Raw genomic sequence first — 144179 nt, 5'->3', positions numbered from 1 at the left:
TCTGGTTGTTTAAAAGTGTGTAGCACCTCCCCCAGCTCTCTGTCTTGCTCCTGCTCTGGCCACGTTAAGATGTGCCTGCTGGCCGGGCGCGGTGGCTCACGCTTGTAATCCCAGCACTTTGGAAGGCCGAGGCGGGCGGATCACGAGGTCAGGAGATCGAGACCACGGTGAAACCCTGTATCTACTAAAAATGCAAAAAATTAGCCGGGCATGGTGGCGGGCGCCTGTAGTCCCAGCTACTCGGAGAGGCTGAGGCAGGAGAATGGCGTGAACCCGGGAGGCGGAGCTTGCAGTGAGCTGAGATAGCGCCACTGCACTCCAGCCTGGGCGACAGAGCGAGACTTCGTCTCAAAAAAAAAAAAACAAAAAAAGATGTGCCTGCTTCCTCTTCACTTCTGCCATGATTATAAGTTTCCCGAGGCCTCCCCAGAGGCTGAGCAGATGCTGCCATGCTTCTAGGTAAAAATTACCCAGTCTCAGGTATTTCGTCACAGCAGTGTGAGAACGGCCTAATACAGCAGGTGAATTATTCTCCTCATAACTTGGAGTTCACTGTGGACTTCAAGTGTCTGTCCTTTGAAATATGAAGTAGCTGCTTAACCACTGCCCAAAGCCCTTCAATTTCTCTTGACTTTTGACCTTTCTTCCAAGACACTGGCAGTCAAATCAACGCATCAAAGGAAACATGTGCTTTGGGCTACTGTGGTAGTGACCAGAATAATATTATCTTGGGGCCAAAAAGAATCAAGTTAGTAGCCAGACATCCCACAGACAAGAGACCACCAAACACTGTCAAGGTTAACAAAGCAATGGTAGCTCTTAGGATCTAGAACGCTATATAATCAGTAGGATAGTTTTTCATATGCAAATTATACTTTCAAAGTGATTGAAAATCATTTTCCCCTAAGTGTTGAAACTTCTTCCCTGGGATATTACTTAGCTTTTCTAATACAAAGTTCTTAGATTAATTTCTGGTGTATCATGTCTACATAAGAAGAAATGGAATGCCATGGTTTTTGATAATTGCTTTATAGCAAGATCCTTTCAGCCTATCAGACCCTTTAACCCTTTTCTCACTATACACTCTTGTAGCTGTAAGTGTCCTCTTACTGCTTGATCCATCTGTTACCTTTCTGGAATCTCCCCTGAGCTAAGCTCGTTACCAAACTGTGATCTCCCGTAAGCAATAAATCCAGCCCCACCCTGCCACATATGGACACTAGTCTGCTTCCAAGACCACCTCCCTTCATGGTTGTAAAGCAGAAATATAACACTGATAGAAACAAATGGAGGAAGTAGAATTTTTTGAAAGCCAAGGAAGCAGCCACATCCTGTAATAAAATTTAAAAAATAATCCCCATTGTCTACATTAAACCAATACCACAAAATAAAAGGGTGTGTGTTGGGGGTGGGGGATTTGTTTATTTCAATAGCAACTTGCTGACATATTCCCCCTCGTCTTGTCACAGGTTGTCTGTCCCATTTCTGCATCAAAAGCCTGAAGGTTTTGTTTGCTGGGTCTTTCAAGGTAATATTAGAGCCTGTGTTCTCCACAAAAACTAGCTCAACTCAGCTTGCATTCTCTGAAAAAGTTAGCTTGACTCAGGTGAATTATTTCTTGCATTTGTACATGACAACCTGATTCTTAAAACAAGACTTACTTATCAAAAGACTTTGAAGGATTTCCCTTCTCAGCATCAAGGTAGAACAAGAAGTTGGACATATGTACTGTGCATGATTTTCTTAGCTTTTTTTTCCAGTCAAGATTAAGAGTTGCACCTACCAGAAAAGAATGATCTTATAGTTTGAATTGCCAGCTTTAGAGAAATGATACACTAGATCCCATCAAATATCAAGACCTATTTACTCTTTTCTCTATTTCCTTAACCAAAAGGGGCTCTTCCTAACAAAAATAACACCTACTTCAACACTAATATAGAATTAATTATAATCTTCAATCTATTTTGTGACCATTCCTAATCTTCCCCTGGGACTTCTACATGATTCTTTTAAAACAATTTTACATACCAACTGGAGACTTTTAAGGTGGATTTAACTTTTTAATTTACTGTATATATGCAATAACCTCTTGAAAATCTGGAGTGCACTTACTGGAATTATACTTTCTTCTTTATCTCTCCTTTTTCTTTTTTTGTCTGAGATGCAAGATTTGGCAATGTACAGAAGAAAATACAGAATACAGTGTACTGATGCAGCATAGCTTTTGGAGCCAAGTAGACATGGCTTTGAGACCTTGATCTAGTTATTCAACTTTTCTGTTGGTCTAGTTATTCAAACTTTCAGAGTTTGATTCCTGGAAATGGTAACACTCTCTATCTTATGGAATGCTATGAAGATCAAAAGAGAGCTCAAAACTCTTGAGCCCGGTGGGTGAAAGATTGAAGATACAAGTAAAATTTATACGTTCCCAGTTTCTATGGGGCCAGGGAATTGGATGCTAGTTTACAGAAATGACTGTTTCCCAAATTTCCCCAATAATAATTTCTTACGGTATTTGTTAAAAATACAATTTCCCTGGTCTCATCACAGACTTGATGATTCAGAAATTCCAAGACTTGGAAGCTAAGGAACTATATTTTTAACAAACACTCCTTATGATTCATACCATGAGAAAAGTTGCAAAAACACTGATATAGACTATCAGTATCTGTTATGTTCTATAATTATAAGCAAAATTCAAAATAAAATAATATTTTAATAAATGAATTTTTAATGTGTACAACTTCTTATGCTCCTAGTTAAATTATCTAGTTAAATATTTTAATTAAAATTTACGCTAAATATTTAAACTTTAAGTCCACCTGTCTTTTTCTCTGTAGATTCTACAAAGCAGTCAAATTTCATTCTCATTAGTGAATAAAAAAAAATTGCTTTTAGTTTTAACTAATTTAGTATTAGAAGAATAAGAGCCAAGAATATTATAAAGCATTTTAGTAATATATAGTGCTATATGAATGTTTATTATAACTGTAATAATTTAAATAATAATAGTTTATACCTACAAGACTTGACTTGTGTGTTAACCAGTTAGTTTCATTTTAATATGCTATTAGCAAATCTCTAAGCTTCATAGAGAAAAAGCTTGAAATATTATGCATAAAAACAACATAAAAATCTCTTCTTATTTGAACCCAAATTGCTTTTTACTCTTTCTTTTTTTTTCAGATGGACCTCTAGCTAATTGTAACTTTTAGGTTCAGAAACCTTTGTATTTTTAAGTGTTTGGCATCCAGATATAAATTTTCTATTTCCTTCAAAGATGACATTGTGGATGATGATTCTCTTTGAGCGCTGTATATGACAGGGACCCAGAGAAGTGAGAAAATGAAGAGGAAAAGGTGTGAGAAGAGTTGGATAGACTAGTGTATCACCAGCAGTTGTTTAAAAATGAATGATTATTCAACAGAGAGCATTTACTGAGCTCTTACTAGGAGCCAGATACTGTCCTAATGGCCTAAACATAGCTACTAACTGTTCTGTTGATTCATTGTTTTCAGTTTTGCCTCTGAGCCCTGTGATCAGCTAGAGCAATGGCAATTGTTGGTGACTTATAGATAATTTTCTGTTAAAAAGAGTGAGGCTGTTCTTGATTGCCATAGAGCATAACTACCACACAGTGGTTGATGCTCTGTTTCAGAACTTCCTATAAGTTTGTGCATACATTTATGTCTGTCTTGTGTCAATGCTGCCCAAAAAAGCTAATTATTTATTTTGCTCTCATCCACTGTAGTTTGAGATGAACATGCTTTAGGGCTATGAAATCAGACATTAGACGGTATCTAGAATCTAGATTATACCACCATATATTTGTTTTTAAGTTGCGTTCACATTATTCCTTAGTTGTTTCTTACTAAATTATCTTTTTTGTTTTAGCTAGTACACTTCTACATTTTTTTCCAGGATAAAACTATGTATGGGGAGGGTACTCAAATGTTGGTTCAATTAAATAAATATTTTACCTAATTAACTACACTGTAGATTCTCATTGGTGACTATTTCTCTTTTTTTGACATTCGGTAAGTAACATTGATGATACTTTCCATAACTTAAATATTTGATATGTAGTGTTTTGGGAAGGTCTGAAACTACCAGTCATATGAAAAGTCGGAACATGGTCACTAATAATTCTCAACTATATTCTCAATGGTCGGATTTGGGAATTTTTTTCCATTCCAGAGACATTAGAAAATATAAAAATTATACATAAGAGTTTTAAATAAAGGATTTTGTTACTTTTCCTTTTTTTTTTTTCTGTTTTGAGATGAGCACTTGCTATTCTGCCCAGGCTGGAGTACGACGGCTATTCACAGGCATGCACTACAGACTTGAACTCCTGGGGGCAACCCATCCTCCTACCTCGGCCTCTGCAGTAGCTGGGACTGCAGGAACACATCACCAGGCTCAGGTCTTTTTACTTTTATTGTGTATGTAGTCTATAAAACTGTTATGTATTTGTTTATATTTTCCTTAAAGGTTTTTCTTATTCTTAATGTTTTGATGTTAGTCTTCCAAATTTTCTTTCATGCATAGATGCACTTTTTCATAAAAATGTGAGTGCACACTTACATTCAATTGTAATTAATTTGTATGCATAATATCTCTTCATAAAGTTGCTCATTTTTTTATTGAATGGACAGCTGATGAGGGTGAGGGTGGACAGAGTCTCACTATGTTGCCCAGGCTGTTGTTTGGCTTTTGCGTTTGTTGTTCTTTCTGGATGATGGTACAGGTCTTTGAAATATTTGTATATTTCTTCAATATTTTATATACTAAGGAAAAAGAAACATATGCAGACAGCTAATTAAAATGTCCTTTTCTCACTTAAGTAGGTTGAAAAGTATGCCAGTAGGTAATATAATTTTTCATGACTTTGACCTTGGTGGTAACTTCTTCAAAAGTCAGAGCAAAGGCTATACTATTATTACTTTGCTTTGTAAGCCTTTACCATTCATGGTTTCCTCAACGCTCTAAGAAGTCCTTATAAGTATTGGCGAAAAAAATCTTTGTAAGAATTTCCTTTCATATAAGAATAGAGTCTTCCCTATTATTCACAGGTCCTCAAGAAAGGGAGATAAGTACCTGTGCACCCCAAAGACCAAGGCTTAGTTGACATAAACATATCTCTGGATATACTGGCCATGGCTCTCCACTACTAATTTCTCAAGCTGTATAGTTATGAGGCAGTATAAGGTAGTGGGATAGACCTTTGATTATGAAATTGGACACAGAGTTGGAGTCCCACTTATGCAACAATCTAACTGCAATTATTCACTTATTTGTCTTTTTCCACTACATGGACAAAGATCATGTTTTATTTGCCTTCCTATCCCTATCACCTGGCACATAGCACTCAGTTAATACTTATTTAATAAAGCTTGAATGCATCCCTAACCTTGGACAGCTCACTAACAGTCTCTCTGAACTTCATATTTGTCATATGTAAAATAGACTGGTTACTCTCTAACGTCATTTCCAGCTCTGACACTGTGCAATTATATGATCTGTGTATTCTGGAGCCAACTTCCCAAAACAATCTCTCTTGTTTGGGCCATTGAGAAATGGCATTGAATTCTTTGCTTTATTATAAACGGCTTCTTAATCTCTGAATCATTCCTATTTAAAAGAGATTCAAGGAGCCTGCAGTATTGCTGTATATTTGGTGGAGAACAACTTGAAGAATTGCTTATTCGATATTTTATAGTTTCATGCAGAGTTCCTACTCCATGAGAGCTTTGGAGATATTTTACATTACTTTTTAAAGTCATCTTCTAGCTCAAGAAATTTGGTACCTATCTGGTTTGATTGACTTGGCTATGTTTCAACAAATTTGTTGGGTGACTAACAAGAGTTCAGAATGATTCAGATGATGGAATGGTGGACTACCTAGTATTTAAGTCATTGGAGAGGCCAAGACATCTGTCCATCTATAACATTTTACAGCTATCCTTTACCGCTTTATAATAGAGAGAATTTGCTTGAAGAATGATAGAAACATAAGGGCTAGAATCATACCATCAACACTGTAGAAGGTTCAAGTGGGAATGATCTGAGGTTTATTGTGAGGAGCCTCAGTGGCTGCCTAAAAGAGAAATAGGAACACGGTGGGTGAAAGAAGACTAATTAGATAGGACTCCGAGTTCTCCTCATTCCAGCTTCAACCATTTTGACCATGAGCAAACCCGTTTCTGTCCATTTCACCTGCTCATCTTCAGAATAAGTTTATTAAAAAATGTTCTGCTTCAAAATAAAATTTGGGCCTATCAATCTCTTCCAACTTCTCATTTACAGATAGAGGCTCAGAAGGTTGTGATTTGCTCTTGAGAGAGGTCATTGAAAGATCTCCTAGACTGGGTTCTAATTTTCAAAGAGATTTTGAGGAAAAGAAATGTCAGAAGTAGCTGGGCGCGTGGGTCGCATCTGTAATCTCAACATTTTGGGCTGGGCGTAGTGGCTCATGCCTGTAATCCCAGCACTTTGGGGAGCTGAGGCTGGTAGATCACTTGAGGTCAGGAGTTCGAGACCAGCCTGACCAACATGGTGAAACCCCGTCTCTACTAAAAATACAAAAAAAATTAGCTGAGGGTGGTGGCACCTGCCTATAATCTCAGCTACTCAGGAGGCTGAGGCAGGAGAATCGCTTGAACTCAGGAGGTGGAGGTTGCAGTGAGCCAAGATCGTGCCACTGCACTCCAGCCTGGGTGACAGAGTAAGACTCCATCTCAAAAAAAAAAAAAAATCATTTTGGAAGGCCAAGGCAGGAAGTTCACTTGAAGCCAGGAGTGTTCCGGACCAGCCTAGGCAAAACAAACGAGATGCTGTCTGTACAAAAAAGAAAGAATGACCAGCCTGGCCAACATGGCCAAACCCCATCTCTACAAAAAAAATACAAAAATTAGCTGGGCGTGGTGGCACATGCCTGTAATCTCAGCTACTCAGGAGGCTGAAGCAAAAGGATTGCTTGAACCTGGGAGGCAGAGGTTGCAGTGAGCCAAGATGGCGCCACTGCACTCCAGCCTGGGCAATAAAGTGAGATTCCATCTCAAAAAATAATAAATTAATAAATAGGAAAGAGAGCAAGAGAGAAAGGAAGAATAGAAGGGAGAGAGGGACAGAGGGAGGGAGGAAGGAAGGGAGGAAGGGAAAAAGGGAGGAAGGGAGGGGACCCCTAAGTAGGGCCAAAGGTATATGTGAAAAAACCTACAGTAATAGAATATTTAAAGTTTTAAAATATCCAAAGCACTCATAAATACATACGATTTGATCTTCACAACAGACATGTAAAGCGAGTAATGTAGGTATCATTAACCTCAATTTACAGATGAGGAAACTGACACCAGGCAAGGTCAGGTGACATGCACAATGCCACAAGTGTTAGAGCCTGAACTAGAACTCTAACATTTCTGACCTTCAACCCAGTGCTCTTTGTATTACGCCACACCGCAGACTAAAGAAACATGACAAATAGGTCTGTCAACATATCTTAGAGACATGAGTTGGTAGTAGGTAGAAGATTCACACACATTCTGGCGCCCAGGGATACGATTTGGCAATGTGTAAGTTATCCTATGCTGTCATTGCTCACAGTCTGAATCATGTACATTATTCCCACTGGGGGAATATTTGAGCATCAGCTCCTAAGTGCTATTTTAGCAACAGCACTTTGCTAATTATGAAGACAAAATTACTTTATTAGATCATAAGGAAAACTGTCTTTTGGTTTTATCAGGCATTTGTTTCTGCTGGTTAAAAATATTTTGGTTTTCCTTATAAGAATTTACTTAGCCAAAATGTTTAATGTGGAAGAAAACGTAAGATAAATTTTCTTCTGTATTAAAGTCTGATTTTTTTTTCATTTTCTTTTCTTCTCCCATCCTCTACTCTTGGCTAGTTCCCTACTAATTATTCATTATTGATCATGTAAAATCTCTTTTCCAGGGCAAAAATCATACTTAAAAAGAAATTAATTTATAACCTTACAAGACTCAATACATTATAACAGATTGAAACATTTTAGAGGTTAGAATGTAAAAATGAGAGAATATTTGAAAAGAAACCTAGTCTTTCTGGGGAAACAGCTATGAGGTACTTTTCAATGTAATGTATAAAACAGTTTGATGCTTGAGGTAAAAAGTCACATTTGGGGCCGGGCATGCTGGCTCATGCCTGTAATCCCAGCACTTTGGGAGGCTGAGGTGGGCGGATCACTTGAGGTCAGGAGTTCAAGACTAGTCTGACCAACATGTTGAAACCTCGTCTCTACTAAAAATACAAAAATTAGCTGGGTGTGGTGGAGGGCGCCTGTAATCCCAGCTACTTGGGAGGCTGAGGCAGGACAGCCGCTTGAACCTGGGAGGTGGAGTTTGTAGTGAGCCGAGATCATGCCATTGCACTCCAGCCTGGGAAACAAGAGTTAGACGCCATCTCAAAAAAAAAAAAAAAGTCAAAAAGTCACATTTGGCTAGTCTGCCTTTCTTGGTACTCTAAAAAATGATTCTAGAGATCTTAAAGGACCAATTAACAATTAACAATTAATTGTATCAAATACAGAGAAATCATTTAAGCTAATTTCACAGAACAAAACCCAGAATATTTAATTAGTCCATCTTGGGAGAATACAAGCATATTATCTGAGAAATTGCTATCATATTCATAAAATTAACAAGTTCCCTCTCTTTGAAGAGGCTGTCCAGATGCCTTTGGCTTTCATAGGCCAGGTGGAAAGAGGGTAATATTTGGGGTGAGGAGTATCATGGAGATATAGTCAGATCCTTTTTTTTTTTTTAACTTTTTCCAAGATAGAACAATATATGAAGATCCTAATGGATCGTTCTCTCTCTTGGAATTGGGTATAGATGAGAAAGAGAAAACAGTGAAGTGCCCTTAAACAATATATAAATTCATTTCTCTTTTACATAAAAGAAGTCCAGAAGTAAGCCATCCAGAGTTGGTATAACAGTTCTATGATCATCATGCACACAGAATCTTTCTACCCCATTGCTCTGCCACATGGCTTCTACCTAATAGCCCAGAAGCACTGCTCACGCTTCAGCCATCATGTTTTATTTCCAGCCCAAATGAAGGAGACAGAGATGATCTGTCTGCATGATCTCCCTTTAAGGAGGCTTCCTGGAAATTCAAAAGAACAATTTCAATGACATCTCATTTATTAGAATTTAGTCACATACCTACATACCTAACTGCAAGGGTTTCTTTTCTTTTCGAGTGGCTATAAACCCAGCCAAAATAAAGTTTTCATCACTAAGAAAGGATGAGGAAGTAGATACTTGAGATTTCGTCTGACACAAGTCTTCTCTTTTCACCACCGTTTTGGTTAACAGTTGCCAGATGCTTGAGCTGTATGAGTTTGCTTGAAACCCCCTTCCTCTTTTTTCCTAATCTGAACTCAAGTGTAAATAAATTGCTGCTCCTCTGGTCAAGTAGAAGAGAGATGAACTTGAGGAGTTTAATTTTTTCCCCTAAAACTTGCTGGGAAATGCATCTAAAGACATTGTTCAGACTACATGCAAGTTGCTCGTTGTGGAACTCCTGAAGAACTGAAACTCTCAGAATAAAACTCTATAGCATCACCACCATATCCCTAAAAATATATAAACCTAAATTTAAATGTTATTTAAAATGGCAGATGGGCCAAATAACCACGTTCCAAGCTGGTATGAAACTGTGTGTACTATGAGATTTTTCCGAGAAAAAAAAAATAGCCCAGGCAACTCAAATCTAAACAAGGAAACATCTCCAAATATCCTGTAATTTGCTTTCGAGCAAGGATCATGGGAATAATAGTTAAAGCCAGAAGAAATCTGAATAAACTCTGTTTTCATTTCAAAAAGATGCAAGGGAGAGTCAAGGTCTATACGTCATGGTTAAAAATGTCAAAGCAAGAACAGAGGGCTTAAGTATAACTGAACTTTAAAAATGATGATGATCATTATTTTTAAGAGACAAGATTCTTCCTTGTCACCCAGGTTGTAGTGCAATTGCACAATTATAGCTCACTGCAGCCTCAAACTTCTAGTCTCGAGCCATCCTCCCACCTCAGCCTCCCAAGTAGCTAGGACCACAGGTATGCATAACTGTTCCTGGTTTATTTATTTTTAAGAAATGTTTTTAGAGACAGGGTCTCATTATATTGCTCAGGCTGAAAAAATTATTACTTATCATAAAAATTTGTTACATGAAGTAAAGGGAAGTACTGCAGCTGTCTCAATGAACCTACAGACTGTCAATTCACAAAATGTTATGTTTGCTTGTGTGCAGTGGCTCACACCTATAATCTCAGCACTATGGGGGGCTGAGGGGGAGGATTGCTTGAGGCCAGAAGTTCGAGACCAGATTAGGAAACACAGTGAAACCCCATCTCTACAAAACAAAAATTTAAAAATTAGCTGGGCATGATGGTGTGCTCCTGTAGGCCCAGCTACTTAAGAGGCTGAGGCAGGAGAATCACCTGAGCCCAGGAGTTCCAGATTACAGTGAACCATGATTGTGTCCCTGCACTCCAGCCCAAGTGACAGAGCAAGACCCTGTCTCAAAAAAAAAAAAAAAAAAAGTTTGTTCATTTCCCTAGCATATTGTTGTCTCCAGATTAATCATCATTGTTTGGACAAATATTATTTATCTACTGTGTTCCAGGCATGGTGCTGGGGGGCAGAAGGAAACAATCTGTCCCCTCAAGGGGTTCAGTTTGGTGATTACAAATTATTTGTAATTTTCATCTTTACAAATGACAGAATCATTGTATTCTGGGATCTCAGAACCAGGAATCTGGGATTAAGCAACATGGTTTGTTCACCAAGAACAAAGTAGAAAGAGCACAGGTTTAGGATTGAGAAAACTTCCATTTAAAGCTCAGCTCTGTCACTTACTATCTGTGCCTTTGAGCAGATTACTTCACCTTTCTTAATTTCAGTTTCTTCCTCTGAGAATTGAGAATAATGCCTACCTGTCAGGGTTGTTCTGAGGATTAAATGAAATAATATAAATGCTGTGCTTGGCCCATGGGAGGTATTCAAACACTGTAATTATTATAATTATCATTAATTATTATGTTATTTCCAAGAATGGATTAGGTTCTACAGAATGCTTTGGAGAGTGCACATATAGTAAGAGCAATACATATATAGAGCTTGCTATGATCCATGTACTGTTCTCAGCACCTTCCTCAGCAGGATTGGTATTTTTAAGAATAGCAACCATCCTTCAAGATATTATTATTTTTATCCCTGTTTTACAGTTGAGGAAATTGAGGCACAGAAAGTTGAGTAACTTGCCCAAGGTCACACAACTAAGTAACAAAGTTGAGATGTGAACCCAATCGCCATTTCTCCAGAGTCTGCACTCTCATTATTCTATCACTATGAATAACTTAATTATTTAATTTGGGCTGGGTGCAGTGGCTCACACCTGTAGTCTCAACACTTTGAAAGGCTGAGGTGGGCAGATCACTTGAGGTCACGCGTTTGAGACCAGCCTGGCCAACAGAGTGAAACCCTGTCTCTACTAAAAATACAAAAATTAGCCGGTGTGGTGGTGCACACCTATAATCCCACCTACTTGGAAGGGTGAGGCAGGAGAATCTCTAGGACCTAGGAGACAGGTTGTAGTGAGCTGAGATCATGCCACTGCACTCCAACCTGGGTGACACAGTGAGAGCCTGCCATGAAAAAAAAATAATAATATTATTTAATCTGTAAATCATACATGAGACTAGAAAAAATTTCTGACTTTCGGTGATTAACTTTTGATACAATAGTACAACCCTGCTACCTGGGCAAAGTGGCCCTAGTCTTAGGCCCTGTGCTTTAGAAGGCCCTACATATCACAACACACACAAAAATTTTTATTTCATTTTATTTTATTTTTTGAGACGGAGTCTCACTCTGTCGCCCAGGCTGGAGGGCAGTGGCACTATCTCGGCTCACTGCAAGCTCCGCCTCCCGGGTTCACACCATTCTGCTGCCTCAGCCTACCGAGTAGCTGGGACTACAGGCGCCCGCCACTATGCCCGGCTAATTTTTTTGTATTTTTAGTAGAGACGGGTTTCACCGTGTTAGCCAGGATGGTCTCGATCTCCTGACCTCGTGATCCGCCTGCCTCGGCCTCCCAAAGTGCTGGGATTACAGGTGTGAGCCACCGCGCCTGGCCCCCCCAAAAATAAATTTATTTAACAACACATGGGCACTTCTGATACTCAAGATCTGGCTCTTAGCATTGACACAGTGTGTTCTTAAGCATCCACTCGTGCTTAACAGCATTTAAGGCTCAGGAAAATGCTTCTTTATATCTCTTATCCTATGTCATTAAGTGAAATGGCAATTGTGTCCAAATTCTGTGATGTCTTCTGGATTATACCACCACAAGATATGAAGATGAACATGAGCAATTTAGGAGAATGTGAATAACAGAAGCATCTAGGTAAGAGAAGAGACTAACTTTTCAGATCTTTCAGTTATCAAGAGTGCAAAAGATTTTTGCGTAATGCAGTATCATTTTCCAACACACAAAGTATGCATTTTCTTTTTCTTTTTTTTTTCTGAGACGGAGTCTCACTCTCACCCAGGCTGGAGTGCAGTGGCACGATCTTGGGTCACTGCAACCTCTGCCTCCCGGGTTCAAGTGATTCTCCTGACTCAGCCTCCCGCGTAGCTGGAAACAGGCCTGTGCCACCACACTCAGCTAACGTTTGTATTTTTATTGGAGATGGGGTTTGGCCATGTTGGCCAGGCTGGTGTCTCAGACTCCTGACCTCAAGTGATCTATCCATCTAGCCCTCCCAAAGTGCTGGGATTACAGGCATGAGCCACTGTGCCTGGCCTTCTTCATGTTTTAATTTGTGTTTCCTGACTACTGTGAACTAGTATTTTATTTGCAATAATTAAATATGGTGGCTGAGGAACATTTTCTAAGATAAAACAATTTATATTATTCAAATGTGTGTATATGAAGGTTATACATAACACGCATGAAGTGTGATACCATTTCTTCACATTGGCCACTGAATGGGCATTGAATGTGATCATTAAAAATGGTTTTATTTTTATTAAAATATTTAAATAGATGCAAATAAATTTTTAAAACATTTTTGTTTAATTATTTTGATTTAAAATTTTGACATTTTCAGAGCAGATGATAAATCTGAAAAAGAAGTTGATATTTAATGATTATAATTTGTTTTTCTCTTTAGAAATTTTAGGAAAGATTATTTTTCTTTTGTTTCTTTTGTTTCATGTCAAACGGGCAATGTGACAATGGTGTAACAAGGTTCAAGGATGGCATATCTCACACATGTGCATGAACACTCAATCATTACACTCATGAACTACAAAAGCATCAGGAGAGATTCTTTTGAATACTTTAGAAAAATTCCTTTCTAACATTAAATAATGGGAATTTTCCAGTTTTTTAATTTACTTTACATTTTTTGATGGACGATATATTTGAACACTTTGAATACAGTCACTTTGGTTTTTTTTAAATCTTTCAAGACTTTGAGAATCAGTACAAGTTAAGGTCAAGATAGAAATAGAAAATATAAAACTGAAATTCAGAGAAGAAATAACTAGGAAGAAAACTTGTCAAGACAGAAGAATAGAACATACTTCTTTTTTTTTTTTTTCTAAAAGTTTGATAGTTTGATACCTGACTTTGATATATTTAGACATATGATATATAGGCTGCTATGCATCATCTGGTCCCACTATTATAAATGTTAGGGGTGGGCCTTTCAGACAGGGTCCATGCAGTTACCACAGCAAGCTCTTTTTGGCCTAACTTGTATTTTAGCAATTATAAAATAATTAAATTAGTAGCTTCACAATTGGAGAAAGTTACAAAGTGATAGCAAAAAATTCAGCACATTTCTGAAATATGAATAACTCAAAGAGGATTATATGATAGACTTGGGTGTTTTAAAGTACTGTATGATTTTCTTGGGGGAAAAAAGTCCATGTCGAAAATCTATGCCACATTCTGAAATAAAGAATGGTTCCTAGGATAAAATGATCTTCAAGGAGGAATACTATGTTAAGAAGCGATTCTATTAATTTGGACAATCAATAAATGAGTAATGATACTCATGTAATGTGCCCTCAGCAGACAACAATGTTGAAGGTCTAAAGCAAGTAAAAGATGTGGTCCTGGCTGCAGGAATTTTACAATCTAATTGATCTAATTGAAGAGATAAGCAATGCATACTTGAAACAATTAGAGATTAGATGCTAAAAGAATGAACTGTGAAGTCCAACAAGTTTTACTGAGGATCAAAGCAGAGAAACATTGGTGTGAACTTGAGTCACCTTGCAGGGAGAGATTCTTAGAGGGCTCCCTAAGAAGGGAATGAGACCCAAAATAATAATCTCTGGAATGGATTTAGGAAGGGTCTTATTGGTCCAAGGAAACCACATGAACTATAAATCATATTTTAAAACAAACAAAATGCCATTCCTTAGTAATGCTGTAAATTTTCCTAATACTATCTAGTCTTATATTTTATTTTTTCTTTTCTTTTTTTTTTTTTTTTTTGACACAGAGTCTCGCTAAGTTGCCCAGGCTGGAGTGCAGTGGCGCAGTCTTGGCTCACTGCAAGCTCTGCCTCCCAGGTTCACACCATTCTCCTGTCTCAGCCTCCTGAGTAGCTGGGACTACAGGCACTCGCCACCATGCCCAGCTAATTTTTTGTATTTTTTTTTAGTAGAGACGGGGTTTCACTGTGTTAGCTGGGATGGTCTCCATCTCCTGACCTCATGATCTGCCCGCCTCGGCCTCCCAAAGTGCTGGCATGAGCCACTGCTCCTGGCCTCTTTCTTTCTTTTTTTCATAGAGATGGGGTCTCACTATGTTGCCCAGGCTGTTCTCAAACTTCTGGGCTCTAATAATCCTCCCACCTCAGTTTCCCAAAGTACTGGGATTACAGGCATGAGCCACTATGCCTGGCCTCTAGTCATATATATATACACATATGTATATGTGTGTGTGTGTATGTGTGTGTGTGTATATATATATATCTATATAGAGATATATATACAGTTTCTTTGTTTTAAAAACAGGGTCTCACTCCCAGGCTGGAGTGCAGTGGCACGATCATGGCTTATTGCAACTTCAAATGCCGGCACTCAAGTGTTCCTCTCCCCCTCAGCCTTCCTAGTAGCAACGACTACAGGCACACACCACCATACCCAGCAAATTATTTCAATTTAATTTTTGTAGAGATAGGGCCTTGCTATGCTGCTTGGGCTGGTCTCGAACTCCTAGGCTTATGAGATCCTTCTGCCTTGGCTTCCCAAAGTGCTGCGATTACAGGTATGAGCCCCTGAGCCTGGCCCAGATACATATTTGTAAAAGCTCCATATTTGTTACCTATTATCCCAAGACTTAGTGGCTTAAAACAATAGCATCTCAGTGGGCACTGTGACATGTGCCTGTAGTCCCCACTACTTGGGAGGCTGAGGCAAGAGTATGTCTTGAGCCCAGGAATTCCAGGCTGTAGTGTACTGACTGTGCACCTTTGAATAGCCACTGCACTCCCAGCCTGGGCAACATAGGGAGACTCTGTCTCTAAAAAAAAATAAACAAAAAACAGTATCTCACATAGTTTCCATAGGCCAGGGATTTAAGAAGAGCTTAGCTGGTTGGTTCTGGCTCAGAGTGTCTCATAAGGTTGCAATCAAGATGTTGGTCAGGTCTTCTGGAGGCTTTACTGTGGTGTGGGAAGATCTGCTTCCAAGATGGCTCATTCACAGGCTGGCAAGTTAGTGCAGGCTATTGGCGGGAGGTCTGAGTTCTTCGCCACGTGGACCTTTCCCTTGGCCTGTTTGAGTGTTCTCTTAACTTGGTGGCTGATTCCTGCCAGAGTGAATAAGCCAGGAAAGAGCAAAGTGGAAGCTGCAATATTGTTTATGACCTTAGCCTCAGAAGTCAAACATCCTCAATTCCTCAATATTCTATTGGTTGCACAGGTCATTCCTATTCATTATGGGCAGGGGCTATACAAGGACTTGAATACCAAGAGGTAAAGATCACTGAGATCCATTTTGGATGCTGACTAGTACAAGTCCCCAAATTTATTTTCTTTCTTTTCTTTCTCTTTTCTTTTCTTTTCTTTCTCTCTTTCTTTTTTGTCTTTTCATCATGGGCAGGGGCTATACAAGGACTTGAATACCAAGAGGTAAAGATCACTGAGATCCATTTTGGAGACTGACTAGTACAAGTCCCAAAATTTATTTTCTTTCTTTTCTTTCCCTTTTCTTTTCTTTATTCTTCCTTCCTTCCTTTCTTCCTTCCTTCCTTCTTTCCTTCCTTTCTCTTTCTTTCTTCTTTCTTTCTCTCTCTTTTTCTCTTTCTCTCTTTCTTTATTGATTTTTTTTTTTCAGAGTCTCACTTTGTCACCCAGGCTAGAGTGCAGTGGTGTGATCTTGGCTCTCTGCAACCTCTACCTCCCGGGTTCAAGCGATTTTCCTGTCTCAGCCCCCCCCAGTAGCTGGGATTACAGGCACCCACCACCACGCTTGGCTAATTTTTGTATTTTTTAGTAGAGACAGGGTTTTGTCATGTTGACCAGGCTGGTCTCGAACTCCTGACCTCAGGTGATCTGCCTGCCTCAGCCTCCCAAAGTGCTGGGATTACAGGCATGAGCCACCACACTTGGTCAAAATGTGCTATTTTTGTGGTTAAAAAAAGTAGCTAATATTAGCAATTTCATGTTTTCAACCTATTACTTATAAAGGTGCTACCATGAGCTAAGACACTTGGGATAAATTTTTAAGAAGTTATAAATATAAAAATACTTTTCTTTCAAAACATTAATCAGAATTTCAAATGAATGAGAATAAACTATTCTTCAAGCATTGTAGTTATGTGAATGTTACTATATCGTTGATATTCTCATAAAGTTTTTGGTGCATGAGCCAAAGGATGTGTGGCAGAAGTTTTGAGAGGGCAACATATCAGTGTGACTTGATGAAAGCAGTTTAACATCCCAGGGATCAATTTTCCTCATCTGTAAGTGAAAGAATTGGGTTAGATGGCATGTAAGTAGTCTTTATGTGCTAAAAAATTTTTAACACATCCTTTTTTTTTTTTTTTTTTGAGACGGAGTCTTGCTCTGTCTCCCAGGCTGGAGTGCTGTGGCATGACCTCGGCTCACCGCAACCTCCTCCTCCCAGGTTCAAGCGATTCTCTTGTCTCAGCCTCCTGAGTAGCTGGGATTACAGGTGTGTACCACCATGCCTGGCTAATTTTTTTATTGTTAGTAGAGATAGGGTTTCACCCTGTTGGCCAGGCTGGTCTTGAACTCCTGACCTCAAGTGATCTACCTGCCTTGGCTTCCCAAAGCACTGGGATTACAGGCACGAACCACAGCGCCCGACCTTAACATGCCTTTATATGCTGTGTATGAGCCACTACCAGTTCCTTTCTTAAACTCATCATAAGAATTGTATATTTAAGTGCTAGAAAAATGATTGTAACTAAATATGCTTATTTATTAACATACAATGTTAATAGTTAAACTCAAGGTCTCTTCAGCTTTTTAGTAGTCCAGAGAATCTTTCTTCCTGCTTTTTTCTCTCGAAAGCATAGAATGCCCTTCAGTAAATCAATTTACTTAATTTGACTTGCTGTATTTGACAACATTTTTTTGGGTTCACATATTTTTCTTGTGCCAAGTACTGCATTTTCCATTTCCCACAGAACCAGGACAAACTGTACATCCCCTGCTGTGTCCAGGGTAGATCTGGCTAAATGTCAACTATGTTAATTGGTATAGAGAAAACAGCAGCCCTATTTTTATCTGATTAAAAATCCCCACAAACATTCTCTTCTAAACTAAAGCTATGTCAGTACAAAGTGATTTAATTATAACATAAAGTTTGGCAGATGTATCCCTCCAGCCTTTATTCTACCGTAGCATGCAGAAATGTTGCTGTTTCCTGGAATCCTCAAGCATCTAAATTTTTAATCCTACTTCTGGAGGTTTAGAATTCAGTACTCGAAACTTTCTCTAGTTTGCCAACTGGAATAAAATATATTTGCTTTAAAGTGATATGTTTAAACAAAAGATTTGAATTAAACAGTCTATAGAACCTTATTTAAAAGGTAGTTGGAAATACTTTATTCCACTGTTAAAAAGTCTACGTCTTAAAAATTGCCCCAGGATGAGCAGATTATATAATATAATTGCTTTAGTTAAATGAGGTGTGGGAGGTGTGGGTGTAAAAGAGTAAAAGGTAATGAACTTTGATAAATTTATATGAGCTATAACAAGGTACCAGGGAAAACTTAATTTTATCAGAAAGTGACTATATCTCTTCAGTGCTCATTCAAAATTGTATGCTGCCCCTTTAATGTTGGAATTACCCAGGACTGTCTTTAGTTCACTCCCAGGTTAACTTCATACATTCCATGATTTCACCAACTTCTTACACACTCACAGTGTTTGGGTCTGATCTCCAGCTTACTGAAAGCCACATCATACCCTTTGACATACTGGACAGTTCCATTTGGGTATCTCAGGAACAACTCTAAAGCAGTATGTCCAGGACTTTCAGTTTTTATTCTGGCATGTAAGTAGCTTAAAAGTCACCACTCGCCAGGCGTAGTGGCTCACACCTGTAATCCCAGCACTCTGGGAGGCCGAGGTGGGTGGACCACGAGGTCAGGAGTCCAAGACCAGCCTGGCCAACATGGTCAAACCTTGTCTCTACTAAAAATACAAAAATTAGCCAGGTGTGGTGGCACACGCCTGTAATCCCAGCTACTCGGGAGGCTGAGGCAGGAGGAATCTCTTGAGCCCAGGAGGAGGAGGTTGCAGTGAGCCAAGGTCATGCCACTGCACTCCAGCCTGGGCAACACAGTGAGACTCCATCTCAAAAAAAAAAAAAAAAAAGTCACCAATCCAGTCCAACCACAAAATAAAAAACCTTACAAAATAAAAAAACAAAAAAACTTTTTTAATTTCTAAAAAAAAAAAAAAAGAAAAAAAAAAAAACGAGGTCACAGGGCAAACTGCTGCCCCAAAATTGAAGATTGGCAGGCAGATACAGGGAATCACAATTTACCAGAGTGGAAACCCACAGTCAGAAACCTCTGCAGGAGCCAGTGCCAGGGTAGGAAAACCTAACCTGTAATTAACAAATTGCTGGAGGTTCAATGTGGACAAGTCTTGGAGTTATAAACTCCAGGAGGACCTTGTCCTAGGAGGCCCCAACACTTCCGTGAGTTTTACCTCCTGAAGCTCTACCAGGTACACACAGTGAATACTGGAGAAAAATCCCTCATGCTTTTTGCAGGAGAAGAGGAAAAGGAACCATTTTTAAATATGATAGAGCACTTCTTTCTTAACAAGGCCTCCCATCATGGGGAACTATTTTATCTGAGTGGATTTTTTTTCCAACACCAGCAACCAATTTTCCAATTCTTTGGATACCAGTTGGATGCCAACAATTCCATTCAATTCTGACACTAACTACCTGGAGTTGGCATCAGGTGCCATAGGTTTAAGGGCTCAATCTCTCAAGACCTCCTCCATTTAAGATGCCTATCAGAAGTCCCTGGGCACTCATACATCTGACTGATTGGCTATAAATACGGTGTTCCTTCTGGGAGGCAGAGGTTGCAGTGAGCTGAGATCGCACCACTGCACTTCAGCCTGGGTGACAGAGCAAGACTCCATCTCAAAAATAAATAAATAAATAAATAAATAAAAATAAAATAAATAAATAAATATGGTGTTCCCATGAGCCCCTCCTCAGGTTCAGTAATTGGCTAGAATGGCTCACAGTACTCAGGAAGGCACTTTACTTACATTTACTGGTTTATTATAAAGGACACAAATGAACACCCAGATAAAGAAATGCACAGGGCAAGGTCTAGAATGGTCCTGAGCTCAGAAACTTCAGTTCCCATGGAATTAGAATGCACCACCCTTCCAATACATGGATGTATTCGCCAATTCAGAAGCTCTCTGAATTTCATTGTTCAAGAGTTTTTATAGAGCTCAATCTCCAGGTCCCTATTCCCTCCCCAGAGGTTGATGAGTGGGGCTGAAAATTCTCACCCTCTAATCACTTGTTCTTTCTGGAGACCAGTTCTATCCTGAGGCCATCTAAGGGCACCACCGTAAGTCACCTTATTGGTATAAACACAGACATGGTTGAAAGGGGCTTGTTATGAATAACAAAGGCACTCCTATCATTCCAAGGGAAATTCCAAAGGTTTTAGGAGTTCCGTGCCAGAAGACAGGGACAGACCAAATATATTTTTATATTATACACAAGATTATTATATTTTATATGATACCACAAGAGCCTAACCTACTGGGGGACTAACCTATCAGTGCCTAACCTATCTGGAGGACTGGAAGTGCACATGCTCACAAAACACTGGAATCAAATCACTGGACTATAGAATGCTTTTCATCCCCCCAAACCTTACCACTTTACCCAAACCTTATCACTAAAGGCCTATTTACCGGGATTTCTTTCACTTAGTTATTATGTCCAGATTCCAACAAAACAGTACTCTACAAAGCACACTAAAAGGCAAAAAACAACAGTTTGAAGAAACTCAAGCATCAGAACCAGTTTCAGATATGGCATAGATTATGGGATTATCAGACTGGGAATTAAAACAAACAAATATGATTAATATGTTAAGGGCTCTAATGTAAAAAGTAGACAACATTTAAGAACAGATGGAAAAATATAAGCAGAGAGATGGAAATTCTAAGAAAAAGTCAGAAAGAAAGGCTAGAGATCAAGAACACTAACAGAAATAAAGAATGCCATTGATGAGCTCCTTAGTAGACTGGACTGGGCTAAGGGAAGAATCTCTGAGCTTGAGGATGTGACAAGGAAACTTCCAAAAATGAAAGAAAAAGAGAAAAAAAAATTACTGGAAAAAAGAAACCCAGAACAGAATATCCAAGAACTGTAAGACAACTACAAAAAGTGTAATTTAAAGGTAATGGAAATATCAGAAGGAGAAGAGAGAAAGGAACTAAAGCAATATTTGAAGCAATAATGACTGAGATTTCCCCAAATTAATGTCAGACACCAAATCACAGATCCAAGAAGCTCAGAGAACACTAAGCAAAATTAATGCCCACCAAAACTATACTAAGCATATTTATTCAAACTTCAGAAGATCAAAAATAAAGAAAAAATCTTGAAAGAAGCCAGACGGTAAAAACACCTTACCTATAATTACATCTGACTTCACCTCAGAAATCATACAAACAAGAATGAAGTTGAGCAAAATATTTAAAGTGTTGAAAGAAAAAAACCCAGCAACCTAGAATTTTGTACCCTGCAAAATTATCCTTCAAAAGTGAAGAAGAGCCAGGCGTGGTGGCTCATGCCTGTAATCCCAGCACTTTGGGAGGCTGAGGCAGGCAGATCAGTTGAGGTCAGGAATTTGAGACCAGCCTGGCCAACATGGTGAAACCCCATCTCTACTAAAAACACAAAAAAATTAGCCGGGCGTGGTGGTGTGTGCCTGTAGTCCCAGCTACTCAGGAGGCTGAGGCAGGAGAATCACTTGAACCTGGGAGGTAGAGGTTGCAGTGAGCCAAGATCACACTACTGCACTTCAGCCTGGGTGACAGAACAAGACTCTATCTCAAAAAAAAAAAAAAAAAAAAAAGTGAAGAAGAAATAAAGACTTTCTCAGGCAAACAAAAATGAAAGGAATTTGCTGCCAGTAAACTTGCCCTGCAAGAAATGCTAAAAGAAATTCTTCCAAGAGAAGGAAAATGATACAGATAAGAAACTTGAAACTATATAAAGAAAGGAAGAGCTTTGGGAATCAATTTTATTTTTCTTATTCCTAATTTTTTAAATGTAACATTTTGTTCAAAACATTAATAGCAACAATGTATTTGACCATATATGTATATTATATATATGCTTATGTATACTTATGGATAAGAGAAATAAATGACAGCAATAATGTCAGTGATAGGAGGGAGGAATTAGGAATACTTTGTTATTATAAGGTACTTGTCCTACCTGTGAAGTGGTATAGTGTTATCTGAAAGTAGACTTGAATTACTTGTAAATGTATATAGCAAACTCTAGTGCAATCACTTACAAAAGTAAAAACAAAACAAGTATAATCAATCAATATGCTAAAAAAGGACAGAAAATATAATCACATAAAACACTCAATTAAAACCACAAAGGCAGAAAACATGTGGAAGACAAAAATAGGAACAAAGAATAAAGGCAATACATGGAGCACAAAAACAAATACAGTAGATATTAACCCAACTATATTAATAATTACTTTAAACATCAGTGGCTTAAGCACACCTTGTCAGACTAGGCACGGCGGCTCACACCTGTAATCTCAGCACTTTGGGAGGCTGAGGCCAGCAGATTGCTTGAGGCCAGGAGTTGGAGACCAGCCTGGCCAACATGGTGAAAACCAGTCTCTACTAAAAACACAAAAATTAGCCAGGCCATGGTGGTGCACACCTGCAATCCCAGCTATTCAGGAGGCCAAGGCAGCAGAATCGCTTGAACCTGGGAGGAGGCAGAGATTGCAGTGAGCCATGACTGCGCCACTGCACTCTGGCCTGGGCAACAGAGTGAGACTGTCTCAAAGAAACAAACAAACAAAAAATAAGCACACCTTGTCAGAGTGGATCAAAAACCAAGCTCTAACTATATGCTGTCTACAAAAAGCCTACTTTAAATATAAAGAAATATACATATTAAAAATGAAGTGATGTAGAAAAATATACTACGCTAACACTAATCAAAATATGGGAGTAGCTATTACTCATTTCAGACAGGGCAGAATTCAGAGCGAGGAAATTATCAGGGATAAAGAGGAGCGTTACATAATGATAAAGAGGTCAATACTCCAAGAAGACATAACAATTCTTAACTCATATGTGCCTAACAGTAGAGCATCAAAATACATGAGGCAAAAATTGATAGAGCTCCAAAGAGAAATACATGAATCCACTATTGTAGTTGGAGACTGTAACACTCCTCTATTAGGAATAAACAGATCCAGCAGGGAGAAAATCAGCAAGGATATAGTTGAACTCAAAACTGTCACTCAACTGGATATAATTGACATCTATAGATGACTTTATTGAACAAAAACAGATTATATATTCTTCTCAAGCTCATGTAAAGTATTCATCAAGAAAGACGACATTCTGGGCCATAAAATACACCTTAAAAAATTTAAAAGAATAAAAATTTTACAATGTCTGCTCTCAGGCCAAATGGAACTAAACTAGAAATCAGCAATAGAAAGTGGGAAGATCCCAAATAGTTGGATATTAAACAACACACTTCTAAATAACACATGGGTCAAAAAAAAAATCTCAAGAGAAATTTTAAAAATATTTTAAACTACATGAAAATGAAAATACAATTTATCAAAATTTGTGGGATACAGCAAAAGGAGTACTTCAAGGGAAATTTATAGCACTGGATGCATATGTTACAAAAGAAGAAAGATCTAAAATCAATAACCTAAGCCACCACCTTAGGGAATGACAAAAATAAGAGCAAATTAAGTCTAATGTAAGCAGAAGAAAATAATAAGAATTAGAGCAAAAAAACAGGAAATTAATAGAGATAAATTAAAAAAATGAAAAGCTGATTATCTGAAAAGATCAATAAAATCAATAAACCTCTAAGCAGGCTAAGAAAAAAACAGGAGAAGACACAAGTTACTAACACCAGAAATGAAAGAAGGGACATTAAAAGGAAGGAACATTATGAACAACTCTATGCTCACAAATGTGATAGCTTAGATGAAATGCAGTAACTTAAGAATTGTGAGGCTGGGAACAGTGGCTCACGCCTGTAATACCAGCACTTTGGAAGGCCGAGGCAGGTGGATCACAGGGTCAGGAGTTCCAGACCAGTCTGTCCAACATGGCAAAACCCCATCTCCACTAAAAATACAAAAATTAGCCAGGCCTGGTGGCGCATGCCTGTAATCCTAGCTACTTGGGAGGCTGAGGCAGCAGAATCGCTTGAACCCGGTAGGCAGAGGTTGCAGTGAGCCGAGATTGCGCCACTGCACTCCAGCCTGGGCGACACAGTGCCACTCTATCTCAAAAAATAAATAAATAAATAAATAAATAAATAAATAAATAAATAAATAAATAGAATTGTGAAAGACAGTCTACAAAAACTTATACAAGAAAAAATAGACCATCTGAATATGCATAGGTGTATTCACAAAATGATACCAGTAATTAATAACCTTCTGAAACAGAAACAACCTGGCCAAGATGGATTCACTGGTGAATTCTAACACATATTTAAGGGAAAAAATTAGACAAATTCTCTACAATCTCCTTCAGAAGATAAAAGCAGAGAATACTTCCTAACTCATTCCATGAGGCCAGCAGAATCCTAATACCAAAATCAGACGAACATCATGAGAAAATGACAGACCAGTATCTCTCATGATATAGATGCAAAAATCCTCAAAAAATTAGCAAATTGAATCAAAGTATGTATAAAAAATTATAAACCATGACCAAGTGGGACTTATTCCCAGTATTCAAGGCTGGTTCAGCATTCAAAAATCAATCAGTGTAACCTACCACATCAACAGGTTAAAGAAGAAAGCTCACGTTATCATATAAACAGATATAGAAAAAGTACTTGACAAAACCTAACACTATTCATGATAAAAACTCTCAAGAAACTAGGAATAGAGGGAACTTCCTTAGCTTGGTAAAGAACATCTACAACAACCCTATGGCTAACTTCATACATAACACTGAGAAACTCGAAGCTTTCCCACTAAGATCATGAACAAGTCAAGGATGTCCTCTCACCACTGCTTTTCAATATTGTACTAGAAGTCCTAGCTAAGGCAATAAAATAAAAAAAGAAAAGAAAAGATATACAGACAGGGAAAGAAGAAATTAAACTGGCTTTGTTTACAGATGACATGATCATCTATGCAGAAAATCCAAAAGAATCAACCAAAGGAACTCCTGGAACTAATAAGCTATTATAACAAGGTTATAGGATACAATGTTAATATACAAAAATCAACCACTTGCCTATATGTTAGCAATAAACAAGTAGAATTTGAAGTTAAAAACACATTACTGTTTACATTAGCACACCCCAAAATAAAATAGGTATAGATTTAACAAAATATGTACAAGGTCTATATGAGGAAGACTACACATAAATTAAGCAACTAAAAAAATAGAGGAGTATTCTATGTTTACGGATAGGCAGACTCAATGTTTTCAAGATACTGGTTCTTCCCAAAGCAATACCAATCAAAATCCTAGCATGTTCTTTATGGATACTGATGAACTAACTGTAAAGTTTATATGGAGGGCAAAAGACCCAGAATAGCCAACTCACCGTTGAAGGAGAAGAACAAAATAAGAAGACTGACACTACCTGATTTCAAGACTTACTATAAAGCTACAGTAATCAAGACAGCATGGTATTGGTAAAAGAATAGACAAAGAGATTAATGGAACAAAATAGCCCAGAAATAGGCCCACATAAACATAGTCAACTGATCTTTGACAAAAGAGCAAAGGCAATTCAATGGAGAAAAGATAGTCTTTTCAACAAATTTTGCTGGAACAACTTAGACATCTACATGCAAAAAAAAAAAAAAAAAAAAAAGTGAATCTAGGCAGACCTTATACCTTTCACAAAAGTTAAGTCAAAATGGATCATATTCTAGAATCAGCAACAAAGATTGAAAAAATGGATCATAGACCTTGTCTTTAATCCATTTAGGATGCTCTAACAAACTACCATAGAGCAGGTAGATTATGTATAACAGAAATGTATTTCTTGCAGTTCTGGAGAGTGGTAAATCAAAGATCAAGGCACTGGCAGATTTGATGTCTGGTGAAGGTCCACTTCTTGATTCACAGATCACTCTCTTTTCACTGTGCCTTCACATGGCAGGAGGAAGGGATTTCTCTGAGGCCTTTTATAAGGGTACTAATCCAATTAATGAGAGTTCTACCCATGGTAACCTAATGACCTCTCAAAGGCTCCACCTCCTAATACCATCATTTTGGGGGTTAGGATTTTGGGGAGTGGATACAAACATTCATACCACAGCAAACCTAAATGTAAAACACAAAACTATAAAAGTCTCACACAATAACAGGAGAAAACCTAAATGATCTTGGGTATGGCAGTGACTTTTTGGATTCAACCCTATGTATGATTCATGAAATAACTGATAGCTGGACTTCAGTAAAATTGAAAAACTTGGCCAGGCACGGTGGCTCATGCCTGTAATTTCAGTACTTTGGGAGGCCAAAGCAGGAGGACTGCTTGAGGCCAGGAGTTTGAGACCAGTCTGGGCAACATAGTGAAACCCCATCACTCTACAAAAAATAAACAAATTAGCCAGGCATGGTGGCACATGCCTGCAGTCCCAGCTACTAGGGAGGTTGAGGCAGGAGGATCACTTGAGCCCAGGAGGTCAAGGCTGCAGTGACCCCTGATTGTGCCACTGCACTCCAGCCTGGGTGACAAAGTGAGACCCTGTCTTACAAAAAACAGAAAAGAAAACAAAAAAAAAAATTGAAAAACTTCTGCTGTGTGAAAGACAATGTAAAATTGAATAAGATAAGCAATAGACTGGGAGTAAATATTTGCAAAATAAACATCTGATAAAGGACTGTTATTCAAAACATACAAAGAATACTTAAAACTCAACAATAAGAAAATGAACAGGCCAATTTAAAAATGAGCAAAATACCTGACCAGACACCTCACCAAAGAAGATACACAGATGGTAAGCAATCAGGTGAAAAGATGTTCAACATCATATGTCATTGGGAGATGCAAATTAAAACAACAATGAGATACCACTACACACCTATTAGAATGACCCAAAATTCAGAACACTGAAAATACCAAATGCTGGAGAAGATGCATAGCAACAGAAACTCACATCCATTACTGGTGGGAATGCAAAATGGTGGCGCCCCTTTGGAAAAGGGTTTGGCAGTTTCTCACAAAACAAACATATTCTCACCATACGATCTAGCAATTATGCTCTTTGATATTTACCCAAATAAACTGAAAACTTATGTTTGGCCAGGTGCAGTGGCTCACGCCTATAATCCCAGCAATCTGGGAGTCCGTGGCAGGCAGATCACCTGAGGTCAAGAGTTTGAAACCAGCCTGGCTAACCTGGTGAAACCCTGTCTCTACAAAAATACAAAAATTAGTTGGGCATGATGGCGGGTGCCTGTAATCCCAGCTACTTTGGAGGCTGAGGCAGGAGAATTGCTTGAACCTAGGAAGTTGCAGTGAGCCCAGATGGCTCCATTGCACTCCAGCCTGGGCGACTGAGCAAGACTCTGTCTCAAAAAAAAAAAAAAGAAAAGAAAAAAGAAAAAGAAAACTTATGTCCACACAGAAACATGCACATAGATGTTTATAGCAGCTTTATTAATAATTGCCAAAACTTGGAAGCAACTAAGATGTCCTTCAGTGGGTGAATGGATAAGTAAACTGTGATACATCTAGATAACAAAATATTATTTAGTGCTAAGAAGAAATCAGCTATCATGCAATTGAGGAAAAGGCATTGAGGAATCTTACCTGCATATTACTAAGTGAAAGAAGCCAATCTTAAAAGGGCATATACTGTATGATTCCAACTATATGATATTCTGGAAAAGGCAAAACTACGGAGGCAGTGAAAAATCAATGATTGCCAGAGGCTGGGGAAGGGAGAGATGAATAGGCAGAGCACAGAGAATTTTTAGGTCAGTAAAACTATTCTGTATGATTCTATAATGGTGGATACATGTTACATGTTATCATACATTTGTCAAAGCCCATAGAATGTACAACTCCAAGAGTGAACCCTAACATGAACTACGGACTTTGGGTGACAATGATGTGTCAATGTAGGTTCACTGATTGTAACAAATGTACCACTGTGGCACGTGATGTCTGCAATGGGTAAGATTGTGCATGTGTTGGGACAGGAGCTATATGGGAACTATCTGTATTTTCCACTCAATTTTTTTGTGAATTTAAACCTTATCTATAAAAAATAAGTTAATTAATTTAAAAAATCAGTATGTTCACACTGAATACAACATTCTTTCCCTGCTACCTTTCCAACTTCCCCCTGCTCGAGGATTCTCCTTTTTAGTGAATAGCATCATGATACAACCGGAAACCTAGTAATCAACCTAAACTTTGCATTCTCCTTAATACATTTCATGCAATCTCTTTGCCAACTCCTATGCATTTTTACCTCTAGAATCAATAGCCTTCTTCTTATTTCTAATGCCACTATCATAAAGTACTTTATCCACCAGCTAGTTTTATTTTGATCTTGCCCTTGGGCTAAGTGTTATAAAGGAGAACAACTATTTTTATGAGCTTTTTGTTTTCTAATCTTATGTAATCCTACTGTGAATTAGGCCTAATGAAGACCATAAAATGTAAAATTTAGCTGTCCAAAACTTTCTTGATATCTCATAACAAGGCTGTAATTGAACTAAAAACCAAAGCATGATACAGGTAGAGGAAGAAGGAAAGAGATGGAATCATGGTTTCTGGCTCAGCTAATCATTTAAAAGACTAATTGAATTTCAAGTATGAGAGGTTCCACAAAGATCAGTTAGTCCTCCATATCATTTCTGTCCTTAGAATCTTTCAATCTTCTTCTTGCCTTCAGGACAATATCCAAGCTCTTTTTAATTGTGGCATATAAGCTATCTTCCTTCCAACTTCGTCTGTCCTTATTCTCCATTCACACAGTCATTCAGTCCAAAATCCTAGGAGTCATCCTTTCATAGTCTTTACCTGAACAACTTGTCCCCAGATTCTACTCCCTACCATTCAATCCACCAGCAAATTCTGTTGATTCTCTATTCAACATATATCGAAACCTATCTAGTTCTTTTGACTTCCATGCCTACCACCCTAATTTAAGTCACGATCACTGCTCTTCTGGCCTACAGCAATTCCTCTTAGCTATTTTTCTTGCTTCTGTTCTTATTTTACATTCCATTCTCCACACAGCAACAAGAATGTACTTTGCAAATTGCTGCCAAATTTCCCTGTGTTCGTGTCCTCTTGTTGCTGTAACAGAATGACCACAAACATAGTGATTTAACACAATGGAAATTTATTCTTTTACCTGATTTTAGACTTCTAACCTCCAGAAGTTACCTTCTTTTATGTTGGTGTTAAAATAAGTCTGGTGGGACTATGCACAAGATGTGGACAAGGATGATTTCTTGTAGAGTTTCCAAAGCGAATCTATTCATTGCTTCTTTCAGGTTCTAGATGTGACTGGCGTTCCTTGGATTGAGGCGATATCACTCACTCTACTTCTGTTATTACATAGCCTTCTCCTCCCTCTGATTGCCTGTGTTCTTCTTATAAGTACTCTGTGATTACATTGGTCCCACCCAGATAATCCAGGATAATCTCTCCATCCTAAAGTTTATTAAATCTGCAATACAACATTTCTTTTTTTGTGACGGAGTTTTGCTCTCTCACCCAGGCTGGAGTGCAGTGGTGCAATCACGGCTGACTGCAACCTCTGCCTCCTGGGTTTAAGAAATTCTTGTGCCTCAGCTTCCCAAGTAGCTAGGATTACAGATGTGCGCCACTATGCCCAGCTAATTTTTGTATTTTTATGTGTTTACTTTTTTGAGACAGAGTCTTGCTTTGTCTCCCAGCTGGAGTACAGTGGTGCGATCTCAGCTCACTGCAATCTCCACCTCCCAGGTTCAAGTGATTCTCCTGCCTCAGCCTCCCAAGTAGCTGGGATTACAAGTGTGTGCCACCATGCCTGGCTAATTTTTGTATTTTTAGTAGAGACGGGGTTTCACCATGTTGGCCAGGCTGGTCTCGAACTCCTGACCTCAAGTGATCCACCTGCCTGGCCTTTCGAAGTGCTGGAATTATAGGTGTGAGCCACCGTGCCTGGCCAACATTTCTTTACCATGTAAAATATAGCCATAGGTTTTAGGCATTAGGACATGCCATCTTCGGCAGGGAAGGGACATAATTTAGCCTGCCATCTCCATACAAAGATCATGAGAAAACCTGCTGATTATAAAAATCTGGATTCATTAAAGTTACTAATAAGGAGAAGCATCACCATAACAAAATTTTAGTCTCAAAATGTCTCAAAAGGGGGAAGTTAGGAAAAGGTATTACTTACAGGATTTGAGAGGAGGCTGGTGTTAATCATAGGGGGGATTTATGGTGGACATTAGTAGCCAGTGCAGGGATTGGTTTAAATCTGTCAACTAGATGAGCTACTAGAGCATACATGTGTGCAGAGTTACAGTTAAATCAGTTCATCTGTGGTTTAACTTGTAAGTCTCTAAGCAAGTTGGTGTTAGAACAACAAGGGCTTCAATTTTGTGTTTGTGTTGCATGTCATAGAATGGTACAGTTGATTCATTTTGCAAATCATTATAGCTTTTGCTTCATTTCTCAGTCTCCTCTTTCGGCAAATCTTCAATCCAAGATGGAAGAAATATCATTATTACCCGGGACATGATCAGTCCAGATCTGCATTGCTATTTAATAAGTTGCAATGCTGTATTGAGTTTTTCATGGTAGTTATTTTGACCTCCTTATGAAACCCTCTCATCCTTTTTGTTGAATGAACATCTGTAAATCATCTAGTTTAACAATGGATGTGCAGCAGCATTTAAGACTCTGATGATCATATATCTATTAACTGCAATGCAGACAGACACTAAGACAAAGATGATTATAGAGTTCGCAAGGCATTTGAAAGCCATAGTCCAAGGTTTTCAAAACTGGACAATGAAAGCATGTGCCATAATCCATTTAGATCTTCCTTATATAATCAAGTGTCTATTCCCCTTTAATTTGGGTAGGGTTTGTTCAACCTTACTGCTGTATGAAGAATTGGTCCCATATTTGTTAATTGTCAAATGTCTTGGGAATACCATGAGTAAAGGACAAAGGTGTTCATTAACAATCAAAGACCTTAATCCAGAAGAGGGGGAATAAGATAGCCAAGAGGATAAAGATGCAAAGCCAAAAGGATAAACATATAAAGAAGAACATGGCAATTTATGCCCCTGAGAAACCTTCACTGATTCCTCCAAGCAGAATTCAGTGTTCCTTTTCTCTGTTCTTTTAATACTGTATGCAACACCTCTATCATAGTACTTAACACACTGTGTTGGCATTTTGTCTAAGTCATCTCTGTATCCTGAGAATGTAGCAGAGTACTTTGCTCATAGCACATCCTGGGTAAATATTGATTAATCTTATTTATGGAGTGACAACTGTGTGTCAAGCATCGTACCAGTTTTTTTGTATACATTATGTTAATCCTAACAGGAAATCTGCAAGATATTTACTATTATCCCTGTGTTATGTATTAGAAAGTGAGTAACTTGCCCAGAGTTTTGAACCTAAGTTCAAGATCTAATATGTCTGACTCCAAATTCAGTACGTCTCCCATTGCTTCAAATGAATTAATAAATCTCCTTCATTTTTCTGATAACTACTGGTCAAAATTCAATATCCCAATATTAACATTAGCGTTAAGCTTCTGATTTCATTTTAGTTCAATGTTGCATGTTCTAATACATTTTTACTTGATTCATCCTCTTAGGTTACAGAGAAAATGGCCCCCAGGTATGTTAACATCTCATGTGTACTAATTTTACTCTACTTCATAATTAGAGAGGTTGTTTGTGTGTGTGTGTGCTGTGTGTGTGTGTGTGTTTGAGACAGAGGCTCACTCTGTTGCCCAAGCTGGAGTGCAGTGGCCCAATCTTAGCTCACTATAACCTCAGTATAAGCTCCTGGACTCAAGCTATCCTCCTGCCTCAGCCTCACAAGTAGCTAGTATTATAGCTGCACACCACCACATTTGGCTACTTTTTAAAATTTTTGGTAGATAAGGAGTCTCACTATGTTGTCTAGGCTGGTCTCAAACTCTTGGACTCAAGTGATCCTACCACTGAGGACTCCCAAAGTGCCAGAATTACAGTTGAGAGCCACTGTACCATGCCTAATTAGATAGTTTTTTTATGATGATTCAGGGTCAAGGTTTGGTTAATTTTCCCTTTCAAGGGAAGGATTATATTTAACAACCAGTCTAGACATCATCTCTGAATAACTAAAAAAGTCCAAACATATTGTTATTTTGAAATTATAAAAGTAATATATCTGAAAGAAAGGAAAGTGTGGCAGGAATGTGTTAAAGATAGTAAGAGAGCCTCATACTTGTTAGAGAAGCTGGAGATTACCCTGATTATTGTTTTTGTAGCCATGCTAGATGTAGCAGTTTGTATTAAAGGGCCATATGGAATTTTTATGAAAATTTTAGAAGTACATGAAATAGTTCCACGAGGAACACAAGCAGTGAGAGCCCAGCTCTAAAGTTAGGTAGATCTGAGCTCCAATCCTACTTCCCCAACCTAATAGCTGAGCAAGCTTAAGCAAGTTACTTAACTTTTCCTAAGCCTTAATTTCTTTATCAGTAAAATGGAGAGAAAAGAAGTGTATTAGGTAGGGTAGCTGATTACTGTAACAAACAGCATCAAAAATCTCAGGGGCTTTATTTATTTATTTATTTATTTAGAGACAGAGTTTTGCTCTTTCGCCCAACCTGGAGTGAAGCGGCGTGATCTCCGCTCAATGCAACCTCTGCCTGTGAGGGTTCAAGCAATTCTCCTGTCTCAGCCTCCTGAGTAGCTGAGATTATAGGCGTGTGCCACCATGATCGGCTAATTTTTGTATTTTTAGTAGAGACGGGGTTTCGCCATGTTGGCCAGGCTGGTCTCTAACTCCTGACCTCAGGTCATCCACCCGCCTCAGCCTCCCAAAGTGCTGGGATTACAGGTGTGAGCCACCGTGCCCGGCAGCATAATTTATGTTTCTGGTCATGCAGTTCTCACTGGCAGCATTCCTCCAAGGATTCATCTGCGACCCCAGGCTTCTTCCATTTTGTGGTTTTGACCTCCTCTAGATTCTTTGAAGCCTTCATTCAGCCCGTAAGTAGGGAAAGAAAGAGAATGTGGAGGATTCGTAGGAGGTTTTTGAGGCCTTATGGGTCAAGCCTTAAATGGCTTTTATTATTTCTGTCCACATTCTGTGGGACAGAAGTCAGTCACAAGACCCCAACTAATTGCGAAGGAGGCTGGGAAATGTGGTCTAACTATGTGCTCAGGGGGAAGAGGACACAGTTTGCTGTCTCTGCCACTTAAGGTCATGAAGTTGCTTTAGGGTGTAACTGAGATAATGTATGTAACATGCTTAGAACAGGGTAAGTAATCAACAAAGTTACATATTATTATTATTGTCAAAAATACGTATGCTGGGAGCCTGAATAAGTTTCCTGCAGATGGAAGTGGAATACAGTCATACATCACATATCAATGGGGATAAGTGCTGAGAAACATGTCATTAGGCAATTTTGTCAGTTTGCGAACATCACAGAGTGCACTTACACAAGCCTAGATGGCATAGCCCACTACACACCAAGATTATATATTATAGCCTGTTGCTCCTAGCCTACAAACCTGTGCCACACATTACTGTACTGAATACTGTAAGCAACTGTAACAAAATGGTATTTGTGTAGCTAAACATATATCTAAACATAGAACAGACACAGTAATAATACGGTATCATAATTTATAGGACCACCACTGTATCTGTGGTGTGTTGTTGACTGAAATGTCATGTGGCACATGACTTTTTTGTTTAGAGGTTCTAGTAAGGGAACTTAGCTACGAAGAAAAGTCCTTACCTTTTTAAGTTTATGTGAAGTTATGACCTCTAACTGATTTGGCAGCATCAGGAAGTGTAAACACAGAAAGGTGAGGGAGGAAGGGTTTGCCACGTGTTCATATCAGTTTAGTTAGCTTAATATCAAAAGATTATAATTTAAAGTGTTAAAAGTAAAAATTCTGGTCAATTTTCTCTTCCATGTTCCTTTTCTCTGCCACTTTCTTAAGTCATTGATGATGACTTAAGGCTCCTCAGGTGCAGCATACTTTTACCTATTTTCTCCTTTGTTATGACTTAGATACTAAGATCTCTCAGAACAGAGGCCCTGTTTGTCTTGCACATTATTTTATCATAGCATCTAGAAAAGCCTGGCACATGGCAGGAAGACAAGAAATATCTGTTGAATAAATTTAGTCTATATTGGCAGTTGCTTCAAGTACTGGCTAAAGGGTCTGGGCAGAGTATTGGAAGGATAATTATTTTTTACATCTTGCTTCTGCCACTTAGTATCTGTGGGATTTTGGAAAGTTACTCAATTTCTAAGACTTGGCTGGGCGCGATGGCTCACACCTGTAACCCCAGCACTTTGGGAGGCTGAGGTGGGCGCATCACAAGGACAGGAGATCGAGACCATCCTGGCTAACACGGTGAAACTCCGTCTCTACTAAAAGTACAAAAAATTAGCCGGGCGTGGTGGCGGGCACCTGTAGTCCCAGCTACTCGGGAGGCTGAGGCAGGGGAATGGCGTGAACCCAGGAGGCGGAGCTTGCAGTGAGCCGAGATCATGCCACTGCACTCTAGCCTGGGCGACAGAGTGAGACCGTCTCAAAAAAATAAAATTTTCCAAGACTTGTCTGTTTTCTTGTATTGGATGGGCATGATACTTTTTGAAATTATTGTTATGAGCATTAAATTTTTAAAATGTAGTGTTTCTAGCACATAGGAGGCATTAAAAAAACTTGCTCCTTCTCCCAACACTCCCTGCCTCTCTACAACATACCTTTTAGTTGGAAGAGCCTAGGAAATACCTAGGAGATGTGTTATTCAAGTTTTTTCCTTCTGTTTTTGGTCTGCTCCTTTACAATCAAAGCAAAGAGGCCTTCAAGTTGAGAACTGACTAGTTCCCAAAGGACTGATGGGTTCACTGTAAATAGTGTTTGGCACCTAGAACCTTTATGCCTGACACACAGTTCAATACATATTTTTTGAAAGAGTAAATTAATTAACAAGGTACTGAATAAGGATGATGCTCCAAACAGATAATTATGGGATGGACATGCTTTATTTATTTATTTTCAGAGACAGTGTCTTGCTCTGTCATCCAGGCTGGAATGCGGTGGTAGGATATAATTCACTGCAGGCTTAAACTCCTGGGCTCAAGGGATCCTCCTGCTTCAGCCTCCCAAGTAGCTATGACTATAGGCTTATGCCTCTATGCCCAGTAGACATGCTATATGTATGAAAAAGTGGGCAGATTTTATCAAATGAGAGGTTTGGCGTGATGGTGTGTCCGAATGTGTGATTTCAAAGCGTTCTCATTCATTCAATCACCATCTACTGTGTATCTACCTTGCATCAACCATAATACTAGCATGGATGTATCTCTGCACCCCCAAGTTAGTGCAATTAGTCAATCACAATAATAATTAGATAACAGAAGGATATATAAGATATGAGTGATAAAAGGAAACCAGTAACTGCTTATTGGTATGTGAAACAGCATGACATCCAAGTATGTCAAGCAGTGTGATACTGTCTGGAGTGCATTTAAAGAAATCAGAAGAGATGAGGCTCAACAAGTAGTACGTAGGTAGGGGAATTTAGAGGAATGGGAAGAGACAAGGCTCAACAGGTTTAGGTGGCCATGTGAGTTGGCACATGTGGAACTTCAGGTAAGATATTTCTTAAATAGACTGAAGAAACTGACACAGAGAAAACTTAAGTATATAAGATAAAGTAGGTCAGTAATGCCTATTCTTAGTTCTAATTCCCCATCTTCTTCTAAATTGGTCCATGTATTTCATTTCACAATTACACAGAAACCTCTACAATGGTCACTGATTATTTACATACTTAGAAACTTCTAAAATGAGGCCAGATCATGAAGAACCATGTATGCCAGGTTGAGAGTTCTTAGTTGCATCCTTTAGGGTAGCGATGGCGGAGTTACTGGAAGATTTTAATGCAAAGAAAAGACAATCACATTTTAGTTTCAGAAAGATCTGAATTGGAGAGTCAGGGTATAAAAGACAGAGAATCAGCTAAGAAGTTTCTAAAACAGTCTAGTATAACAGAGATCATAAAGGCTGGAACTAAGGCAACAGAAGTGGGGTTAGAGATGGGATGTGTTTGAGAGATAAAAGTAGATTAGGCTTGATGAGGGAAATAAGACAGAAGGAGAACTCTGAATCACAGCTTTCTGAAGGGAGCTTCTGGGCATGTGGTGAGGGCATTAACAGATACAGGGAACAGTATGGATTAAAGATGTAGGATGCTGGGCAAGGGCAAGAGAAGTTCAGTTTTGGCCATGGTGAGTTGGCATCTGTGGAACTTCAGGTAGAGATATTTCCTGAATAGACCAAGGAAACTGACACAGAGAAAACTTAAGCATGTAAGACAAAATAGGTCAGTAATGTCTACCCTTAGAACAATTCCCCATCTTCTTCTAAATTTCTCCATATATTTCAGTTCACAACCACACATAAACCTCTTCAATGATTACTGATTATTTACATAATTAGAAACTTCTACTGTGTATACTTGGAAAAAAATAAAATATTTCTAACAGCAGCTTGTTTGTTAATAGGGTAAACATGTCAACAATTATTGTCATAAAAGTGGTTTGAAAGAACCTCTTTGGTAAAAGTAACAGTGTAATACTTTCCTGTTATGTACTTAGGAATGACTGACATTTTCCCTAAGGATAAAATATTTAGCTGTTGATAGCTAGACCATGTTAGTGTTGACCTCAGATTGGGGTTTACCAATGCAGAGGCTCAGGCCAACCAGTAACTTATACAGTGGAACCCATAGACCAGTAGCAATGATGGCTGATAACATGTCTTGAGAATTTGGTAATTCCACTGTCCAATGGACATGGGGCAGCAAACTGGGCACCAAACCACAGATGGATTGCAGTACACTGAAGGAAGTCATTATAGTTTTATGAAATTGGAGGCTAGCTTGACAAAGATGAAGCCTGCTGGGATTAAGAACTGTGTGTTCTTGGCAAGAGCATGTTGCTGCAGAATTTCACCAGCCATAGTGGGGAAAAAAAGGGGGTGAGGGGGTGTGGGGAAAATGGAATGGGAGACCACAAAATTCCTGATATGATACATAAAATGTTAAATATCTATCAGCTTTGCATCCTTTGAGAGTCACCAGATTGAAGCACAGTATTTTGGATTTGGCTGGCAGATGGTGTACACAGACTTTCTGAGAATGTTACCATTTCATTTGAAACTAGCAAGATTACATGTGACTATCATGGTAACTTAACACTCACAGATTCTTCAACTTATCCCTAACCCTGGGTTGAATGTAGAGGCTCTAATAACATATAAAAGGCTTTGTTAATGTATGGTCTGGGTCTCATTGAATAGTATTTCAGGATGTAATACTTCTTTTAAAATGTCCATAGGGCAGTGTCAACGTCTTTCCATGGAAATCTGGCTCACCCAATAAAAGAGGCCAAAGGGAAAAAAGACTAAACCAGGGGAGATGGCAGGCAGTGATGTCTGGACTGTTTGAATGGGACTTCTCCATTTACCGCCCCTCTCACTTCCTTCTAGGGTCTGGACCTTTAATCACCACAGCAGTCAGCCATGTAGGGTCACGCTAATCGCTGTTGACATCATCCTACTACTTCCCTTTTCAAATTCCAGTGAAGCTATGTGTTTCCTGTCCTATTCCACACCCTAGAGAATGAACACTGGCCAGCTAGTATCTAAATTTAGAATGGCAGCAACGTGTCGGGTTTTCGGAGTAGAGATAAAACAAACCCAGGTGACATTTCCAAGCCTCTCAAGGAAAGGGGGGAAAAAACCTTTCTGGGGTAAGTAAATAAAGAGAGCTTCAATAGTTCCACGGTAGAGAGAGGCCTGCTGGCAGGTTCAGAAAATAGGCCGTTTGGAACCTTCTCCTTTAAGCCAGGAGGGCGGCTTTGGGAGGCGTCTCGAAATACATTCTTGACTCTGCTGGGAAAGCTCGGGGAGCCAAAGGCCTAATACCCCCCACTTCAGGGGAAGCTGTGAAGGCAGCTGCACCTCCTTTGTCAAGCTGTTGGTTTCAACCAGACACGAGGACACACTTGAGGTGGGGGGATAAGGGGAGAAGCCTGCCGCCCCGTCCCACCCCCGCCAGCACGCCGCCCTCGCCATTCCTCCCCGCCCCGCCCCGCGTCTGTGACCCGGCGGGCCGAGCCTCAGGCGACCTGTTGGCAGGGAGAGTCACGTGACGCGCCGGCTGTGCACTCCCCTCGGGCGGGCCTCCTGTTGCGCCCGCCTGGCGGGTTCCATCACGTAACGCGCGGGCGCCGCCCAGCTCTTCCTTCGCTGAGCGAGGGAGGGCGGGCGTCGAAGAGGAAAGGGAAGGGGAAAGGGGCGGGAGAAGGGAGGAGGGGCGGTGTCCGAGTCACGTGACCCGGGGGCAGCCCGGAAAGCTCCGAGGAGGAGCCTGGCGCCGCCATTTTCGTGCAGCTGCCTGTCCCTCTTACCCTGCTCAGCTCCAGCTGACCAGGGAAGGGGTGGGCTGAACTGAGGCGGGGGCAAGGGAGTGCCCGACATCTTGTCCGACTCCGCGGGTGACACGAGCCGGTTCTCTCTGGACTGGGTGGCAGCGCGCGGCCCCGAACCGCGCCCCAGGCCGGCAGGCGGGGAAGGAGCCGGTGGGGGTAGGGGGTGCGGTGGGGGGTGGGGACCCTCCGGCTCTTGGGGGTCCCAGTCCCTACCGGCTGCTGAGCGGGTGGGGTGGTGGAGGAGCTGCAGAGATGTCCGGCCAGAGCCTGACGGACCGAATCACTGCCGCCCAGCACAGTGTCACCGGCTCTGCCGTATCCAAGACAGTATGCAAGGCCACGACCCACGAGATCATGGGGCCCAAGAAAAAGCACCTGGACTGTGAGTGAAGCCGACCGCGGCCCCCGCTTCCGGGCGCCCGCGCGACCCGCGTTCTTCTCTTTCTCGCTTTTCTTTCCTCCTCCTGCTGCCTCTTCCCTCCCTGCGTCTTCTCTGGCACGGCGGGTCCTGTGCCCGTTGAGCTGTGTTCTTTTGCTTCCATCACACCTGCCTTCACGGCCTCCGCTCCCCGTCTCAAAATCTGACAAGCCACTCCCCTCCCTATTCCTAGGGGACCCTCGCCTCCCTGCCCGGTGCGCTACCACACCCCATCATACCCAACCAACTTGCTTCCCCACCTGGCTTCTCACCCCCTACCCGTCTCCACTGCAGCCTTCTGCTCTTCCTTCCCACCCGTCCGGTGCCGCCTCGTCGCCCTCGCCTGAGCGTCTCCCAGCCCCATTGTTTCTTCATCAGCCTCCTTCGGGTTTCAGTAAACGCCTTGTTCCTTGCACCCAGATCCCTGTTATCCCTCCGGGCTGCCTCCCTTGAAGTGATCCCCCACTTCCTTTGCTCCACTAGCTGCTTCCCCCATCCCTTCCTGGCTTTCTGTTCCACCTTCCCTCCCGCGTTTGGGTTACCTCAATCATCGCCTCTCTAGTAGCTTCAGTGTAGTTTCTTCGACTCATTTTATTTTAAATACCATACCTAGTTACCCGACTTTTATTTCAGATTACCTTCTTTGTGGGAGTGAAAGTAAAAGGATTCAATTTGGTGTAGGGAAAGCTTTCTGGAAAGTTGGGATTTTTATTTGCCTCTGGTGGAATTTAATCATTGTGTTGTCCATACTTTTGACTGGGGTGAGTTTGTGACTGTGAGCTCTGCCCCCCAGCTTTTCAAATGGGGATATGGAAAAAAGGCTTTTTGCTGATACTCTTATCAGTTCCCGGAACTGTTAACTCGGGCGGCTTGAATTCAGAAGCTTGAGTGTTAAGCGTAGACTGTTGGAATTCCAAATGGATTAATAAATTTACTTACAAATAACATACATCCCTTAAAAAACATTGGCAAAATGATGTTTGATGATGCTTGAGTTTGGATACGTTTTAATTATGCCAGTTACCTTTTGGGGAACTAACTTCTCTTACACGACATAGTATTCGCCCATTCGCTAACGTAGATACAATTAGTAGAGCTAACTCCTCGTAACTTTTTTCTAACCTGGAAGTCACCTGTAATATCATCCTTTTTCTTTGCGCTCTTTTACCCCAGGGTACAAAGCTCATTGGATCACTCAAGCCAATGGAGCTTAGACCTGAAACTTTTCAGGGAAAAATAGGGAAATAGTCACGATAAGTAAGTTCCCTTTTAAATGACTGGACACATTAGACTGACTGACTTTCATCATACATGAAAGTTACTTTGCTTTACTGTTTGAAGCAAGAGTGAGCATGCCCTGAAAGATAATTCACTGTCTGGAAGCCTGTTTTGATTTCTCATTTGGACTTTGGCCGTAAAGTTTGCACTTTAAAAAAAATGTACGAAATGTAAATTCTTCCAAGTTACTGTGCTCATGAATGCTGTTAGAACAAGTTTTTGCTACACAGAAGGCTATTATTCTTTGTGATTGTTCCCCCACTGTGGAAAAAAGTTTTAAATAAAAAGCATTAGTGCTTGGTTCTTTCAGATATGCATGCAGGCTGCTTTTAAACTCTCAGTCCTTGCTTGTCTTAGAGAATGGAGAATATATTTAAATGGTGACACTCTTATGAACAGAAAACTTTTTAAAATGCATCGTAAAGCCATATGTGATTTTTTGATTATCTGATACGTGTAGTAGACGTTTCTACTATTTACGGCTCTTCAAATGACTACTTGGTTTGCCCTACCAAATCTTACAGTTTGCCCTGACACTGTGTTAATTCTTTTGTTAGTTGTTTTCGGGTTTTTTTTTTTTTTTTTTTTTTTTTTTTTGGTATGGGAGTATGAAGAAACTACTGTGACTGTGTGAACTGTTTTCCTCTTTCCTCATTCAAAATAAGAATCAATAAGGCTTTTAAAAGTTTTTTTTTTTTATAAAGGTTTGTGTCTTATTTCAAATGTAGCAGTGGTTCTTTTAAAGCATTGCCAAAAAGAGGAGAAAATAGGTAGGGTTAGAAGAGTGCTATTTGCATGTGGTTTCATAAATGTTATTAGCTATTTCTCTTGTTTTAGCCATTACTGCAGATGCTAACTGGGGTTAGGTTTGGAGGATAATCTTGCATTTGTCGTTCTTTTTCTCTACTACTTCTGTTTTTAGAAGTTCCCACCTTTTTGGAACTTGAATATACCTGGTAGTATTTGATTTAAAAATATACGTGTAGTTAATGTGCTTCTGTTTCTTTTCAATGAGGTTTTAAAATACAGGGATACTATCTTCCGTACATTGTTGATTAAAATGTCCTGTAATCAGTTCTCACTAATAAAATACCTTTATCTTAGGTAAAGTCTGACCAGTCAGTGGTTTACTAAACAAATACCTTCCTTGCACACACTAACATGCTTTGAGAAAATTAAAAAGTCTTCTACAGACAGTTCATGGTGTTGACATCATGAACTTTAGGCTTTAATACAGAAACCTGTCATTTCAAGTAATTTTTTATCTTTTAGGAATTTTTCTTTATAGTGAAAGCTTAGTTTATGTGCACCTTTTAATGCCTCTAGCAACTGATGCTTATTTATATGAATCTAATGAAAATGCTTTCGTTTTAAAATGGCAGCATTTAACAAAAAATATGCTTAGGATTTTTGTTTTTCCTATAAGCCCTTAGAGTGTGGAGGTGGTTTCTGTGCAGTTTCTCGCCAAGATCTTTCCATATTAGGAAGTGATTATTAATAATCCATGAATTATGGCTTAATTCATACTACATTATATACTTACTGAAGAAAGATCTTTTTGCTTTGCTTATACTGTAGGTGTTAGTGGATAATAGTGTTGAGTAGCATCCCTAGTGTGAAAGAGTTGTCAAACTTGAAATATGTTTGTAAAAATAAACACGATTTCCATTTAATTTTAGGCCTTTAGTAGCCATAATCAAGGTAGAGGAATAGCAGCCCTTATATTTGAAGGACTTCAGTTTTCCAGGCACTTTCTCATCATCTCATTTAATCCTGTCTCACAGCTGGAGGTGGGGGCAATTCATATACATAGAAAGTAGCTTCTAATTCCATTTAGTAGTATAGAATGCTTAAAAGAACCATAATTATTGCAGGATAGAAAAAACAAATTTTTTTTTTTTTTTTTTTTGAGACGGAGTCTTGCTCTGTCGCCAGGCTGGAGTGCAGTGGTGCGGTCTTGGCTCACTGCAACCTCTGCCTCCCAGGTTCAAGAGATTCTGCCTCAGCCTCTTGAGTAGCTGGGACTACAGGCGCACGCCACCACACCCAGCTAATTTTTGTATTTTTAGTAGAGATGGGGTTTCACCATGTTGGCCAGGATGGTCTGGATCTCTTGACCTCATGATCCGCCCACCTCAGCCTCCCAACGGGCTGGGATTACAGATGTGAGCCACCGTGCCTGGCCCACGATTTTTAATTTATAACTTCTTAATATAAAAATCATTTTTATCTGATCTTACCATCTTTAGTCTTAACCCCCCCCCCCTTCTTTTTGATACAGGGTCTTGCTCTGTCACTGGTGTGCAGTGGCAGGATCATGGCTCACTGCAGCCTTATCCTCCTCAGGCTCAAGAAATCCTCCCACCTCAGTCTCCCAAGTAGCTGGGACTATAGGCATGTGCCACCACGCCTGGTTAATTAAAGAAACTTTTTATTTTTGGAGAGATGGGGGTCTCCCTATGTGGCCCAGGCTGGTCTTGAACTCCTGGGCTCAAGTAATCCTCCTGCCTCAGCCTCCCAGAGTGCTGGGATTACAGGTGTGAGCCAGCATGCCTGGCCCTTATCCTATTTTTTGATATGAATTCTTAATTTTCTTTATTCTTATTTAATTTACTATCCTTGGACATTTATATTTTGACATATTTCACTGAAATGTAATATTTTTACTAATGGCTGTAATGTCACCTTTTTTTTAATGTCTCCTTTTTTTTTAAAATGAGGTGGGTCTTACTCTGTTGCCCAGGCTGGAGTGCAGTGGTGGAATCACATCTCACTGCAGCCTTGACTTCCCAGGTTCAGACAATCTTCCTGAGTAGCTGGGACCACAGGCATCTGCTACCACGCACAGCTAATTTTTAATTTTTGTACAGACGGGGTCTCCTTGTGTTGCTTAGCCAGGTCTCAAACTCCTGGGCTCAAGGATCCTCTCTACTAGCTGAGCCTCCTAAAGTGCCGGGATTATAGGTGTGAGTCACCATATCCTGTATGTCTCTGTTTTTTAATTCATATTTTCCCCAGTTAATTTACAGGGACATTTCATTTCAACCACTGCCTTATCTTTTCTAAAACAAAATCAAGATCAAGTTCTTACTAAGCATCCATTATCAACATATCTCTGGTAGATACAGCATGGTTATTTGTGTGTTGTGATCTGGATCTAGAAATTGGAAATAAGTTTTTAAAAAGTAAGATTTGAATATTTTGCATATGTAGAAGGTGGAATTTGTATTTGGGCTAGTGGTTTGTGTAACTACATTAAAAATGTGTATGACATACCAGACTGTACCTGAATTAATTCCCTTTTAAAGCACAAATGGTTTTTAATGTCTCAGTTAATAATATCTTATGGGTGCTTAGTTTGCGTATTGTCAGGAAGGATCTGGTAACTAGGATGTGATTTCTAAGAGGATGCATGTAAGGAAGAAATAAAGTAGAAGATCTGTCCCAGGATATCTTTTATTTAAAAGTAAGGTAACTGGGACTTTTTTTTTTTTCAAAAGGATCTTGTTTTAAAAAAACAGTTATTTTGTAATTAATGTCTGGGCTTCCTATTCTTTCCTATAAGAATTAGTCATATGATTTATATTTTCATTTTTCATTATCCTTAGTAGTCTTTTAGTAGTTTTGCAATACAGAAAATAGAAATAGAGTTATCAAAGTGGTAGTAATGAGTAAGATTTGGTTACACATGTCAAATGCCTGAGACATTTTATTTATTTTTATTTTTTCTGTCACCATGGCAGAACAGAATGCCTGAGGTATATAATAAAATTCACAAATGTATCCTTTTTCCTCCCAGATATGTCCAGTTAAGTTTCTGAACAGTATGTATTTTAAAAGAGGAACTCTAAAGAGAACTTAATATTCACCTATTTTTTGTAGCCGCTTATTCATAATTAGCAAATGAATTCTGAAATACTTTTGTAATTATTGTTCGCTGATGGATTTATTTGCTATGTTAAGAAATAGTATTAGACTTTGGGCATCTATACCTTTTATGTTTAATGAATATTTTATGTATCTGGATAATTTTTAAAGGTGTCTTTGAATTTAAAGTTACTGGCCGGGCGCGGTGGCTCACGCTTGTAATCCCAGCACTTTGGGAGGCCGAGGCGGGCGGATCACGAGGTCAGGAGATCGAGACCATGGTGAAACCCCGTCTCTACTAAAAATACAAAAACTTAGCCGGGCGTGGTGGCGGGCGCCTGTAGTCCCAGCTACTCGGAGAGGCTGAGGCAGGAGAATGGCGTGAACCCGGGAGGCGGAGCTTGCAGTGAGCTGAGATTGCGCCACTGCACTCCAGCCTGGGTGACAGAGCGAGACTCTGTCTCAAAAAAAAAAAAAAAAAAAAAAAAGGTACTATGGCAGGTGAGAAGTGAAACACTTTATAAGAAATGATTGACATTTTTCTTTCATACGCTTTGTGAGACATTTATATGAAATATTTACTTTGATGTTTAAAAAACACTGATTGTTTAAAAATAATCAATTTTAATAATCAGAATTGCTTTCATTCAAATAAATTTATTTGGCCATGATAATCATTTAGAATAGTTAATGTGAAAGTTCACGGTAGACATAGTTGTTTCTCCTTTGTTTTCTTCAGCTCTAAAATGCTTAATTTCATGATTTCTCACTTAAAATAAAGAAGTAAGAAAAATAAACTTACAGGCTCCTTGGCAAGAGGTTAGAGCCCTACCAGGAAGAAGTAGCCTTAGGCTTTCAAAGTAAAGGCTTAGTATTTGCTCTTTGTGTTCTTTTGGTAGCTAAAGTGGCATTTCCGTTACTTTGTGTTCTGTCTTAGTATGTTCCCAGTTAAACTGCTTTATACGTTTCTCTAGAGACTCAAAATTTTGGACTTGACCTTTTAGAATTTTGTATGTTCACTGTGTATATGAATCATTTTGGGCAGTTAGATAGTTCTTTAAACTCTTAGGTTCTTGATGAACCTAAGCCTTTGTATTAAAAATTATTTTTAGAGTTTTGATTTGTCAGATGATCAGAAAATTAAGGATTTCTCAAGTTATATTATTACCAAGATATATTATATCTTGGTAATAATATAGGATTTCTCAGGTTATATTATTACCAAGATATATTATATCCCCCACGAAAGTGGTACATTTGTTAAAATTGATGGACCTACATTCACACATCTTTACCACCCAAAGTCCATAGTTTACATTAGGGTTTTTTTTTTTTTTTTTTTTTTTTTGAGACAGAGTTTCGCTCTTGTTGCCCAGGCTGGAGTGCAGTGGTGCAATCTCGGCTCACTGCACCCTTCACCTCCTGGGTTCAAGGGATTCTCCTGCCTCAGCCTCCCAAATACCTGGGATTACAGGTGCCCACCACCACGCCCAGCTAACTTTTTGTATTTTTGATAGAGATGGGGCTTCACCATGTTGGCCAGGCTGGTCTCGAGCTCCTGACCTCAGGTGATCCACCCACCTCGGCCTCCCAAAGTGTTGGGATTACAGGTGTGAGCCACTTCGCCCAGCCAAGGTTTACTCTTGCTGTTTGTATGTTCTATGGGTTTGGCCAATTGTATGGCATATATCCACTGTTGTAGCGGTACAATGTTTATCTGCCCTGAAATACTCTGTGCTCTCCCTAGCCATCCCTTGTCTTCCCCAACCACTGGCAACCACTATTTTTTGTTAACTGTCTCCATAGTTTCGCCTTTTCACGAATGTCATAGTTGGAATCCTACAGTCTATAACCTTTTCAGATTTTCTTTTTTTCACGTACTAATATGCGTTTATGATTTCCTTAATGGCTTTTCATGGTTTGACAGCTTTTTTTTCTTTTGCACTTGACTATTCTATTATCTGGATATACCAGGGTTTATTTGTCCATTTACTTATTGAAGGACATCTTGGTTGCTCCCTAGTTTTGGCAATCGTGAATAAAGCTGCTATAAACATCAAACATCTGTGTGTGTGTCTTTTGTGTGGACATAAGTTTTCAGTTCGTTTGGGTAAATAGCAAGGAACACAGTTGCTGGATCATATGGTAAGAGTACCTTTAGTTTTGCAAGAAACCTCCAAACTGTCTTTCAGAGTGATGGTACCATTTTATATTCCCACCAGTAATGAATGGGAGTTTCTGTTCGCATTCTCACCAGCATTTGATATTGTCACTGTTATGGGTTTTGGCCATTCTAATAGGTGTGTAGTGGTATTGTTTTAATTTGCGTTTTCCTGATTATGTGACATCTTTTCATATGCATACTCGCCATCTTTATATCTTGTTTAGTGAGGTGTCCGTTAAGGTCATTGTCCTGTTCTTAAAGTCAGGTTCTTTGTTTTCTTATTGTTGAGTTTTGAGAGTTGTATATTTTGAATAGCAGTCCTTTATCAAATGTATCTTTTTTTTTGAGATGGAGTCTTGCTCTGTCTCCCGGGGTGGAGTGCAATGGGGCCATCTCATTTCACTGTAAGCTCTGCTCCCAGGGGCTCAAGCAATTCCTCTGCCTCAGCCTCCCAAGTAGCTGGGATTACAGGTGTCTACCATCATGCCTGACTAATTTTTGTATTTTTAGTAGAGATGGGGTTTGACCATATTAGCCAGACTGGTCTTGAACTCCTCATCTCAGGTGCTCCACCTGCTTCAGCCTCCCAAAGTGTTGGGATTACAGGCATGAGCCACCGAGCCCAGTTATCAAATGTATCTTTTGCAAATATTTTCTCCTAGTCTGTGCCTTGTCTTTTTCATTCTCTTGACAATGCCTTTCACAGAGCAGAAAATTTTAATCTTAATGAAGTCCAGTTTAGCAGTTCTTTCTTTCATGGGTCACGCCTTCATCATTGTATTTAAAAAGTCATCAACAAACTCAAGGTCATCTAGATTGTCTTCTGTGTCACCATCTGGGAGCTTTATAATTTTGCATTTTACATTTAGGTCTGTGATCCATTTTGAGTTAATTTTTATGAGTGTAATGTCTGTCTCCAGATTCATTTTTTTTGCCTGTGGATATCTAGTTGTGCAGTACTGTTTGTTGAAAAGATTATCTTTGCTGCATTGTGTTGCCTTTCTCCTTTGCTGGCAGTGGTTCTTAAGGTGTGGTCTGGGGACTTCTGGGGGTCCTCAAGACCATTTCAGCAGGTTTATGAGTTCAAAACTATTTTCATATACTAAGACATTATTTGCCTTTTCTGTTTTTATTCTTTCACCACTGTACAGTGGAGTTTTCCAGAGGCTATGTGATGTGTGATATTGCAGCAGATTGAATGTAGTAGCAGATAATGATAATTCACCTATTTCCTATTAAGCCACAAAATAGAGTTTTGCAAAAATGTGAAACAGTGCCACTCTTCTAAATTGTGGGGTTCTTTTTTGAAAATACTGTTATTTTTCAAATGAATTAATGTTGATAAATTTCTCAGTTTCAGTTTCTAGCAGTAGATATTGATAGAGAACCCCCCACATGAAAGCTCTTGGGTCCTCAGTTTTAAAAGTGTAAAGGTTCTGAGACTAAAAAAATGCACCTTTAGGGATGAGTGTGTATTAGAAGGGACAAAAGAGTACTCAAAGAGGAACTAGATTTAAGGGATCCTTTGAATTCTCAGAGTAACTTTGGATTTGATTTTGTAGGTAACAGTGCCCCAACTTTTGGAGGATTTCAAGCAAGAGATGTGATATCATAATCCCTACGTCCACTTTATGTCCATAAGTAGATTGGAGGGAGTGTTCAGTATGACTTGGAAAGGAAACTGCTGGGGCAAAAAAGTCTTAACAATAATATTGAAATTTTTTTCCCAAAGGCCATAAAAATTAGTTATTAATTGGAACTCTTGATTATTTGTCCTTTCCCTCTCTCTTTTTTTTTTTTTTTTTTATGTCAAAACTATCCTTTTTTGTGAAAGCTAGGCAGGTTAGGTATCAATTGTGCCAAAAGTTCTTGACTACCAAACCGTTAGCCTTTGCACATATGATTCCTTGGACTAAAGACAGGGTCTTGCTCTGTCACCCAAGCTGGAGTGTAGCGTCATGATCATGGCTTACTGTAACTCTGAACTCTTGGGCTCAAGGGATTCTCTTGCCTCAGCCTCCTGAGTAGGTAGGACTACAGGTGTGTGCCACCATGCCCTGCTAAAGAGAAAAAGATCTCTTGCCTAGGCTGGTCTCGAACTTCTGGCCTTGGCCTCCCAAAGTGCTGGGATTATAAGTGCTGGGATTAATATTCACATTTAAAGTAACTGCTTTCATAAAACATCACTGAATAACTCCCCCGGTCCTGTCAGTCCAGCATTATTCTCACCATTTATAAAGTTTCAAATATTGTTAAACTGTAGTGGCTATCTTGCTTTTATGTATTTTGGGTTTATGCACATTTCGTCCGTAGAATAGGAATTGTTTTCTGTATTGTTCTCTATCTCTTCTCCAAGTACCTAGTCAACAACCCCCTATGGGTGCTTAGTAAATATTGAATGATTATACCTAACCTCCCTTCATAGCTCAGACTATTCCATGAACAATTTATGGACATAAAAATCTATGCCAGTAGACATTTAAGGATTCTTTTATGGTGACTATGGAAATTGCCTGGTTACAAATTTATATATAGAGTCAGTAACATTCATAAAAACATAACAAATTACTGTTTCATGGAACTCATGAGGCATTAAGAGGTTTATTTAGTTTTGTTTAGATACAAGGTAATGTCTTCCAAAACACTGTTACTTCAAAATTTTTGTAGCTGCTCCAGTTGAACACTATATTAAAATGCACATTTTTGAGGACATTTTCTTGAAATTAGGAATGTAATTTTTAAGAATTAAACAGAGGACCAGAAATAGATCTGAAGAGTTTATCAGAGCTGCTTCCTTGCACAACTCTAGAAGGTGCCGATCACACCTTTTTGTATGAAAGGTGCCTCCTAGAGTGTAACTGTACAGTAGACTCATTTTTGATATAAGAAGGGATAAAGCACACTTAACAGATGATATCAAAATGTAAAAGAAAAGAAGTGTCTGTTTTAGAAGGAAGCTGTATGAGATATTAGGCAAAGGTTAGGGTGGTGGTAGTGATGGTGGTAAAAATAGGATCACTTAATCTAGATTACTTAATCAGTAAGTTGATTCCAGGGGCCAGTGGGAATTGCTGAAAGTTTCATCTGAATACATGGAATTTTTAGCAGTGATTAGGGGAATGGTGCTGGTATTTATAGCCATAAACTTATTACTTGAAAGCATCCTAGGGACCCAAGTCTTAATCAGGGGGCAGTTCTTCCAAGTAGTGGTTGAGGAAGTTGGGCATGCTTTCCAAAACTTCTTTCTTCACTAAAGATTGCAGATATACTCTGTAAGTGACTTCGCAGAATATACTCAATTGTCATATTTTAATATACATGTTCTGATTATAGGTTCCACGTGACTATAAGCTCTGCGATCAAGGGTCATCTTTGAGGGGGTGTGTGTGTGCATTTAAAATTTTATGTGCTGGTAATAGTTATCTTGTGGATGTTTAAGAAATAGAAATGCGTGCCATATTTTAAATACATCTTATATGCAAAAATTTTAATGTAATTTAAGTATATCGCAAAAAGTAAATAGCGGGTGGTATTCACACTGCAGAGGATTGGCAAATCTTTTTGATATACTTCAAACAATTGCTTGCAGAAATCCGACTCATTCACTGTATTGAATAATTTGAAACATTAGCATTAACTAATTCCAAAGCTAAGACAAAGAGATTTTGAGGTGAGGTGATAAATGTATGCTGTTGTCCTTCAGTATCTATAGGGGATTGGTTCCAGGACCTCCCACAGATAAGAAAATCCAAGGGTGCTCAAATCATTGAAGAAGTCTTCTTAACAGAAATAATGTAAACCTAACTTTGATCTGAAGGAAGAAATTTTATAAAAGAAACCTTTCAGTCTTCAGGGATTCACAAAGTCTGATAAAAATTGGTGTATTAGTCCATTCTCATGCTGCTATGAAGAAACACCCAAGACTGGGTAATTTATAAAGAAAAGAGGTTTAATTGACTCACAGTTCTGCATGGCCAGGGAGGCCTCAGGAAACTTACAATTATGGCAGAAAGGGAAGCAAACATGTCCTTTTTCACATGATGGCAGGAGAGAGAAGTGCCCCTTATAAAACCATCAGATCTCATGAGAACTCACTCACTATCATGAGAACAGCATGGGGGAAACTGTCCCTATGATTCAGTTATCTCCACCTGGTCCTGTCCTTCACCTGGGGATTGCTACAACTCAAGGTGAGATTTGGGTGGGGACACAGAGCCAAACCATATCAGTTGGTTTAGTTAGGACATACAAAATGGGGAGAATAGCTAACCTTTAAGGAAACCTTTCTATGTCTTGGGCAATTGACATGTGTTATTAACACAATGTTTATACAAACCTATTCATCAGATAGTCTTATTGGCTCTATTTTCCAGATGCTTAAACTAAAACACTATTAGTAAGAAGACATAGAGAATAAATCTAACATTTAGATGGCGATGAAGAACCTTGACTAGAGGTCAGGCAATCTGAAGGGGAGCTTCTTAGCTCACAGAAAACTTACATAGAATGAGATATAGATAGGAGAGAGCTTTTCTTTGAGAAATATAATTTATGTAAATATGTAAGATTACATTTTGAGATGTCAACTTTCTATACTTTTTTTTTTCTTTTTGAGGTGGAGTCTCACTCTGTTACGCAGGCTGGAGTGCAGTGTTGCAGTGTCAGCTCACTGCAACCTCTGCCTCCCAGGTTCAAGTGATTCTCCTGCTTCAGCCTCCCAAGTAGCTGGGACTGTGAGTGCACGCTACCATGCCCACCTATTTTTAGTAGAGATGGGGTTTCACCATGCTGGCCAGACTGTTCAGGAACTCCTGACTTCAAGTGATCTGCCCACCTCCATCTCCCAAAGTGCTGGGATTATAGGAGTGAGCCACCACTTTATCTTAAGATAAATTTTCCATATGCTTCAAGAGGAGTAAGCTCTAACTGGAATGTAGGGTACTGACCCTAGCTCCATATGACCTCAAAAAAATCTGTTACTAAAATAGTTTGTTTTCTAAATTGCCTTTTTGCTCTGTTATTCTGTGATGCTATAATTGTGCTCCTTTAGCTTTTTTTGTTATAGGCTTGGTCCTTTGGAAACGAATACCAGAAACAGTTTCTCTCTGAGCCTTTGCTTCATTCTCCACCAGAGTATTCTGTCCCATCTACTAGTGTATCATTATTTGAAAAACAGTTTGAATTTGCATGTCTTATTATCATTGGTAGGAATAGGTGGCATTGTCTTATGTGATTCTTGTTTTAGGAGGAAATGGGCAACAAAAATGTGAATTTTCAGCTGGGTGTGGTGGTGCATCCTTGTAGTCCCAGCTACTCAGGTGGCTGAGGTGGCAGTATTTCTTGAGGCCAGTAGTTTGAGGCCACCTTGTACAACGTAGCAAGACCACTATCACGTAAAAAATAATAGTAATAACAATAAACTAATTTTTTTCCAGTGTGTATCTTGGATGTAAAAAAAAAAAAAAAGGGAGTTTCTTTCTACCTTTACTAAAAATTGTCTTGTATGTGTTGACTGTTGTTCAGATTACAGGGATCAGCTGAGGGTGTATAAGGAGCATCACTAATCCATCACCGTTTATGTTCTACCACAGTGACATCATCTTAAAATTATTAAGTGAGGAATTGATGGATAATTGCTTCACCTTTATTTAATTATTCAGAAACACAGAAATGTAAACATTATTATTGTTGCCAGGATCCTTAATTTAATTTGCATGATGGAAGGACTGTGTTTCTTAAATTATATGAATGCTGTGTATATGTATTGTAGAATGGGGAATTGCATGTATCTGTTTAATATTAGAACTCTGTAATAGGTCAAGGCTGCATCAGTTTTTGTGGCTATAATTGCTTGCACACATTTTTGGCTTATAACCTTTTGTGTACCAGTGACAACCATTAAGAGCCAGAAAAGTTTGCTTTTACTTGCAGTACATGTACATCTAGTTTTGAGTTATTTGTCAAAAAAGGGTGACCTTTCTTTTTGGCTTTTTTTTTTTTTTTTTTTTTTTTTTTTTTGTTTATTTAAAACATTATTTTTTTTTTTTTTTTTTTTTTTTTTTTTTTTTTTTTTTTTTGAGACAGAGTCTTGCTCTGTCACCCAGGCTGGAGTGCAGTGGCGCGATTTCTGCCCACTGCAACCCCCGCCTCCTGGGTTCGAGCAGTTATCCTGCCTCAGCCTCCTGAGTAGCTGGGATTATAGGCTCTCATCACTACGCCTGGCTAATTTTTGTATTTTGTTTTTAGTAGAGATGGAGTTTTGCCATGTTGGCCAGGCTGGTCTTGAACTCCTGACCTCAGGTGATCCACCCACGTCGACCTCCTAAAGTGCTGGGATTACAGGCATGAGCCACCTCACCTGGCCTGATGTAGTTTAGAATTATCTTTAATTGTGTCCAATATGTAGTTTTACCTAGCAAACTAGTTTTAATTGTTGGTACTTTTTTTTTTAACTTCTCTAAGTTCATCTACCTTCAGATTGCATCTTTGGAAAGGGAGGGGCAGAATTTTGGAAGGCAGCAGTTCTCTTAGATGAGTAGAAAAGAGGCCAGGCATGGTGGCTCATGCCTGTAACCCCTGCACTTTGGGAGGCCAAGGCGGGTGGATCACCTGAGGTCAGGAGTTCGAGACCAGCCTGGCCAATATGATGAAACCCCGAGATTGCGCCACTGCACTCCAGCCTGGGTGACAGAGTGAGACTCTGTCTCAGGGAAAAAAAAAAGAAAAAATGGAAAAGAAAAGAAAATGAATTTCACTAATTAACAGTTACTGGCTTTATTTCAGGCGAGCTGTCATGTGGGAATTTGTCTGGTTTTGAGATATAAGATCAGTGTGAAGATTTATTGATACATACAAAATGGAGTGGGTTGCTCTGCAATGAATTTGTGTATTAAAACTGAATATCAAAGAGAAAATAAGTTAACAGGATAGTTGCATTTGATCTTTTGGTATGGAACTGGAGTGAAGTTCTATTTGTGGGGTTTTTTTTGTTTTTTTTTTGTTTGTTTTTTTTTTTGAGACAGTCTTGCTTTGTCACCCAGGCTGCAGTGCAGTGGCACAGTCTCAGCTCACTGCGCTGGGTTCCAGTGATTCTCATGCCTCAGCCTCTCAAGTAGTTGCAATTATAGGTGTGCACCCACCATGCCTGGCTAATTTTTGTATTTTTAGTAGAGTTGATATTTTGTATAAAAATTATTTATACAAAATAATTTTGTATTTTGCCATATTGGTCAGGCTGGTCTGGAACTCCTAGCCTCATGTGATCCACCCGCCTTGGTCTTCCAAAGTGCTGGGATTACAGGTGGGAGCCACTGCACCCGGCTCTCTGATTTGTTCTTTATGTGGTCACTTTGCCTCCCATTTTCAGAATTGGAAGATATACCCACATTATCCTTATTCCCATTTGTATATTTCCTTTTTGAAGTAAAACCAGCTGTTTAATGGCTGAAAAGTTACAGTTTAGCAGGCGGTAATTTTTCTTTTCTTTTCTTTTCTTTTTTTTTTGAGACGGAGTTTCACTCTTACTCCCCAGGCTGAAGTGCAATCGTGCTATCTCGGCTCACCGCAACCTCTGCCTCCCAGGTTCAAGCGATTCTCCTGCCTCAGCCTCCCAAGTAGCTGAGATTACAGGCGTGCGCCACCATGCCCGGCTAATTTTTGTATTTTTAGTAGAGCTGGGATTTCACCATGTTGGCCAGGATGGTCTCAACCTCCTGATGTTGTGATCTGCCCGCCTCAGCCTCCCAAAGTGCTGGGATTACAGGTGTGAGCCACTGCACCCGGCCTATTTTTCTTTTCTTAACATTAGCTTTAGTAATTTTTTTCACAGAACTATGTATTTGTGTATTTGTTATCAGGTTTGGAATTTGTGTTGGCTATCAATTTAATATAAAGTCTTAGACTTTATAGACTTATAAACCCTCATTTATTTTTGTTCATCGTATTCTTGCAAAATATTGTTTTGACTTGGTAACCTAGAGTGGATCAAGGCACTATCTTCAAGTGGTTTCTGTAGTAGCCTATCCTAGAAACACTACCTGACATAGCTGAGTGGCAATGAAAAACAGCCATAGGTACTAACTTAAAAATTAGCTGTAGAATTGCAACTGACAGCTAAGTTAGAAAGCTATTTATAGAGCAGCTTGGGATACTAAGATACTCCTTGACTGCATGAAGGTGCAGTGCAAGGAGAGAACCATTTCTTCCCATCAGGAGATTGGAAACCTTTTTTTTTTTTGAGACGGAGTTTTGGCCTCGTTGCCCAGGCTGGAGTGCAGTGGTGGGATCTTGGCTCACTGCAACCTCCACCTCCCGAGTTCAAGAGATTCTCCTGCCTCAGCCTCCCAAGTAGCTGGGATTACAGGTGCCCGCCACCATGCCCGGCTAATTTTTTATATTTTTAGTAGAGACGAGGTTTCATCATGTTGGCCAGGCTTGTCTCGAACTCCTGACCTCAGGTGATCTGCCTGCCTCAGCCTCCCAAAGTGCTGTTACTACAAGCGTGAGCCACTGCACCCAGCCGGAAACCTTTTAAGAGAGAAACTTATTAATATAAGTTGCTTCCTGTCCTTGGGCTTATAGATGTAATCTAGAATTGATTTTTCTTTGACTTTCTTCATCAGAGTTACATTTTCATAACTTAATGACTAACCAAGAATATGTTACAACTGTTGAGGCCCCTTTTAACATAGTTTACCCCTTCTGCTATTACTTAGAATTGATAGTAATTACATCTCTAGGGCAAAAGATGACTGGAAAATTGCTCTGTGTTCTTCTCATATAACATCATATAAGGCCTGTTCTCCTAAAATCTAGTGAGTTGATTTAGTTTGTTCTCTGACATTCTTGGCTTCTTTAAACTTGCTTATAAATTAAGGCTTGCAGTTTGAGTCATTTGGAGATGGGGAATGCCCAGAACTTTTGCAACTTGTGAACCTGAGTTGAATAATGTGTCGCTTTCCTCATAGTCTGTCAACTTTAGTTCATTGTAGCCGCAAAGAAGATGATTATGCCAATGAGGATTATACTAAACCAGACAAGAGGTGGCCTACTGTGTATACTAGGAATTAGATTTGTGAGAACTAAACACAACACTGAATTTGTGACAATGTGTTCAGTTTAGAGTAATTAGAGAAAATGATAACAAGTCTCACTCAAACCACATGGAAATGGGGGTAGAGTGTGTGTGTGTTGTGTATGTGTGTCTTCATCTATTCCGCTAGTGGAAAGGTTACTGTTTGAAAAATGTAGTTCCAACACAACCACTAGTTTGTGCTACTTTAGACAAGTATTTAAATCTTTGCAATGGAGATCTTATAATGGAGCATTCCTTGCCTTGGCACAAGGGTGTTGTTAAATTGGAAGGCTAAGGATATGAACGAATTTTGTAATGTATAAAGAAATCTTGGCCAAGCACGGTGGCTCATGCCTGTAATCCCAACACTTTGGGAGGCCAAAGTGGGAGGATCACTTGAGGCCAGGAGTTTGAGACCAGCCTGGGCAACATAGTAAGACCGTGTATTTACAGAAAATTTAAAAATTGGCTGAGTGTGCTGGCATGTACCTGTAGTCCCAGCTACTCCAGTCTGGGTGACAGAGCAAGACCCTATCTTTATTAGAAAGAAAGAAATCATATGTGCATTATAAAGATTTTGCCACTCTTAAGATTGAGGGCAAGAATCTATGGTAACACTTCCCAGTTGATGAAGAAATTGGGCATTAGATAATGAAGGTTTTGCAGCAGTAATTGAGTTTGAGGTATTTTCATAACACTGTATTGGAAAGGTGACAGAGGAACTGTCTCCTAAAATGAGGGAAAACATCAATACAGAATGATGGTAAGAAAGAAATAAAAGTATTTGTAATGGTGCTTTAAAGCTTTTAAAGCTTTAGGGTACTTTTAAAGTACCCTAAATATATCACCTTACTCAGCCAAGATGTTGTGAAAATTAAGTATTAATCATATTTTTTAAATGTTGAAATGGAAACCGAGTGACTAATTAACATGCCTGAAATCACAGTGGTGAATCATGAATCTCGAATTTGATTCTAGATTTTTTTGCTCATTCTGATGTGTTGCTTAGTCTTGTTATAGTACAGTTGTAGCACATGGAAATGGATGGGACCATGCATGGAAGCCAGAGAGTCTAGAGCAGAACTTCAGTGATGGCAAATTAAAATCTTCATTATCAGTATTTGAAGCAGAGATTGAAAATTAATAGCTCTTAGGACAGACTATCAAATAAATGTGAGCCAGAAGATTTTTAATGGGAGAAATTAACTTTAATGAGATATCTTGTAGAAAGAGCTAAAAACAAGATACCTGCCAATCCCAGTCATTCTGGAGAGTATCTAATATAGCAATGAAAGTAAAAACTAGTTAACATTCTCCAGTGTTTGTCAAGTTTGGGAAGAGATTAACTTGAAAAGTAGTAGTTGGATAGAAGGTTTATTCGAAGATCGTTTGGCATCATAGCAAAAAAAAAGTTGGTGAAAGATGGGTACTGTAGAATGATGGGAGAAAGATGATTAAATTTCCCTTCCTACTTGTCTAGACCACTTAAAATTTATATTACTTTCTCACACTAGCCAGGAAAAAGATACACTCTTTAAGAAATTTAGGAGACTCTTCATATATCCGTTCATAGATAGAATGTGGTTTTGAAAATAAATAGAATATTATCTAAATATAGATCTATATAAAATTTTATAATTCCTTTTAAGAAAGACATTTGTCAGGAAGTGAAATTGTCAGACTTTTTAATGCTGAGAAATAGGTGAATGTGGCATAAAGTTATATGGAGTCTTTTTTTTTTTTTCAATTTCAAGACCAGGTCTCACTATGTTGCCTAGGCTGGAGTTCAGTGGCTATTCACAGTTGACATCATTGCATACTACAGCCTCAAACACTTGGGCTGAAGTGATCCACCCACCTCAACCTCCTGAGTGGCTGGGACTACAGGTGCATACCACTGTACCCTTCTAGGAATCTTATAAGAACAGTTGTATGGTTATGAGGTGTATGAGGATAGAGATTTTTTTTTTTTTTTTTGAGACGGAGTCTCGCTCTGTCACCCAGGCTGGAGTGCAGTGGCGCTATCTCGGCTCACTGCATAGAGATATTTTTTGTCCTGGTGATTATTTCTTCTTGTAGAATAATCCTGGTGATTTTTCCTTGTAGAAACTTAAAGGCTTAAGATTAAACTTATTAGGAAAAATAACTTTGGCTTTATTTTGTAGTGATTTATTAATGGCTTTATTTTATAGTGATATTAATAATGTATTAAAATTGCTCATATTTTCCACTTATGGAGTATTATTTCAAAATTTAAAGCCACGTAGATAGGTTATTATTTGGTGCTATATCCGCCATTACTGCAGTTGGTTTCCAGCAGTTTGAAAAATGATTTTTCAGAAATGGCTTTCACTTGTTACTCAGTGGCTTACAGCAACGGTCCCTAACCTTTTTGGCACCAAGGAGTGGTTTTATGGAATACAGTTTTTCCACAGACTGGCAGGGGGTGTGTGGAGGGATGGTTTCGGGGTGAAACTGTTCCACCTCAGATCATAGGCATTAGATTCTCATAAGGAGTGCACAGCCTAGATCCCTTGCATGTGCAGTTCACAATAGGGGTCGCGCTTCTGTGAGAATCTAAGGCCCCCGCTGATCTGACAGGAGGCAGAGCTCAGGCAGTAATGCTTGCTAGCTCACCAGCCACTGTGTGGCCCAGTTCCTAACAGGTCACGAGCCAGTAATGGTCCACGGCCTGGGGGTTGGGAACCCCTGGCTTACAGGGTCTTCACATGCTTACTAGCCACAGTTATGTCACTTAATCAGGTGTAATAAATGGCTGGTGTAATTTTGACTCAACTTAAAGTGATCATATTGTTTTAATTGTGAAGCATGTGAATAAATAAATGAGATTTCCACTGTCTCTGGTATTATATACTTAAAAGCAGAGGCTTTGCAAAATTACCAAGGGACGATCCCGTTTGATGTGTCTTTGGTTTGGCACGGGTGGAGCAGACATGTGAGATATAGAATGAATGGGAGGCCTTCACACTTACTATGTGGAAGGTGGTAGTTGATCATGATGGTCAGTTCCATAGGCCTCCAGGCCACTGGTGACACACTACCACTGTTGCCATAATTGTCAAAAGTCATTTTATGTGGGGCTTCTTCCTAGCAACCTCCCGCAAACACATAGCTCCATCTCTTCCAAGAGCTAAGAAATTCTTAGCACTTGCCACCATCTGACATATATTTGTTCGTTTGTTTACTGATTACATTCCTCCCATTAGTATATAAGCTCCATGATAATAGAAACTTTGTCCACTATTGTATATTTCTAACTCATAAAACACTATTGGCATATTATAGTATGCAGTTAATACTAGAATAAATGGGATTTCTGTTTGTTCTTACTGAGGTTTGCAAAACTTCGTGAAAGTGGAATATAAAGATTCTCGTTGTTCTATGTGCACTGGGGACATGGAACGGAACTTGTGTTTTCCGAGTGAGGGAGACTCTGGCAGAGAGTTTAACTGCAATCCATTATTCCCTGTGACTGGGCAGAATTTAAAAATTTTTAAGAGAAGAGATGAAAAATCTTCTGGATTCCTACTTAATTTAGACATGGGTTTGGCTATTAACGAAAAACTTTAACCTACCTACAGGGAAGGCTTTTTCCCTGTTACCCTTACTTCTCTCTCCTGGATTTTATGAGTGGAGAAATGAGCCTTTGTTTCACTTACAAATCCACAAATATTTATGCTGTCATATGAACACATGTGTAAGGCGCTGTGTCACATGTTGTGGAAGATACAAAGAGACAGAGGATTCCTGAGAATTTAACAAAGTTAAGAATGAGTGTTATTGATTAAAACAAAAATGGGACATTTAGGTTATAGTCGAGACCATGTTCTTGTTTTTTAAATGTGAGATGTTTTTGGACACAGAGGTGAAAAATTCTAATGTCTCTAACTCCCCCAGAAGACCTTAGATTGATTTTTCTGAGAAGAAATTTGTGAATGATTTGCGTAGAGATTTTCTTTGAGGTTAAGAAATTAGATGAGTTTCCCAGGGTGAAAAAAACAGGAGCAGAGATTATTGTTAAAAATGGTCATGGGTAGAGGGGTTAGAGGGCAAAGTAGGCAGAATAGAAGCATGTTTGTATTTTAAGGAGGCTAAGAACCAGAATATAGCACTCAAAAAAGGAAAATGCAAATGCACTGTGAATAGCTGCTACTGGTAGTGTATTAATTTCTTAGCTACATGTAAACTTTTATTAGGGTGCTTATAACTAAGGTGATGTGTAATATGTCATCCAAACTTGGGTCACTTTTAAGAGTGAAAGGGTGTGCTATCCGAATGGGACACTGGACAACAGGTGTATGAACCTTGACTGTTCCAGCAAAACCAGGACGGTTGGTCATTCTTAACTAATAACATACTTTTCTCCAGACCTAGTCCCAATTCCTTTAACCTCTCCAGAATTATCTATAAATAATTATAGATATTATACTATAAATGTTTTCTCCTTTGTAGTACTCTGATCTGCACTTGCAGAGCCTCTCAATTGTTGGTTTCTTTTTCCCTGTCTTGTTGGAAAGAAAGGAGAATTTTTCTGCCCCCACCCTGGACCCTGCTTGGGTTCACAGCATTGGTGGAGGTAAGTAGTATTCTCAATGTATTGTTAGTTGACTTTCATTTTGCTTAGGAAATGAGGTTTCTGTATTTTTCTGATCCAGTACTAGATTTTTTTTTTTTGATAGTCCTGATGATATTTAACTGGGCTAACGAACTATTAGTAAGTTCTTAGCATGTAATACAAAAAAAGTGTTTGTGATTTTGGCATTTGTTCTTAAATTACTTGATACTTAATATGTTTTCTTTCCTATAGGTGGGGTTGTCATTACGAAACTTAAGATCTTCAAAGAAGAGAATGTAATTTATACCATGGATATGTTATTTTTTCATGTTGGAGCACTGTAATACTTTTGTTTTCTTATTCAGTTTAAATAAAATTTTTAATTCTTATATTAAGTGATGAGTTTTTATTCCATTAAGTAGCTTTTTATTGTCTTGTATTTCTGATAAATTAAAAATTGACATAGGGGCTGGGCGTGGTGGCTCACGCTTGTAATCCCAGCACTTTGGGAGGCCGAGGCGGGCATATCACGAGGTCAGGAGATCGAGACCACGGTGAAACCCCGTCTCTACTAAAAATACAAAAAAAAAATTAGCCGGGCATGGTGGCGAGCACCTGTAGTCTCAGCTACTCAGAGAGGCTGAGGCAGGAGAATGGCGTGAACCCGGGAGGCGGAGCTTGCAGTGAGCCGAGATCGCGCCACTGCACTCCAGCCTGGGTGACAGATCGAGACTCCATCTCACAAAAAAAAAAAAAAAAAAAAAAAAAATTGACATAGAAGTAATAAATCTTTGAGGTGGTGCTTACCAAAATATGGTTTTCCTCATCCCTTACAGTAATCCTTATTTGGAATCTAGGATGGGCCTAAGGTATCTAGGTTTGAAAATCACCACTTTAGAATACTAGAATGGAATCCTAAACAATCTAAGATTTAAGGATGTGGTTTACAGATGAGCCTGAATGCATCTGTGTTCTTGCCAGGGTCCTGTTGTTCCTCTGTACAGTCTGCCATCTAGTGGTAGGAATGCAGAGTTTACCAGAATGCCAAGGGAAAGCTCTAGGTTTACACTTTCTTATATTTAGAAGGCTTACGTAGTAATTTAAAACATTTTGATAATCAGAGGAGGGGGGAGGAACAACTCTTTCACTTGAAAATACAAGTCAGTGGCAGTGAAGTCAGAGTATTCCAAGAGTATATGTTTTTCTATAGAGCATTTTCATGACTTAAACTTTCCACTTTTGTTCTAAGAGTTTTTGTATTTGTGACATTAGTGGGTAAAGACACAAATGAAAAATAATTTTAAGAGACAGTAGATTGGACTGATCTGAAAAATATGTCTTCAGTGTTGATTAAAATTTTAGAGCAATTACATAATGACTTCATTTAAAACAATTTAGTTTGCACTTTTAAAATTAAAGTTTGGACAGTTTGGTAAATTTGGCTTGGGTTCAGCCATGACTTAAGAGGCCAAATTTCAGACATATATTAATATATAGTATCTTAGGAGTTCGCTTTGTGTACCCAGCTCTATCTGAATTCTTTCTTCTGTGCATATTCCCTTTTCAGTTCCTCATCTTTCTTCTGCCACAAATAAAAAGGATGTCAGTCCTTTCTCTGCCAGGAAAATGCCTTTTAAAAAATCTCTTCTGTGTTCTGTTCTTGAAGTAGAGGCTTTTTATTGAGGCAGTTCATAATATCACTATAGTGGCAGGAGGAGAAATATGGGGTGGTATAAACTTGAAAAAACAATTATGCTACTCTCTAGATTGCTAATATATTTTTTTCCAAATTCGCTGCACTAAAGCTTAGACTAAATAGCATATTGTTGCTTTCTACAGATGTCTCCTAAGTTACATTTCATTTACTAGTATTAATTTAATAAATATTTAAGGTATACCCTGCTAGGTGCTGGCGATTTGAGGATGAAGAAGGCATGGACTGCCTTTAGTGAGCTCTCTCATAGGAGAGACTGATATATGAGCTAGTAATTGTAATGAAGTGTGAAAAGTGCTGTAACTATTATTGTATGATGAGTTAAGAGAGTATGAAATTGAAACTGGGGAAAATTTGCTTTCCCCTCCAAAACAATCGCCTGCTCTTTTTGCCATCTCTGAATCCTATACATACAGATTACAATCACCACAATGTATTGTGAGGCTGTATCTTTACGCTCAAAGACCTCAGTTTAGTAGGGGAGAAATTTTGCATCTTCTCACCTTTGTATATCTAAGTATTTGGCATATACTTAGGTGAATCAGTCAGTTGTTTATTTGAATTGCATGCAGTCATTTCCAGCAAAAGGGATAGCTCTGAAAGTGTGTGGCTTCATCCTGTGTCTCACTTTAAGCAGTTTGGAATATATACACACACTTAAACGTATATACACCTATACTGTATGTACCTGAATGTAAGGTAACCCCGAATATAAAGCAAGCCCACATTTTCCCAGAGACATTGACAGACCCTCAAGTTTTATTTATTTAACCTATTTAAATATGTAAATGTTAGGGATATAGATGAAGCAGTCAGCCTCATAATATTGAAACTCACTAGTCAGAATACATATGAAAGATTACTATAAAAAGTAATGTGGCTGAGTGCGGTGGCTCACATCTGTAGTAATCCCAGGACTTTGGGAGGCCGAGGAGAAGGATCCCTTGAGCCCAAGAGTTCAAGACTAGCCTGGGCAACAAAGGGAGACCTCGTCTCTATAAAAATAAATCAATAAAATTTTAAAAAATTATTAGAAAGAAAAGTAATCTATGATTTTAAAACAGTGGTTTCTTTTCCCCACTCATACGTACTTCACCACATAACATTTGACTCATTTTACATTCATGTATATATTGGATATTTTGTGTTTTTTCGGTCATCCACAGCCCCTTTTTTAAAGTTATATAACGTCTTTCCTTTTGTGTAAGATCTTTCTAATTTACATTAGAAATTTTTTTCACAGGCTATCACCATCCATTCTTTTTTTTTTTTTTTTTTGAGACGGAGTTGTGCTCTGTCGCCCAGACTGGAGTGCAGTGGCGCGATCTCGGCTCACTGCAAGCTCCACCTCCCGGGTTCAAGCGGTTCTTCTGTCTCAGCCTCCCAAGTAGCTGGGATTACAAGCATGTGCCACTATGCCTGGCTAATTTTTGTGTTTTTAGTAGAGACAAGGTTTCACCATATTGGCCAGGCTGGTCTCGAACTCCTGACCTCAAGTGATCTACCTGCCTCAACCTTCCATAGTGTTGGGATTATAGGCGTAAGCCTCCATGCCTGGCCCAGCAGCTCTTATTCTTGTACCACCTCTTCCTCACATCCTTGAGGAGATAAAGAATGTGTCATGGCTCTCCTTTCTGCTGTTGATCATGATAATGTTCTAAAGGGTGTGGGTTAAATTACAATACAGAATTGGTGTGTGCTATGTGACATGAGAGGTACTGAAATTAGTTTATGGAAGTAACAGTGTTATCGTTCCTTTATAAATTATTTTTCTCTAACTGTTCATATATGACATAGTTGCTGAGTCATTTTGGAAGTGTTCGATTGTGTATGCATCACCTTGTATTTGGGCAAATACAGTATATACAAGAAAATATTACACATACACAACTTTTTTTTTAGACAGTGTCTTTCTGTGTTGTCCGAGTGGAGTGCAATATCATGATCACAGTTCACTGTAACCTTAAACTCTTGGGCTCAAACTATCTTCCCGCCTCAACCTCCACTACAAGCACTAATTAAAAAAAAAATTTGGGGGCTGGGTGCAGTGGCTCACGCCTGTAATCCCAGCACTTTGGGAGGCCGAGGCAGGTGGATCACAAAGTCAGGAGTTCAAGACCAGCTTGGCCAAGATGGTGAAACCCCGTCTCTACTAAAAATACAAAAATTAGCCGGGCACGGTGGCAGATGCCTGTAATTCCAGCTACTTGGGAGGCTGAGGCAGGAGAATTGTGTGAACCTGGGTGGCAGAGGTGGCAGTGAGCCGAGATCACACCACTGCATAACAGCCTGGGCGATAGAGTGAGACTCTGTCTCAAAAAAAAAAAAAAAAAAAAAATTTTTTTTTTTTTTTTTTTTTTTTTGGCTGGGTGCGGTGGCTCATGCCTGTAATCCCAGCCCTTTGGGAGTCTGAGGCAGGCGGATCACGAGATCAAGAGATCGAGACCATCCTGGCCAACCTGGTGAAACCCCATCTCTACTAAAAATACAAAAATTAGCTGGGCGTGGTTGCGGGCTCTTGTAGTCCCAGCTGCTCGGGAGGCTGAGGCAGGAGAATCACTTGAACCTGGAAGGTGGAGGTTGCAGTGAGCCGAGATCACGCCATGCACTCCAGCCTGGCTACAGAGCGAGACTCCATATCAAAAAAAAGTTTATTTATTTTGTTTTTTATTGAGACAGGATCTCCCTATGTTGCTTAGGCTGGTCTCAAACTCTTGACCTCAAGCAGTCATCTTACCTCGACCTCCCAAAGCACTGGGATTACCGGCATGAACCACAACGCCTAGCCTCACACATACAGTTTAAAAAAATGGAATTGTACTGTGTATTTTTCTTTACTATGACTTTTGACTTAATATGTGGTGAACATTTTCTCCTGACAGCTTTTATTTTTTGTGCCGTGCATTTGTTGGCCTCATAGTATTTCATAGTCAGCCTGTAGTGTCATTTGATTAACTCTTCACTCTTGGATATGTCCACTTAGATTATGAGTTAGGTCCCTTAGCTTCATTAGTATTGTTACAAAAGCCATCTGATTATCTTGTCAATCTTTGTCATTGTACTCAGCATTCCATATTCTGTCTTTAAGAGTATTTCCCCAGTTATTAAAGTCCAATTATGTTGGTTAGATTTCTTAAGGTGTAAGTCAGCCTGTGAAGAGCATAGTTTTGAGTTAATTCTACTGGAAGTTATATAAAAATATAACGTTGTGTTTCTCACAGAAGACCCCATAAACTTTACAGATAAAATTTTAACGGTTACATCTTAATTTGGACCATATTTTATGATCCCTTTCACAAATCATTGGAGTAAGAAATAAGGCTGTTCATTTCATTTCCTAGACATTTGATACTTATGACTAGGCAGATTTGCCTGTATTTAACTTTGATTAGCCTATGTCTAATTTCAACTTGCATAGTTTTGAAATACTTAAAACAATTTTGCTATATGAAAAAAATTTTGCTGATACTTCATATAAGAGTTTCTTATCCTCTGGTTACTATTTTTTGACAAATATTCTTTTTGTTTCTACTCCCACCAAGGAAAAATTACAAAGATTTGATAAGTGAAGCAAAATTTGATTAACCAGTTAATTTGCCTTGCCTTCCACATTAATTTTATCTCCAATTTTCTTTTCCTTTGTCTTTCTTTTTTTTTTTTTTTTTTTTTTTTTTTTTTTTTTTTTTTTTTTTTTTTTTGAGACAGAGTCTCACTCTGTAGGCCAGGCTGGAGTGCAGTGGCATGATCTCGGCTCACTGCAACGTCCGCCTCCCAGACTCAAGCAATTCTACTGCCTCAGCCTCCTGAGAAGCTGGGATTACAGGCATGTGCCACCATGCCCGGCTAATTTTTGTATTTTTTTTAGTAGAGACAGGGTTTCACCATGTTGGCCAGGCTGGTCTCGAACTCCTGACCTCAAGTAATCCGCCCGCCTCAGCCTCCCAAAGTGCTGGGATTACAGACGTGAGCCACCACGCCCAGCCGTATCTCCAGTTTTCTAGATGACTGAATAAATCAATTTTAGGTTGTAAATCTATGAGGGCAGTTGTAAAAAAAAGGTCTCTTTCAAAATGACCGTTTTGAAAGGGATTACTAAATTTTATATGTGTTACTGTGTTTGGCTAAGTGATTGTGATATGTTGATTTAAAAACAAACAAACAAATACTGGTTTAAGCCAGGCTTCTTTTTTTAGAAAATCTTATTTGAGTATCAGTGTGGTTTTAATGTAGCCTAGTGAGTTGCTGTTCAGATGGGAACTTGAGAACGCTGCATTCTGATGGCTCAGACCACTGGCTGGGTTGCCTGACTTGCTGTAGAAGTGAACCCTGAGTGTCCTAATTTAAGTTTCTGAAGTTGATGAACTCTGCCTGGGGAAATCTATATAGGCTGAAGTTGGTGAACTCTGCCTGGTGGGAGAGTTTGTAAAGGCCTACACTAGGAATATGACTGTAAGATTAATGAAACCATTTGGTAACTGCTTACTTCTAAATTTTTGGTACTTTGTTAAAAAAAAGACTTCCTCAGAATACAAAAATACTGTTTTGCATTTCACTGTTTTTCTATTGTTTTTGTTTTTAATTAGTTTTCAATCGAGAACGTGTATTAAATTGGCTAGTTGAGCATTTACTTGCTGTATGTTTTAATGGATCCTTATCCTTTGCAAAAATTTAATTCTAGTCATGAATCTGTCACTTAGCTCCTGTGACCTTGCCTGTGTAAATACAGTTAACATCAGCTTTATCTACCTCAGTCATTGTTTGTTGAAGGAGCATATGAAATAATAAAAATGAGAGCATTTGTGTTTGTGTGGTGGGTATTGGTTCCTTCTGCTTTCTCTACATGGAAAAATGATTGTCATTTCTATGGTAGGCTTCTTTTTAGGCCTATTGTCTTCATCCCCTTAAATATTGGAAATCTTTGTAAATTCTCACTCATACCTAAAGCAGAGAACCTACATGCCATGTGGTACTTGTTTTTTTTTTTTTAGTGTGTGTGGGATTCAGAAATTGTTAATGAATATTCAAGAAGGTACTTCAGTTTTTATATTCTTGAGATAAATAATGAAAAGAAAATATAAGATCAAATTTTGGTAACTTATTGGTTGGCGAGGGAAATTGTTACAGTGTTTGCTTTTTAAGAAATAGTATCTTCTGGATTGAGAGTGGGAAAAGCAATAACTATTGAGAGTCCCATGACAAGTGTTACTTTTGTTTGGAACAGTTTACTTTTGGTTAGTCAGAGGTGGGAAGAATATTTTCCTTCATGACTTGGAGCTCAAACTTGGAAGCATTTTCAGGGTACTATTAAATTAGAAACATTGTACAGATAAAAAATTACTGTATGGAGAAAATGGCTGAGTTAAAGACTATGGGAGGTATATATTGCTAGTTTTATTTAATATCCTCCCCATCCCACCTGTAATATTTGTATAACTTTGGTTTTACAGTTGGTCTTTTCTGGATTCATAATCTCAGTGTGAATTCTTACTTAATTTTTCCTGTTTTATTATGTGTGAAGAATTTTTTTTAGCTTCTGGAGTTATCCTTCAAAATAACTCCAGTTTTTCTGTGATCAATACTAAAGCATACTATAGTTTTTAGTAAGCATTATAGTAAAAACCTTTATTTGTTAGATCCCCTTTTAATTTGACATTTGAAAATTTGCACATGTATTGGGCTCGGCTTTGTTTTTCAGCCTTTTGAGAATAGCAGGTTGTACAGGTAGTTGTAAGATGTTGATTTAACTTATGTAAGGCCACAATCTTGGATGCTTTTTAAAAAATGTCATGTTAAGAGTACCCATATGCATACCAAAATGAATGTCTTGAAAAATATGACTGATCATTATATTTGAGGCACTGTTCTAGGTCTTTGGGGATAGAGTTGAGAACAAAAAAGCCCTGCCCACATGGAACTTAAAAACATTTTAATTGAGAGAGAAAGACATTAAACAAATTAAGATGAGTTCAGTGGTAATAAATGCTTTGGAGAGAAATAAGCAGAGTAAGGGGGGATAATGAGGGTTTAGAGGTAGGGGGATGCCCAAGGCTTTGTTATTTTGCGTAAATATTCAGGGAAGTTTATCTAATATGGTGACACTTTAGCAAATAGCTATAGGAAGGAGGTGAAGGGAGCAAGCAGCATAGGTACCTAGCAGAAGAGAATTCTAGGCAGAAGGAACAATAGTACCAAACACCTGAGATAAGAGTGCTTGGCATATGGGAGGCGTTGCAAAGAAGATGGCAGTGATGCAGTGGGGGGAGGAACAGATCACAAAGGGAATATAGTGTGGATATATGTACGTATACATACACATGTTTTATAACATATATAGTACAGTATATATATATACACACACACCATGCGCCATGTACTATGTAGTATTGTGTGTGCGTGTGCGTGTGTGTGTGTATAAAGTACTGTCGTTGAAACAAGTCTAGTGTAATATGTTCAGTGCCATAGACCAGTTATAAAGTGCTGTGAAGACCTAGAGAAGGCAGAGATTAAATTCCATTTTTTTACTCTCAGAAGTTGAAGCCTGCATATCCAAGTTGGATTTACTGTTTCATTTTTGTTGCAAATAGTCTGAATTGTGAAAGCTTTGTGTCATTCTGCTGTTCCATGGGCACTCTGTTTTGTTCTTTGTTCTTTAAGCAGTATTGGCCACCGTAGCTGCTTATCTAAAATGCATGTGTTTATCAGATGTTAACTTGTATAATAATTGGACCTATTAAAGGAAAAATTTTAAGTAAATGTTGATAGTTACATTGTCATTTCTTGCTAGCAGTCAAGCCCAAGTTAGATCATTTGAATTCGTATTTAATCATTATACACTGAAGATTAAAAGTGAAGAAATTAATGTCATGAATAACTTTTTTTCCCTTTATTGTAGTATAGGTGAGACATTTATACATTGTATTTTATATGTATTTTTAAAGTAAAACAACTCATTTCTTGGTTTTCTCCTCTGTTATAACTCTAAATTGGATTATATTATATTACTTTTTTGTATTGAGGTGGAGTCTCACTCTGTTGCCCAGGCTGGAGTGCAGTGGTACTATCTCTGCTCACTGCAACCTCCACCTCCCAGGTTCAAGCAATTGTCCTGCCTCAGCCTCCTGACTAGCTGGAATTACCTGTGCCCGCCACCAAGCCCAGCTAATGTTTTTGGTATTATTAGTAAAGACGGGGTTTCGGCATGTTGGCCAGGCTGGTCTCAAACTCCTGACCTCGGGTGATCCACCCCACCTCGGCTTCCCAAAGTACTGGGATTACAGGGGTGAGCCACCGCACCCGACCTATTTTACATTTTCTTCATTGAGTTTACCAATAATATCTCTTAAACAGATTGTAGGTTACTCTCCTTAAGTTTTATTGAGAATCTTTTTTTCCAGTTTTTTTCTCAGTATTACCTAGTTATCAACTGATCTGAGCTAATTCAGTAGAACTGAGGGGAGAGAAGGAGGATAAATATTTTGTATGAACAAACTGAGATCCAACTCAATTACAGACCAGATCTCTGCCCTGTTTATCTTCCTGTTGCAAAGACAGCATTCTAGGGTGGATATTCATAAAGGTAGTTTGATCTTAATGTTGTTCATTCTTCTGTATGGATGATTTCTTTAAATAAGCTTTATTTAAAGAAAAATGTTAAATTTAATTTTAAAGAGATGAATAATACCAGTATTTTAATGGAAAGTTTTTAAGTAGTAAGGAAACGGAAGCTTCCTCAAAACCTTGAAACAATTCATTTTGAGATGACCGAAGTACTTGAGAGTGAATTATACCCTGAGGGAGTTTGATTTATTTTTTGGTATTGTTGATCATTTATGTGATTCTAATTGGTACCCTGCTTCTTAGGTAGATTATGGTAGTCTCAGTTGCTCTTAATTGAGAGATTTTTAACAACATCTCCAAACTATTACTGCTCCACTTTGTGTTAAATCTTTTGCCTGTTTGTATGCAAATCTGGTATTAACAATAAAAACCACAGAGGAAATTAATCATTTAAAAATTTTTTATTGCAGACTTAATTCAGTGTACAAATGAGATGAATGTGAACATCCCACAGCTGGCAGACAGTTTATTTGAAAGAACTACTAATAGTAGTTGGGTGGTGGTCTTCAAATCTCTCATTACAACTCATCATTTGATGGTGTATGGAAATGAGGTAAGCAGAATTTTTATTGAACAAGTATACTGACGTGTTGACTATTGTTAGCTAGCTTCTGTCACTGAAACTTCAGAAACAGCTTCCAGGTACAAAGGTCAAGGTGCCTAGCCAGAAATATAATTATAGACCCTGTAATTTGAGGAAAGATAGCCTATAAGCCAGAAAGCAAAAAGTGGGTCAGAGCACAGAGGACATCAATAATGGATCAAGAAGCAAAGATTAATGCCTAGAAATGGGTTCCATAAGCATCCCTGGTTTTTGCTGGTCCTGTTTATAGACTGTGTGTTTGTCTATATTCATTTGTTCTTTTATTATAGCCCAGTTAGATTTTGTTTGTTTGTTGGTTTGTTTTGAGACAGGGTCTTGCTTTGTTGCCCAGGCTAAGATGCAGTGGTACCATCATAGCTCACTGCTACCTCAAATTCCTGGGCTCAAGGGACCTTCCCACCTCAGCCTCCCATGTAGCTGGGATTACAAGTGTATGCCACCATGCCTGGCTTATTTTTAAGTTTTTTTGTAGGGATGGGGGGTCTTTCCATCTTGGCTTAGGCTGGTCTTGAACTTCTGGGATCAAGTGATCTTCCCACCTTAGCCTCCCAAAGTGCTGGGATTACAGGCGTAAGCCATCACCCAGCTTTAGATTCTTGTCTGATCTCATATAGTTGTTTATGGAAGCACTTTGCCTACTTCAAAGCTGTGATATTTAGGACTAAGATGGCATTTGCTGAGAGGGACTGATTGAAGAGTGCCGTCTTCAGCAGAGAGGTGTGTCTGAAGCCTTTGTTGCCTAAAAGGGTAACAAATAAGATACATAAGCTTTTGAAATTCTCTGTTTTGAGAGAATCATCTTACTTTCCATGATAGCCTAGCAGCTAATTTTTTGGTTTGTTTTCATAAGCTTTTGAAATTCTCTGTTTTGAGAGAATCATCTTACTTTCCGTGATAGCCTAGCAGCTAATTTTTTGGTTCGTTTTCTCAGCTCAATAAACTTATTTGTAAAATTGTATTAACAGGAGCTTTTCAAGAACATCTGAGTAGAACTAGATAAATCTTCGTCGGTATGTGCCTTAGAAAAATGCAGCCCGGGAAGATAATCCTCTAGAGACGAGAAAGAACTTTAGTCATTGGTATTAGTTTTCTGAGCATAATGACTTACTGACATCCATCACGTCGTGTGTTATTTTGGGCTTTTCAGTATTGAAACTATTTTTTGACAACTACCAATATAGCATTATTAAAGTTCAAAATTAAAGCAGGAATTTACCCACAACTTTATTATTCCAGCACATCTTACTATTGGCACATTTTGGTCTTCCCTCTAGTTCTTGTCCAAAAGTATTTCTGTTTTTTAAATGGCTATAATCATAATCTAGATAAAATACACTTAGCTTTTTATATAATATTACACTATCAGCATCACCATGTTGTCTTTTTTATCATCTTTAATAACTATGTAATTGATCATATAGTTCACAATTTTTAAACTATTTTCCTTGCTGGAAATTGAGTTTTCTGATTCATCGTTATACCACCACATTGAGTGATTTTATTTGTAGTTTTTAATTTTTAAAAATGATTTCCCCTAAGTGTTACCTGTAATGTGATTGCTAAGTCAGCAGACATGACCATTTTTAGGACTTATGTTAGTTGCTTTCTAATTCATTATAACCAGTTTATAGAGCTAATAGAAATGTTTGGCTGTATTAGCTTAAATGTAACTTGAAACATCTTAACTAGGATAATAGTTTTTACTTTTAGCAAGAATATGTTTAGTTAAGATTATGATTATTCTGAAGAATTCCAAGCTTGTGTGTACTTTTCTTCTTCTTCTCCTTTATTTATTTATTTGATGTAGTTTATTTTTTAAAAAGGAAAAGCCACAAATATAACCAGCTACACTGCCAGATAAATGAACTATCAATAATGGCTTTCAGAGGCTGTAAATAAGGTAATTGATAGTACTAGAGGCAAATATTAATAAAGACAAAACAGAAAGTTGACAGTCATTTTGTAGAATTGACTGACAAGGGGAGAAAGATAGCATTGTAGTGTATTTTTTTGATAAACTCATGTTTAGCTTCCTGTAAGTAGTTAAAGCAAATTCCATGCTCTGTTCATTTTTTATGCTAGTTTGTACAGCCTTCAGGTGTTCCCATTGGCAGGTGCCATTAATTTGTTAGAGGCTATACATAGGATTTCACTATGCTGTGGTGATTGGAATACCATGGAGCGATGGTTCTCAAAACTGAGTGGGGAAGGGGGATGATTTTTTTTTCCCTTAGGGGACATTTGTCACAACTGAAGGGGATGCTGCTGGTATCTAGTAGGTAAAGGCCAGGGCTGCTTCAAAACATCTTATAATAATGCACAGAACAGGCTGGGTGCGGTGACTCATGCCTGTAATCCCAGCACTTTGGGAGGCCAAGGTGGGTGGATCACCTGAGGTTGGGAATTCGAGACCAGTGTGACCAACATGGTGAAACCCCATCTCTACTAAAAAATACAAAAATTAGCCAGGCGTGGTGGCGCGCATCTGTAATCCCAGCTACTCAGGAGGCTGAGGCAGGAGAATCACTTAAACCTGGGAAGCAGAGGTTGCAGTGAGCGAGATTACACCTTTGCATGCCAGCCTGGGCAACAGAGCAAGAGACTCCATCTCAAAAAAAAAAAAAAAAAAAGAGAGAAAAGAAAAAACAGTAATGCACAGAGCAGTCTCCAACAACAAAGAATTATCTCATTCAGTGTCAGAGTACTTACGTTGAGAAACCTGGCCACAGAGAAAAATCTCAAAAGGTAAGGCTGAGTGAGCATTGTGTTATAGACCATTGACACGAGGCAGGTAGGTACTTCTATACCGTTGTTCACTTACCAACTGGGTGACTTGGGTAAGTCACTTCTGGAACTTCCTCAATAATATGATAGTACTTTCATGGTAAATAGAATTGACCAAGGCTCTTATTATAGTATGACAAGTTATAGGTGATTAATACATGAAAATGCAGAGTTAAAAATTTGTAGATGAAATTAGAAAAGAGAGGTATAGAACCAAGCATGGATTTATTATAAAGTATTTAATACCATTTTGGGTAAAATAATCTGAAATATGTTCTTTAAATATTTTTTTTTTTCTTTTCTTGAGAGAGTCTCGCTCTGTCGCCCAGGCTGGAGTGCAATGGGCGCGATCTCGGCTCACCGCAAGCTCCGCCTCCTGGGTTCACGCCATTCTCCTGCCTCAGCCTCTGGAGTAGCTGGGACTACAGGCGTGTGCCACCTCGCCTGGCTAATTTTTTTGTATTTTTAGCAGAGACGGGGTTTCACCGTGTTAGCCAGGATGGTCTCTATCTCCTGACCTCATGATCCGCCTGCCTCAGCCTCCCAAAGTGCTGGGATTACAGGCATGAGCGCGCCCGGCCTTAAATATTTTGTTATGAAAAGTTTCTAATATACACAGTAGTAGAGTGAATGGTATAACAAATGCTTATGTACCTAATCACCCACCTTCCACATTGCCATTCTTTAAATGAAGTTTTAGGATAATCCATTTCAGGTTACCGCTTATGACCCAAAATGGGAACCTATGAAGCCTTATTACTTGCCAGAGTGTTGGCATGGTGCTCAATTTAATACCATTTTGAATATCATTAGGATGCTGTTGAAAACAAAATCAAAACTTGATTAAAGCCATATATGTCTTTGCAGCTAAATATAATGAAGGTAGAAAGGACTAATAAAATAAAAAGGAAAATTTAGATTTATTATCTCTAAAATCATAAATGAAATGGCCTGGTAGACTAAATTATTTACATTAATTTAGAATGCAGAGGTAAAGAAGAGTCTTATCCAAATCTATTAAAATCATAGTCTAATATTGTCTTATGATATTTTTATAACTTTTTGAAACACTGTTTTAGGATAATTGTGAAATATGAGTCTTCACTTTACAAATTGATTTTCAAAATCCTGGTTTGTTAGTTTGGGGTGATCTCAGCTGTACAAGTCTGATTTGGGGGCCGGGCACAGTGGCTCATACCTGTAATCCTGACAGTTTGGGGGGCCAAGCGGGAGGATTGCTTGAGCCAAAGAGTTCCAGACCAGCCTAGGCAATGTAGTAAGACGTTGTCTCTACAAAAAATTTTTTAAAAAATGTGAGCTGGACATGCCTGTAGTCCCAGCTGCTTGGGGGCGAGGGTGAGGAGTGGATGGTGGGTGGTGCTTCGTGCTGAGATGGGAGGATTGCTTGAGAGCAGGAGGGTGGAAAGCTGTGATCACACCACTATACTCCAGCCTGGACGACAGAGCGAGACCCTGTCTCAAAAAAAAAAAAAACAAGGACTGACTTCGGAGGTGATGGTATACATCCTAGTTGATTATTAGCCTCTACATGCATTAAAAAAAAAAACGAAGAAGAAAGTAAAGGAATCCTAAGAAGTGAAGTTGAAAGGCATTTCTTTAGCTATTTAGAGGCTGTATGTGAAGGAGACTAAGGTTATGTACTATGGTAAGCACTTCAGAGACCATTTTGGCAATATTGAGAAGATGAGCTTTTACATATGTGCTGGCCTAATAATTCATCCCTAGGTATATATCCTGAGAAACTCATATACTCATATACTTATGCATGGAGACCATGAAGAAATATGTCAATACAATTTTGTTAATAATAGCGAAAATTAGAAAGTATATCCGTAACAAATAAATGGATTTATGATGATATATTCATTGGAATATTAGAACATCATTTAAAATGAAATGTTAAGTGGGATAATTCTTAGGGAAAAGTTGAGTTAAAACACGTTGCAAAGAGTAAGTATACTATGATACTTGTGTAAATTTAAAATAGGAAACAATTGGATAGTTTATAGATACTTGTATATCTAGTAAAATGGTGAAAACCTGTGTGAAAGTAATGTATACCTGTTTCAGAAAAGTACTCACCTCTGAAGAGGGAGGGAAGGGAGATTGAAGGTGTGGTTCTTCAATGGAGGCTATAATGTTTTGATTCTATATAAAATCTGAAGTGAGCATGTGAATTTGTTTAATCTGGACAGTGATTAAGAGGATCTCTTGCTTTCTTGTATGTTTAGAAGTATTTTGTTTTTTTTTAAAAAGCCAAAACTTTGGTATACCAGATGGCTGTTTAAAATACAGATGCCACCTAAAAATGATTAGCTATAGTTTTAATATGCTGTAATAAAACCAAAACTACTGGTTCCACTGTCTATTTGCTTTTATTATTTTGACTTAATACTATAATATATCTGTGGGCATTAGGCTTTAATAAATTCTCGCATGCTAGTGAAAAATATGTATTATGTTTTTAGGTTTGGTAACTAGTTAATGGAAGGAGTGAGGATGAGAAATTTAAACTAGATAAGCTTAATGGAATGCGTTAACCATAACTTTTCTCCTAATTTTAGAATTAGGGTTTGTGAGATGGCAGTACCTTAATATGATGTAATTATTTTTTTTTCCAGCGTTTTATTCAGTATTTGGCTTCAAGAAACACGTTGTTTAACTTAAGCAATTTTTTGGATAAAAGTGGATTGCAAGGTAAAGATAACTTTTTCATTATAGAAAATCAAAAGAATGACACCCACATGATGATTACTCCAGAGTAGAACTTTGTCTTTTAGAACATGTGCTACTTTAAACCTTATATTTTAGTGAAGGTTGTAGGAAAGAAAAAACTTTTTAATTTGAAGATTAATATTAATTTTCCTACCAGATACTCAGAGCTCTCTGAGAGGGAGTACAGAGTAGTTATTTGAGAGCATGAATTCTGGAGCTGGACTGTCTGGGTTTGAATCTCGTCTTTGCTGCCTACCAGCTATATGAACTTGGGCAGGTTACTTCGCCTCTGCATCAGTAGAATCGAGGAATAGTGATAGTACCTACCCAATAAGATTGTCACGAGACTTAACCTAGTTAATTACTACAAAGTGCTTAGAACAGTGCCTGGCACACAAGACGTGCTATGTAAGGCCAGGTACGGTGGCTCATGCCTGTAATCCCAGCACTTTGGGAGGCTGAGGCGGGTAGGTCTCTTGAGGTCAAGTGTTCGAGACCAGCCTGGCCAACATGGTGAAACCCCGTCTCTACTAAAAATACAAAAATTAGCCGGGATTGGTGGTGCACACCTGTAATCCCAGCTACTCAGGAGGCTGAGGCAGGAGAATCGCTTGAACCCAGGAGGCGAAGGTTGCAGTGAGCCAAGATCATGCCACTGTACTCCAGCCTGGGTGACAAAGCTAGACTCTGTCTCAAAAAAACAAACAAAAAAAGAAATGCTATGTAAATATTTGCTTTCATTGTTATTATAGTATTTTATGTTTCATTCCAAGAAATGTAGTTGGAATATTACATGTTTTAGTAGCTAAAGTAGATATAATTTATTGAGATGAATTGTTCCTTCATATTCATAGCTGTTTTCTTATTTATGTTTTTTTGAGACAAAGTCTCATTCTGTCACCAGGCTGGAGTGCAGTGGCATGATCTTGGCTCACTGCAACCTCCACCTCCCGGGTTCAAGCGATTCTCCTGCCTCAGCCTCCCGAGTAGCTGGGACTACCCACGCGTGTCACCACGCCCAGCTAGTTTGTGTATTTTTAGTAGAGATGGGGTTTCACCATGTTGGCCAGGGTGGTCTCCACCTCTTGACCTCATGATCTGCTTGCCTTGGCCTCCCGAAGTGCTGGGATTACAGGCATGAGCCAGCCACCGCACCCGGCCTGTTATTTCTTATTTAGTAACTTGAAATGGACATAATGTGGTTATAGCTGTCCATGCACATTGTCTTAATGGGATCTGTTTTACTTAGTTCTATAACTAGGCTGTTAGCATTATAGAATGTCAGCTTTAGGGAGTACCTCATAAAGATATGCCAAATGAGTTAGGAATATTCAGCAGTGAGGCTCAATCAGGAAAATGTCTTTAGAGAAGGTGAGATTTGTGCTGGGCTTCAAGAGAAGGATGAGAAGATGGGTTGGCTTAAGCACAGGTACACAGATACAATACATGCATGTGAAAGTAAGCATGGATACACAGATGTATATGGATGTGAAAGTCATTCACATGGATATGAATATTTAAGATTTACGGAGCAAATGAATGTGAATAGAATATATATGAATGGTGTATTTGAGAACATGTAGTGGCAGATAGCCCCCAAGAAGCGTTCAGAGCCAAAATCAAGCACAAAAATTTTTTATAGAGTTGAAATTTTATAATGCAGTAGAGAGAGGAGGGGAGAGGGAATTACGTGTTACCAGGAAAGCATCATAGCTTAGTCAAGTTAGATCAGAGTAAACCAAATCTTGAAGATGCTGAGACTGTTTCAGTTGTTGTGGTTATCTAGTGTAGAGTTAATCAGGGCCTGAACTGTGGTTCTTTTGGAGGTGTCAAAAAAAAAAGATGAGTGGATTTTTTTTTTTTTTTTGTGATTGGCTGTATTTGAGTTTGAGGTATTCAGTCCAGTACTTGTTTCCCTTCGGTAGGTGCAAGTATTGCTTAAAATGAATTTAATACCCTATCTTCCAGACATTCTAGAAGACCAGTAATCGATACGCAGGACCCCAGTGTTACAAAATACGTTATATTTTAACAAGAGGTACGGCTCTCTAAGTTAAGGAAAAAAAATTAAAACAGTAGACGCCCTCTCTTGAAAAAAATTTTTTTTTTTCTTTGAGACAGGATCTGGTTCTGTTGCTGAGGCTGGAGTAAAAGAGACTGGGGCTTGCTCTGTCACCTAGGCTGGATGCAGTGGTGTGATCATAGCTTGCTGCAGCCTGGAACTCCTGGCTCAAGCTGTCCTCCCTTCAGCTTCCTGAGCAGCTGGGATTACAGATATGCACCACTATGCCTGGTTAATTTTTTTTTTTTTTTTTTTCTTGAGACGGAGTCTCACTCTGTCGCCCAGGCTGGAGTGCAGTGGCGCAATCTCAACTCACTGCAAGCTCCGCCTCCCGGGTTCACGCCATTCTCCTGCCTCAGCCTCTCCGAGTAGCTGGGACTACAGGCGCCCGCCACCACGCCCGGCTAATTTTTTTGTATTTTTAGTAGAGACGGGGTTTCACCGTGGTCTCGATCTCCTGACCTCGTGATCCACCCGCCTCGGCCTCCCGAAGTGCTGGGATTACAAGCGTGAGCCACCGCGCCCGGCCCTGGTTAATTTTTTTATTCTTAAATATTTTGTAGAGATGGGCTCTCATGCTCTGTTGACCAGGTTGGTCTTGAACTCTTGGTATAAAGCGATCCTCCTAAGCCTCCCAAAGTGCTAGGATTACAGGCATGAGCCACCACACCTGGCCTCTTTTTGAAATCTTAAACGGAAGTCAGATATATATTATAAATAAAAATGGAGTGTGTCTGTTTTCAGGGGCATGGAAGAAACTGCCTACTCATCCTTTAATTTTCACTTCTTCCCTCATTCAGTTCATTTTAACTTTAAAAGTTTGTGGAAAACAAGATGCAGAGCACTGCTCTAGGCAGAGTTTATGCATATATCCAAGTAGGTTTTTTGTGTCTTATTAGTGACTGTTTTCTCATTTTCTTAAGATGGAAATTAAGCAATTCTAGTGATAAGGTTTTAATAATTTCACTCTTTTTATGTAGAGGAGAGGTTGAGCCTTGAAGGATGATAGGTATTTACCCTCTTAGGATGGAGTATAGTAGATAGAACCATATGAACCGAAGAGCTGAGGAATGTGAGCATGTAACACCTGACCTGTACAGTAGTAGGTATGAAGTCATATGAGAGCAGTATTCTTTTTTCTATTTTGTTCACTGATTTTTCTCCACTGGTACTTAATAGACACTCAATAAATATTTTGCTAAATAAATGAACTGGTGATGTTGAAATCCAGTTAGTTTACATTTTGGTTAGTTTTGGTATTGTCTTTTAAAAGTAGCAAAGATCAAGTAATTAAATTTGTTAGATGAATATGAGTTAAAATAAAATGGGTTCACTTTTCAATGAGGAGCAAAAATTTATAGACTTCCTTGAGCCAGGCAATAACTAAAACACAAAGTTTTTGGTGTTTTTAAAAAATAATATTGATTAGATTTTATGTTGCTGAAGTTTTCAAATCAAGGTCATGATTAAACAAATCTTAGAATGATTTATGTATTCATTTAGAAAGTTTCATTGAAAACATTCATGTAATTGTTTTTGTTACACCCTAAACTTGCATATTGCCATTTCTTATATTAGACAGTAATTTTTTATACTTTTTATAAGGTTGGCACATACAAGTTATGGTTCTAAATACGGCTAAAGATTTTAGGAGTATAAAAATTATATAAAGTTGCTTGATTTGAGGAATGGGATTGTGTTTCCATAGGATGTTAAATTTGAGTTGTGAGATTATCGAGTTGTGAGATTATCAAGTTGTGTGAAAGAACATGTTTTTCTAATTCCTGTTGAATAAAGAATAGGAATATTGAGAGAAACAAAAGAAACTTCTTATTTTAATGAAGTTCTAAGGGAAGAGGTTTTTCTTTTTTTAAAGCTACATAGGACTTATCTGATTTAAATATGAAGCCTTAAGAGAATTTAATGGTAATGTTATTAATTAGTTACTTAATTTACATCACTAAATTGAATTGGGATATCAAGACATTATAACCGTTGGATACAATGAGTTGTTTTTTTTTTTTGTTTTTTTTTTTTTACAGGATATGACATGTCTACATTTATTAGGCGGTATAGTAGATATTTAAATGAAAAAGCAGTTTCTTACAGACAAGTTGCATTTGATTTCACAAAAGTGAAGAGAGGGTGAGTTAAGCTTTTTTTGACATCTAATTGATTTGAATTTTTAAAAATGTAAAACATAGGAGTTACTAGATTATGAATTACAAAATTTTAGCCAGTTTTAAAAGATGAGCCTCATTTTTCTTTGATGAGGTATATCAAGTACTTTTTGTGGTAGGATTTGTTTTTAAGTTCTTTTTATAGCACCTTTATTGAGATATAATTCACATAACAAAATTTATCATTTTAAAGTGTGTAATTCATTGGTTTTTAGTGTATTTACAAAGTCGTCCAACATCACCACTAATTTCAGAACATTTTTATCACCTCCAAAAAGAAACTCTATACCTATTAGTCTTCATTTCCTATTCCCTCTTCCCCTAGATCCTGGCAACCATGAATCTACTTTCTGTGTCTCTGGGCTTGCCTATTCTGAACATTTCATATAAATGAAATTATACAATATGTGACCTTTGTGTAGCATAGTATGTCCAGGTTATAGCATCCATGTTACTTCATATATCAGTATTTTATTCCTTTTTCTAGCCAAATCATATTTTACTTTATGGACATATACTGCATTTTGTTTATCTGTTCATAAGCTGATGGCCACTTGAATAGTTTCTACTTTTGACTATTAGGAATAATGGTGCTGTGAACATCAGATTTTATGTGGATTATCTTTTTAATTCTCTTCAGTATATACCTAGAAGTGGAATTGCTGTGCCATGTGGTAACTCTTATGTTTGCCATTTTGAGGAACTGCCAGATCATTTTTCAAGGCAGTTGAATCATTTTACGTTCCCACCAGCAGTGTATGGCACTTTCAGTTTCTCCCTATTCTTGCCATACTTGTTATTTTCTGTGTTTTTTTTTTCTTTTTTGCTTGTTTTTTTTTTTTAATGGTAGCCATCCTAGTGGGTGTGAAGTGGTGTCTTGTAATTTTTTAGTTTGCATTTCCCTGATGGCTAATGATATTGAGCATTTTTTTTTTTTGAGCTGTTGACCATTTGTATATCGTCTTTTGAAAAAATGCCTCTTCAAACCCTTTGCCCTGTTTTTATTTTTGATTTTCACTTTTTGAGACAGTGGCACAATCCCAGCTCGCTGCAGTGTCGACCTCCTGTGCTCAAGCAATTTTTCCCCCTCAGCCTGCTGAGTAGCTGGGAACACAGGCATGCAACACTGTGCTCAGTTAATTTTTAAAAAAAGTTTCATACAAATGAGTTCTCACTATGTTGCCCAGGCTGGTCTTGAACTCCTGGGCTCAAACAGTCTTCCCATTTTGGCCTCCCACAGTGTTGAGATTATAGGCTTGAGCTACTGACCTGGCCTTTTGCCCGTTTTTAAATTGGTTTACTTGCCGTTTTTATTGTTCAGTTGCAAGAATTCTAAAAAATATGTTCTGGACACCAGTTTCTTATCTCATAAATAATTTGCAAATATTTTTCTCCCATGGCTTGCCTTTTCAGTTTCTTGGTGTTTTTTGAAGAACAAACATTTTTAATTAATTAATTAAGTGTATCTTTTTTTTCCTTTGGTTGCTTGTACTTTTGTAATCATGTCTAAGAAATCATTGTTTAATCCAAGGTCACAAAGATTTACTCCTACTTTTTATTCTAAGAATCTTGTATTTTTTTGCCCATATAGTTAAGTTTTTATCTATTTGGAATTAACTTTTGTATATGGTGTGAGAGATGAGTCCAAATTTGTTCTTTTGTATGTGGATATCTAGTTATCCCAGCACTGTTTTGTGAAATTACTCTTCTTTCCCCATTGGATAGTCTTAGCACCTTGTTGAAGATGAATTGACCATAAATGTAAAGGTTTATTTCTGGACTTGCAGTTCTGTTCTGTTGATCTGTATGTATATCTTCATGCCAGTATCACATTCTCTTGATTACTGTTGCTTTGCAGTGTGTTTTAAAATTAGAACGTGTGAGTCTTCTAACTCTATTCTTTTTTTTTCCCAAGATTGTTTTGGCTGTTCTGGGCCCCTTGCATTCCCATGTGAATTTCAGGATCAGCTTTTTGATTTCTGCAGAAAAGCTAGCTGGGATTTTGTGGGGGATTGCATTGAATCTATAGATCAGTTTGGGGAGTATTATCTTCTTAATGATTAAATTTCTAGTCTATGAACAAGAGATGTCTTTCTGTTTATTTGGATCTTTTCGCATTTCTTTCAGTGCTGTTTTGTATTTAAGCTTTCTTTTAATCTTAAATGCAGAAGATGCATTTAATTTTTGCTGCACCCTAAATAACAATCATCTTAGTACATGATCCAGTCACATGAATGATATAGTCAGTGCTTCTATAACTGATAACACCTGATATGCAGATTTTTTCCTAGGATATAGGATGAGGGCTCAGGAGAAAGCCACTGAAGACATTCTTAGCAGCAGTGATGACTCTTGTAGCTATGAAGGCCTGTCTTGAAGGGAATCTGGCATGTACAGAAATAGTCTGGTGAATGCCTTCCTGAGCCACTCTGCTGCTCAGTGATCCCAAAGGTCTAAGCAATTGATGTGTTCCTTTAGATTGTTCTATTGAAATTTTAAATTAATGGACTGAAGTGAAAAATTTAATTAAAAATAGAGGTAACCTGTTAGTTATGCAAGAAAATTTAAAGCTGAATTCAAATGTTCTATGCTGCCATTCCAAATCCATCAGGAGGTGATTATTTTGGAATATGCCTAAAGTAAATTCTACAGATTTTGTTTCATATATTTAAGCACTTTGTAGAAGATTATGGTGGAGAACTTTTTTAGAAGTCTAATTTTTAACCTCTGTATCCTGTCCAATAATATTTCCCTGTAAAGTATCTTCAGTAAAGTTGATCTTCAGTGTATTTACAGATTTCAGAATAATAGATTTTTAAAATGGTAACTTTTTTTCTAAATTGAAGGGCTGGTCTTGAGAATAGTTGGTGAATTTTTTTATTTAATAGAGCAGTCCTTTTTAATTGGATAAAAATAGCCCCTGATTAAGTACAGTAAAATTAGTATTGACTTAGTTGAATCAAGGAGGAGCCATAGTTGAGTGGGGACCAAGAAGAAGCGCAAAAGTGGCATTATACGCACGCATATACACATATCAGACTGTATAAATACAAAAGAAAAAAATCAAGAATATCAGGTATAAATTGAGGACATGACAGCAGTTGAAATGTATTATATCATGGCAAAAACCTCAGTAGGCTATGCCTTTTGGAGGGGACTGTCATTATAAGTAGTAAAGTTTGATTTATTAAGATACTTTTTTATGTTTACAAAAGTAATAAACTTAAAATTTAAGAAGAATACCATTCTAATTCATAGAAAATGTTAACATTTTAGTGTGTCTAATCTTTTCTGTGTGTGTAAATAGAAATATATATAAAGGCACATAGAAAATTATATAAAAATTGAATCAGATTCTTTGAAGGCTGCTTTTCTTCCCCTCCTGTGTATTTTGGACATTTTCAATGTCTGTACACATAGATCCATCTCATACTTTCTTTCTTTTTTTTTTTTTTTAAGACAGAGTCTGGCTCTATCACCCAGGCTGGGGTGCAGAGGCGTGCTCTTGGCTCACTGCAACCTCCACCTCCCGGGTTTAAGCGATTCTTCTGTCTCAGCATCCCAAGTAGTTGGGACTACAGGCGCCCGCCACAATGCCCAGCTAATTTTTGTATTTTTAGTAGAGATGGGGTTTTGCCATGTTGGCCAGGCTGGTCTTGAACTCCTGACCTCAAGTGATCTATATGTCTCGGCCTCCCAAAGTGCTGAGATTACAGTCATGAGCCACCTCATCCGGCTTCAATCCATCTCATTCTTATGAATGGCTGTAGAATTATGTTGCAGGTATAGATCTGATTTATTCCCTTTTTTTAATCTTTTAAAAGCAATGGATTGACCATCCTTTTATGTATGGTTGCATTGAGTTTTTCTGTAGAATAAATTATTAAAATTGATGAGTCATTGAGATATGTTTACGTTTAATATTTTAATACAAAACACCAAATTATCCTTTATAAAAATTATACCAAATTATTGGCTTAGTTATTTGTATTCTTCCATCATCATGAAAAATGCATTCATATGTGTTCATTTTATATTAGTTGATTAAATAAATGGTGATATTGAGCACACTCCCCCTTCCTTTTGAATGCCATACTTGTTTTATTAACTTTTGATGTCCGTTGACAGCTTCTCTGTTGGATTTTTCACTCTTTTCCATTGTGTTGAATACTGGTAAGAACTCACAAGCTTTTTTAGTCAGATGAATCTAGGTTTGAATTCTAGCTTCATACCAATTAGATGAGGGACTTCAGTGAGATACTTTAGCTGGTTTACTGACTTTTAAAAAATAATATTACTTTGAAATAATTTCACTTCTAGAAATGTAGCAAGAATATTAGAGAAATTCTGTATACTTTACTCAGAACCACCAGTTTTTAACATTTTGCCACATCTGCATTTCTCTTTCTGTGTATATTCACATAGGCGCACACACACATTTTTTTCTGAACCATTTGAGAGTGGGTTACATACATTATGCCTTTTATAGTTTATATCTTTTAATACTTTGGTGAATATTTTCTAAGAACAAGAATATTTTGTTACATATCTATCAGCTTGCTAAACTTCTTTCACATGGTGGCACACAAACTGATAACTATTTATACAAGAGACTACTTGAGGCTAAAGGGTTAAAAAGAATTCAACATCTTGGCACACTTTAACCCTTTCTACCATACTAGTATGCTGTGGCAAAACTGGGAAGGCCTTACTTAAGCTCTGAGTTATTTCATCTGTAAAATTATGATGTTAATTAGTACTTTCCTGTCAGGATTGTTGTGAGAATTAAATGGGATATTGTATGTAATGCTTAACACATAACGAACACTCAACAAATGAACTTTTTGTGTATTAGGAAAATAAATTGTTATAGGTTATGAGTATTTTTCCCTATTTTTTAACATTGTTAAAAGCTTTACAATCTTAGGTGATCAAAATCATCATCTTCATTTTTATGTTTTTTATCTTTCAAGCAAGCTCAGTGAGCTAAAATGATTATGTTTTCATCAGATATATTTATGGATTCAGTGTTTTATATTTTAATCTTGGATTCATTTGGAATCTACCATGGTAGGAAAAACATGAGGTAGAAGCCAACTTTTTTTTTTTTTTTTTTTTTTTGAGGTGGAGTCTCGCTCTGTCACCCAGGCTGGAGTGCAGTGGCGTGATCTCTGCTCCCTGCAACCTCCGCCTTCCGGATTCAAGTGATTCTCCCACCTCAGCCTCCCGAGTATCTGGGACTGTAGGCACACGCCACCGTGCCCGGCTACTTTTTGTATTTTTTAGTAGAGATTGGGTTTCACCATATTGGGCAGGCTGGTCTCGAAATCCTGACTTCGTGATCCACCTGCCCCTCGGCCTCCCAAAGTGCTGGGATTACAAGCGTGAGCCAGTGCGCCCAGCCTTACTTAGCCAACAATTTTTAAATAGAAATATAGTTTGGGTAGCAAGAAGACCAGACAATTGCTTTTTGTTATTTTCTGTTCCAGAATGAAATATTTTGGGAGTTAAGAGCTGAGAGCTTATGTGTTTCATGTAAGGAGACAAAGAGGAGAAGAGGATTTGAAGATACTTAGAGGATTTTATTAGAGACGGCTAAGAGGATTGCTGGCAATGTTGAGTATTCATTTGAGGTTGATGATCATGAGTTTATAGTTTTGCCAGTTTGCCCAGTTGTGCCATTTTCTTTACCAGCACTCAGCTATGTGTGTACAGGCATGGATTAGTTTTAGGTGTTTGCTCAGCCAGGCTTGTGAATTTGCCAGGTGACTGAAATGCAGGGAAGAAAAGAGGTGCAAGAAAGTTAAAGGTATTTGTAAAGGAGTGATTATATTAATGGTCTGGAATTCTAAGCTAGATGAAGAAAGTAAAAATGAGAAAGGATCAATGTGGGTAGTGGTGGAGTTGAAACATTGAAGTTTCTGATGAGGTCAAATAGTTTTTACCACAGGGATATGTGACCAAAGCAGCTGAAAGTTTAAAAGGTAATTGTCACAGAATAAGGTGTCTGAATTTTACCTTTTTGGTTTTTTTTTGTTGTTGTTGTTGTTGTTGTTCAGGGGTGGGGCTAGGATGCTGTGGTTTCTGGGGGCAGTAAGGTTAGAATCAGGGATTTTGACATCAAGGTGTTGGATTGGTTGTCCATGTAGATGTTGAAGCTAATGAAGACAAGAAAGACTGAGCCAATGTTCAAATCTTCTGTGATGGAGAAGTAACCAGAGGTAAAACAATGACTTCAATAAGAAGAGTTGCAAAAGAAGGGATGGTGTCCTCATCCCAAGCTCCAGCAGCTGGTTCCAGCCAATGCTGTTTAGCACTTGAAACAGGCATCCATAAGTTAACACATTAGGGAGAATTAGGCCGAAGCTGTTCAATAGGTGACTACTTAAGGCAGTCTAATATTTGTTTATTAAACTTTGTTGTGTCCTACAAAGCACAGTTGTTGCTTTTTATAGCTTAATTGTTTTTTGGCATCTGAGGTCATAATTCATGGTTTATCCTAGGGTAGAACAACCATTTATAAGTATAGATCATTTGTAAATTAGGGGAACCTGACATATTTTTTGGAAATGCCTTGTTACTCAGCCAAACAGTTATGCCATAATTTCACAGTCTAATACACCTGGGTTTACATAATGACCCTACCGCTGATTAGTTCTGTGATCTTAGATGAGTCATATACCCTCACTGAACCTAAAATTTCATCATCTGTAAAATGGAACAAGAATATCAGTAGAATTTTTATGAGGATTTGAAAATGATAGGGCAATCTCTGAATAATACTTAGTGTGATATATAATAAGCTCTTAATATTAGTTGTGTACGTTAGCCCCAGTACCTTTCATGTACTGGTTTTTATATCTGTTTTGGTGCTGCCAATATTTCTCTATCTTTAGAAATATCTGTTTGGAAATATTTAACAGAATATTTTATTAAAGACTGTCCACTGAAAGTATCTCTTGTGTAATAGCCAGATTAGAATGACTTGGTAAAATTGTTCTTTATTTTGTAATAAAGTGGTTTTATTTATAATTTCTGAATTAAAAGCCATTGCTGTTGGGTCATGAATAAAATACTTTAAATAAAACAGTGCTCTAAGACTTTGTTAACTCCTGGCCTACAGAGTGTTTAACTGTTTACTGACTTGAGGCAAATGATTATTTTATTTGTAATTTAAAAAAATGGTAAAACTGCTCTTTACACACCAATGATTGTGAGGATCAGATCATTTCATCATGTGAAAAGTGTGCTATAGACCTTGCTGTATAATGTAAACTTTTGTTTTTATGGCTCATGCTTTATGTTCTTTTTTAGTTCTAAATGAGTACCTTGACATTTGACATATTGTGTTGCCTATTTTTGTTTTTTCTGTATGATCTCTGTTTAGTTTTCAGGTTCCATAATGACTTAAAAATATGTGACATTTCATAGCAACTTGGTTCTCTGTTTTAGTAGAGAATCGGGGGGAGTTTGAAATGTAGATTTAATTGCAGATTCATTTCTCTTTTTTTTTCATAACAGGGCTGATGGAGTTATGAGAACAATGAACACAGAAAAACTCCTAAAAACTGTACCAATTATTCAGAATCAAATGGATGCACTTCTTGATTTTAATGTAAGTTGATTTATGCTTTTATAATTTAAGATTTTAAAAAATTAGGTCATTATAATTCATGAGAATTTTTAACCTCAAGTTTTCACAGACTCTAGTTTTTCACACTGATACCCTATATGGCTAAGGATTTTCTATAAAATAGTCTCAAGTCAAATTACTTTCTGATTTTTATGACTGTTTTGGATTTATTTCTTTAGTGCTTCTCTAGCTCTAGAATTTTAAGATATACAAGCTAAAGTGGTGAAAGGATTGATCTGAAAATATATTTTCTTTTGATAATGGCTTTTAGATCTTAAAAATGTACAGGGATATTTTTTAAATGAATTGCCAACTTAATATTTTACTTTTGTTTATTTAATGGGACTCAAAGCGTGACAATTATTCAGAAGAAGTTTAAATAGTACTTATAATAGCCTGTTATGTAGCTATTGCCCAAGGGCATTGTGTTCCCTGGGATTTTTGTTTTAATGACCATGACTTGAACCAAGCTGCCAGCTTTGTCATTCATTTATAATATGTTAGAAGTTAGCATTTTCAACTCTTCTGTTTTTTGGCATCTATCTTACAATGTTTTGTTTATTATTTACTTGTCATTTTGTTTTAGAGATTCTGAGTGCACGTTAGTGAATGGAACTGTGACAGTTTCATGCTGAAATAGATTTTTCCTTTAAATTGTTTAATTGCTAGTTTTTAAGCTTCTTCAGGGCAGGAACTAGGTCACTTTTGTTCTCTGTTGTACCCCCATTGCCTATTAATGTGGCACATAGTAAGTGTTCAGTAAACATTCAATAAATCTTACAGGTATTTCATAGACTAGAACAGAGGTTATCCAACTACAGCTCACTGCCTATTTTTGTATGTTTTTTAAGTGGTTGAAAATAATTAAATGATATTTTGTAACAGGTGGAAGTTATTTGAAATTCCAACTTCAGTGTCCTCAATAGTATTATTGGAACACAGCCAGGCTCACTGGTACATATTATCTATGGCTGTTTCATGTTACAACAGCAGAGTTCAAAAGTTGTGACAGAGACTGTGTGGCCCACAAAGTCCAAAATATTTACCATCTGACCCTTTACAAAAAAAAAGTTTGCTGACTGCTGCCCTAGAAGGCATGGGGTACTGATGCAGTTATTCAACATTATTTTGGTTTGTATAGAAGCTCAGGGTCCAACCATGCATATTTTTCTTAATATATTGTATTTGTGTAAAATTTCTTCTTTTCAATGTCTGTATTGTACTTTGTTATATATAACAATTTATCTGAACCTTCTGTTGATAGATGTTTAGTTTTTGTTTTTTTCTCCTAAACAGTGCTACACTCAATTCTCTCTCCTCTCTCTGTCTCTTGTCTGTCTCTCCCTCTGTGTGTGTGTATGTGTGTGTGTGTGTGTGTGTGTGTGTGTGTTTGTGTTTCTATTTGTAAACCTATTTCAATAGGGATAACACCCAGAAAAAGAATGTGGTGGTTCAAATAATATAAGCATTTAAATTTTTAATAAATATTGCTTATATCCAAAAGGGTGAGCCACTAACTTCTCAACTGGTGTCTGTTTTTACTTTTTCATCTTTTTTTTTTTGTTTTTTTTTTTTGAGACAGCGTTTTTCTCTGTCACCCAGGCTGGAGTGCAGTGGCATGATCATAGCTCATTGCAGCCTCCAACTCCTGGGTCAAGCAATCCTGCCACCTCAGCCTCCTGAGTAGCTGGGACTACAGGGGTACATCACCATGCTCAGCTACCTTTTCTTGGTTTTAGTTTTTTTAGAGACGAGGTCTTGCTATGTTGCCCAGGCTGGTCTCATTTTAAACTGCCAGGCTCAAGCAATCTTCCTGCCTCGGCCTAGCAAAGTGCTGGGACCACAAGCATGAGCTACCGTGTTCTTTTTTTTTTTCATTCTTATGGGCACTGAGTAATATAGGCTGATGTTCAGGAAAGGATATTTTAGTAATTTGATTTGATTATTGTATTTTAATTTACCTGATAAGTGAAGTTGTATTTCTTTTCACGTTATTATCCATATGTATTTTTTATTTTATAAATTGTTTTCATTTACTTTATTTATTATTAGGATTCTCCCTATATAATGGACATCAGCTCTACTAGATAGTCTGCAAATACCTTTTTTTACCAGTTTTTTGTTTGCCATTCAATTTTGTGCTTAGTTTTTCTATATATAACAACAAGTTAATTTTCCTGTGCTAAAAAAGAACTTAGAATTAGTTTGGTTTATCTTTTTGATTTATTCCTTGAGATGAAACTAAAAATGTTTTCAGTATTCTTTCAGTCAAGTGAATACAATTATCTGGTTACAGCAGATTTAATAATAATAAATAATGTTAATTTATATGGTAGCTACTGCACCAGGATCTTTATGTATGTATTAGAGAAAATAAATGTGTTTTTCACTAACATGCCTAATGCTTGAATTTGCTGTATTTTAATTTGAAGGAAATCTTTTTGTCAGTGTCATTTGAAACCTAAGATTAGCTAATTTTATTTTCCAATTTTTCTCTAGGTTAATAGCAATGAACTTACAAATGGGGTAATAAATGCTGCCTTCATGCTCCTGTTCAAAGATGCCATTAGACTGTTTGCAGCATACAATGAAGGAATTATTAATTTGTTGGGTAAATACTGCTGTAGCCTAATAACATTTCTTATCTTGTGTCATATGGATAAATAATATTGACTGAGTTGTTACTTAAAGCTGTCTAAAAATTTATTATGATATATTCACTCATTGTAACAATTAATTTGGAGAAAAGAGTTTTATACCTAATTATTTCTGCAAGTGATTACATATTTTTATACCCAGGGTGTTCAGCAAGATGAACTTTATTTTTTAGATATATCTATGTTTTTTTCCACCCATTTTATTAATTTTTAGAAATATAAAAGTACCTTTAAAATTTAGCTGGGTTAAGATAGTAAGTTTTAGGCTGAGGCAGGAGAATTGCTTGAACCCAGGAGGCGGAGGTTGCAGTGAGCCTAGATCATGCCATTGTACTCCAGCCTGGGCAACAAGAGCGAAACTCTGTTTCAAAAAAAAAAAAAAAAAAAAAAAAAAGAACAAAGGATAGTAAGTTTTATGTTATAGGTATTTTACCACAATAAAAAAAGATGGAAAAAAAAAACAAATTATTTGTCCCAGAAAAATATTATTTTCTCATAAAACTCCATAATGAACTTTTTAAAAATTTAAATCTGTTTTTTATAGTTTGAAGTAACGTGGACTTACTCAGTACTCAGGGATGCTTTAATCTATAGGGATAGGGAAATTTGGCTTATTTTTTCACAAGTGAAAAATAAAGGTTTTTCTATAAAGCTTTGGAAGGCATAGTCTTCCATACTATAATTAGTATAAATTAACCTCTTTACTCTTATGTATACATTAAACTTAAATGAACTTTCTGAGTGACATTTGGGCATGGAAAAGTTGTTATCTTAGATAATATACTATTAGTAAGATTGGAAATAGATGTTAGTGCTGTTTTAAACGGGGTCAAGTGTGGTACGTGTTTACACACAAATATATACTTAGGTAATTGTGAGGAAAAGTACTGTGGCACAAACTAGGAATATGAGTAGGGTCAAGTAATGTTTCTTTTTTTAATATAATAGCACCTCTATTCTAATTTGCTTTAAATATCTAAGCTAACTTAACACTGATATTTTTCTAGTAGGGTATGTATGCTCCATTAGAGACCTATTTGGAGCTATTACCTACTTTTTTTTTCCCTTTTTGGGGGTTATGTTTTGATGTGAACAAAAGAATTTTTACATTTATTTTGTCAGAAAAATATTTTGATATGAAAAAGAACCAATGCAAAGAAGGTCTTGACATCTATAAGAAGTTCCTAACTAGGATGACAAGAATCTCAGAGTTCCTCAAAGTTGCAGAGGTAAACTGTCTTTAAGTGACTGTCTCCTAACTTGCCTTTTTGTCTGTAAGTATGGATTTTGAAGTCATCACTCACTATCCAAATAAAATAAATGTCTTCAATTTAGTATTCAATCATATTATTATGCTGTATTGAATTCTGTGGCAAGATATGAATATGATAAAATAGTGAATAAAATACATGCTGTAAATTTAATTCAATAGCGAGTATTGAAAAGTTACCTGTTTTTACATTGTTTACTTCTCTATAAAATTAAGTAGGTGACATACAGTAGTGCCAGAGATTTTTATGGTTGGAATCCATCATGTATTTGAGAATGTTTATTGTTAAATGTGGTAGAGAATATCCAGTATCAGTGCAGGTTTCTTTCCAGTGAGACAGCTGGAGCCACATAGTTCAAAATGTTTTCATTGGCCAGGCACCGTGGCTCAGACCTGTAATCCCAGCATTTTGGGAAGCTGAGGTGGGTGGATCACCTGAGGTCAGGAGTTCAAGACTGGCCAACATGGCAAGACTCCATCTGTATTAAAGATACAAAAATTAGCCAGGCATGGGGGCGGGCACTTGTAATCCCAGCTACTCAGGAGGCTGAGGCAGGAGAATCACTTGAACCCGGGAGGCGGAGGTTGCAGTGAGCCGAGATCGCACCACTGCGCTCCAGGCTGGGCGACAGAGCAAGACTCTATCTCAAAAAAAAAAAAAAGGTTTTGTTCCCCAACAGAAATGGATTTTGTGTATTTATTATCATTGATTGTGAAAACTATGAATGTAGGTAATAGGATAATCTAATTTTGCAGCTCTGCTTAAAAATAATTTTCTGAAATTGTCATGGAAGGCAGGTGTGGTAATACTTGCAGGCATTATCTTGCTACCACAGAGGCGTTCTTAAGGGTTTGTTTGTTTGTTTGTTCTCCCATTCTCTAGCCTCTACCCGTCTCTACCAAAGATTTCTTCCTAGGATAATTTGCTCAATTATGTCAAAGTAGTTACTTTGGAATTAGCAAGTTAGTGATTCTAGGCTTTATTACTGTGGTGATATATTATTCTATATTAGATGCAATAGGACAGAACAGGATGATCAGACAATAGCTTTGTTATTAATCTGCTGTTTTATGAAGCCTACTGAAATTAATTTTGAAATTAAAAATGTTTCAAAGAGAAAGATCCTTTCCATTTTTTAAGGGTCAGTCACATACTAAAACAGAAGAAGGTGGTGGTTATGCTGTGATTCTAGTAAATTCTTTAAATAAGTTTTAATTTGTTGACATTCCCTCTTGGCCTTTTATGTTCTTTGCATTTGGTAGTTGTAGTTACAAAGTTAAGTTTTTGGTTTTTTTTTTTTTTTTTTTTTGAGACAAAGTCTTGCTCTTGTCCCCTAGGCTGGAGTGCAATGGTGCAATCTTGGCTCACTGCAACCTCTGCCTCCTGGGTTCAAGCGATTCTGCTGTCTCAGCCTCCCAAGTAGCTGGGATTACAGGTGCCTGCCACCACACCTGGCTAATTTTTGTATTTTTAGTGGAGACGGGGTTTCACCGTGTTGGCCAGGCTGGTCTTGAACTCCTGACCTCAGGTGATCTGCCTGCCTTGGCTCCCAAAGTGCTGGGATTACAGGCGTGAGCCACGGCATCCTGCCCAAACTTAAGTTGTAAGCCCCCTTCTGTACTCCAGATCTGCTGTTAACTTACTCTTAGGTGGGATAGACTGTCTGCTATATATTTTTTTTTTTGAGACAGAGACTTGCTCTGTCACCCAGGCTGGAGTGCTATGGAGTGGTCTCGTCTCGCTGCAACCTCTGCCCCCTAGGTTCAAGCGATTCTCCTGCCTCAGCCTCCTGGGTAGCTGGGATTACAGGTGCCCGCCACCATGCCCAACTAATTTTAGAGATGAGGTTTCACCATGTTGGCCAGGCTAGTCTCGAACTCCTGACCTCAAGTGATCAACCCACCTTGGCCTCCCAAAGTGCTCGGATTATAGGCATAAGCCACCACACCCAGCCTGCTCCATATGATTTAAGAAAAATATGAAGAGTCCCTTGCCTTAAAATATTCTGTTATGAGAGTGTCTTTGGGCTTGCAGTTTAATTAGAATGCCTTAGTTCCTGAAAGAAGGCAAGAGTAACCTCTTGAAACATGTTTGAAGAGGACAAATATATCAGGCAGTGATTAGTAACATCTGAGTAATAATTTATCAGATTTTTTTTTTTTCCTGAGATGGAGTCTTGCTCTGTTTCCCAGGCTGGAGTGCAGTGGTGCGATCTCTGCTCATTGCACCCGTGCTACCTCCCGGGTTCAAACGATTCTCCTGCTTCAGCCTGCTGAGTAGCTGGGATTACAGGTGCCTGCCACCATGCCCGGCTAATTTTTGTATTTTTAGTAGGGATGGGGTTTCACTGTGTTAGCCAGGATGGTCTCCATCTCTTGACCTCGTGATCTGCCCACCTCGGCCTCCCAAAGTGCTGGGATTACAGACGTGAGCCACCGTATCTGGCCTTTATCAGATTTTCTACTGACATCATTCTGAGACCAGCCCCTGAGAGGTCACAAAAGGAAGGGAGACTGATTAGAAAATGAAACACAGCCACGGGACAGAAAACAGTTTTCTAATTTGGATGCTAGAATACACAGGAACCATTTCTATCTTTTTTTGCTGGAAATTGCCTAGGGCCTGAGCATCATGAAGGTATATTGGAATTGGTTTGTGAAGACAGTTATATCCTGATTAGATATCACTTGACATTTGTGTAAACCTGGCCTACCTGACAGAATATGAGTTTTTAAAGTGTTATCTATGGTGATTTCCAGGGAAAGCATGTTTTATGGAGAAAGACAAAGTCGATGTCTTCAGGTTTGTTTCTTAAATTTTTTTTTTATTTATTTATTTTTTTGCATCAAAGAGCTTGTTCATGGTCAGGCTTTCTCATTCTTACCATAGTGTTTTTATCATATTACACATAGAAGAGAGGGGAGTTTTCAGATTGTGACAAGGTAGCTTATATACAGGTGTTCAGAAGACATAAGGATGGTAACTTAGATTTGTTGACTTTCCAACTCTAGTTTCCCTACTGTTACAACTTTTAGGGCCACCAAATAATATCTAAGCCATTGGAAATGTTGAGTATTTTTGGAGATTAAATATTTTCCTGATTCTTAAGAAGTCTGTTTAAAATATTACCGGTACTAGCCGTGATGTCATTTTTCCAAATTTTATTTATAAATTTTTTTATTATAATTTATTAAATACAATGCTTTTCTTACAGCAAGTTGGAATTGACAGAGGTGATATACCAGACCTTTCACAGGTAAGTTTATTGTTAAAATATCAATCCGCCATCTGTTGTATACAAGTTGTGAAGAGTATTAAGATAAGTAACATATAGCCCCCATTGTCAGAGGGATCAGTGCAGTTTTTGACCAATTTTAACATTTTGATGTATTCCTGAAGATTGTTCTAACATTATGACCACATAAAATGATCTGCTTGCCACTTATATTTGTAGCCTACCCACTGTCATACCATTTATTTAATCTCTTCAATCACTCATTCTTTCCCATCATCATCGTTTAAAAAAGGAAAAAAAACTTTTTGGAACCTGAATTTAGAAAATGATATTTAGAAAAACAATTTTGACTATACTGCTGGTAGAGAATTATACAGTATTTATTATTCCTGTTTTAAACTTCCACTTTGACTATTTGACTCAAGTGGGTGTATTAAATAAGGATAAACCTCAAAACATAAGATTAAGAGAGTAGGGTTTGGGATATGTCCAAATTTCAGTCCCGGCTGTGCCGTTAGCTGGCCCTGTGACTATGGGGAAGTTACTTTCTATTCTTCAGTTTCATCATCTGTAAAATGAAGATAAAACGGTACCTACCTCATACAGTAAGTAGTTCAGAGGATTAAATAAGTTAATGCCAAAAAAAATAAATTAGAGCATTAAACAGACTCAACTATTGTTGGCTATTTTAATATTTAATATGTCTTTGTCATCATCATCTTCAAAAAATTTTCTGGGAAAAAACTTCATACCTGCTGCTTATTCTCTGTTTTGTTTACTGAGTATTAAGAATGAAAGTACCGGCATAAACTATCCTTGTAACACTTCCATCAACTCTCTCAACTGTTAACATCTGTTTTACCTTGTTTTGAATTGTTCCAGGACGTTTTTTTTTGTTTGTTTCTTTTTGACATAGAGTTTTGCTCTTGTCGCCTAGGCTGGAGTGCAGTGGCATGATCTCAGCTCACTGCAACCTCCACCTCCTGGGTTCAAGCGATTCTCCCACTTCAGCCTCCCGAGTAGCTGGCATTATAGGTGTAAGCCACCACGCCCAGCTAATTTTCATATTTTTAGTAGAGACGGGGTTTTGCCATATTAGCCAGGCTGGTCTCAAACTCCTGACCTCAGGTGATCCGCCCACCTAGGCTTCCGAAAGTGTTGGGATTACAGGCGTGTACCACTACGCCCAGCCTCCAGTACATCTTTTATACGCCTTGTTAACAGTTACTGAGTTTCTCTGTACTCACTTGTTCTGATTCTTCCCTCTAATGTCAAGGCTAAGAGTATGCAATAACTCTAGTCATGGGTTATATGTAAGTAAAGAATCCTGTGTATGTCCACTTGAAATAAATTGGCTTTATTAAGAGCAAGCACATTATTCTGGGTTGAACATGAGACAAGTCATTGCTTGAATAACGTATATTATAAAATGATTTGGCAACTTTAGATTCACCTGTTACCCACCCCATTTGTTATGCTTCCCTTATGTTTTATTTAAAAATCATTGTCCTCAGGCTAGATGTAGAAGTTACAGGCCATCATCATGTGTCTGTGTATGTTAATATTCACCCTATTGTAATTAGAATAGGGTTCTTTAACCTCTGTTCCTCTTTTCCTCTGTATGGATGATCTCTGAGCAAAGGTAACTTGCCAGGCATTCTTTGGGTGATTCAGAAAATTTTCAAAAGTGAACAAAAAGCTGTTTACACTTTAGGGAAGATGGTGGTAATGCAGAAGAGTGGAAATTTGAGATTATTTAGTCTTTTTTTTTGATTATTTCTTTTAAGGTGTAAAGCGTCACATTTTCTTCACTCTTTGGGTTTTGTTGGGGGAGGGGGAGAAAAGATAGGCTTTTGCTTTGTCACCCAGGCTGGGGCGCATTGACAAAATCATGGGTCACTGCATCCTCAACCTCCCAGGCTCAAGTAATCCTCCCACCTCAGCCTTCTTAGTAGCTGGGACCAGAGGCATATGCCACCACACTCAACTAATTTTTTTATTTTTTTGTGGAGACAGGGTCTCCCTACATTTCTCAGGCTGGTCTCAAACAACTGGGCTCAAGCAGACATCCCACCTCTACTTCCCAAAGTTTTGGGATTACAGGTGTGAGTCACTGTGCCCAGCCTTCTCACTCCTTGTCATGTGGATTTGACTTTTGAAGAATAGCCAGATATATTTAGAAGGGATTTTAGAAATGGTTTGTCTTACTAATCATAACTTGGTAGTTTAATATTTTTATTTGTAAGCCACAGCTTAAACCCTTCAGAAAAAAGATAAACTACAGTTCTGTGACCACAGTTTTAGTCTAGGATTTGGTACCATAATAGTTAATTATGTAGTCTTTAAAGTCAGAGATATCTTCCCTATCTTGGCTTCTGTTGTGTATCAGATACGTGATCTTGGACAGATTACTTAATCTTCACTGTCTCAGGTTGTTTATCTGTAATGTGGATATACCAGTAGTGTCTACTTCATAGATTCAGTGACTACTACAAGGTAGCTAGCACAGTACCTGTTGTGTGAGAAGAGCTTTTTAAATGTTAACCACTATCATCAACATCCTCCTTATCATCTCTGAAAGCTCTTAAGACAGTGCTTTGCTTGCTGATTAGCAAACATTTTTGCTGGGGCTGTAGAAAGTGTATGTATACTCTCAGTTCAACAAAAGTTCATCTTCCAATGTAGTATTTGGTTTTAAATGGTTTTCTACTGTGTCTCCCTTGGGCTAAGGTCCTGGTATATAGAGGGAATAGTGGATGAAAGAAGTCGTTAAAGTCACTGATGACAGAGAAATAGTAGGTATTGCCCCTTTAACTATTTTTAGATCCTGTATCCAGAAACTGTATCTCAAATCCTATAGAATATTTAGGGTAAGTAAACGCTACTGATGCATTTAGAGTGGACAGTTCTTAGTCTGCACACTGAAAAGGTTTCCTTTTGAAAGCTTTCTTCATGTTAAGTTGAGATTTGACCTATAGCCTGAGTTTAAAATTAGTCTTCCATTAAAAAAACAAGGTAAATATTCATTTCAATGAAGTTTGAGAAATAAACATTTGTGTAACCAACACATCATTCAAGTTAGGAAAATTCTATTTCCCCAATCCTTATGCTCCCTTCCAGTCACTTCTTACCCACCTCCGCAATCACTGTTTTGCTTTCTAATAGCATAATTTTGTTGGTTCTTAATATAAGTGTAATCATACAAGTATTTACTTCTGCATTCTGGCTTTTTTTGCTCATCGTATTGTTTGAGATCTATGTGGTTGAATATACCATTAATTAATTCTTCTTTATTGCTGAATAATATTTACCACAACTTTGTCTATCCATTTTCCAAATGGTGGACTTTTGGATTATTTGCAGTTTTTGACTATTGTAAATAAAGCCACATTAAACGTTAAGTCTTTTCTTACAGAGATAAGTTTTTATCTCTTTGGGGTAAATAGGAATGGAATTGGGTCATTAAGGTGGGTGTGTATTTAACTTTGTAAAGAACAACCTAATCCATTTTCAAAGTGATAAACTTCCACTAGTGATATGTGAGAGTTCCAGTTCCATATGCTCACCAACATTTGATATTGCAAATGTATTTAACTTTAGTCATTGTAGTAAGTGAAAAGGTGTATGTCACTGTGATTTTCATTTTCATTTCCCTGATGCCAGTGTTCAGTGTCATTTATCAATAATTATTCCAGAGTCATGTTTGAACACATTCAGTTGCTCAGCAGGTGCTTATTAGGTACCTTCTGCAGGCTCAGTAGTATGTCTAGCTTTTAGAAGTATGGTTTTACTTTAAAATTTAGGTACTTGCAAGATTTTTAAAAAATGTTTCATGTTTACATAGTTTTCAGTTCTTAATGTTTTTGATAATGTTTCTTAATATCTCCAACTAGGTCATGTTTGTATAACAAAAGTAAGATTGTCATTCTCATTAAGTAGCTAAAACTCCACTGTTAATTAGTACGTGAAGAACATACCTGTTTATTTTTGTTGCTCTCTGATTAGATGATACTTGATTTAATTTGACCAGCGGCCTAATTATCATGAAATCCTTAATATTTGTACAATTGCAGGCCCCCAGCAGTCTTCTTGATGCTTTGGAACAACATTTAGCTTCCTTGGAAGGAAAGAAAATCAAAGATTCTACAGCTGCAAGCAGGTACATCATTCTTTGTAGGACAAAGAGCCAGAGTGATTTTTCTGAGGGAGTAGATGAAACCAGCTCAAGTTCCAAGCTATTTAATTTCTCTTTATCTTGATTTTATTTTCTATAAAATGGGTTTAATCATAATATCAGCCTCATAGAATTAGTATCAGGATTAAATGGATTAATACATGCAAATTCCTGAAATAGTTTCTGACCTTCAATAAATGTCAGCATCTGTTAAGATAATGACAGTGACTACGTAGTTTAGAATTGTGTTTTTGATGTCAAAATTTCTCCTAAAGATGATAATGCATTGCTTTGTATGGTGCTTTATAGTTATAAGATACTTTTTTTTCTCTCTTTTTTTTTTTTCCCCCGAGGCAGAGTCTCACTCTGTTGCCCAGGCTGGAGTGCAGTGGCACAATCTCAACTCACTTGCAACTTCCACCTCCCGGGTTCAAGCGATTTTCCCACCTCAGCCTCCCAAGTAGTTGGGACTACAGATGCATGCCACCACGCCCGGCTAATTTTTGTATTTTTAGTAGAGATAGGGTTTCACCATGTTGACCAGGCTGGTCTCGAACCCCTGAACTCAAGTGATCGGCACACCTCAGCCTCCCAAAGTGCTGGGATTACAGGCATGAACCACCGTACTGGGCCTATAATTGCAAGATACTTTTGTATTAATTTGCTCAGTCCTCACAATAGCCCTGTGAAGTGTGTAGTAGCAATGCTGGGACTCAAACCTAGAATATCTGACATCAAATTGCATCATCTCTGTCTAATGCGAGTTCATAGGGTTGATTATTGATATTTTATATTTTAATCACTTTATTATGTTATAAGCTAATTCCTCAGACTAAGACCAGTTAACCTAGCAAACTGAAAGTAACACAAATCATTTCATATCAATCTGGTAACATGATTTTTGCATTGGGTTAAGAAATTACTTGAGTTATTCTCATGTTTTCTTATGAACCTTTTTTTAAAACAGCATGAAGAAAGAATTTGTATAGTGAGAACCTTCCTTTGGTTCTTTTTAGACTTTCTGATTGTTTCAGAACTTTTGGTCTTTCTTTTAGTAATAAAATTTAAATAATTTCCAAAGGAAAATGCTGTTATTGGATTTTAGTACTTATTTTTAATCCTAGATTTGTACTTTGAATTTCCTAGTAGGATTTTCGAAGTAGCAGTCAAAACAGTAAGTCTCATTTATTTGAGAGAATAACGAAAAAAAGAGCCATGTAGTTCAGGTGCACCAATTCACCTGAAATGTTTATCATAAAATTTATTGGTTTTCTTGCATTTCTGTCACAACTATGTTACTCTTCCTTTGTCTTCTGAGTTGTACCTTTTTATTGGCTTATTTATAATACTAATTTTACATAAAATTTAAAAGGTAGTTTTTACCACATTACGTGCTTAGAGTAGAAACTAATGATGTTTGGTGTGTGGTAAAAGGAAAATTAATAAAGCTCAAGGTAGTTCTTCAGGTTAGAATTCTTTACCACTTCTTTTACTTAGCCTAGAGTTAACATTTGGAAAGTTAATGTTGAGGTTTATAGTGTGGCTACGTTTTTGATAAAAGGGAAAGGAGGTGGCTTGCCAGTGAAAGATGATACATTGTACATGTATATTAAAAAGGAAATTCTAGTTTGGCAAAAGGGCAGCACATAAAAAGATGCCAGATGGCCTGGTGACTAGACTGAAACCAGTCTTCTTTTGAAGGAACCTGAAGTCCTCTGGGGATGTTGTTATAGGTGAAACATACCTAGACTTACGTTATGTATTACTGGTATGCATGTTTTGGTGTTCCTGTGGCACTGCCAAAATGTAGGCTGTAAATTAGCAGAGGGTTTTCCCTGTGATAAACTCAACACTTTTTCCCATCAGGGATTTTGTGGGAATATGTGGGCTCTTTCCCAATTGCATTGGTTTCCTCTCTTGGGGCTTGGAAGAGGCAATGTGCCCCACTCTATTGTGAACCCTTTCCAAAGTCAAACACTTAGTCTGAAAGCAGTGAGTGTATATGTAAGTCAAGATTTTTCTAATTGCTTTAATCCTGTAGATCACTGGGTAGAATATTTCATCTGAAGTACTGGGTTTGAATCCAGAAGTTAAGTTTATAATTATAGTGCCTATCCATGGCAAGGTTGCCAGACCATTTCATGACCTGGGTGTAATTGAAGTGTTTAGCAAAAAGCCAAATTATCTCTGTTCAATTATCCTAGGGCAACTACACTTTCCAATGCAGTCTCTTCCCTGGCAAGCACTGGTCTATCTCTGACCAAAGTGGATGAAAGGGAAAAGCAGGCAGCATTAGAGGAAGAACAGGCACGTTTGAAAGCTTTAAAGGTAAGTTTGTACATTCTCCTTATTTGGAAAAATGAGTACAGGTGTTCATTAGGTAAATGGGGCCTCTGCACAGCCTTAGAGTCTTAAATGTATAGCTACCTAATGGGCTGAAACTCAGTCTAACTTTTTGTCCTGACATAGAATTAGGTAAAACAGAATATCTGCTATCAGAACAAATTAGAAAATGCTTTTTTCAGAGGCTGTACAAAGAAATCTGGTTTCTGGAATCCTTATGGTAGTTCCCTTTCTTAACAGGAACAGCGCCTAAAAGAACTTGCAAAGAAACCTCATACCTCTTTAACAACTGCAGCCTCTCCTGTATCCACCTCAGCAGGAGGGATAATGACTGCACCAGCCATTGACATATTTTCTACCCCTAGTTCTTCTAACAGGTAGGAGTAGAAGTTAAGGTTACCTTTGAATATGTAGGTTCAAAGACTTCTAATAGAAATTTTGTAGAACTTTTCAGGTTTACTTTTATTTATGCTTTTATAATCTATTCACACAAAGAGGTGGCGATAAATGGTAATATTGGTATAATACCTAAAGATAAAGTGATGAGTTTATATTTTACGTATTTAGGAAATGGAAGATAGTTAAATCACTGATTTATACTAATAGGAATATAGCTGTTATCTCTGGGCCAACTTTTCATTGTGTAAAAATTATGATTAAACACATTTATGAGGCATCTAATGGTTCAAGACCCTTTATAGCTCTTTGACATATGAGTATGATATATATTTCAAAATACCATCTCATTAGATATTAAACATCTGTCATATCTGTTTCCTGGTTTTAAACTCTGTAATCTGGAACACAGTGACAGAGTTTAGTTGCCAGGTTTCTTGGTATTGAAGCCTACCAGACTAACTTTAATAATCTTGTTATCTAATTTAAGCTACTTAACATGGAAATATAATATTGCCAGGTAAAGTAAAATAATTGGCATTTTCTGAACCCCGGAGTGGCTTAAAGTAGTTTAAAAGTCAGATTCTGGTTTGAATCCTGGCTCTATTAGTTCTTAACTTTTTTTGAGAAACCTTGTTTTCAAATGAGATTGTGGTTCTCAACTTTAACATCAGAAATATTTGGAGAGTTTATTAAACTACAGATATCTGAGTCCCAATCCTAGAGTTCTGATTCAATAGGTGGGGCTTGGGGCCCAAGAATTTTTGTTTTTCAGATGCTCCCACGTGACTAGGTTTTAGCACAGTGCATTATTAGCACATGTTAAATGTTCCATAGAGAGTGGTGAGTTTTTTCCTTTCACTTTATTGTTGCTGTTTATTAACTCACCGTTAAAAGCTCATCTGCCTGCCTACTGACTCCTAATAGCTGAGCCTAATAGCTCAGTGTAAGTTTTACTACGTGAACTGCTTGCTGTATGCATGCTCAGTTGCTACCTGCTTCCTAAAATCTTAGTCGGTGTTTGTTGAATTTAGTTCTTTTTTTTTCTTTCAGCTTTATGATTTGTTTGCTCATGTATGCTACCTTCTTTAATCCCCAGTTAAGTAACATTGACCCCATTAAGGGGCAAGTTCTCAACATGGAGATCTTGAGAAGAAGTCTGTCCTAGGAGAGATAAGTGAAAAGAATGTTCAATGTTCAAGGCTGAAACAAATTATTGGATAAAGAACTAATTTCACTATGTTTTATGTCACATACTAAAAATATTCACCTTTTTAATAGTAATTAAGGGCAAATCTTACAGCCCATTTACAGAATTATTATTTTATATTCTGTATGTTCCCCAAGGCACTAAATGCATTTATATCTACTATCTACTCAACTGTTGTACATCTGAAAGACATGTCTTCAAAACTTTTTTATAAAAACACAGAAGGAATAAATTCTAGTGTTTGATAGCACAGTAGAATTACTAATTAATAATAATTGTATTATCTATATCAAAGTAGCTAGAAGATTTAGAATGTTCTCAACACAGAGAAATGATGAATGTTTGAGGTGTGATAGATGTCCTGATAATTACATGGTATGCATGTATCACAATATCACATGTATCCCATAAATATGTACAATTATTGTATATCCATTTAAAAAGAAAAACATTCTGTTTTGGAGAATATATAAGTTAAAAATTAGGAGCTGGGTGTGGTGGCGTGTGCCTGTTGTCCCAGCTACTCAGGAGGTTGAGGCAGGAGGAAGGCCTGAGCCCAGCCATACAGCGCTAGCCTGGGCAACATCTCTTTGTCTCATTGTCTGTCTCTCTCTCATTCTCTCTCTCTCTTTTGAGATAGCGTCTTACTCTGTCACCCAGGCTGGAGTGCGGTGGCACAGTCACGGCTCACTGCAGCCTCAACCTCCTGGGCTCAAGCATTCCCTCTGCCTTAGCTTCCTGAGTAGCTGGGACTACAGGCGCACTCCACAATGCCCAGCTATTTTTCGTATTTTTTTGCCATTTTGCCCAAGCTGATCTTGAACTTTTGAACTCAAGCAGTCCACATGCCTCAGCCTTCCAAAGTGCTGGGATTACAGGCATGAGCCACTACACCCAGCCTCCAGACCCCTTCTCTTAAAAAAATTATCTGTACTGTGTTTGAATTCTTAGACACTCTGGGGTTATGTTTTGAGTTGTTCATTAAAATCACATAGAAGTCGGCCGGGCATGGTGGCTCATGCCTGTAATCCCAGCACTTTGGGAGGCTCAGGTGGGTGGATCATCTGAGGTCAGGAGTTCGAGTCCAGCCTGGGCTGTGTGGTGAAACCCTGTCTCTACTAAAGGACAAAAATTAGCCAAGCATGGTGGCATGCGCCTGTAATCTCAGCTACTTGGGAGGCTAAGGCATGCGAATCGCTGTAACCCAGGAGGTGGAGGTTGCATTGAGCCAAGATTGCATCACTGCACTCCAGCCTGGACAACAGAGTGAGACTCTTGCCTCAAAAAAAAACAAAACAACAAAAAAAGAGGCTGAGCGCAGTGGCTCACGCCTGTAATCCCAGCACTCTGGGAGGCCAAGGCAGGCGGATCACCTGAGGTCAAGAGTTTGAGACCAGCCTGGCCAACATGATGAAACCCTGTCTCTACTAAAAATACAAAAATTAGCCGGATGCGGTGCTGTGTACCTGTAGTCCCAGCTGCTTGGGAGGCTAAGGCAGGAGAATCACTTGAACCTGGGAGGCAGAGGTTACAGGGAGCCAAGATCACGCTGCTGCACTCCATCCTGGGCGACAGAGCGAGACTCTGTCTCAAAAAAAAGAAGAAAGAAATATATCATGTAAATAGTGTGTTGTGTGATGGGGTGGCTCTAGTCATAAATGCATGTAAAATTTTTTCCCTGTATCATTGATACATAGTTTGGATACTGAGGCACTAGAAGTGAGGTTAATGAGTATTTTACTTTGTAGTGTATTGCAAATGCGATTCAAGTTCTGTGAATATTAAAAGTAAGAAAAGAGTTTTATTAAAAATATTAAAATTGCTATGATATTTTGTATTTTAGAATCTTGTTGTTTAGGTTCATTTTAATAAGGAAATTAGTTTCTTCCAGGGGAAGACACTCATCCTTTTCAGAAGAGCTACTGTTCTTTGAATCCTGTATAAACTTAAGATATGATATTAGATTATTTTTCCAAGCCTCCTTAGAAATATGCTATTATATGAAGAAACTGTTCCTCTTTTGAGATTTATATTAATGAGACTTTTCTCCCTTGTTTTTAATGTTTTTATCTGCGGTGGGTGGAGAAGGTGACACTGAAGTAGCGAAGTTTTTCTGGTAAATAAAACACGTTTCCAAAATACCTTTCTAGCACATCAAAGCTGCCCAATGATCTGCTTGATTTGCAGCAGCCAACTTTTCACCCATCTGTACATCCTATGTCAACTGCTTCTCAGGTAGCAAGTACATGGGGAGGTAAGCATTGATGAATTCTATTTTAGATGTTACATGCATCTCTCCTCCTCATTCTGTGGTGTTTTACTTATTTGTAGTTTTTTATTACACTTGATACATGAGAACTTGATAAGTATTAAAATGGCAATGAAGCAGTTTTATCCCTTGAAGGTATGTTCATTTATTATAAATAATTTAGGAATTTATGTTCACTTAAATTATGAAATGACATTTAATAAAGATAAAACTAAATGTAAGAGGAAGGACCAAGTGTATTTTTAAGTATGAGATTTTTCTTTTAATGTTGAATTTTTATTCCATAACCAGAAAATGCATAGTGGTTATTTTGATTTTGGTGTAAATTTTTGGTTTTTTAACTTTTGGGGAAATAACTTATCTTTGTGTTAAGTATATAATATAGTTCTAATACAACTCAGATGGTATTATCACACAGGAACTATGTTGTGACCATAATTGTCTTGACCAGCTTTATGGTCAAGACATAAATGTTTTAAATGTTTTTTTAATTAAGACCTGAAAGATTTTGCTAGTCAAAGAATTTTCCCCTTGTACCAATAGGAATGTTTGCTGCCCTTAAGCAGTTCTGAAGTGATAGGCTTATCTGTCATAGCAAGATTAATTAATTATTCTAATGAGTTTTTACAGTATATAAACAAAGCTTTTTTCATTTTATTTTAATGATTTGAATTTAAGAACATTTTAAATTATTTTTTTGAAGGAACTATATCCTAGAAAGTAAGCTCTGTGAAGGCAGGTTTTAAAATATTTTGTTCTGACAAGTAGTTTGTAAATGTTTGTTGAATAAGGTGGGGCACAGAGCAGATAGTAAAACCCTAAAACACTAGATTTCAGGCTAATTTTGTGAGCCTGAACTTGATTTAAAAAACTAATTGACTTTGAAGGCTAGTTTAATTTAGTTAAATCTTAAGATCTGCGAGTGATTCCTAAAAATGACAAGATATTTATAGTTTAAAGTTAAGTATTTTAGAATTATTTCAGAATGAACTATAGATAGTAAATTAAGATTAAGAAAGGAGTTTCTTAATATCCTAATGGTATGTTCTGATTTTTGGATTCTTTATTATTTTCTGTCTTATTGTGAATTGCTTTGGAAAAGGTTAGTAGAATTAACGTGACCATTTAAGCAGTTTCAACTTATTTTTTATTTTTTATTTTTTTGAGACGGAGTCTCGCTCTGTCGCCCAGGCTGGAGTGCAGTGGCGCAATCTCGGCTCACTGCAAGCTCCGCCTCCCGGGTTCACGCCATTCTCCTGCCTCAGCCTCTCCGAGTAGCTGGGACTACAGGCGCCCGCCACCACGCCCGGCTAATTTTTTTTGTATTTTTAGTAGAGAGGGGGTTTCACTGTGGTCTCGATCTCCTGACCTCGTGATCCGCCCGCCTCAGCCTCCCAAAGTGCTGGGATTACAAGCGTGAGCCACCGCGCCCGGCCAACTTATTTCCTTTTTTAAAAAAATGTAGTAGTCTTTTTAAAACTAAGGCTGAGTTGTTTTTCTAAATAGACTAAAAATTTTATAGAAGGCCAAATAAAAATATATTAAACATTTCAAAGAAGCTGAACTGCAATTCCTGTTTTGTCTGGACACCATGTACAACTAAAAATGACAAGTTGAAGTTTCTACTTGAAATTGTTAAAGTCACATATGAAAGCAGATAGACTATTACTGTGGGAGAACAATTCTAAGTAATTTCAGTCTGTAAGAATTGTTCTGTGTCCTGTTAGAAGACAATATTCCATCAAAGTCTCTGTGACAGACTGCAATATATTGGAATACATTTAATCATGTTTTACTTTTCTATTTTCGGTTATTTTGCTTTGTATGCTGTTTCTGTACAAATTTCCCCCATATTAAGTCCTATAATTTAATCAGAATTAAATCCTGTCTTGATTTTCATATAAGGATATTTGGCTTCTGAGTTGGTGATCAACAAGGTTTTGACTTCTGCATGATACTGAAGAGTATTTTAAGCCAAGAATGTTCTAATTCAAGTCAGTACTCATATCCAGGACAATCGGATTGATACTTTTTTTTAATTTTTAAAATTAAAGTTAGACTAAACTAACTTAAAGTTAGACTGAAATAAAGAAATCTCATATAAGGCCAGGTGCGATGGCATACACCTGTAATCCCAGTACTTTGGGAAGCCAAGGCGGGCAGATCACACGAGGACAGGAGTTCCAGACCAGCCTCGCCAACATGGCAAAACCCTGTCTCTACTAAAAATACAAAAATTAGCCAGGTGTGGTGGTGCACATCTGTAATCCCAGCTTTTCGGGAGGCCGAGGCATGAGAATCACTTGAACCCGGGAAGCGGAGATTGCAGTGAGCCGAGATTTGTGCCACCACACTCTAGCCTGGGAGACAGAGTGAGACTCTTGTCTCAAAAGAAAAGAAAAGAAATCTCATGTATGAGAAGCTTAGATCATAACATTAAATGCTTAAGGTATTTTGAAGTGAACTATTTACTTGAACACTTAAATATGTAACATTTGACATATGATGCTGCTCTTATAGTATATGACAAAGCAAAGGTATGATTTTTTTCATAATCCCCAAATCTTATACTGTTCTTTTATTGGCTTTTATTAGCTAAAAATGAATGCCAATAACAAACATAGTATTCAATTTAGTTCTTATAAACACCCAGAAATGATGTGCATTCCTAGTCATAGATTAGTGATAAGATAGAGATAAAGGAAAGAAAAGTTTATATGTATATATGAAAGACATTTAAGATTCCACCTTTTGGTAGAATGAAAATGAGAGAACACAAGCTCTCTTGTTGGCCTCGTTGTATTATTCATGAGCTTTGACTTTTTCAAGAAATGTTGTGGAGTGTAAAGCAGTTGGTATTGAATACTAATATCTGAGAAGACCTAGGTTTTCATCACCCTGAAAATTTTGGATGATAGCAAACGTTGAATTTTTATATCTAAAAATAGACAATATTATCAGTTTGGTACACTGTTAAGTATTTGAAGCAAGATTTCAGAGTTTAGGTGTAGTAGAATTATCCATTCTGAAGTTTAATTTGCTTTACTTTTAGCTGGCATGAAACACAAAACTGATGAAAAAATTTGATTATCTGGGCAGGTGTGGTGGCTTATACCTGTAATTGCAATACTTTAGGAGACCAAGGCAGGAGGATTGCATGAGCCCAGGAGTTTGAGACCAGCCTGGGCAACATAGCAAGACCTTGTCTCTACCATGTTTAAAAAACAAATCAGTTTACTGTGTGTGAATGTAGGTATCAGTTGTTTAGGACTTAAAGGCGATAATATGACTGTGGTGCCATTTTAGTCCTTGTTTTAACTTTTTTTGGATTTTTTTAAATGACTCTAGTGTGGCATAAAATTACACTTTTGGGCCAGGTGTGAGGTAGCTCACACCTGTAATCCCAGCACATTGGGAGGTTGAGGTGGGTGGATCACTTGAGGTCAGGAATTTGAGACCAGCCTGGCCAACATGGTGATACCCTGTCTCTACAAAAAATATAAAAATTAGCTGGGTGTAGTGGTGTGCATCTGTAATCCCAGCTACTTGGGAAGCTGAGGCACGAGAGTCGCTTGAACCTGAGAGGCGGAGGTTGCAGTGAGCCAAGATCATGCCCCTGCATTCCAGCCTGGGCGATGGAGCAAACCTCTGTCTCAAAAAAACGAAAAAATTAAACTTGAATGAATAATGAAAAAAATTGGACAAAACTATATTTAAAAATTTTAGACTGGGTGCAGTGGCTCACACTTGTAATCCCAGCAGTTTGGGAGCTGAGGCAGGCAGATTATTTGAGCCCAGGAGTTAGAGACTAGCCTGGGCAACATGGCGAGACCTTGCCTCTACAAAAAAATCAGAAAATTAGCCAGGCATGGTGCCATACACCTGTGGTCCCAGCTACTCAGAAGGCTAAAGTGGGGGGAGTGCTTGAGCACCGAAGGGTCGAGGCTGCAGTAAGCTATGATTATGCCATTGCATTCCAACCTGGGCAACAGAGCAAGACTCTTATCTTAAAAAAAGAAAAAAACTTTAAGGGATTTCGAATTGCCAGTTTAATAGGTTAACTTGAAATAGCTGGAGCATTATTATTATACCTTAATGAATTAGTTTTTATTATTATAGTATAATGTCCATTAATAGATTAACATCTTGTAGATTACCTGTAGTGTTTTGTCAAGTAGATTAGGAACTGGTTTTCCTCATCTGATTGATCTGATTATGAATGCATTTGCACATATTTCTGAATATTCTTCTCTGAGGTGTTTCACATAATAGGAAGTGATTGAAATTAGGTGCTAGATAAAACCTATCTGTCAATAGAACAGCGGATAACTGGTAACCTTTCCTGAACGTGTGTTTTCTCATAAACCAATGGATCTGTTACAGAAATAATGTGTCTTTAAAAAATGACTTATTTCATGGCTTTTTTTTGCATGAAGAACAGAGATATTTTACTTACTTGTCTGACAAAATATAATGTACTTTTAAAACTCTATGCAGCTGTTAACATCATGTATTTAAAAACAGAGCATTCGGCCCTGTGTGGTGGCTCATGCCTGTAATGCCAGCACTTTAGGGAGGCCAAGGTGGGTGGATCACCTGAGGTCAGGAGTTCAAGGCCAGCCTGGCCAACATGGTGAAACCCCGTCTCTACTAAAAATAGAAAAATGATCTGAGCATGGTGGCACGCGCCTGTAATCCCAGCTACTCGGGAGGCTGAGGCAGGAGAATTGCTTGAACCCAGGAGGCGGAGGTTGCAATGAGTTGAGATCACGCCATTGCCCTCCATCGTAGATGACACAGTGAGACTCTGTCTCAAAAAAAAAAAAAAAAAAAAAAAAAAACCCAGAACTTTCAGTCTAACTGGCCAACTCTAAGCTTAATGCAACTCCTTTCTTATGCAAGAAGAAGCTAGAGTGGCCATCAGTATATATATTAGCTAAAAATATGCATATATTTTTAGTACTAAAAACCAATGTCCTTGGTGGCTCATGCCTGTAATCCCAGCACTTTGGGAGGCCAAGGCAGGAGGATCGCTTGAGTCCAGGCAGGGATTCAAGACTAGCATTGGTACCGTAGCATCTCTACAAAAATTAAATTAGCCAGGCATGGTGGCACGCGCCTGTAGTCTCAGCTACTCGGGAGGCTAAGGTGGGAGGATCACTTGAGCCCAGGAGTTTGAGGCTACAGTGAGCTATGATTGTACCACTGCAGTCTGCCTGGGCAACACAGCAAGACCCACTCTCAGAACAAAACAAAAAAACCCACTGCATCCCCCTGCAACTTGTAACTATTTTCTACTTTTTATTTCTGAATTACTGTTTTCTGATTCTTTTTTCCCAGTGTTCCATTTATTGGGGGTGGAATGATGGGAAAGATTTCGAGTTTGAGTAGCATAATCAGCATATTTTGATAGATTTGTAGGACTTTTTTTTTTTCAGTGTGAATTGATGTTCCATAAGAATACTATTATAGAAAAGTTCTTACTACAGAAAAAGTTGTATTAAAAAGATGTGTTATTTTTAAAATCATAACCTGAGTATTTTCTTGATTTTTTTTTTCCTTTTTCAAACAGTTGTATTTGAGCTTGTAGAATGCTTGCCTTGAATTTTTTGACTTTAAAGGAAGTGTGCCTATATCATAGTAAATGAGCTGGTCCTTAGGCCACTGTTGCCTTCTAAATGTTCAATCATACAATCTTAAGCGTAAAATACAGTACCTAGTACTATGAAGATACCACAGTATATTTCAGCGAAGGTCAAGAACTAAACTAGAACAGACAAGAAGATTCTACTGTTTAGAATTACAGGAGTATCCTCTTATTTTTAATTATGTTACAAAGAAAAAATTATGATACTATTTTTGCTGCTTTTTATTTTTTCTTTCCCTGTTTAGTTAACTCTTTAAATCTTGAGAAGTAAGGAAAAATAGATTTCAGTCATTAGAATGATAATTATTTTGAATAAGGTATCAGTATAATAATTATCTGACTCTAGAATAACTTTAGATAAAGGATTTGATATAGTACATATTTATGTCATTCTAGTAGGCAAACAACACTTTCGTTGTTCCTTTAGCAAATCATTTAAAGACTAAAGCTTTTAGATAGACATTCAGAGCTGTTCCCAGTCTATTAAGTGGACATTCTTTCATCTCTGTTCTTAATTATCTAAAATTCTTTCCCCCCATCCTTAGATGTTTTTCATCATCTTTATTTTTTATTTTGCATCTATGCCGGAATTATCTGCACGTGCCAAAAACAACTTCTTAGCCCTAATGTGTCATTACCCTCTTTTTTTCTTTGAAAGCTTACTCACGACACACATCCCAATTGTCGATATCAACTATTCAAGTAAACACAGCTATACCACCACAACCAACACACTCACCTAGGACAGGGAAGATTGGTGCAGGATGGGTGGCTCTTTATAGAAACATCTTGGTTATTATTCTCTTTTTTAACTGTCTGACTGTTGGCTTTCTGGTGTTAACAAATAAAATGATTTTTTCTAAGGATTCATTTAAAAATATGTTAAATGCAATTCTTCTATCTTGATAATTAGGTATTTTTTGTTTTTGATAATTTAGATATTTAAGGTTAATAAACAATAATATAGTTACTACTTTTCACTTTGCATCTTTTGACTAATTACAATACTAATTTATTTACTTCCTTTCTTCATTTTGCTGTAATACATTTGGACCGCACAGATCCTTTCTCTGCTACTGTAGATGCTGTTGATGATGCCATTCCAAGCTTAAATCCTTTCCTCACAAAAAGTAGTGGTGATGTTCACCTTTCCATTTCTTCAGATGTATCCACTTTTACTACTAGGACACCTACTCATGAAATGTTTGTTGGTAAAGTACCATTTAACGTTTTTTTCCGATCAATGTTTATACTGCCTAACTATATTTTACATGTCCATGAATTACTTTAAAAGCACTGCAATAATTACTTCAGATTTTAATATCAAATTCTAAAACTAACCAGCAATAATGTAGTGAGGTTTTTAAGTTGACACTAGTATCCCAATTTTATTTATACAAACTTTTAGGAAAATTTCTCTTGATGTTGAACTTTTTTTTTTTTATTTTTATTTTTTTATTTTTTTTTATTTTTAGTGTTTGGTTCTCTGTCGTGTTATAGTGCAGTACTGTAGCTGTCTAGTATCACATGCAGCTTCCTGTTTTAGTTTGGAGAACTGGTTGAAAAGTAACATCTCTTAAACTTACATGTTTATATGTGATTATATTTTTCTCTTTGTGCTTGGGAGAGAGAGTGGTTCATCACTCTTAGCAGCTATCTTCAATATTTTATTTCTCTTTTAACTGTTGCACGTCACAGTTTTATATTGTCCAAAATCTATGCATATCTTTTATCCCATTCTGAAGGATTTCACTTTATTGATAGTATGGAGATAAAAGTCGGAAGTATGTGTTTCATTTTAAATAGTAAAGCAGAAACGCAACTTGACTTGGATATCCTGTAATTACAGTATAAAAAGGCAGAATTTCACACTGAGGTTAAATAGGGAATAGTAAGTTTTAAAGTATATACTGAAGCTGAAATATATGTTTTTGAATTCTGCTGAAAAAGATGCTAACCCTGCTCCCCCCCAGCCCCAAAGATGATGAAATTTCTTTTGTTCAGTTCAGAGAAACAGCTTACGGTGATGTGAATTTAAATATTTGATTAAAACAGCATGCAGAAAGTCATCAGTATACCCTCAACAAATCATGTCACCACATTCTAAATATTCTGTTAGATATATATGAGTGAGAGGAAGGAAGAGAAGGAAGAATTAACTAGAAAGCAAGTTAGTAGAAGAAGATTAGACAAAGTTCCAAGTCAGGTGTTCTAAAAATATGACTAGTCTAATAACTTAAAACACATACATATCCAAAGTGTGATAATTCATTGCAGTAATTCCTTCATGCCATTTTGATGCAAAGTTGCCAACCCTTACTCTATGGGATTAAGAACAATCCAGAAAAATCAGAATAGCTATGTATCTAGACAGCCTCTGACCTTGACAGAGGGAAGACGTTTATCTGATACAATGATCAGTGTAATAGGTAGCTTGTCCTCATTGAAGCTTCAAGAACACTGAATTGTACATAAAGGAGAGTTGTGGTCTTAACTATGCTGCATATGTGAGTGTCTGTGAAAGTGTCTAGGCTTTCTTTCTTAGCTGTAAAACCACACATTAGAGGACAGGATAGTGTTGGCTAAAAAGCCAACTGCCTAATATTTCTTTTCTAATGAGATACAGTGTTGGGTTTTTCTTTTTAATTTATGCAAACAGAATATTTTTTTTGATACTTCATGGAGCCTTAAGTTCTTTTTTTAGTAAGATGTAATTTGAAGAATGCCAAGTGCTTGGGCTCCCCCATTTTTTGTTCTTCTTAATTACCCATCCCACTCATAACTGTTCCTCCTCTTCTCTTTTTTCTTTCTCTTCTTCCTCTTATTCCTTGCCTGCCTCCGTAGCTGCTTCCCTGATTCTTTCCTTCCCTCTTCCCCTCTTTTTCTCCCTTTCCTTACTCCTTTCCTGCCTTCCTGCCTTGTATGCCTTGTCAGAATTTTTTGTGTCACTTAAGTTTATCCTAATACTACCTTTATGTGCCTTGTTTCTTCTGCTGTAGCCGGCTCATTTGGAGCTAGATAACAGTATCTTTACAACTTATTTATGCAGGAAGGATTTTTTTTTTCTTAAAATGAGTTTTTATAAACTTGGTAAGAAAAACTATACTTACTTGCTTTCAGAGAACACACTAGTTTTTGCCTAACTTCATTTGCCTTAATTAAACACTTGGTTTTATGAATAGATGCTTATCATCATCTTACTTTACTCCATTCTCAAGACCTTAAAGTTTCAGAAGCATAAAAACGTTTTAATATTACAAGGTTATGGAATCTGAAGTTTTGTATTATCTATGTCTTTCCACATATATTCAAGGCCAGTGTGGTAACAATAAAACCTCAAAGTCCAGCTGACATTTTCTGTGTGCATAGTAGTTATTACTGTAGTTAAGTTGGCATTAAAAAGAATGTTTGACACAACTAAAGAATTGAGGCTCTTGATCGCTAGAATTGGACGGGACTAAATGTATTTTAAAATGGAATTTATTAGGGCATTTGATAATATATGCTTGGAGCCTAGTGAACTTCGGTTTGAATTCTAGTTCTGCTTCATGAACTTGACTTTAAGCAAGTATTTAACCTTTTTAAGGCTATGCAAGTTGGGATAATAGTGTCTTGCAGGATTGTCATGAAGTTTACATACACTTTGCTAGGTATATAAAAGTATGAAAATGACTACTACTAAAAACCATCTTGGGAGCTGGGTACAGTAGCTGGTACCCATAATTCCAGCTAATTAGGAGCTGAGGCAGGAGGATGTCTTGAGGCCAGGAGTTTGAGGCCAGCCTGGGCAACATGCAAGACCCCATTTCTCAAAAAATTTAAAGAATTTAAAATTTTTGTATATGTGGACCACATCATAATTAGAATGTACTTCTTACCTAAATTATTATGTAGTCATCAGCTAAAATCATAAACATTGATTTTTTTTCTTTATTGCTTTTAGATTTTAAAATTGCCAAGGATTATTCACTTTTTTTGGTCTAATATTAGCAATGAAAAGCTCAAGAAGTTCATAAAATTTGACTTGTTTTTAATAATAATTATAGCAATAGTAAAAAATTTCTTTTTCTACTTACTATTTTATGTAAGGTGAAATACTTGGGATTAAACTGAAAACCCTAATAGATTCTAGAATCAAACAAATGGGGGTTCAAGTCTTGGTTCTGATGCTTATTAAATCTTTGACCTTGGGTACATTATGTAATCTCTCTTTGTTTCCTCATCTGTAAAACGGGGATAATAATAACTGTCATAGGGTTTATGTGAGGTTTAAGTAATACCCTGTTTATAAAGCCCTTGCATAGTGTTTAGTAGGGTTTAATAAATGGTAGTAGTTACTTTGACAAAAAAGTATGAGTCCTAATTTATTGTGAAACTACCACCAAAATCAATTAACAATCCAACCAAATTTTGTAAAAGGTGTTTGGAATGCCTTTCTGTCCCCAAAGCTTGTGGATCTTGTACTTTTCAGTTAACTTATTATTGTCCTCTTGAGATTTACCCTGCAGGCCAGTGGTTTCTAAATGATAAACTGTGGGTTGGTGCTCTTTTGTGAGAAAGTTTTCACTGGGCCTTGGTGAAATGGAAGAGTAAGCAGGACAATGTAATGATATAAAGTTAACCTTAACTCAGAGCTCAGCGCCTGCTCTTTTTAGCATGTGCACACGCATGTATGTGTGTGTGTATATTTCTGTAAACTTTCTCTTTTAGAATAGTGATACTAGCTGGGTCTTTTTGTTTTAAATAACTTTTAAAAATTAAAAGTTGGCAGTCCTGATAGTTTCACAAAAAGTCGATGATGTGCATTGAAATTATGATGTAGGCCAGGCGCGGTGGCTCACGCTTGTAATCCCAGCACTTTGGGAGGCCGAGGCGGGCGGATCACGAGGTCAGGAGATCGAGACCACGGTGAAACCCCGTCTCTACTAAAAAATACAAAAAAATTAGCCGGGCGTGGTGGCGGGCGCCTGTAGTCCCAGCTACTCGGAGAGGCTGAGGCAGGAGAATGGCGTGAACCCGGGAGGCGGAGCTTGCAGTGAGCCGAGATTGCGCCACTGCACTCCAGCCTGGGCGACAGAGCGAGACTCCGTCTCAAGAAAAAAAAAAAAAAAAGAAATTATGATGTAAAACTCTAACCTTGTTGGTGTATGTGTTTCAGGCATGCAGTAATTACTTAAAAGATTGTTACTTTGGAACTTTGGAAATAAACTGCTTGCTTCCCTGATAACTGTGTGACTTTAAGCAAATATTAATAGCTGATTAGCTATTGCAATTTATTTTTTTTTTTGGTTTTTTATTTTTATTTTTTTACTTTTTTTTACTTTTTTCCTCTGTCTATAGAGGATTTTAAAACTTGAGATACAAGTTCTGGGTTACTTTATAGTGTTTCTAACCTTTTATACTTTTAGGTAATTATGTCGTAATTTCACAGATTGGTACCTCTAGGCACCTCAGGAGATGGCTCCTCTTTTTACAGAAAGTAATGAAGTCATTTCTGTATGACTATAAAGGATAGGCTTATCTCTTATATCAATCATATTCTAGAAAGCTGAGGCAAAGTAGCAGGAGAAAATAGGAATTTGATATATTGGCCTAATTTTAAATAGTTGTTCCATATATAATCTAAAAGTTAGTGACATCAGTAGCCAAGATTGTTACCAGAATGATTTAAAGAACATTATCTGTACTACTTACACTCTGATGATAGCATGGACACATAATTAAGCATGATAGATTTTTTTCTCGAGTAGATACATTCGCTTTTTATGTAAAGAGTTGAGAGAACAACCAGTAAGCTGATGGCATAATTCTTAAACATCTTGCACACTTAAAAATATTATTAAATTGGTAAGTCTAGGATTCTCAGATCCTTTTGAATAGTCAGAAGATTTATATACTAAATTATTTCGTATTTTGATAGTGTTTTGTGTTCTCATTGTATGACCAATGTCTTTGAGTTAGTAGTAGTTTAAGGGTTACGTGATTATGGAACGAGATCAAACTGGTACATTCTCTAAAAATGTGTGTGCTACAGAATAGTCATTATAGGATGTGTAAAATGCTACTTTAAAGTAGTGTCATTAGTGTGAATCAGCTTGTATGGTTCTTTGCTAATAATAAATTGTTGTTTTTGTCTTTGAGGACCTTCTTGGACATCTCACCAAATCTTGTCCTACTTTTTACAGTTTTCTTTGAGATCAGTCTCTAGTACAACATGACATCATTGTGCTTCTTTATGTCCTGGTGTTATACATTAAGAATTCAAAGTGAGATTCTGACCCGAATAGAGGAGGGGAAGAAAGGGATCCTAAGTTTAGGACACCAAAAGTTTAACTTCTCCCTGATGGTGTAGTTGTTAACCTTCTAATATAGGTGGTTTTTGTTTGTTTCTTTGGTTTTTTATATTCTGACTTAGTAGAATTTAGAAAAGGAAGAGACCTTAGGAGCCTTATAACATTCCACAAGGTGAAATAATTTCTTCTTTGTGATCCTTGCGAGGTTTATATTTATTTGGATATACTCAATGATTGAAAGTTCTCCAAATCACATGACAGACCTAATATTTTTAGGTGATTTTAATTCTTTTCAGCCCCTAGACATTCAGAACCTTACTCACATATAACCTCACATAATTGGAAATCTTATATTTGTTGACTCTGTGTAGGCTGATCTTAAAGATATGAGCTTATTGTCTGTGTAATACCACTAGCATTAGTGTAACGCAGGCAAGAAAGAATAAGGTCTGTTAATGGTTTTGTGTTTCAAGACTAGAGTCACCTTAATTAGTATGCTTGAGTTTGTGCTTGTCATCCCCACTGTTGCAAGTACTAAGTTGAAGTTAGAGGGTGGTTAAGAGTTGAAAGTGGCATATCTTTTTTCTCTGATGTTTTAAAAGCACATGGATACAGGTGGACATAAGGATTAGTGAGTTGCAACATTCAGAATCCCATCACTGAACTTAAGCTATTTCACTTTTGATTAACTGTTGAAGGAAGGATGGAGAGAAATATGGAAAATGGGTAGGTGGGAGGGAGAAAAACTTTTATCTTGGGGATACTGAGAAGTTTCATACTTGTTTTTTAAAGCACCACAGAATTCTTACTGCATTCTCAACTGATCCCTTACATTGCATATATGTTTTGCTTCATGCAAAATCTTGTAATTTTAGATGTGTTTAGTTTTTTGAAGATTATCCGCATATAAAATTAAGGTAAAAGATAAGCAAAGATTTCTGTAATGAAGCATATTTTCAGTTCAGTGTGAGTTGCTCGTTTGTTAATTTTGTCAGTAGGATGATTTTGTTAGGGAAAACACAATCATTGCAAAAAATGTGATATAAAAAACATTTTGCTTGAAGGATTGGCTTTGTTTTTGTTTGGAGAATTTAGTGCATTTTCCATTCTATTGTCATCATTATTAAATAGTCGTAAATGTAGAGTTATTAAATAATTGAGCTTTTTTCCATTTGGTTTACTCAGGATTCACTCCTTCTCCAGTTGCACAGCCACACCCTTCAGCTGGCCTTAATGTTGACTTTGAATCTGTGTTTGGAAATAAATCTACAAATGTTATTGTAGATTCTGGGGGTAAGGAAAAAAATTTTATTAAAAATATTATAATGTCCTAATTTAGATTCTGTGTGAGGAAAAGTAATGCTGCTTTTAAAATGTTTAGGTATATTAAATTGGGATAGCCAAAGAAATTGTTCCCATCCCACCAAGCACTAGGTAAGAACTTCAGAGAGCTGTTTAGTCATTATTCTTTTATTGGTGCCAATTTAGGCTTTGGGAAGATGTTGTTAGTCCTAGAGCAAAAGAGAGAAAAAGAGATTTAGCTCTGTAGAATGCTAAGTTGCTTGTGACTATGTGTAGATGTTGTGCCTTTTTAGGCATACAATTTTTACCTTTACTGAAATGAATAATAACTGTATTGTCTCTTAATGTATGAAATTGGCTATGTTTGTAAACTACAATAATACAACTTGTGGTACCTTGACTTGTTCAAATAGTCTATGTATAAACAATTAGAATGTATTAAATAATCAGGCCTGTGGGTACAGGAGCTTTTTATTGTTTTATGAATGATTCTTATTATGGTTCATTTGTCTTAAAGGAACTTTTTTATTGATCTGTAGAACCAGGTTTCCACTTTGTGTTTTCATTAATACCTTGTTAATTTGAAGGCCTATAAAACTTTGACACCCATAATTCTGTTCTTACCATCGGATGGCCTTTGATTTTGGTTAGTAATTAACTTTTAGCCATTTAGAGAGAATAAATTGAGATGTTCTTAATTTTATAACATATAATTAGTTATCCTTCAAAAACTAAGAAGCAAGCCTATAAAGACTATGTATGGACTAAGAATTTATTTTTTTCTGTGCACTAGTAGGTTTATGATAATATTTTTTTGCTGCATTAGGTTTTAGTTTATCTTGCCTGGGAAAGTGGAGAGACCAATCATTGTTGTGAACTATCATCTTTGGTGACTTCCTTTTTCAAACTGTAATATTCCTAGATCATACTATTGAGTCCCATAGAGGGTTTGTTTGATTGGATTTTCTTTTATTTTCTATAATTTGGTGAGAAAAACTTAAAGAATTTTATTTTCATTTTTAAGAATTGTTCTCGTTTACTAGATGAGCTTATACAATTACAGTATTTAGCAGTTTCTTAGATATAGTTCACTCTTACATTATCTGCTTTAAAAAAAAAGGTCTATAAAATCTTATTTCTTAATGTAAAAGGAACTTTTTTCAAAGTTCCAGAGAGCTATTTTTTAACCTATATTGCTTTAGATATAAGTGAGTCTTCAGAAAATTTTGCTGGGCTAGCAGGAGAATTACATTTGTTTTTTTCCCTTTTATAATACTTCTCTCTTATCCCCTTTAACCCTGATGTAATTTTGTCATGAGATAAGAGATGATTTCTGTCAAAGCAAATACAGCCTTCTCAGTCAGTTCACTATGAAGTGGTGAATTTCTTCATTTTCCATTTAAAGACATTTGCTAATGTCTATTTTTTGGGGAACTTTTCCAGTGAATAAACAAGGAGAAAAGGCAAAGACTTCCTTTAGAAAACCATAGCATCATAAAGTTCCTTACAAATTCTATTTCGTCTGTTTGTAACTTTAAGGCTTTGATGAACTAGGTGGACTTCTCAAACCAACAGTGGCCTCTCAGAACCAGAGCCTTCCTGTTGCCAAACTCCCGCCTAACAAGTTAGTATCTGATGACTTGGATTCATCTTTAGCCAACCTTGTGGGCAGTAAGTAGTCTTTGGATACTTTAATCTTCTTTTATGTTGTTTTATTAAACTGAGTCTCGTGTTATAAAATGCTTTTTTGTTTTTCTCCTTTCCTAGATCTTGGCATCGGAAATGGAACCACTAAGAAGTGAGTATTTAATATACACGTTGTTTTCTCCATGTGTTATTTAGTGTTTTCTCCCTGTATTGTTTAGAGGGTTGATGTGGCTTTCGTGTCAAAAATATGTATAGAGATGTCAAGTCTGCATCTTTTTTTTTTTTTTTTTTTTTTTTTGACACGGAGTCTCGCTCTGTTGCTCAGGCTGGAGTGCAATGGCGTAATCTCGGCCCACTGCAAGCTCCACCTCCTGGATTCACGCCATTCTCCTGCCCCAGCCTCTCAAGTAGCTGGGACTACAGGCACCCACCACCACGCCTGGCTAATTTTTTTGTATTTTTAGTAGAGACGGGGTTTCACCGTGTTAGCCAGGTTGGTCTCAATCTCCTGACCTCATGATCCGCCCACCTTGGGCTCCCAAAGTGCTGGGATTACAGGCCTGAGCGACTGCATCTGGCCTTTTTTTTTTTTAACGGAGTCTCGCTCTGTCGCCCAGACTGGAGTGCAGTGGTGCTATCTTGGCTCCCTGCAACCTCCACTGCCTGGGTTCAGGTAATTCTCCTGCCTCAGCCTCCCTAGTAGCTGGGATTACAGGCACGGGCCACCATGCATGCCTAATTTTTGTATTTTTAGTAGAGATGGGGTTTCGCCATGTTGCTCAGGCTGATCTCGAACTCCTGACCTCAAGTGATTTGCCCGCCTTGGCCTCCTAAATTGCTGGGATTACAGGTGTGAGCCACCACGCCCAGCCTCAAGTCTCTATCTTACTCTGTTCAATATAAATATATAGCTAAGGAAACTTTACAATTAGAGACAATTAATATTCTCACTTATGTTTATTTAAAGTGATGTAAATTGGAGTCAGCCAGGTGAAAAGAAGTTAACTGGAGGATCTAACTGGCAACCAAAGGTTGCACCAACAACCGCTTGGAATGCTGCAACAATGGTGAGTTGAAAAAGCTCCTGATAGACTAACACTTGAATAATTTAGTTAAATATGTAACATGAAAATGTTTTTAAAGTGATAGACATAAATAGAAAGATTGTTACTGAGTTTAGAAATATAAGTAATTTGTATTTCTTTCAAAGGAAGCTGGTTGCCTGTATACAGCCAGATACATTTTAGTGGCTAACATGTATTTAAGGGTTACTTTGTGCCAGACATCATTCCAATAAATAATAATGTTTTATTTTTGATAATCCTCCTATTAATGTGTTAGTAACTATTATTATCCCCATTTTACAGATGAGGAAGTGGAGGCACAGAGTTATTAAGCAATGTGCTCAGGATTACAGAGATCTTAAATGATGAGTTGAATTTTTAGAACCTAGGCAGCCTAACTATAGAACATATTACTGACCTCTAATTTTTTATTTATTTTTCTAAAATACAAAGTCTTCTGATTTCATTATTGGTAAAGAAACTATACTTGCTTGGGTTTTGTCATATAATTTATATATATGACAATATATTTGACAATTATATATATGTCATATAACTTACACAGTTGATACTCATTATTTATGGCAGTTAAGTACTTAACGTCACCCCAAACACTGAATTAGTGTACGCTGAACCCTTGCTAGGGGAAATATATACATGTATGTATATGTCACATAGACGATCCTTTTAGAAAACCTCATTCTAGTATATTCTGTTTTCTTTATTTTACAAAAGAGGAAATAAAGTTCAGAAGTGTTAAGTAACTTGCTTAAGGCTATCGCACTAACTGGTGCCAGAGTTGGAATTTTAGCCCTGTCCAGCTGGCCCCAGAGTCAGAGTTTCTTGCAGTATGATGGACTCCCCATCCTCCTTCTCTATCCTCTGGTCTGGTATGAGAGCTGAACCAAGGCAGAGTGTCCTTTGTTCCATCTCAGCTGGAGGTGAACTGTATTGGATGAGTCAAATTTTTGCCACTCTGCAAATGAGCATGAATGGCCTTGAAAGCACCAGGAGTGTTGATTTTTGGTGTCACAAAGTTTATCAGGTAGGTGAATTTGCAAATATGGAATCCATGAATAATGAGGATTAACTGTATTTTCTAATTAAATAATTAGCATCTGATAATGAAGAGGTTTTAGTATGTTTTAATTACTGTAAGGTATGGTAGACCCAGAATAGCTTTGTGGCTATTCTGTCCTTGGCCAGTTTCTATCTTACCAACCAACAAATTTTCGTCAGTCAAAGAAAACTCCTTGTGGAAAAGTTTGAAGCATTCATTCTCCAGACAGTAGGCTAGTAGCTGTGTTTTGATTACATGGGCTACACATTACTAACAGCTGTCCTATTACTGTTAGAGGCTGCTATTGTCCTTATAGCCACTTCCAGAGCACTGCCCTGTTTTCCATGGGTTAATGATATGTTAAAATTAGTAGGACTGAGCTAAAAATAGTATGTTTGTAAAAATTTGTGCATTTTATTATATAGCTGAAGACTTCATAAATGGAAAGTAATATTGAGATTTAGCTACCTTTTTAAGGCAGTGTTTTTTTTTTGTTTTTGTTTTCTTTCAGACAGTGTTCATTGCCATCACTAATTTTATTATTTTGTATTTTTTTTTTTTTTGAGAAGGAGTCTTGCTCTTTTGCCCAGGCTAGATTGCAGTGGTGTGACCCCAGCTCACTGCAACCTCTGCCTCCCAGGTTCAAGTGATTCTCCTGCCTCGGCCTCCCGAGTAGCTGGGATTACAGGTGCCCACCACCACGCCCAGCTAATCTTTTAATTTTTAGTAGAGACTAGGTTTCATCATGTTGGCCAGGCTGGTCTTGAGCTCCTGACCTCAAGTGATCCACCCGCCTCGGCCTCCCAGAGTGCTGGGATTACAGGCCTGAGCTACCACGCCCAGCCTATCATCACTGATTTTAAAACTTTGCATTTAAGTAGTTTAGATTTTTATAAACACAAATACACAATCTTAAACCTGTAAATGTTGCTCTCTTGAGGGAATTGGAGCATGTATCATCCCACTTTTAAAGATTTTTTTTTTCCCTAAGTGCAAAGCAGTTGAAAAGCAGATTTAAGTTGAAATCCATCTCTTTGACTCTGAATCCAGTCTTCTTCCCACTATAACACACCTCACCAACCAGGGTATGGTAGGAGTTTAGAGTAGTGGATTTTATGGTCTCGTGTGAATTACGACATTGATGATGTATGAGGAATGATATAAATACCAATGCTGCTATTAAAATATAATGAATATTTTCTTATATTAAGTTAGTATTAATCTATATGAAATATTAGGAGTTCATAGCACTTAAGACTGACTGCTAAAATGTAATAGGTATTTAGTCATGTAGAATTTGTATTTAAGTTGATAACAGTCTTTATCTTGCTGTGTCATATATGGTAATGTATATCATCTCCTAAGGATTTGGCTACAATATTTGTATGTATTTTATGGAGTTTTCTTTTTAATGGCTAATGTTTGGGGCTGATAATATGATTCACTACTTAAGATAAACTGCTGCTTTTGACATTTCTTTACATTTCTAACCTTTTTATTAATTCTTAAACACTGTCAAGGTTTTTCAGTGTTTTTTTTAACACAAATTCATTGGAATTTTATTAAAATATATATTATACTACAAATTCATTTAATTAGTGCTGGTTTTTTTTCTGTGGTAGACATCTGATGCAACCCTGTTTATGCGATGCCCAGAATTTTGCACTATTGACACTGTTAATAGAATTGATGTTTTAATGATACTTGTAATCAATAAACTATTTTTTATATAAAGAAATGAGGCCAAAGACTACAATTCCCTTGTCAACCTTGATAGTGTTTTAGTATAGATGTTCTTTCATTAGATACTGGAAATACAAGGGATTTTAGGTAGTTAGTGAATGTACATGTGAACTAAAATGCTCTCTGTGTATTTTCTGTTGTGTAAGTACTTGTTCTAATCCAGTGTTATTGCATTATGTAATTGTTCTCCCTGGGAAAAACAGAATGGCATGCATTTTCCACAATACGTAAGTGACCAAAAATGAGCCTTTTTGCAATAAATTGGCATGCTATTAACCACTGCTGTAGCAGAATCTCATAACCTTTCAGCTATTACTTGTTTTCACATTCAGATTTTCAATGTGCCACAAATTCTTCCTAACATCTACTGATTTCATGGATGTGTTGCAGAATTGATTCTGATGGTGGCATGGGAAATATTGATTTTTTTTCTTGCTTAATATTCCGCCATTTGCTGCCAGATGGCTGGGTGTCTGTGTGTGTATCTGTGCTGCCACTATGCCCTTGATGACTTCTGAATGAAGGGAAATGTTGATTGTGGTAATGTTTAAAATAACAACTGCATGAAATCTTACAGGCTTCTGCTCTTCTTGGCAGTTTGTCTACTGCTCTTGCAGATCTTGGTTTTAAGTAGGGAGAGACCAATAAGCCCTACCCGCTCACCCAAATACTAAACTTATAACTATTCACTTTAGTGTTTTTTTTAAAGTTATATTTCATTTAATTTCTCCATGCATATGTTCAAATTGCCATATAATTTCAGTTATTTTATGTTTTAGCAGTGTTATTGGTCTTTCACCTTTATTCAATTTCAGTTTTCATTATGAGAAACACACACAGGAAATGTTGTTAAGACAGCAACTGTATCTAAAATGATTCTGTTATCAAATTGTATGTTTACAGATAATCAAAGTGGTAGGAAGAGGGGAACTTAAACATCGTAGTGGTAAATGGTTCTTTTAAATATGAAAGCATAAACTGACCTAATTGATTGTTCCTCTTAAATAATTTTTGGAATAAATTAGAAAGCTAACATACATACTCTATATAAAGAACTGTGGTTCATAGAAATAGTTATACTCAATAGTAGTTTGAAACCTTTGGAGTTTTTTGAAAAGAGTGAGTAAGATCCTTAGAAACTAACTTTTTGGAAGATCAGGTTATTGATTGATTTGAGATCTTTACATTTTTTTCTTTGAATGCTAAAGCAATCAGGTACCTAAGTAAGAAAACATTCAATAATACTTTTTCTGGGTAGACATTTTTTTATGATAGTGATAGGCTTTAAATTTTAGAACTATTTAGAACTATTTAAGATACTTTTTTAAATCTAAAGATTTTTAAAGCTGTTAAAAGCATGATGAAATCTTAGATCACTGCTGTAACTAAGTTTAAGTGGTATATTTTTCCTTCTGATAAGTCTGCTTTTCTGCTAATTTCAGAACACTTTTTTTCACTATTAATCGACAGTTCTTAATGATCACAAGTGTCCCTTACAGCTGTCTTAGCAATTCTTTTTAGTGGAACTGCAGCTACTAATTCCTTGAACTCAGTTGACACACATGAGTTATACTTTCTTGTTTATTTTTCCTTTCACTATGTTAGGCACCCCCTGTAATGGCCTATCCTGCTACTACACCAACAGGCATGATAGGATATGGAATTGTAAGTATTTTCCTAGGTACAGCTTTTGGAAAAAATATTGATTCATATGTAACATGTTTTTGTTACAATTTAACCTAAAAAAGAATTTAGTGCTCCTCATACCCCTAGCCCTAGTGCCTAAGGCAGTAGAACTATAGCATTGGTTTCATAAGTATGTCTAGAATAATCATTATACAAGAGATCTTATGCATTAATGTTCATAGTATTACTTGGTTTATTTTTCTCCTCGTAACTTTGCTGGGCCTTTTATATTTCAAACATTAATGTTAATTATAAGCCTTTGTTGCTGTGACCATGTATTAAATACCAGTGAGGTCTTATAACCTAATATTGTAGGGCATGGGAGGGATTAACACTTGAATTGTATAGAGGTAAATTTAGTCTGATAAAGGCTAGAGAAATTTTCCTATGACAGTGATTATTACAGTACAAAAACAGTCTTTTAACCTTTCAAAATGCCACAATGTGCATTTTAGATTGCCCTTACTTTCCCAACTCTTAGTATATAGAGACTCACTTAGATAAGAAATGGTGCTAGTAGCTTCAACCCACTGGTATGTATTTGAGGAACTGTTCCTGGTAGAAGGCAGTACCATGTCCCTTGGTATTGCTACTGTGCCTGCTATGTTACTTCTTTATATATATGATATGGAGGTAACTCCTTTTATACATGTGGAGAAGTTTCACAGCTTTTTTTCGCAGTCATTGCATTAAAATGTCTGCTGAGGCTGGGTGTGGTGGCTTATGCCTGTAATCCCAGCACTTTGGGAGGCCAAGGTGGGTGGCTCACCTGAGGTTGGGAGTTCAAGACCAGCCTGACCAATATGGTGAAACTCCGTCTCTACTAAAAATACAAAAATTAGCCGGGTATGGTGGTGCACACCTGTAATTCCAGCTACTCGGGAGGCTGAGGCAGGAGAATCGCTTGAACCCAGGAAGCAGAGGTCACAGTGAGTTGAGATCATGCCACTGCACTCCAGTCTGGGCAACAGAGCAAGACTCCATCTCAAAAAAAAAAAAAAAAAAAAAAGTCTGCTGAGAAACTCAGGCCGTAAACTTAAAATGAAGCTCTAAATGCAAATAGTAGTCTACTTGAAACAATAAATAGAACTTCTTGAAAGGAAAGATTTTAGAGCATTGCATTTTAACCAAAACAGTAGTGTATATGTGCATTATTTTTACACTAGGTATTGTCACTTACTAGGTTAATTTTATACCCTGTAGTGGTAATTTTTAAAGAAACATATTTGGTTGAGATTCTATTTTCAGTTACTCAAGAAAGAGTTAACCTCTGGTGTGTAATTTAAGCTCGTTCTTGATTCTTATATGACATAAAATGAAAGAACTAGAGCAGGCTTATTGAGAGAATCAACTGTCTTCACTTGTGATCACTTGCATAATGGCAAAAGTACTTGATTTGTTATACAAAGGCAATTTACTTTGAAATATCGTAGCAGCGAAGACAGAGTCTTAAGTTTTCTTGATGTCTAAACCTGATAAATTTGGAAGCTCTTAGTCTAAATCATTTTATCTGTTGTACTACAATAAAGTTTAAATTTTGCAACTCATTGAATAGAAAAAGTTAGGATTTGTTACTACATTATAAAAATGAGCATGTTAAAGACTTTACGTACCAAAAGAGAAAAAAATACTCTCGAAAGTTTGTAGCTGTTAGTCTTATTTATATTCAGAGGAAGTTACCCTTTGAGTCAAGCAAAGGTGCTAGGACCTGTCATCCCTGTTGTCATTGTTATTTACTTAGTCACAATAAGGAACATGGGAGTCAATATCTTTTAACTTGATATTTTTCTCTTTTTTAGCCTCCACAAATGGGAAGTGTCCCTGTAATGACACAACCAACCTTAATATACAGCCAGCCTGTCATGAGACCACCAAACCCCTTTGGCCCTGTATCAGGAGCACAGGTATTACACACTACATGTAACTGTGGTAATGTGCTTGATTTGGAAGGAATATGATACTATAAAACCCTTTTGTACGACTTGAGAAACAAGTTACTAGCACTTTCTCCCTTCATTATGGATATTGCTTGCTTCATATCTTTCTTATATAAGAGCTTTAGGAATATTGATTATTTGGAGGGAAAGGATAAGTAGATAGCAAATACTAAAGACAGAAAATTTTTGGTAACTTATAGTTGGTGGATCCAAAGGATGATTTTTCTGAGATTAAGGAGCCTACTTGCTCTTCATGATTCTGGTGTACTATCCTTTGTGAACCCTCAGAACCATTAATTCAGAGCTTTAGTTCCTTGGCTAATGGCTAGAATGATGCTACAGCAGGGTGTGTTGCCCTTGAGATGCTTGTGAAACTCTTGGCAACTCTCCAAAAAGTTTTGAATATTATTTTTTCGTTAGATAACTTTCTGCCACTGAGGATTGTTTTCAAAAACCAAAAAAAGGAGTCAAAAAGCTTGAAATGTCATGCTAAACTAGATTGTTTAATCCAGAGACTTTCCTCTTCACGTGATTCTAAGGCTTTTTTTCTCCCAGTTCCTGAAAATACACCATAAATATACACTGTTTTATCCCATTATTGTTGCATTAGAAGAATTTTTTTTTAAAGGTTTTACCCTTTATGGTTAGAAGAGATAGGGAATTCCTTTGTTATTCACTTCTCTGGTGGCATACTCTGGGATGAGGCTCTTGTGAAGTGATAGGATGGTTTATCCTTCTGTGTCTGCGGCTCTGCTCATACTGTTTGACATCTAGAAGTAGTTAATTATATGCAATTGTTAGAACACCCCTCCTTTTCTTAAATGGTTGCTAATGCTAACTGATTGGTTATGTGTTTAATGCTTATTTGAAAACATGTGAATGAGCACTTGGTTAGTGGACTTGTTATTCCCCTTCCACTTGAATGCATATATATTACATTTGCCAAAGCATACAGTCTTACATTGCCAAAATTAGTTTATTTGATTCAATTTGAATCTAGTCTGTGTGCACAATAGTCCCCTCTTTTCTTTGGGGGATATGTTCCAAGACCCACAGTGGATGCCTGAAAATGGGATTGTACTGAACCATATATATGCTATACATACATACCTCTGATAAAGGTTAACTTATAAATTAAGTACAGTAAGAGATTAATAATAATGAATAATAGAACAGCAACAGTATACTGTAATAAAAGTTTTGTTAATGTGTGCTCTTGCTCACGGACATGCTTGCTCTCTCCCTCTCTGTCTTTCTCTTGAACTATCTTAATATCCCCTACTTACATATTTTCAGACCACGGTTCACTTCAGGTAACTGAAACCACAGAAAGTGAAATAGTGGACTGTATTTCATAGACTAGTGAAGCCTAGGCAATCCTTTCATTTTTTTCAGCCGTTTTGAATAATGCATCTCTTAATAAATTGATATCTCTATTTGGCTGAGAGTGGGTAGTGAATTTAGTTCTGATTAAGGGGTAAAATTCATTTTGGTTGCAATTAATACATTTACCAACATGCCTCTTTTTTTACCCCACCCTTTGTCCATGTTAAAATGACTTCCTCCTTGTTCTTTAACCAGCTAAGTATTTACAGTGAAAATTGAAAACAACTTGGAGTGAGGGTAGTTGACACAGTCATTACTTTTATAAGTCAGTTACTTTTTATGCATTTGTTTTTATAAAATAGACTGAGTATTTACAGTATTTTTAGTAACTATTATTGAACTTTTACCAGCAGTAATCTCATTACTGGTTTAACTTGATAATCTTTTAAGAAGTATATGGATGATTTCCCTATCTGTTGTAGATGTTTTCTTGATATACAATTATGTCTTTTTCATGTCCTTTTGTTTTTTATTTTGTTATTTGTATATGTAACTTCAGATATGTATCATTTACTTTAAAAATTATTATTTTTTTTTTGGTACAAGAGACTAAGTGATAGAAACCTAAATGTATTTAAGTAATTTTTTTTAAAGCTATATTCCTTGCTAAAGACTTATTAGGGACCTTTGACTACAGAAGTGTTTTTCCTGATACGTAGTTAAACCCTTCACCCACTCTGCATCTTGATTTGTAGGCCGTTGTCAGAATATATTGCTACCTTAAGCTTGGATACTACCAGACAATTTCCAATTACTTTCACGTACGTTGTGTTACCCGATTCTTTAAGGTAGATGGGTCTGCTCTCACCGTCACTTTTCATAGATAAAGAAGACAGACTTGGAAAGATTCTTCAACTAATTAAGTGGTGAAATCAACTTATCCCCAGGTGTCTCTGATTCCTAGTCCAGTGCTCATTTATACCACAGTCTCTCTGCTAGTGGGACTGAGCTCTTACTGGCCAATATGGTAGCACCATCTTCTTTTGTCAGCAGTGAACAGTCTGCACACTCCTTAGGTTTTTCTGCTAAATTGTAAACCACATTTACACATTCAGGATGTAACTACTATAGTTGTAAAGAATATCCTCTACAGTTTTGGGTAATAACCTTCAACCTTGAAACATTGCGTGTGAGTTTTGCTTTTTAAAAACCTAAACATGTTTTTTTTAAATGTTGGTAAAAATCTACCTTTAAAAAATTTCTTGTTGGCCAGGCACGGTGGCTCACGCCTGTAATCCCAGCTCTTTGGGAAGCTGAGGTGAGTAGATCACCTGAGGTCAGGAGTTCAAGACCAGCCTGGCCAACATGGTGAAACCCTGTCTCTACTAAAAATACAAAAAATTGCTGGGCTTGGTGGCGCATGCCTGGAATCCCAGCTACTTGGGATGCTGAGGCGGGAGAACTGCTTGAACCTGGGAGGCAGAGATTGCAATGAGCCTGGATTGCGCCATTGCACTCCAGGCTGGGTGACAAGAGCTAAACTCCATCTTGAAAAAAAAAAAAAAAATTGCTTTTTGCCCAGCATCTGCTCTGTTTTTCTTTTGGTTTTTTTTGAGACAGGGTCTTGCTCTGTCACCCAGTCTCGAGTACAGTGGTGTGATCTCGTCTCCCTGCAACCTCCACCTTCCTGGTTCAAGCCATCCTCCCGCCTTGGCCTCCTGAGTAGCTGAGATTACAGGTGTATGCCACCATGCCTGGCTAATTTTTGTATTTTTTTTAGAGATGGAGTTTTGCCATGTTGCCCAGGCTGTTCTTGAACTCCTGAGCTCTAGCAGTTCACCTGCCTCGGCCTCTCAAAGTGCTGGGATTACAGGTATGAGCCACCGTACCCACCCGGCATCTGCTCTTAACCCAGGTTTTATGTCCTGTTGCCTTCTAAAACCCACATAACCCTTTCACAGAAACACCAGAAAAGTGCCAGAATTTCCTTGTGCATGAAAAAAAAACAGAGACAGAAATACCTTTTCCTAATTACTTTGTACCAGAAGAGAAGTGAATGAGAACATTAGGGTAATAAGTTTCTAGTTGAAAGATAAAATTTGAAATGAGTACTTAAGTATTACTGAAAAAGCAAATGAAGGAAGCAAATTGATAACTAGGAAAATAAAATCAGGCAGCAATCAAATGGCTCGAAGAAGCTTTGGTCTCTACATAGTCATTTGAATCATTTGAAAGTCAGAATCTTAAATTTGTTAGTTACTTTTAATTCTTTTGTAATTCCTTTGTTCTCCATGTATCTAATCACAAAGTCCCACTAATTGTTCCTCTGCTACAATTAGACCCACCCTTCTCCTTGCATTCTACAGCTTTCACCCAGTCTTGGAACCTCTTTATTCACACTTGTTTTGCAATAGTCACTCATGTTCTTTGCCTCCCCGATTTAATCCGTTTTGTAAATACTGAAACAGTCTTTTGTAGGCAGTATTTGTAACACCTGTCTCCATACTCAAACATTTAGGGAGGTGAATCTTTTGTGTGTGTGGGTAACAGAGTCTCACTCTGTCCCCCAGGCTGGAGAGCAGTGGTACGATTTCAGCTCACTGCAGCCTCTGCCTCCTGTGTTAAACCTCCTGCCTCAGCCTCCCCAGCAGTTGGGATTACAGGCACACGCCACCACACCCAACTAAATTTTGGTAGAGACAGGATTTCACCATGTTGGCCAGGCTGGTCTCAAACTCCTGGCCTCAAGTGATGCGCCCTCCTGGGCCTCCCAAAGTGTTGGGATTACAGGTGTGAGCCACTGTGCCCAGCCTAAGGAGGTGAATCTAAATATAACTGAACATTTAAAGCCTTTTCTCAGCTTTCCTTCCATCTTAAAACAACCTCATGAAGCCTCCCTGTTTATAAGAGTTATAATGAGTTAACGGAATATTCAAGTTCTTTGATTAAATACTTTTACAATTCTCAATAAGTATCCAGTGTTCTGCTGTTATTTGTCTTTTCCATAAGTCCTTCACCTGCCATAAAGTGGGTTTACTCTTTGTCCAGTCTTCAGTCATCTCGTGTCCCTTTCACATCCATATGAGATCTGGAATTCTTTTCCTTATTCTGCATTGTTTTTTCTTATAGACCTTGTGACTACCTGGCATCCATCCAATCTAGCAAGGGCCTTCTTTACTAGATTATAAGCTTCATGAAGGCAAGCTTCTCTGGCATGTTTACTTCTCTGTCCCTAGTTCCTAGAACAGTGCCTGACATGTAATAGTTTTTGGACGTTATTTGTTAAGTAAATGAATCACCTTGTAAACTTACCTTTTTCATCATATAACTTACTCTGCTCCTCCTTAATCTCTCATTTCACTTACATGTAACCATTATAATAACTTACAGTGGTGTTCAAAATTGGTTTGATTTGTTGGCTAATAGTTATGGTGAGCTAAAACATTAGACGGCTCACCTGAGGAATGAAGACAGCTTTATTTTATCTTTATGATTGAACATTTATAATAATTAAAAGTTAAACTGTTGGCCAAACACAGTGGCTCATGTCTATAATACTAGCACTTTGGGAGGCTGAGGCAGGAGGATCACTTAAGTGCAGGAGGAGTTCCAGACCAACCTCGGCAACATAGTGAGACTCTATCTCTTTGTTTTTTAGAAAGAAAAAATTAAACTGTTTATCTTTGAATTAGATGAGGTTTTTCTCATGCTTTAATGTTAAATGATTCTCAGCCAGTCTCTTGGATTAATTTTGTCTGTAGAATGCTAGCCGAAACCAAAATAATTTTTCTTAATGAATTACCTTTTAATTGTTCCTTCATTGTTTTATTCCCTTTTTTTCAATTGGATTAAAAAATTATTGAGGGCAGAGATCATCCATCTCTTTGTATGGGGTAAAGTAAATGGTAGTTCAAATGAAAAATGAAATTCCATCAAAATGGAATCTTTTAATCAAATCTCAGTTCTACAGCTGTTCCCAAAATTCTTCCTTGCTCTTTGAAGTGTTTGTTTTGAGAGCTGTTACTCACCTAAGGCATAACTTGTAGCTCTTGGTCTCCTGCCTGATTACTGTTATATCAAGTTAACATTTTTGAGAGAACTCTAGCCCTCTCAGATATGTTTATCTTGTTGCCATTTAGTGAGACATTCCAGTATGTTGTGTGTCTTACATTTTATCTAGGTTACTCTAAGCACTGCATTAGTGCTTGTTTGTGAGGAAGCAGCTAACACCTTCCAGATGGCTGTTAGCTCAGACTTGATTCATTTCTTCAGGAAATTGTCATTATGGCTTTAATTTAGTAGACCGCGCTGTAGCTTTGAACTTATGAATTTCTATACATGTACCTTTTTCTCCTTTTGTGTGTGTGTGTGTGTGTGTGTGTGTGTGTGTGTGTGTGTGTGTGTTGGGTCATTTTTCTGTATTTTTTAGATATTTTCATGGAGCTGTTTAACAATGGATATTATATTTTTCTGTTTCATGCCTAACATTGTACCTGTCTTTAGTATGTTGTTCTACATTAGTGCATCTTCCTAGATGTTTAAATTCATGGTAAATTCTAGGTCCTTGTGGTTTTCCTTTTGTTTTTCTTCTGTGCTTCCTCACGGTCTTAACTATTTGGTTGCTTGGTACAGATTGCTAGTGTGTCTAGAAAGGGGACTCCTGCTTTCTCTTACTGATGCTTTACATAAATTGAAATGTCCATTGCTAAGCTAGTAGTTCATAAACTCATTCTTCAGTTGCAATATACAGCTATTATGTTACTAAGCATGAAGACAGTTATAGTTTCAATTTTCTTTTGAAAGTTATTGTGATATGAAATAACACTTTTTAAATGAATGTTTATATGGCAGTTTAGGTATTTTTGAAGCTCTTTGGGGGTGAGAAGGGTTGTTGTCATCTTACTTCCTTATGTGAAAAATTCCCACTGGTCACATATCAATCTGCCTATTTTCCCAAAAGCAGTATGAAAAATACAGAGTATTACCTTTGGGCGTTTAATTTTAAAATTAACTGTTGGTTTCTTTTTTGTTGTTTTTGTTTGTTTTGTTTTATTCTTTTTTTTTTTGAGACAGAGTCTCACTCTGTCCCCCAGGCTGGAGTGCAATGGCACGATCATGGCTCACTGTAGCCTCAGCCTCCAGAGTAGCTAAGACTGCAGGCACACACGACCATGCCTGGCTAATTTTTAATTTTTTGTAGAGCGAGCATACATCAGACTGGTCTTGAACTCCTGACCTCAAGCAGTCCTCCCACCTTGGCTTCCCAAAGTGCTGGGATTATAGGCGTGAGCAACTGCTCCTGGCTAAGTTTTGTTGGTTTCTTGACTGGTATTAGGCCTTTTTTTAAAGGAGGACTGCCAGTTTTGTTTATGGAGGATATGGTTAAAGATTCAAAATGTCTGCTGTTTTTTGTTGTTGTTTGCAGTGGCTAATTTTAAATAAGTCTGACATCAGTTAAGTGTCTGAAAGGAAACGATAGCTTGTTGTGAGTGCTTTTTATCCTTCTAAATGGGAACACTGTTGCCTTTAGATATTCGAATAATTTAAGTCTTAGAAAAAGCCTTTTAAATTACTTTCTTGTATTTAAGAACTAGTGGCTGCTCTTAGGCTTCGTTTTGGTTTTGTTTTTTGGTTTTGTTGTTGTTGTTGTTTTACTCTCTTGGTGTGTTAATTGTGAGTATTGGCAGTACCTCCTCTGTCAGCCGATCTCTCCAGCTGGATTTCTGGGAAGAAGGCTTTTTGCCTTGTAAGCAGTGTGTTGTGCTCATTCATCCTTGCCTACTGCAGAATACCATGAGGGACATTTCCTTGGGGATTGGGATGTAGTACTATAGGTGAAAACTGGCTCCCAGGACACACCTGAATCATTGAAAACAGAAATGTTAGAAGTCTCATCTGCTGACCACTGTTGCTAACAAGACAACCTATGGAATAAGACCTTGCTTATTACTAGGTTTTTGCTGAGGACATTCTCGAAAAGGTAGAAATCTAATTTCTTGTCTTAATAAATAAAACCAGAAAGTGTTCTTAAAGTCTGGGGTGCCTGTGAAGTTCTGCAGAATCTTCATGACGAACATCAGTGACCATGTATATAATACTGTGTATACAGAAAGAATGGGAATGTATTGTCTCACATTTACTAGAAAAGTTCATTTAAAAAGTTATTTCTCTGCTCCAACTTTAACTTTTTCCTGTAAATTCAATATAGCCATAAATTCTGGCTGAATTGAAATTAATTGGGATAGCAGAGTTTGAAGAGGAAAAAAACACCAGCCTTGGAACCAGCAGATCTGCATTAGAGTTTATATTATAGTTTCCTAGGACTGCTATAACAAAGTACCACAAACTTGATTAAGCATATTAACAGTTTTTAAGCTCTTAAAAACAGAAATTAAAACAGAAATTTGTTTTCTATCACTTCTGGAGAAATCAGGGTATTGGCAGAGCCATGCTCCCTCTGAATTTTCTAGAGGAGGGTCCTTCCTTGGCTTTTCCAGCTTTTGGTAGCCCCATTCGTTCCATAGTTTGCATCTGTAGCCATTTAGTCTCTACCTGTCACATGGCATTCTCTCTTATGGGTCTCTACCTCCACGTGCCTCTCCTTATAAGGATACTAGTCATCAAATTAGGGTCACTCCAATGACCTCATCTTAACTTGATTACATCTACAAAGACCCTATTTCCAAGTAGGGTCAAATTTATGGGCACCAGGGGTTAGGACTTCAACACATCTTTTAGGGGGTCACAATTCAGCAGTCTTGACGACTCAGCTAACCATGTGTTGAGAGCAAATTCTCTATGTAACTTTGAGCCTTAGTTTCCTTACCTGTAAAATTGTGGTATTACTTTGTGTACTTTATCATTTTGCTGTAAGGATCAAATGAAAATATTTGAAACTGACTAAGAAAATATTTAAAGGTTCCCCTATTTTTGGAAGTTGTTCCTATTCCCTGAATTGTCCTTATTCTCTAATTCTAAGAGGAGAATTGCACACAGTGGCTCACACCTGTGATCTCAACACTTTTGGAGGCTAAGGTGGAAGGATCACTTGAGCCCAGGAATTGGAGGCTACAGTTAGCAATGATCACACCACTGTACTCCAGCCTGGGCAACAGAGCTAGACCCTGTCTTTGGGGGGAAAAAAAGTTTTAGAGAGGTTCAGATACAACATACATTCAAAGTGGAATGCTCCCAGGTCACTGTGTGGCATCCCCTAAAACAAAATGGGTAATGCAGGCCGGATGTGGTGGCTCACACCTGTAATCCCAGCACTTTGGGAGGCTGGGTGGGGCGGCGGTGGGGGCGGATCACGAGGTCAGGAGTTCGAAACCAGGCTGACCAACATGGTGAAACCCTGTCTCTACAAAAAATACAAAAATTAGCCAGGCGTGGTGGCGGGCACCTGTAGTCCCAGCAACCCAGGAGGCTGAGGCAGGAGAATTGCTTAAACCCAGGAGGCAAAGGTTGTGGTGAGCCGAGATCTCACCACTGTACTCCAGCTTGGGCAACAGAGTGAGACTCTGTCTCAAAAAAAAAAAACCAACAAAAACAAAATGGGTAATGTATTCAAGGTGACAGGGTTAATGTTGGCATCACTTTGTTATGTTGTTGATGGGCAGAAACCCAAAGTGGGGTTTTGTTGAGCATAAACACAAGAAGCAATTATTTGTGGCACTAGACTTAGCCCAAAGGACAGACCCCTACATGTATATGGTAGAGAAATCCTGTCTTTTAGCACTGTCTCACAGAGGAAGCTGAGGAATCGCATTATCTTTAATATAAATAAATGAAATGCAGCAGTGTATAATTTATATCCCTAAGCAACTGGATTCAGTGTACCACTAATGGCCTGGTCATGTTCTAAACATTACCCCAAAACAGCCTAACTGTTCTGTGACTCAGTGTCTCTGTGGAATCCTGTTTAGTAGCACCATGGTCTCTAAATGTTTTGATTACACATCAGTATTAGGAAAATATGTTTGAAGCATTGTCTAAGTCTGTTTGTGCTGATGTAACAGAATACCATAGACTGGGTAGTTTATAAAGAGCAGAAATTATTGGCTTACAGTTCTGGAGGCTGGAAAGTCTAGTATCAAGGTACTGGGATTTGGCAAGGGCCTTCTTGGTGCATGATAATATGGTGGAAGGTATCAAACGGCAGGCAGAAAGGCAGAGAGAGAACAAAAGGGAGCAAACCCACTCCTTTGATGACAACCTAAATATCTCTTAAAAGTCCTAACTCTCAATGGTGTTTACAATGGCAACCAAATTTAAACAAGAGTTTTGTAGGGAACAAACACTCAAAACCATAGCAAGTATGTACCATGACTGTATGTGTATTTATAAAATACATTCATATATTTCTACAGCAATATATGAGGTACATTTAAGCATGTAAAAATAGGAATTTTTTTAAATAGGACAGTTGTAATAATTTCTTTGTACATCCCACTTTGGACACTGTTTTTATATGGAGCTTGTTTTATCACCAAAAGGCATTTTAATTTTGCACATTTTAGAATTCTTATAATGTGTAAGTGACTGCTAGTTGCTGAACAAAGGACAGATAAAGTGTTTCCTGCACCTGAGCAGCCTAAAGGTGAGTGTAATACAGATGCACAAGTGACTAGTTGATAATAGAATGAGACCCCTTATAAGAAAGACATACAGAGCATGGCAGAAGAGCAAGAACAACACAGAGGCAAAAGAGAACATTTGAGCTAGTTCTCTTATAACTAGATGAACATTTGATGGTAGGTAGTAGGGAAGATGGAACTAAGAATATCTGAGCTACTTACTGTGTCAGGCAGCACGCTGAGTGCTTATGTTCATTTAATTCTCAAGACAGCCATAAGCGGCAATACAGGTATTGGGCCTATTATTCTAAATCCCATTTTATAAGAGAGTTAGGATTAGATTCAGTTCCATCTTTCTACAAAACCTGGCACTGTCATTCCAGGCAAAGGGAGTACAATCCATTTTTCTCTTAAGAGGTTGATTTTGCCAGCGGGGCAAAATGAATCTCTACAGCATTGTTAAGTTTCTACCCAGGCTTTTGGGTGACTGAAAAATTCAAATGAAAAGCTATGGCAAAGTTGGTTCTCTAAGGATTTTTAAGTACGGCCAAATGATATGTCACAAGTTTTTTCCTAAATATCCAACCATTTAGCCTTTCATAAGCTTTTAATGCCACTAGCCTCATGTTCTGAGATTGTTGGTGTTTTCTTGTTCTAACCTGAAATTTTCTTTGTTTGATGTTAACAGGAATATAATGAAGGAGTAACCATTTTTATTTTATGATAGTCTATCAATAGACTTTTTTTAAACCTTCTTTAAGCTAGGTGTGTTTGTCCTTTATTATAAGTCAGTTTGACCCAGCCTGTACAACATTGCAAGACCTTTAACTTTAAAAAAAAAAAAAAAGCCAGGGGTGGTGGTGCATGCCTGTAATCCCAGCTACTTGGGAGGCTGAGATGGGAGGATCACTTGAGCCCAGGAGATTGAGGCTGCAGTGACCCAAGACTGCGCCACTACACTACAGCCTGGGTGACAGAACAAGACACTGTTGATAGATAGATTATATGAAACACACTCTATAACCAAAAAAATCATTGCTCTGGATATAATGCAAAGATTTTGGTAACATTTTACCGTATTTTTTCTCATTGATTGATTAGAGTAGTGGAGGAGGGGAGAAGGAATTTAAGAGATACTATCATCAATCACTTGCAGATTTTAGTATTTTTATTTATACGCTGCTCTTCTCAGTATTTCATTTTTCTATACATGAGAAAAGACTGCATCTGTATTGGACCATTACTATTGACCACTTTGTTGAAGACATCTTCATTTGTGACATAGGTCATTTTGATTTGAACAAACTGATAGCTATACCAATTTTTTTGGCTCTGTGGGAATTTTGGGATAGAGAATGTCATTTGAAGTAAATAGGTAAAGGCTCTTTTTGTTTTTGTTTTGTTTTAATTTTATTTGTGATAGATACCTGGTGACGTAATAGTAGGGCTTGACTGGAAAGATCAATTATGATTTGTCTTGGTGTCCAGAACAACAAATTACATATGCTGTCTTGTAAAATTTGATGATTTTGTGATTTATGTGAATAGCCGTCTTTTGGTTGCTGGTTTGCGTTTTTAATTTTTTATCCTCTAGTACTTTAACCTTGCCTTTTTATGTTCTTTAGCAACCCTACATCATGTTCTTTAATTTACTCACAGGAATAAGCAGAGTCAAGTCAGCTCTTATAGTTTTAAAATTCTCTTACTTCTCACCTACCAAGATCCCATTGCCTCTTCATGCTATTTTGTTCTTGATTTTCCTGAGCAGTAATTGGGCTATTGAAGCACATTTCCTTTCCTTCTCTTATTTACTCTCTGGGGTGACTGCTTTCTCACCAGTTCATGGTGTGTGTGTGCTTTGGAATAGATGCCAGGAAGGAGTAGGATGGTCAGGGGCTGCTGGGTGTCCCACTCCTTGGAGCTGTGCAGTCAGCCAAGCTAGCCCTGGCTGCGATTTCATCTGCTTGATACGGATATTGATGATAAGAAACTTATTCCAGGGATGTTGCCTTGTTTTCTTATTGGCGGTCTCTGTCATGTTTTAGTTTGGCTACATTTTTATAGACATGAGACGTGTATGTGTTTTACCAATTTAAGAGACTACTAGAAGTTCTAATAAAAAAACCAGCTCATTTTCTCAAGGAAAAGTAATCCTTTTCAGCATTGTTTATAAGCCTCTAGGGCTTGTCTAGCAGTGTGCTCACATATTGAAAATAGATTTGTCTCTTCTATATTCTTCAGGGGCATTTTACTGTGGGTCTGTCAGGTCTTCAGACTGCTACCCTCATGAAAACATGTGATTTAAGAAGGTATTTCAGTGTGGGGCTATCATAGGAAACTTCTGATTTTAGATGCAGTCTATCTGCAATAAGTAAGATTTGCTGTTGCTGTTGTTTTAACTTCAGGTGAAAAAGAAAATCTGCTTCAGAGAGAAACCAAGTTAATCTTGGAGATAAATGTGGATGTTGGACTCCCTCCAGCTCAGTAACTGATGATCACTTTACTTGAAATCATTCTACTTTTGATTGGCCGTCCGTGGTTGCACTGAAGAGGGAGGAGGGGGATTCTTTCCAATAGTTAATACCTTAATTTGTCTCTGCATGGATGATATTTGAAATCTCAAGCCCAGGCATGCTGTTCTGTCCTCCCATCTGTAGCTTCCTGCGTGATTCCATCATCCTTCAATTTGTCTCTTCCCATTGTCTTTGAACATTTGTTTTTGGGAACAAGATATGCATTAGGAAATTACTCAACCATGAGTATAACTGATGCTTATAAATTGATCTTGGCATCCAGAACAAGTTGCATATACTAGTGATGTAATATTTGCTGAAGCTCATTGGCTGTTCATTCTCTGTAGTGCTTTTCTGAAAATAAATAAATAAATAGGTAGAAAGAAATGAAATCACTTGGCACCAGCAAAGAATTCCTCTATAGGATTTGAATGTTGAAGTATGAATTGAAACTATTTCCAGTTAGTAAACTTTTATTGCTCACTTGGACATCCCTAAAAGAATAGCTCATTTTGTAATAGTCCTGTGCTTATATGCTTTGCAGTCTTATACAGAGGGAGAAAAAGAATTAAAAGCTTGTTCCAAAGTAGAAAGGTTCATGTTGGGTTTGAAACGCTCATGTCAGCTTAATGAAGGATACATGTATGAAAATTAATATCTTGGTTCTTCAGGAATAGTCTGTGTTTGGGAGAATAAAGATACATACTGAGTTCAGTGGTTTACTTGCCTTACAGTATATTTGAATTAAACAATAGGACAGATTCTAAGAATCAAGTAAATATGTCCAAACAGGAAGCAGAACCAAAGATCTTAAGTATTCCCCATATTCAGGGCAGTATGTTGACAGTTACAGTAGGTGACCTCTAAGGTCCCTTTCACCTCCCATAGTATGTGTGTCAGCTGCAGTTTGTCAAGATAAATGAGCAGGAGAAAACTTCATGTAAAAAGTATGTGAACCTAGGACAGGACTTTTCGACCCTTATGAAGAAAGAAAGGAAAGAATATTGCAGCTAGATGTGTTGGGTCTGGACTGAGGTCAGAGTTGCACAGCTTTGGACAGATAGCCTGGACACAGGAAACCATGTTCTCTCAATTTTAAACAAAAATGCAATTATGTATTCCCTCCCCTATCCCTCCACTGCCCCCATACACACATTAAAATTCTTAACCATGGGTCAGCTTATATCGACCTTTTGGGTAAAAGACATTATTCCTTTGAAATTTCAGAAGCACGAGTTTGTTTTCTGAAAAACACATGCCATTGCATACCTTTTAACTTGACATGTGACTGAAACTTTTGTCTTAACAATCCATTTTCTACAAAGACTGCCCTTATATTTATTAAAGATGACAAAACAAAAACCACTTCTTCTTTCATACATTTTCTGCTTTCATGTTCTGTCATTCTGAGATCTTTTTTTCTTTCCCTCTCTCTGTCTTCTTTTCCCCCAGCTGTCGGCAGCATCCAGCCCCTCCAGTCACAGTCCTCACAGAGCTTCAGGAAAGGACCCCTTTGCAGAGCTCTCTTTGGAGGATTTCTTATAAATCACTTTAGGTATTGCTACTTGTTGTGGGAGATGGGGACTTAAATACTTAAAAACAATTACCAAACATTAAACACAATTCACGCTTCTCTTTCATTTCTTTAAAGGACTCTAGGCTCCCTCTCCTCCTCCTCCTCTTCCTCTATTCTTTAAGTGCAGAATGAAAAGATAGGACGTAAGGAAAAACAACTTTTGGAAAATATCTTTAACATAATTATTTAAAGTAATCTCATCCACTGCTCACAGTAAATGGATGAGATCGGATAAAGTTTGCTTTTTAATTAAGGGCAAGTGTATACTTAAGCCCTTTCTATTGGAAGGATTCTGCATATGATCCACACTGCCTCTATTTGCTGGAAGACAGGGTAATTTGTTCTTCTTGGTACTCTAGCCCCCAGTTTAGATATACCTTCTAAATCTTTGGGAGTTTATAGTCTTCTGATTTGGCAAGTTTATTAGCACATCTACTTCAGTAATAGAGCTTTGGATGGGCAGTTTAAGGGAAATTGTGAGTGAAATATCTTTGAATGAACAGTGGTACCCTATTGAAAAACATTTTTTATGGCTCTTTCAGATTTTTATTTATGTTAATAAAAATGACTTAGTATAATATTACTGTTCCCTTTATTATCTCTAATTGTATATCATTTGGAAATAATATTTCAAATTTTGCTTCCCAAATGAGATTTTGCGTGTGGTATTTGTGCTTATGGAGAGATTTTTCTGAACTTGTCATGAAAAAATAGGTCATTGATCTTCTTTCTTTTCCTCCTCCACATGCTATTCCTCGATTTTTAGCAGTTAAGTATTTGGCCTGGATGTGGTTGCTTATGACTGTAATCCCAGCACCCTGGGAGGCTGATGCAGGAGGATCACTTGGGGCTGGTAGTTCAAGATCAGCCTGGGGAATATGGTGAGACCCTAGTCTCTACCCCCACCCAAAAATTAGCCAGGTGTGGTGGCAACTGTCTGCAGTCCTAGCTATTCCGGAGGCTGATGCAGGAGGGTTGCTTGAGCCCAGGAGTTCCAATGAGCCTTTTTTTTTGAGGTGGAGTTTCGCTCTTGTCGCCCAGGCTGGAGTGCAGTGGCACGATCTCAGCTCACTACAACCTCCGCCTCCTGGGTTCAAGCAATTCTCCTGCCTCAGCCTCCCGAGTAGCTAGGATTACAGGCGCCCGCCACCACGCCTGGCTAATTTTTGTATTTTTAGTAGAGACGGGGTTTCACCATATTGGCCAGGCCAGTCTCGAACTCTCGAACTCACCTCAGGTGATCCGCCCACCTCAGCCTCCCAGAGTGCTGGGATTACAGGTGTGAGCTATGGTGCCCAGCCAGTGAGCTTTGATCATGCCGCTGCAATCCAGCCTAGACAGCAGAGCAAGACCCTATCTCAAAAACAAAAACAAAAAACATTATTTGGAAGTCCCTATATGTGTCAAATATTGAGCTCTCTGGCACAGAAGTTGATAATACTGACTTTGTTTTATAAACAGGGTTTGTGATAAGCATGTTGTGAACACTTCTGGGCCAGTTAAATGGTAAAGACCACAAAGCATTTTTATTTATGAGAAGACATCCTACAATACAATGAATTAACATACCCACTTTTTTTTTTCCAGATACAGTTTATGTAACTTGATGGAAGAAAATGGAATTACTCCAAAAAGACAAGTGCTCAAGCAGCAAAATCCTTACTTCCAGCAAAATCCAAACTGCTGTCTCTTAAATCTCTTAAACTCTCTTCTTCCATTAGAATGCCACAAGTAACTCAGTGAAGGCCCATGAAGGAAATTGGGACTAGTTTATAGGAGAACGTATCAATACAGTTTATAAAGCCAAGAATTGCTATGATTTAAGACTAAGATCTGTCTTTTTGGTGACTAACCCTTCAATTCTTCCAACTCCTGTTAATACCCATAATCAGTAACCTATCAAGAAAAGCCCTTATTTGGAAAGTGTGAAATTTGTATTTGGAAAAGCTGCCTGGAGAGAACTGTGTCCTTTACTGTATTTCAACAGGACTCTTTTGGGGGATCAAAATTAAATTCCTAATTATGCATTATCTTTCTTTTCTCCAGTCCTCACAAATACAGAAACAGTAACTGAAATTAACTTTTCTTTTTTAAAAAAAAAATTATATTCAGTTTGCAGTAGACATTCCTTAAGTATTTGTATTTATTTATGATTATCAATTTTACATAACATTAATATTGTATCAGACCTCCTTATGAAAATGAGTATGGATGTGCACAGTATGTTTGATTTTTATCCACAAGAATGAATCTGATTCAGAATGCTTTTCTCAGCTGACATACAGAGCACTAAATATTTTAAGGCAAGTCCATAGGTCTGAATCTCTTAAGAATTCTCGGCCTCTATGGGATTTAGGGAAGCATTATAAATGCATTAATCCTTATAGTCAATTCTGTGCCTAGGATTTTGCCAGGGAACAGTTCACTGACTAGGAAAAGCACTACATTTTAAATTCAGCATTAGTGCATTGGGAAGGATCTTTACTGCTTTGTGCTTGGCATGTCATTATTTTCCATTTGACATTAGGGCCTTTCCAAAATGAATGTGAGGAATTGCTTTCACTTCAAGACTTTCCTTCTTTTCACTAAAACTCTAGAAGGTGTTACAAGGGGGAGGGAAGAGGGGTAAAGTCCTTGAATCTTTTATTTGGCTCGTGCCATGTTATGATCATGTACCTTTTAAATAAGGGGAAATAGTATCTTTAAAGTTAATGTCTAGCCAAGAGTTTAGTAAACGAAGAATTAAACTGCACTGTTGATCGGTGCTTTGTGTAAATACATCTTTAACATTTGGGTGGAGAGGGGCCTTAAGAAGGACAGTTCATTGTAGGAAAGCAATTCTGTACATGAGTTTAAGCATTCTTGTTGCATTGTCTCTGCAGATTCTATTTTTGTTTACAATATTAAAATGTATGTTAGCAAAATGGGTGGATTTTCAAATAAAATGCAGCTTCCACAAAACTTTTGTTGTGGTATTCTGGTCTGAGATGCATTTTCATTTTTCCTTTTTCTTTTTATTATCATCAGTATTGTC

At 37.6% G+C, this 144179-nt stretch overlaps 1 protein-coding gene, 1 long non-coding RNA gene and 1 other non-coding gene across 21 annotated transcripts; 1 reads left to right on the top strand and 2 right to left on the bottom strand.

Moving 5' to 3' along the window:
• Positions 1-13265: 13265 nt before the first annotated feature.
• Positions 13266-13369, bottom strand: LOC116477581 (small nucleolar RNA U13). The gene has a single exon (XR_004250545.1). It is a non-coding gene; the product is annotated as a small nucleolar RNA U13 (small nucleolar RNA).
• Positions 13370-35052: 21683 nt separating this feature from the next.
• LOC131384639 (uncharacterized) lies at positions 35053-39225 on the bottom strand. Its single transcript, XR_009215698.1, has 3 exons — positions 38890-39225; positions 35853-35948; positions 35053-35229 (listed from the first exon to the last, which is right to left on the bottom strand). It is a non-coding gene; the product is annotated as an uncharacterized LOC131384639 (long non-coding RNA).
• On the top strand, positions 38461-142964 carry PICALM (phosphatidylinositol binding clathrin assembly protein). Of its 19 annotated transcripts, XM_058446852.1 has the most exons (23): positions 38806-38896; positions 68999-69180; positions 69632-69774; positions 75252-75327; positions 79450-79552; positions 87109-87202; positions 89720-89831; positions 91000-91106; positions 94363-94404; positions 98457-98542; positions 100762-100885; positions 101141-101277; positions 104657-104760; positions 111484-111633; positions 117901-118008; positions 119557-119688; positions 119785-119815; positions 120632-120731; positions 123735-123758; positions 125137-125196; positions 127017-127121; positions 141022-141124; positions 142733-142964. In XM_058446852.1, exons 2-22 carry the CDS (start codon positions 69084-69086, stop codon positions 141112-141114), a joined length of 2028 nt encoding a protein of 675 aa, XP_058302835.1. In that variant the 5' UTR covers positions 38806-38896; positions 68999-69083; the 3' UTR covers positions 141115-141124; positions 142733-142964. The 19 variants fall into 19 exon arrangements, with proteins under 19 accessions (XP_032022989.1, XP_032022982.1, XP_032022980.1 ...); XM_032167076.2 differs by lacking the exon at positions 68999-69180 and having other exon boundaries at positions 38662-38896; XM_032167078.2 differs by lacking the exon at positions 68999-69180 and having other exon boundaries at positions 38684-38896; positions 111505-111633.
• The last annotated feature ends 1215 nt before the right edge of the window (positions 142965-144179 follow it).

Source organism: Hylobates moloch, unplaced genomic scaffold (genome assembly GCF_009828535.3).
Source record: "Hylobates moloch isolate HMO894 unplaced genomic scaffold, HMol_V3 SCAFFOLD_11, whole genome shotgun sequence".
Taxonomy (NCBI): Eukaryota; Metazoa; Chordata; class Mammalia; order Primates; family Hylobatidae; genus Hylobates; species Hylobates moloch.
This window is presented reverse-complemented; position numbering and strand designations above follow the sequence as displayed.

Coding starts and splice junctions, on each gene's coding strand:
- PICALM (XM_032167076.2), top strand. CDS start 38,767: ATGTCCGGCCAGAGCCTGACGGACCGAATCACTGCCGCCCAGCACAGT. Junction 104,761..111,483: donor GGTAGCAAGTACATGGGGAG/GTAAGCATTGAT, acceptor TGGACCGCACAG/ATCCTTTCTCTGCTACTGTA. Junction 120,732..123,734: donor CTTGGAATGCTGCAACAATG/GTGAGTTGAAAA, acceptor TGGGAAAAACAG/AATGGCATGCATTTTCCACA.